Source organism: Limanda limanda, chromosome 6, assembly GCF_963576545.1.
Source record: "Limanda limanda chromosome 6, fLimLim1.1, whole genome shotgun sequence".
In the NCBI taxonomy this organism is placed as follows: Eukaryota; Metazoa; Chordata; class Actinopteri; order Pleuronectiformes; family Pleuronectidae; genus Limanda; species Limanda limanda.
This window is the reverse complement of record NC_083641.1, coordinates 14,463,423-14,607,601: the sequence shown is the minus strand read 5'-3', so window position 1 is coordinate 14,607,601 and position 144,179 is coordinate 14,463,423. Positions and strand designations below refer to the sequence as shown.

The window sequence follows — 144,179 nt, the reverse complement described above, 5'->3', positions numbered from 1 at the left end:
GAGGAAATGTGAAGTTGGAATCCCACTAAACTAAGTACGTATATATATACACAACCATGAAGTATGATGCGGCACGAGATAATACTAAATGCATTAAATGTTATGACTTTTTTATGATCCTAACGCGGGAGCGGAATCAATAAATCCTGGAGGATTACGCACCGAGAGGGACGTGGAAACACGGAATTTTGCAGCGAGCGGATCGTCTCGAGGGATCTTTTTTTTTTCCTTGGTGCGTTTTCCCGTCACGTTTTTTTTGGGGGATAACAACATATTTCCAATTTTCCCTCCTTCTATTTTTCCCTGTCGCTGGGGTTTCCTTTTCAGCACCATGGACAGCGGCTCTGCTCCAAAACACGGTCCCAGCGCATATTCTCTGGATTTTCAGCTCTGTGTGTGCGTGCGTGTGCATGTGTGTGTGTGCGTGCGTGTGTGTGTGCGTGTGCATGTGCGTGTGTGTGTGTGTGTGTGTGTGTGTGTGTGCGTGTGTGTGTGTGTGTGTGTGTGTGTGTGAGAGAGAGAGAGAAGTAACAACAACCAGAAAAGATACTGAGCTTTTGTGCGTCTTTTATCTACTTAACAACATGCACTGTTCAAATACCAAACGGATTCTTCAACCATCTTCTTCTTTTTTTTTTAAACCAAAGCACAATTTTAGAGGCTTGTGTTATTTTTTACTTTCGGTAAAAATAAGTGGGCCCTTCTTAACATTAGATATCTAGGACGACCGGTTCTACTCAAAGGCAGCCTCACCGCTGAGCTGTGCCCACTGCATTTTTGTCATGTTTTATTATTATTTCAGATCTTCACATAGCTAAACTCAAACCTTACCTATTCTGTTGTTTTGATTTAATTCATCAGCTTCTAACATTCATAGACCAGTATGTTGAGATTCATTTTAGGGAGATGGATGCTCAGAAAGTCCCCTAGCAGTCCTCATCTCGTCCCAGTAATAGTACCTAAGCTGACACCTATTCCCTTCCCAGCCTCCTCTTGCCTTAGACCATCAATGTCCCTCCTCTACTAGAGGCTGGACTCTCACTTACAGAAAGAGGGATCGGGGGCTCCGTTACGTGATCAATTCATCACAGCGACTGCGTTTCCTCACCCGTTACCTCATCCACCTGCTGTTTCCTACGTTTATTCATGGCGATAATCATCTCTGAGGGAAATGTATTGGGGCTTTACTGGTTTATTTCCTGTATAATAAATGGTTCTCCCGCCTTTATAACCTACAGTATGTGACGGTACATGTCTGAGGGTAGAGATTTGTTCCTGTTGCCGGGTATCATATTACCCATCCAAGAGTCCTAGGCTTCTATTTTGTTTGAAATACCCAGAAGCGTTGCAACATCTAAAGCACTCTCCAATGTCATTCTATTATTAATTGGTATTCATTTCAAAGCTTTCATCCATTCAACTGAAAGTAATGCACCACTCCTCTCTACCTACCTCTCTTACCTAAAACCTGACTTGGTGCGGGTGTGTGTGTGTGTGCACGTGCCTGTACCTGTGCGTAATCACTAACCCCCTTTCCTCCCGCCTTTCCTTTCTCTCTCTCGCTCTGTGCTCTATTGCAGTGCTGTGAAGTGGCTCCGTCCCTGGAGCCAAGACTTCATCCCCTTGGTGTCAGCGAGGATGCTGTGGGTTACCTTGCTGAGCACCATAGCCTTAGGATGGACCACCCCGATCCCACTACTAGAGGACTCCGAGGAGATCGACGAGCCCTGCTTCGAGCCCTGCTACTGCGAAGTCAAGGAGGGCATCTTCCACGTCCACTGTGACAGTAAAGGATTTACAAATGTCAGCCAAATCTCCCAGATATGGAGCCGGCCCTTCAAGCTCAACCTGCAGAGAAACTCCATGAGGAAGCTTTACTTTAACAGCTTCCTCCATCTCAACAATGCCATATCCATTAATCTGGGTAATAACGCTTTGCAAGATATCCATGCTGGAGCGTTCAATGGCTTAGGAATACTCAAGCGGCTGTTCCTACATGAAAACAAACTAGAGGTTTTCCGGAATGATACTTTTCTGGGATTGGAGAGTTTAGAATATCTCCAGGCGGACTACAACGTTATCAAAAGGATTGAAAGTGGTACGTTCAGGCACCTTCACAAGTTGAGAGTGCTGATATTAAATGACAATCACATCCCTGTGCTCCCAAATTATCTTTTCCGGTCCGTAGCACTCACACATCTGGACCTAAGAGGAAACAGACTAAAGACATTGCCGTACAAGGGCACACTGGAGTATGTTGGGAGGAGCTTAATGGAAATTCAGTTGGAGGAGAACCCCTGGAACTGTGTGTGTGAGATTGTCCAGTTAAAGACGTGGCTGGAGAGAATCCCTTACACAGCTTTGGTGGGTGAGATTACGTGCGAGTTCCCATTCCACTTACATGGGAAAGACTTACGGGAAATCAAGCGCAGTGAGCTCTGTCCTCTGCTCTCTGATGCAGAGATTGAGGCCAAGCTGGGAATTCCCCGGGTCCCCTTTAGCAATGAGAACACATGGCCTACTAAACCATCCTCCATGCTCTCCTCTTTTCACAACACAGCATCTTCTGTGGAATATAAGGAACGAGTTCTCAAGCCAACCAAACGACCCCGGCCCACAAAGAATCCTCCAACCCCACACAGCTTATACCCAGGCATCAATCAACCCCCTGTCGCTGGCTACCAAACAAGGCCTCCCATCCCCATAATTTGTCCAGCTGGATGTACCTGCAATCTCCACATCAACGACCTGGGGCTAACGGTGAACTGTAAAGAGAAAGGCTTTCACAACATCTCTGAGCTCCTGCCACGGCCCCTTAATGCCAAGAAATTGTATCTCAGTGGGAACCTGATACAGAAAATCTACCGTTCCGATTTCTGGAATTTCTCCAGTTTGGATTTACTGCATTTAGGGAATAATCGCATATCCTATGTCCAAGAGGGGGCATTTATTAACCTGCCAAACTTAAAAAGTCTATATTTGAACGGGAATGACATTGAGAGGCTCTCTCCTGGGATGTTTCGGGGGCTTCAGATGCTCAGTTATCTTTACTTTGAGTATAATGTCATACGTGAGATACAACCTAATTCCTTCTCCCTAATACCGAATCTCCAGCTGGTTTTCCTGAATGACAATCTGCTACGCTCCCTCCCCAATGAAGCCTTTGCCGGCACCAACCTTGCACGCCTCAACCTCCGCAACAACTACTTCCTTTCCCTGCCTGTGCGCGGCGTTCTGGAGCATCTGACATCCATTGTCCAGATTGATCTGCATCAGAACCCATGGGACTGCTCCTGCGATATCATCCCCCTCAAACACTGGGTGGAAAAGCTCTCCTCTGTAATTGTAGTCGGGGATGTCATTTGCAAGACACCTGACTTTGCTTCCGGCAAGGACCTGCGATCACTGGAGGTGGAGGTCATCTGTCCTGAGCTTAAATATTCTTCAGGGCCTTCGCCAGCCCTGCCCGGTGGGGATGACCTCACCACGGGCAGCTCTGAAATGGGGGAGGCAGGTGGAAGAGGAGCTGTTCCACTGTCTGTTCTCATCCTCAGCCTACTCATCCTCTTCATATCTGCCGTGTTTGTGGCTGCAGGGCTTTTTGCTTTTGTTCTCCGTCGCAGGAAGAAGCTGCCCTTCCGGAAACGTTCTGAAGTAGATCTGACAGGGCTACAGATGCAGTGCAGGATTTTTGAGGATCCACCGAGGCAGAGTAGTGCCTGTAACACAGGCACACCGGAGAAACCGACACCCAGTATTCATACACACACTCACAGTAGTCATGCACACGCCCATGGTCACGTTTATGACTACATCCCCCACCCGGTGACTCAGATGTGTAACAACCCCATCTACAAGCCTAGAGAGGGGGAGATAGCAGCAGAGGACAGAGCACACTTTTCAGCGAAAAAAGACAATGGCATCAGTTGCAACAGTAACTACAGAACCTTGTTAGAGAAAGAGAGAGAGTGGACCCTGGCCGTCTCCAACTCTCAACTCAACACCATCGTCACAGTCAACCACTCCGCGGCTGACATGGCAGGATTTCACGAGAATGGAGGGCTCTGCCCGACAGTGATTGACAGTCAGAGGCCCACGCCGACAGTGGGCTTCGTAGACTGTTTGTATGGGACAGTACCAAAATTAAAGGACATGCACGTGGCGCATGCGCACCCACCAGGCATGCAGTACCCTGATTTGCAGCAGGATGCACGGCTGAAGGAGACATTGCTTTTCACGGCGGGGAAAGGCTGCTACCCCGACCCGTCCCAAAGCGATTACCTCGAGTTAAGGGCCAAACTTCAAACCAAGCCGGATTACCTCGAAGTCTTGGAAAAATCGTACCGATTTTAACATCCCATGGAGAAAAAAATTCAATTTATGAATTCAAACATTCACTCTGCCACCTAAATCACCCAAAACCAATACTGAAAAACAAACATGAAAAAGCAGCATGATATAAAATTAAATATTATACTACAGTTACAACAACATTTCCCCCAAATTCACTTTGGAGGAGAGGCCATTCTCAGATATTTCAATGAAGTGCCTTTTTTTCAGAGTAGCCAGCAATGTCAACAGCCGTTATTTTTATAATATATACATATATATATATAAATATCTCTTTATGCCCAAGAGAGACCAAGTGAAGAACGAGAGGGGCCCGGGGAATAAAACATACACAACATCCTAAAATACATCTGTTACTAAAACCCCTTTTTATGGAGTTACCATGATGTGGAAGACACACGGGAGCTGGACGTCTCCCTGATTTGGGGTTTTTCTTTCTGCCTCTTTTACCCCTGACTAGGATGTACAAACACCCGGAGGCCATGCACATGAAGTTTGCAGGAAATGATTGAAAGAGAGAAAAAAAAAAATAAGAATACCTATGTTAAAATGAACTGCAGTTTGCTGCATGCACTCGCTTCACTTCAGGAAGCGAGGGGGGGATTTATTCAGAACTATCACATCACATTATGAACTGAGATACTGCAACACATTTACTGTTCAGTGTTCTATTTAATTTTTATATCTTATTAATATGTTATTACTATTAATGAGGACTTCTGTCTATATCAGGGTGCTTCTCGTAACAAGGACGCGCCGATGCACGGATGGTAAAACATTTGTGAATATTATTATAAGACAATGCTCAAGGTTTTATGGATATTTCCATGCACTTTGTTAAGACCCCCCCTCTCATTGCTTCTGGATTCCCCATTATCACCCACTAACGGCTTTGTAGGAGGCACTTTTAATGTTTTCTCTCTCACAAAGATTTGAAGAAAAATGTGCATATATTTATTCTGTAATTTCAGTGAAGAATTTAATTGTAAAGGTAATGTTAAATCAATGTATAGTGATTATGCGTCTGGTATAGCCTTCTTAATAAAAACAAACTCTTCAATGAAATGATGAAAGGGTTGATGCCACGGGAACCTGTTTGTGGAGCGCTGCTGAACCATCATGAGATAATACAGAGGAGGAGTGGAGGAATAGCTGCTGAACCAATAGAGTGCGAGACAGGAATGTAGTGGAGGGCAATAACATTTAAACTGTTCATTATTATTTTCAGATTAGAACCAAATTAAACAGTATGGGAAGGAAAGGGCGGACAAAGTGTTATTTTTTTTCTGGAAATTTCTTATTTCCATTTCTAGTTATTTCCTCTTATCGCCGCCTGCTGGATATCATGCTGTGCAATTTTTTTTCTACCTGCCACTACATTGTTGATTCCAGTTGGATGTAATCTAGAAGGTAAAAGATAAAGAAAAAACGCGATGCCAGAACAAGCCGAATGAAGGCTGCTGGTGTTGAAGTGGATGAGAAGAGAGGATATACCAAATCAGTGAGGCGTGCTGCGATTTTCATTACCTAAACGGGTACTACTGATTTAGGCTAATAAACAGTAATTGAGGGGGCGAGTGAAAACGTGATTGGAAGTAGCTCTTGGAATTTGCGCATCTAATTTCTGACTCCCCCCTTGAAGTGGCAGTGTGGGTTCACTCCACTGGGGGGCGATAAACAGGCGTTCAGATTCATATTTGGATGCAGGTACAATGTAATGCACAATTTGTTTATTCTTAGAGGTCATCGAGTCTCACATTTAGAATGAAACACTGTCAAAATACCTATATATAAAAACCTACATGTGGCATAAGATGATTTTCTTCATTTTGGTGCAGTTTCATCTGTTTCATTGTCAATCTTTTCCCTAACGTTTTTCAAAAAAAATGGCAGAATAAAGCAGGTTTTTTTTAGCTGTATCACCAATTGAAACATTATTTCAAACAACCTAAACTAAGCAGTGCGTTCATATATTGATATTTCTTATTTTTGTTGAGGCTTGTTAATTACTGACTGATTTTGTGCATTGATATTCCTAGTGGTAGATTAATCATCAACCGTCTCCCCAGCCATCGTTGCTGATCATTTTGCTGTGGCACTTTTGATATTTTCCTATCCCAGCCCGATTCTGTTTTGGGACCCCTAAAGAGTGAAGCAGCTGGTGAGAAAACATGGTATTACATCATCATCATAGTGCTCTTTCCTTTTCTCTTTACTAAGGTGAACAAATATGATGTGATGTCTATAAAAATGCGATTCTCTATTAAAAGGAGGGTGCTTTTCTGTGTTGTTTTAAAAATGGGAACAATATGCAATTTGCTTTGATTGGTGGTGATCCTCTTTTGAATTTGGGTGTTCTAGTTTTTCACATGTGTCAGCTTACTATGACTGGAAGATATGTAGCAAACCACATACTTCCCTGTTCACTGGGAAGATCCTTAGTCTAGTCCTTCCCAGTACAGATCATCAATGATCCAGTCTATACGTTTGAAATATGGAATATTTTTACCTTGTGTTGTATTTCATGGTTTTATTTTTTCACAATTATTGTTGCTCAAATGAGTCGAGTTCACCTTCACATAAAGCCTTTGTAAGCACGGCAGCATTAAGTCAAGGCTCGTTTGTTTTCAACTCGCAGAATCTTTCCCAATGCTGTACCCCTACCCTACCCCCCCCCCCCAATGTTCTGCTGCCCCACTTCATTTCAATGCTTCTTTTCCCCCCACTTATCACTACACACACACACAAACAAACACTTACACACATAACAACATGGTCAGCATTTTCAGTATATGCACTCACTTTGATTAAAAACATAATGCATTACTCTGTTAACCCCAACCCTCATCATCCCCCCCCCAACTCCCCCAAATGAATAAATAAAATAAAGTTTTGGGATCATTGATGATTTTGCTATAGTTCCGTATCTTGGCAACCTTCAATCCTCTACCCTCCCCTCTCCGTCAACATAATATTTCACAAATGAGTGCTGGGTTTTGTCCCATTATATCATGCTGAGTGGTTTTATCCCAATAAATCCTCTTGTTATCCCGCACTAATATCTCCAAGTGATTTCCTACTTTGGTGAAATGTTGGATAGAGGCAACAGAAGGGATGGAAGGTTTTTCTCTGAATGTTTCTTTTGTGGTATGAAATGTGAACATGCACTGTTTGTTTGAATGCGACGCCATTATGCTGGAGATTTTTGAATTTCACCGAGGAGTTAACCTTTCCTTCAACATCCCTCATGAGCTTTGCCCACTGTTGAGACTTCAGCATGGTAAATTCCTCGTGCATCTTTCTTTGTTTCTCTCTTTTGTTTTCTCGGTTTACGACATTTTTTGTTAGTTTGTATTTTTTTTCTCTTCCTATTGTCTCCTTGCTGTGTGCCCTTTGCGCTGGGCTAGTGCTGGATTTGGATCCCAACATGAAGCTCTTTTTTCACTGGGATTTGGCCGGTGTTACATCACTGCTGACACGTAACTCAAGTCAACTTCAAACACAATAGCTTCAAGGGCAGCTCCCTTGCAGGTTTTATCTCCATTTAACATCCTCTTACTTCTACGGAAACGAAAAGGCGTGCTTTCACCTGTGTCCTCACCCTTTCATAGGTTCAATATCTGAATGAAACTCACATTCATGCGTCACCCATCTCCCAGACCTTATTATCATGATATACCTTGTGCTGGATTGATGGTGGTTGATGGATTATTAACTGGAACAGATAGACTCATCAAACGGTTTAAACGGCAATAACACACTGATAATAACTTCCACTGCTATATAAGATCTTCAGTCTTTTTTCCTCTCAAGTTATTAGTTTTGCTCTCTTTGTAGTTGGAGTTAAAATATGAGAACGCCTTGGCACACTTTCCTCCGGGCGTTTATCTTGAAGTCTCATTAGAACATAATGCAGAATGTAATGCAGTGCGTCGCGGTTATTAGTCCACAGACGTAATGACGCATAATTCTATATGAATTGACTGATTTAAACCTTCACCATGACATAGCTGTTTCAAATTGGCCCCTTCAAGAGATATGATATACCATAAGCCTATTAGAAGAGCTTCTGATGGCTCTCGCACTAGCTCAAAATTCACTGTAGCCCTTTGCTGTCAATAAATTGAAGTGGGTACATTTTTGTGTCGAGTGGCGCTGGTAGCCTGGATGAGGCTGTGTGGATTGCAGCTACACTTTATAGGTGGTCCCCAGGGAGGCAGTTTCATGTGTGTTGTGTTTGTAAATTTCCCTCCGATCCTCTGGCATTGTTGGTCGGTGTATTTCTGAGCCGCTGGTTGTTGCTGGTCTGGTATGTGCCTGCGCTGCATAGTAAAAGAGGCTTGTTGTCAGTTGTCAGTGAACCTGTGTGTGTATGCAGTTGAATTCAGGTGTCTGCAGTAGGTGAAAGACCAACAGTCATTGTGGTGGTGACACATTTTCAATGTCTTTTTTTCTATGCTCAATCAGTGTTTGTTGATGCGTATTTCAGAGTGTTAATTAGCACAGACATGATTTATAAAGGAGACTGAAGAGCAAATAGAAAAAGAAAATGGAAGCCAGATCGGCTTGAGAAACTATTGATGGGAGGCAGAGCACAGACAAGTGGCTTAGGGTAGGGGGAGAGAACATCGCCGGTGGAGGATTGTGAAGGATGTGCCACTTAGAGAAAGGAGGGAGTTTTTTTTTTTTTTTTTGCTCTTTTGTCCCTGAAATAAGCTGTAATTGTCCAATTAACTAAATGAAGAGTCCAAAGCACAGAGAGCACGTGATGAATTGACAGAAAGAGGGGTTGTTACCACTTAAATTTTGCATTATATGCATGAGCGTGTGTGAGTGCACGTGAGCCTTGGTGCGTTATGCTTTCTCTGTTTGGGAAACAGGGAATTATCTCCATTTTGCTGAAAAAGCCGATCTGCCTCTGACCATGGTGCTGAAGTTGCAGTATACTGCAGGTGCTGCGTACAAAAAGGTGTGTTCTACTTTCTGTGCATGCATGTGTGTTTGTGTGGTGGTGGAGATGGGGGAGATGCTGGGGAAGGCTCTTTTGTGTGTGTGGTTGTGTGTGGTTGTGGTTGTGTGTGTGTGTGTGTGTGTGTGTGTGTGTGTGTGTGTGTGTGTGTGTGTGTGTGTGTTGTATAGGAGCCTATTTGGGTTTTCTGTGATTATGCTGAGGTCTCAACAAACTTGTGGTTTTCTTTGTGGTGATGCAAAGCAATAGGAGTACTTACATAAAAGGAGAGGGAAGTTTTTCAGCCGTATACTTTTTGCTTGTGCTATGCTGCTTACTGCACCAGTGTTCCTGGGATGAGTTGATAGGCATTATCAGTGGCAGAGGATCGATTGTCATTTGATGAATTGCCTACACATTCACATCTATGTTGTCCAAGCATAAGGTTTATGGTACAGTCACGAAGAAGTTAGACAGCCGAAAGGATACCAGTCCAACACAGTTTCCCTAGTCCTGAAATCATGAGGAAAAAAAAAGCTTTAACACATCACTCAACTGTGCTGCAGTGCAGAAGCTCAACTGACCCAGTATGTTGAATGTGAGAGTGAGAGAGAGAGGGAGAGAAAGAGAGGGAGGCGGAGGGGTGGAGAGGAGAAACCGGTGCAGAACCAGCAACTGAGACTGTGTGAGCGAAAGAGTGGGGGTGATTCTAAACCCCCTCTGCTGCCGCCTGCGCTGTGAAGCTCTGCATCGGTATTGTTTGCCTAGTGAATTCTGGGTCCCCTGAGAACTCGGCCCCCTCTCGCTTGTCTGAAAAATACTGCAAATTTGGGAGAAGTTGCGGCCATTTGTGCTGCTCAGCAGAGTGCTATACAGCCTGAGCTTTCGGAATGCGTAAAAAAGATTAGCAATCTGTGTTGTTATCACGAGTTGCAGAGGAAGGGTGGGGGACAGACGAGGGGGGGGGGGGGGGTAATTTCATAAAATATGGAGCACAGTGTCCCTGACTGGTGTTCTGAATAGCCTGTCTCTGTCTTTGTTCTGCCGTGTGGGGCTTACTTTGTGCTTCAGAATGGTCTGTAGAGTATTAACTTTTTCTTCCAGTGAATCTTTCATGCAACTATCACAAATGAAGTAATGTTTGAACAGACCAAACCATCTGCATCCTTTCTTGATTCCTGGTTTCCCTATTTATCGCCTTCATTTTATTGCTTTTCATCTTTCTTTAAACTTCCATCTTTTAAATTCATTATTCTGTCCTTATCTCCACCTCTACCGCCTCCCATCCATGCATCTGTTATAGTTCTCACACAAACAGCCGAGTGTTGACCTGCCGACCTTGGCGCTTGTCTGTATGTGTGTGCATCTTCTCTGACACGAGTTTTGGCTCAGTCACTTCTTCTGTACTTTGCTTCGGCTGACATTGTACAGCTGTTTTCGCAGCAAGTCTCCAGGGATGAGGCCGTGTGCGTGTGTGTGCGCGTGCGTGTGTGTGTGCGTGCATGTGTTAGCCAGGTGCATTGCCTTTTCGAGACTCCTCCATGGCGTCTAGCACCCGAGAGAATTGGTCCAAGCGGTTGAAATAAGAGTGTGAGGAGGGAGAGAACAAGCAAACTTCCAGTGTTTGTATTGGGATTCTTAGGTATTGAGCCTCTGCTACTTTTTGTTTAAAAGGCATTTGTTGCTGGTAAATAAAACCACAGAATATCATGTTGAAAAGAAATCTGACTGTTCTTTCCTCATTTTAAATCCGGAAGCTATTAATGCAATGTTCCCTTTCATCATCCAAAATAATCATGAATCCTATAAAATGCTTAAAGAGGAAATTGAGATAATTTTAAAGAGGACTGGTTTCTCTTTTGTATCTATGTGTTGTCGTTTGACATTCAGCTGCTCTACTCAGATCATGAATGGCATTGTGGGCAAAGGCCACCTGCTGGTGGATGGTATATAGCTGATGTTGTTTTAAGTGCATGACGCTTTTTAGGTAAAAGCAGCCTTCAGGGGGATCAGCCCTATAGCAGATTCAAGAATGTCCTGTGATTACGGAGAAGTCTTTAGTAAAAGCGAGATCTAGCTGCTGATTTAAAAACGAAAGAAAGCAGCGTAGCGTGTGTTAAGTTTGTGCCAATAAAACCTGATTAGATGAATGCATGCTGCGGTGCCAGGACATTATAAATTTGGATGACACTGGAGTTGTGAATGGAAACGAATGAGAGGGAACCAGAGGTGAGTGAGGAAAAGACAAGAAAGAGAGAGCGAAATAAGAGGAAGCAACAGTGAAAGGAGAGGCTAGTTCTCTCTTTCCGCTTGATCCTAGTTCTCTTTACTCCTTGGCTACTCGGACAGTTTGTGAGTGGGAGTTTGAGTGTGTGTGTCTATGTTTATGTGTGTGTGTGTTTCTCTCTGTGCATAATATTCTACACTTATGCGTTAAAAATGTACCACAGACTAAAGTAAAGTACATTTGCATGTGAAATTATTTATTCATATTTTTAGCTGGGTCAACATGATGCAAAGTTGAATTTATGATGTCAAGAGAGGTGTAGTGTCAGATTGTACCTTGAGCTGTATACACACATTAGCCACAACATTAATATAATTTTTAATGTAAAAAAACAACAACATTGTCATTAATGTTTTGGCTGATCAGGGTAAATATTCTATTTACACATGCTTATTTATATAAATAAATCACACAGACACACTGCTGCAGAAGAAACAACAGAATTTGTAGACAGAGGAGTGCTGACTTGTGTGAGCATATGCGTGTGTCGCTGGCTCTGGCTGTTCGATCAGCTTGCTGACTTCCATTAGCCCCGAGCTACAGTAATAGCGCGAGGGAGGACAAGTGGAGAGACTGTGGAGAAAAAGGGAGGGAGGAGTGATTCAGGACATATGGCAAAACACAGGCAACAGCATCAATGAATATTTCTCTTTTTATTTTCTTCTCAAGGTTTCATTCATGTTTATTCTCAGTCGAATTCGTGTTTTCTTTCCAGGAAAGAAACTATCCTAGAAATATTAAATCAAGTCTTTGATGGACAAGTCTTTAATGCTTAAAGGTCCAACCTAAATTCCCTTTTTCTGTTCATATGAGATATTGATCAAACGTTGGGATTTTGTGTTGTAGCTTTGCTTTTCATAATCAAAATTGTGGTTTTGAATCTTGTTACATTGAATAGCATGACAAATCAAAAAAACATACCAATGCAGCAGCTGAGCAAAACACCAAGCTAGAGATCTTCTATATTTTTTATGCGAAGTATTAAAAAATGTTTTGTTTCATAATGAAACTCTGGCGGAACAAATCAGATAATTAATTGGAAACACTGCTCTGACGGGGGGAGACAGCATTAGCCTTGAAGGAGGTATGCACTCTCACAGCTTTAATTTACAATCAAGTATCTATGCAGAATATGTTTTTAGTTTTGTTTTAAAAAATGACTACAGGGCTGTTTTTTTAATTTGTGGCTGTCCAACAAGGCTTTGGAAGCTACTTTTAAAAAATACATTATGTAGATGTATGTGTGTGTGTGTGTGTGTGTGTGTGTGTGTGTGTGTGTGTGTGTGTGTGTTGTGTGTGTGTGTGTGTGTGTGTGTGTGTGTGTGGCCACTCATGGTGTTTGCCCACTGACCTAATGTTAGCCAAACCTTTCTGCTTGGTTAGTGATCGTATTGATGCGTAATATGCTTCTACTTATACCCTGTGTGTGTGTGGCTTTGACTGCACGCCTGTGTGTGCATGTGGAGTGTGTGTCATGATGTGGGTCTGTTGTTGTGCTAGTGAGAGTGCCCTGTAACTACTACCACGGCAGAGCGGGAGAGATTTGTGGAGATTTTTTTGCCTAATGAGCAGGGATCACTTGCATTGTTAGCGTTAGCTCAACAATACAGTTAGCTTAATTAAGGCTTGACTGCTTTTAGAGGATCAGCACTCACCCGCAGAGCAGCGGTAGTAAATTTGAGACCTCGGCGCATGAGAGGAGAGAGAGCGATTCCTCTTTTAATTCCCTACTTTTCTGCTTGCTGTGTAATATTCTACAACTCGGCCGAACTCCAGGTCCTCTGGAGTCCACAGGATCTGATAAAAGACAGTGAGAGGGAGCTATATTAAAAATGTTCATGTTTTTACAATCTATTGATGGATATTAGCAACTGGTGTGCTTTGCATCAACAAAAACAACACAATCATTTACACAAAATAACAATACATTTCTCGAATTTGAGAGGATTGGATAGTTTTATATCAAACAATTATCAGATGAGGAATTACTATGTATGTATGAGAAGGGAGTAAAGGAAACCGTGCTTAATAATTCAGCTGGTGCTAGTCAACCGTATTGTGTCAGACTATGATGTGTGTTCAGCTCAAAGACGGCATATAAAAATGGATGACACATATCCACTTCCTTACCCTTGTACACATGAAGCCAAAGCATCCTGGTTACTGGGGCTGCCATCTTGGGCTTTTGATGTAACTTGGAGCTAGAGTCTGCGCAGGTGTGCCCGTGGTGTAAAACCATGGTCCTGCTGATGCAGGCTTTTAACCAATCGTGAGTCGTCTCAGCTGTGAATCATGGCATTTGACCCCATTTTCTAGCATCAATCAATTAAATCATAAGCAAACTTACCTGAAAGATTCATGTTCAATTCAAGAATTAATAAGATCGACCTTAAATAATGGAAAGCATATTTTGGAAAGGAATATTTAACAAGTATTTTGACTTTTTATTTTTGTCCATGTCTCATTCACTGACATGAAGGAGGTGCAAGCAGCCACCAGGGGATTCACGTTTGAGGAGCTGCCATGTTTCATCTTTATCATAGACTGTGTATAAGGAGGTTAGCATCTTAAATAGTGCGGCACAACTTCATACATCTAGGGATGTGATCCATCCTCCTAGGTTTAAGAAATGAAAAAAAAGAATGTTAGACAATATGGCTGATCCCAAAACGTGAGGCCAGCGCATCTTGATCGCCACCTGGTGGCTTTCTGTAATACAGATCATAAAAGTGGTTATTTTTTCAGATGACTTTGGTTTTAATTAATTATTTTATACTATTTAATTAGCGGGAAACATCGTAAGTTAAAGCTGAGTCTGATTCCTGATTGGTTAAGCAGGTGTATCGACGGCACAGACAATGGCTCCAAATGCCCAAGATGGCAGCGTAGTATCTTATCATTCATTTCTGGACAGATAAGGACGTAGTTTCTTCTCTCTTTCCTTCTACCTATACCAACCTAACTATGTCTTTGAAGGTGCATGATTATTTCATTCATGTTCTATTCTCCAAAGCCTAAAACACAACAACTAAGACCATGACCGTTGCCAGAAAAATTAAATGAATAAATAATGCCATGCAAAGCACAGATCCGTACAAGCAGAAAGAAAACCAAAATTGCAGAGGTGCTAATTTGGCTGTGGAAAAAGTTATTATCGAGTCTGGAATTCTCCGAGCTCTGCCTGCAAGTGTGAACGTAGGAGGAGCACGAGTTTCTTTTTGCATAATTCCTAAGGTGGTGTAAAACCAGTCTAAACAGCAGTGGAAAAATGTATGTTGAGTGCTTGTTTTTTGTAATTTTAAGGTTCTGCTGATATTGTTTGGTCTATGAGTTGCTGTTTGTGTGTGTGTGTGTGTTTGTGTCTCTGAACAATGTCTAGAGAGCATTTGGGTTGTGTAGAGAGTCCATAATGCAGCGCTGCGATTCAGGCAGAATGCTGATTTACAGTCATAGGCAGGACAAAGGCAGCGTGTTCGCTTTAGCTCAGTGCACGGGTGTATGGGTGCTGCTTAAGCAAATCAGCCTGGGTGTGATACATGCCTGCTTCTCTTGTAAACGTATAAAGTATTTTTAGATGTATTCAGCTCAGTGTATATTCTTGTTGTTTCCCTGCAGGTTTGTGTGAGCGTTTACAAGTTGACAGGCAAGCTTTCAAGGTATCTGTCCGTGTGTGCGTGTGTGTGTGTGTGTGTGTGTGTGTGTGTGCCTGCATATATAGCCTGTGTATGAGTGAAGCCAAGAACCTTTGGGGAAACGGAACTAGACTGAGAAGAACAGAGACCCCTGCAGTGTGAATGTGTGTGTGTGAGTGTTTTTTGCATGATTGTGAGTTAGAGAGAGAAAGATGGAGGGAGTTCAAGGGAAAGAGCTCAAGAGAGAAAGAGAGAGAGATAGCAAGTCGGATTTCAAAAAAGAGATTGCATGTGTGTGTGTGAGAGAGTGAGAGAGAGACAGCGCAAGGGAGGGATTGAGAGCGAGGAGAAGAGAGAGCACGCAAGAAGGAGAGAGCAAGTTGGATGGCGAGATCGAAAAAGTGGAGGAAAAAAAGCCTGTACCCACTTCCCCGTAAGCTGCTGTCACTCTTCTCTCCACTATCTCCTCTTCCACCCTGGTCTCTCTTTTTCTCTCTCTCTCGCTCTCCTTCTCTCCATCTTGCCTAAAGAGGAGAGGGCAGGATGTGATAAGAAACCAGGGTGGAAGAAGAGGGACAAATGATGAGATGGGTGAGGTGAGGATAAGAGGAGAAGAGGAGAAGAGGAGAAGAAGAGGAGAGGGGATGGGAGATAAAGCGCACACACACTGCAGACAATTAAAATCATGGACAACAGATTAAAGAGCGAGAGGGCGGCAAGAGGAGGAGAGGAGACCACAAGGTATAAGGGTGGGAACTATTTTTAAAAGTCTGATGTACGAGCACGCTTAACTGCTTCGACCGAGTAATTTTCCGGGTTCTGCGAATAATTTGGTTTTCGAGGATGACGGAGCAGTGAAGGGAGAGAGAGGGGCAGGTGATGGACAGGAGGAGGGAAAAAAAGGGTACGGCTGTAATAGGCCTACTGTACCTTCCCTCTGTGCGGTCTCAGGCAGTCATTTGGTCGGGCACACACAGGGCAATTCATCATAATTTCCACTGGTCATTACACCAAATTATTTTGTGTTGAAAGGAAAAAAAAAAGATGTCACAGAGGATTTGTACAGAGAGCGATTGCTGCTTCATTTAATTGGGGCATTTAGCATTTTTGCCAGCATCAGTCCCCTTGACTGCGGAAGGAAATGAGGGCAGACACGGCGGCGACGGAGCGGTAACAGATGGATTCTCTTGCAGTTGCAAAGAGTAACCCCACCTTTCCCTCCGCCGCTCCATTGATTTGTTGCGTCTTGGAAGCAGCACGGAAGGTGGCGTCCCTCTTTCTGACCCGAGTCTCTCGCTTGCACTTTTCTTCCTTCTCTCCTTCACCCCACATCCCTTATCCCTCCCTCCATCTCTTGGAGCAGCGGCCGGCTGATGGATCGTTCGGGTCGGCGGGGTTGACAGGCAGGTTGATGTAAGACACGGAGAGACAGAAAGACACGGCACAGACCCGTGTGTGTGAGTGTGAGTGTGAGTGTGAGTGTGAGTGAGTGTGTTTGTGTGTGTGTGTGTGTATGTGTGTGTGTGTGTGTGTGTGTGAGACAGCAAAAGAAAGACGGAGCAAGGTGGCTCCCCTCATCCTCTCCTTCACCGTCCCTTGTTTTTTGCCCCCATGCCCTCTTCCTTGGCATCTCTAAAATCATGTGTTGATACTCTGACCCGATCCCGTTTCCTCTTTTTGTATCGTGTCACGGTTTTACAGGAGTGTGTGTGAGCAGCAGTAGAATCTAGTGGCTGAAGGAGCAGGAACCACGACCATGAGATTTGCTGATGCGAGCAGAGAAGACATGATGGGAGCCTCGGCTAAGAAAGATTGCAAAAAGGTCATATTCAAACAAATAGTTTGACATTTTGAGAAATAAACTTACTCTCTCTTATCCCAGAAATAAATCCCATTTTCTCTCACAGTTTGTCAAGCTAAAAGATCGCTATTATATTGGCAATATAAATCCCCAATTATAATATGCAGTGCCCTTTTCCCTACCATAACCTATCTGATGCCCCTTTACATCCATTTAAATGCTAGTTACCCTAATCACATTATAGACCCTTATTTTAAAGGAATGTATTCCACATATAATTTAATCCTAAAGCTCCCTACTTTACACAATTAACCCCTTTGACACATATAAATCCATGCATGAGATGTAAGTGCTGTGGTATCAGCCGTGCACAAATTGACATGTGAATATTGAGAAATTTCCATTGCAGTCATCTGTGGCGAGTGAAACCTGGAGCAGAAAATTATTGATTTCCTCCGGGGACATTTAAACCCGATGATATTTCGAAGATAAAATGGTTGTTTAACTTCTCAGAGTGACCCCTCGACATCTACAGTCAAGATTAGATTTTATGAGTTAATGTGTGGCCCATCACGTCTGAGCCCAGGCTGTCACACAGGGGTATAATCATCAGTGTGTGTGCAGTTTATGCAAATTTATCATCTCGATGAGAGAGGAGATGACAGATGTCTCAAGATAAACATGTACATATACACATAATCCATACACAGATCCCGGGCATTGGAGTGGTTGGAGGCGACGGACACCGAGGTCGAGGCTGTGGCCAGAAGCTACAGGTTATCAGCTGCAGGCAGACAGGATGAATAAAATAAAACTGTTAGATCGCTGACTGAGATGGAAACATAGGCCCAGTTTGAACTCTAAGGTTTGGGCTTCACACCAAAAAAACTAGATGAACTGTCACGGTGAAACACGGGCTCCATTTACAGGAAAAATCATAATCAGGATCATATCATCAATCGCCCTACGAGGGACAGGATATTGCAACAATTACCAGAGAAACCAGACTTGTAGAAACCGCACAACTTGACAGTAAACCCTGCAACCCTAACCCGGTGTTGAGATCTGTTCAACAGGTGGCAGTGCAACTCAGGCTAAATACTGTGTGTACATAGGGGGCAGTGTTGAGACTATGGCCCCTAGCTAAGAGAAGCAGTAGTTGTCTATTTCATCGCAATGACTTTATTTGTCATTGCTGGGACAAATCAAACCATCGGAGCCTTTAGCTCCAGGTGTCTCCCTGTTGGTGCTAGCAACGTTAGCAACTGCAGCAGAATTCTCAGAAGGGTCAGTTGACTGAGTGCTTGCACTTTCTTCTCTGCGCCGAGCTGGTGTTTTTGGTTGATTTGAGAAGAAACTGCGTCCATTCCCGTTTTCATCAAGTCAATAAATCTTCTTTCAAGTCAGTGGTGGTGAGCTGAAGTGGAACCCTTTTCTACGTGCTTGTGGGTGAGTGCATATGCGCGCTACTTAAAAAGACAAGAGACCAGGACCAAATGTTTTACGAAAATAATCATATTCACGCAATTTTTCAATCCTTAATTTTTATAATTATAGAGTCATAGATTACAAATAATTAGTAGTTCCGTGTTATGAAAATAACTTTTGATAGTATCCTGGCTTGCATTTTGGCTATGACCAGTATGTGGCTCTGTGAGCAACCTGAACCTACACACAAATTGTGGGCAGGAATAAAAACTCTTGAGATAAAAAACTCAAAATATTTTGCATTTGGAATTTCTGTCTTTATGAGAAGAAAAACATAACTACTGTCAGATCCTGTGACTTCATAGGTCTCTCTGCCAAGGTCAGTTCAGCGAGCTATATTATCATAATTTGAAGATCAGACACTATTAATGCATACAGATAAAAAAGCTTTTACATACATTATGTTAAACAGGCTTTTCAGGATTTGTTTTGTTCTAAATTGCTCTCTCACAGTCCTCATTTTATTCTGCTTGCCTGCACATCTGCATGTATGTGAGCATGATATGATTGTCAAACCTTGTAGTCAAGGACTAGGTGGTGTGAAGGTAATGAACTGTAAACAGACTCCCTGTGCAGTCACTCAGTCATGAAATGCACACACCTTTATCGGCACCTGAGCAACGGGTATAAAGGAGCACAAAGAACTGAAATGGGATGTTAACTGTGTGCGTGTGTGTGTGTGTGTGTGTGTGTGTGTGTGTGTGTGTGTGTGTGTGTGTATGTGCGTGTGTGTGTGAGAGAGATTTCCTTTTTTACATGTTAGTTTAACAAAACGAACTTCAGCCAAGTTCAGTTTCTTTTCCAATTATCTATATCTGAAATCAAACGTTACACACGGCCTCATTCATATTCAAATATGATTATTTATTGACAACTTTCCAATTCCTTTTAAATTCACATCCACTGAAGTCATTCATCACTACGTTTTCCCCCTATTTTCTGGAGTTTCACCTCTGGCCTCAATCATTCATGTTCTGTCAAATAAATTGAAATGTAGCAGAGGCTGTCTTCTCTTTGCGAGCAACTCCATACTGTAGCAGTGACAGCATTATTGTTTGTGTTTTCATTTTGAGAGTTAGATGGACTACAGAAACAGAAAAGGTGTTGAATGTAGGGGGGGGCTGTATGCATATGTGTGTGTGTGTGTGTGTGTGTGTTTAGACATGTTGTGGGTCTTAGATTAGATCGATCTTGTGAGACCTGATTGAACCACTCCCCTGGATTGAACGAGACATCAGTAAAGCCTGACATGGCGGACAAGGGCTACTGCTGAGCTCGCACTGCTTTATTTATCACCCCAAAGTGTGTGTATGTGTGTTTGTGTGTGTGTGTGTGTGTGATTGTTCACATATTTGGGGCTCTCACACGACTGCTTGTGGTTGACTTTGCGAACTCACGTGAGTGTCTGAGTGAGAGCGGTGGGAGAAAGTTGAAAGTGTGATTATGAGTGTGTCCGCACACACGTACCAGACAGATGCAGCTCTGGACTTTTTACATGATATTCATACCACAACGGCAGTGATACATTTGAGATCAGAATTTAGATGTAGTGTGTGTGTGTGTTATTTGCCTTAGTGTGTGTGTGTGTGTGTGTGTGTGTGTGTCTTCGTATTTATAACACAAGGACAGTGATGGGGAGACAAGCTGCATACTGATTAAGTGAAGTCGAAGAGAGGGCCTCTGTGTTGGCAGGCAGAGCCACACAGCAACAACCAGTCATTCACCTAATTTAGGACACACACATCACACATTTCACTCAAAAATCTTTGATAAATTTGGATCGAGAAACTGCCCCACAAAAAAAACGTCTTCAGCTGCAATGCCGTGCCGTACGCAGTTTGACTTTCACCAGAGACTAATAGGTTTTTCTAATTATCGTTACTCTCATATAGAAATAGAGATATGCCATAACTCTCCATGGCCTATGAATCAGCAGAGAGGTCATTAGAGATGGAGGGAGGAAGGAGGAGAAAAGAGTCGAATGAAGGGAGGATAATGGATTGAAGGAGCAGAGAGAGAAAGTGAGAGGGAGGACGGAAGCGATCAATACAGTCTGTACTGTACTTTGAGAGCGGAGAATCTGCATTTCATGAGCAGGGAGACGGAGGAGTGTAGGTGTGGAAACAACAAAAGTACATCCTGTAAGTTTTCACTCTTTCTCCTTCATGGAGAGCAGATGAGAGGAGAAGGGGAGATGACAAAGATGAGGAGTTGCTTTTCTTTTCCGTGAAAAGGGAGACGCACGCGACAAGGGCGTCTCTGAGGATTCTGAGTCACGCAGGTCACGGTTATCCAAGAAGAGTTTAGTCGAGGGCAAGCAAGGACATTTCTCAATGAAAGATAATGGGAGATAATACAACGAGTGGAGCCGAGAAAGAAAGAGAACAAGAGTCACTCAGCGGGAGGAGTGAGAGTGACAGACCGAAGGGGGATTTGCAGTCTTTCTTCAAGATAAGCACAGTGTTTTCTTTCTATCCCGCTAACCCCTCACAGTCGCAGCGGTGCCATGTGCAAGCGTGTGTGCGCACACGCACAAAACGTTCACGCCCAAATAAGCGACGCCGTTCTATTGCAGCAAGCTTTTGGCGCCTGACAAAAGTTCACCCGCTCAGAGTTGCCATGGCAACGGGGAGATTCGTTGTTGCTACCCGTACAGCCCGACTTCCAACCTGATGAGGGAAAGAGGAGGGGGAGGAAAACAGAAGAAGAGATAAAACAGCTAATTGATTTTTAAATGAGGATTTTAATTTGATTAGAAAACTGAGAAGATTAGTATTTCATGGTACAAAAATCCCACATTTATTTGTTTAGTGTTTTTTTAATTACTGTTTGACCGAGATGTTGTTCTTTTACATCATCAAGAAGGCTGATCTCATTATTATTTATTTGTGTTTGTCAGAGGCATTTATTATTCATTAGGCTCTGCTGTGATGCAGCAGAGATCACATCATTGAAATCTATTACCAATTCTTAATGATTTTAAATTACAGTCAGTAATATAGTTTAGCATCCAAAATTAAGTATAGATAAACACAATGCCACACAGAGAAGAGCAGATATAAGCTGCACAGCTACATTCAGCTCATTTTGATACAAAAAGGCTGCAAAAGTTTGCTTCTATAGTTTAATTTGCATTGATGCATTTAGAATTTCAGTTAAATATAAACAAAATGGGTCATACACTAAATTTGTTTTATGATGTATGTGTTTTGGTGTTTTTCAACTACACTAATGATACTGGAAAGAGATCATGCTAAAATACATTTGCATATATTCTATGTCAAGAGGAGAAAAAGATTAGTTTAGTTTCTGTGAGCTGCAAAATAACAGAAATACAAAAATAGGATATTGCTGCTGAAGCTGATCAATGTAGTTTTATTTCCTGTTTGACATCTAAAATAAATTTGAATCATAAACACACAGTGTAGCCAATATTGAGGGAATAAGAGAAAAAAAGATTTCCTCACAAGGAAAAAGTCACAGGCCTCAAATTGTTCACACCAACGAATTGTCTAATAAAACAGGAAAACAATTGCTAGATATCACTTGCTAACAATAATTAAGTTAAAGCTGAAAAGTGTCCTTAAGCTTCAGTGTAATTTTTATGTTTTCCACATACGAGTACAGAGTTTAACAGATGCAGCTCCTGTAAGACACACACAGAGACCCAGAGAGATTATGTCTCAGCAACTTGTCAAAAGGTTCTTCCAGTTTCTTGATGTTCAGATTTTTCTTTTATCTTCTGTGTGTCTATGTTTGTGTGGGTGTTTTATGGAGCTGCAAAAAAAATTAACAAAACCGTCAAATGACAAGAAAAAAAAAGAAGATAAAGACAAAGACAGACATTGTTATGTGCGTAAATCTCCACATAGAAAAAATATGCAAGACCACATGATGTTGTGTTACTCGCAAAGGCCTACAAACATCATTCCAGGGATCAGCTGCACAACAGCACCCCTGGAGGGAACATGGAGGGCAGATGTTTGTAGAGACAGCTGTTAATCTCAGAATCATTCAGTGGTCTTTCCAAACAGTCTTCCCCCCCACCCCATCCCCTCTTTATCTTGTTAAAAGGTAGTTTGTCCTCACCACTGTCGGCAAGGGCTTGCTCATGGAGGCATATTGGGTCCCTGAGTTCGGTCTAGACCTGCTCTGTATGAGAGATGCCCTGAGATAACTTCTGCCATGATGGCACTATATAAATAAAATCTGAATTGACTTGGCTAAATGCATGCAAATCAATCATGTTGCATAAAACAAGCCTTGTCCATTACCGCTCCATTAGTCGGGGCTAATGTTTTCTTCCCAACCTCTGCCAGCTAACTTTACCTTAGCTGAAAATCCCAACGTCTCTCATAACCCAATGTAAACTGTTGTGGTGTGGTGTCAATGGATGGAAGGCTCTCTGAATGACTGCAATGTGTGGCATGTTTTTTTTGGGGGGGGGGGACTAGAGAAGGTAAAAGTGAATAAACTGATAATGCAATAATCATCTCTGGATGACTCAGAGTTTTGTTTCTGCTGCTTTTATTATTTTATGGCAGGGCAATTTTACTGTAGTTAGCACATTCAATTTAAGATAATTAGCCGTCAAATTATATGGTCTTTAAAATCTCCTATGCAATCGGAGAGAAAGTCAGGGTGTGGAGGGGTGGTGTGGTCGAGCGTTTCTTTTATGTGCAAGTACAAGAACAGAGAGTGGGACACACATACACAAACACCATGCTGTTCTCTTCGCAGCACACAGATAGGAACTAATGAAATATTGATGCTACACAGACCAGCTCAGCAGCAGTAGTAAATTGTGGGATTTCAACACATGAAAGGAGAGCTAAAAGTTGTCTTTTCTGCTTCCTGTGTAAATTCTACAACTCCACTGAACTCCTGGGCCTCCCGGAGTTCACAAGGTCAATGACAGGTTCCATACTATGGCCAAAAGAAAGATAACCTGGGTTAACTTCATGCTTCGACGTCTCTCTGACAGATAGTATCAGCCTGTGAGCTTTGTACCGAGCAAGAATAACAACACCAACATCAGACAGTAACAAATTTATAGTGTTTAATCATTACACCCAAACTGGTGCACTGTGCATTTAAACAGGAGTTATCAAGGCTCAACAGCAACCGTTGTTAACCATACTCGGTATATTATGAGACAGTGTGTGTGCGCGTGTGTGTGTGTGTGTGTGAGTGTGTGTGTGTGTGTGTGTGTGTGTCCGTGTGTGAGTTTGTGTGAGTGGGCGTTTATACCTGTCAAAACATGCAGCGTAACAGCAGGGATGGAGAAAACATCTCCCTGAGGAATGATGCAGCAGAAGCTTGGTGTGTGTTTATGTGTGTGTGTGTGTGTGTGGTTTAAGTTGTGCATATGCGTTGTCCTATTTATTCATGCCCTCATTCCCCCATAGGGGCGCAGCATCTGTGTGATGCTTATGGGGAAAGCTGCATAATGGGAACACTTAGATAGGCCACCTGCATATTATGGCTTGTGCAGCCATTGGTATCTCAGAGTGCAACACCACAGCATAACTGCTTGATGACTTGGTTGCCTATTGAGTGACTATATCAACAGAGTGTTATGCTGTCGTTTCTTGAGCTTGATGTTTGTGAGGCAGAAGGCAAAGATAATAATTTGTCCATCACTAAACTTAATACTGTGGCAGCAGCTTGACTGCACAAGGAATTACCCATCGACCATCCCAAGCCATGTGACAACATAAGCTAGAATTGCTAAATGTTGATGCAATGGGAGACTGAGGCGGTTTGATGGTAATCATATACCAATAAAAGCACAAATTAGCACCCTAATAACATTTTTTAAATGCTGTAATTTACACCATCCCCTGTTTTATATTTTACATTTAATTCCAGCTTTGAAATCAAGCAGTTCACGGCACTTCCCTGGATTTTTTTGGGAATCCCAGCCAACTTGGATCTCAACGACGAAAAGTGAACTGCTGTTTTATTTCCGCTCCAAAGTTGACTTCAGCCTTTTGGAAGCATTCTTTCACAACCTTGGAAGAAGCAGAAGCAACTGGTACTGAAGAAACATCATCATCATAAGAATCCACTTGTGTAAACGGTATTTTCCTTCAGCTGCCATGCATTCTGGGTAATGCTGCCGGGAGTGTGTGCGCATGCGAATGTGTTTGACGAGACGCTCGCCTCGAGTGTCGAATCATAACTCTAAAAAAAATGAAGAGATTAACCTAAAATGACATATTCACCACTGTTGAAGAGACAGATTTCCACACTAAATGACAGTGAGGGATAAAGGTATGACTAGAACAATTTACTCAGCTAAATAAAGAGCTTCGCTTTCTTAAAGAGTGATGGAGAGATACAAATGAAATGTAAAGTGTGTGAGCAGTGAGCCACTCAGTATAAAAACAAACAATCATTAGAAACGTGGAGATATTGTGTTTTGAAAGGTTTTTAGCTGGAGCTCTACCCACACACTCTTCTGCCGGCTCTGAGCAACACTAACAGGCTTTCGTTTTCACACGCAAAAGCCCAGAACACCCGGTGAATTAGCGGTGGGGCTGTCTTGAGTGCTGAGTAACATGTTTGCATGAACTGTAATTACACCCCCCCCCCCACCCCCTACATTAGGCTACTAGCAGAAAATAGATGCTTGTTAAGGAGGCGGACCCAGAATTATGGGCAACAACTTGCGAGCCTGTAGATTCCATGAGAAAGACTCAATGGGGTGTGGTTACATGTGAAGGTACTGCAAGTGTACAGAAAGATGTGGTTATTGCTTCACTTACATTTTGTTTTGCTAAGCAAATGTGTTTGTGATAAATAGCAGACTACTTCAAGGTGCTTTCTAAGACTCTTACAGCTGTTTTTGTACCCTGAATCAACAATGCCCAAGATTGCTACAAGGTCCCTGAACAATGGCACCTGTTCATCTAACAGTCAAACTTGAGGACTTCTTGTCAGTTGAATCAGATCTACTTGTGAACAATTCATTCCTGTCTTTTCATATAAAACAAAAGAACTGACAGACTAGATTCAGACGGGACATTAAGGGCGGTGGCAACATTCATGTAATATCGCAAACAAGTTATCGAGCTAATCTGTGCTTATTTCACTAAAGGTAGATTTGAATTGTGCAACAACATTGTGCAACAACATTGTTTGCCAACATCGATATCAATCAAAGGACAAAGGCTCTTTCAGATCCTGGGGCTATCTAACAGTTATCCCTCTATTCATTCATCCATCCGTCCATCCCCTATACCGCATATCCTTTCAGAGTTGCTTGGGGATGGAGCAGAGCCCAACCGACAAAGGGCTAGAGGCGGGGTACACCAGGGAGAGGTAACCAGTGTATTGCAGGTAAAAAATAGAACACAAATATAGGTGGTTATTCAGATCCTTTATTCAGGCACAAGACTTTACAGATGGCCTGGATTTGCCAACTGGAATCCCCCTGCAACAGCTGAAAATCTCCAGCATTAAAACAAGAGTGTTGATTGCAGCAGTAATCTTCCAAAGTGAGCATTTATATTCCCATAGGGTCAATTATTAATAGGAGTGGCATTTATAACTGGAGAGAATAATTTAGTGTAGAGACACGTAAGGCGGAGAGCCAATGGCATATAAAAATCAGCAAGACGTTTATTATATATGGACCTTGAGAATTGTTTTATTGTGTTTCATGACAAGTAATCAAATGCATGAAAGGAGATCCGACGCTAAACGTTACCGATAGAGAAGACTTTTTAGTCTAGTGGTAGCCTCCTCAAAGCAAATAGAATTTATGTGAAAAAAATGATTACTCAAATCTTGATTTAGTTGGATATGTTATGAGGCAATCCAAATGCTGACTCTCTGGAACGGTGATAAGGCAAACGCATGAACACACGCTTATAAACTTGGTCAGTTGGCAGCTCTCAATGTTGAGTGCCTAGGTTTAAAGTGAATGGATCAATACAGGAGGGTGAATTGCCAATTTCAGTTTTTTCTATTGAAATTGGCTGGTGCTGCATTCTAGATGGAGAGCACCTGGAATTGGCAGTGGCAGAGTGGAATTGGATTTGCGCGGACAGAAAGACTGAGGAGTGAGCAGAATGATCAGGAATTTAAAAAAACACACACTTGGACTCCATCACATGCGCACAGACACTACCAGGTGTTTTCATGCTATGGTAACACGCATTGTATCTTAGCCAAACTATGAAGTCATTCATGCAAGCCCTCCGACGCCATGTCTTTCTCACCAACATGCACCCATTCATTCGGGCTCAGCCAGAGCTCTCCTCTGCCTCTTCCATCCTATTTACCATGGAAATCATGCTCGGTGTTGGAAGTAGAGAAAATTGCGTCTCTAGGCAGTGGGTAGCTCATTCAGTTGATCCTCTCCATTCTGTTTATTGGGATGACGTGGACTGAAGCCATCACCAAACTACAGAGTGGATTTGCATGGATGGATGGATGGACGGATGTCTGGCCTAATAAACAGTTCACAAATTCAGCCGTAGCTTTGGAGTTCTTTCTAGCCTGAAGAGCTTGATTATTTAACAAGTGTAGAGTTTTAAGGATGCGCTAGAATGCAAATGATATCGATCGTCTGTCCAGTAATACCGTAGCTGTAGCAAAAAGCATGTTAGCCTATGTTCACATAAAAACTATTTTTGATCAAATTCAAGCACCTCCAAAGTTCACTAAATTCATTTGTTTTGTATGATAGATACCAAAAGTAACTTAAAAAAGACAAGATGCTATTTTGTGTGTCTCTTTAAGCTATAAACATTTCCCTGGCCCTTTAAGGCTAAGCTATCACAGTAGCTGTCTCTAGCCTAATGAAACGAGAGTGATGTCAATATTCTCACCGAACTCTCGATAAGAGAGTAAAAAAAACATATTTCCCGAAAAATGTAAAACTATTAATTTACGAAAGTGCTTTATTGATGAGTGGTGTAGAGACGATTATCCCAAAGGCTGAGTCAATACAGCTTTACACAAAGAATAGTGAGTAAATGATTTGCGTTTGAACAAACATGTTCAGTGCAAAATTGACTTCGGGATCATCAATTATAGAGTGCAGTTATACAGAGATGACTCTTTAAGTGATTATTAAGCCTTGATATCAGTGTATTTATTATCAATATAATTACCCGTTTGCTTTCCACGTCTAATATAACCTGTCTAATAAATGCTTTCGGGACAGTGTGTGCATATGTGTCAGCAAAATAGAAGTGGTGATGTTGTCACAGGGGGATAAAGATTACTTTCGATGAGTCACATCTTATAAAACAACAGCAAAACATTTGGTAACATTTGGTAACATGGTACATGTGGGCAGTGCGCAGTAAAACATGATTGCAGGATTGTAACACGCTGATATGGGGATTTCGGGAAGCAAACACACTGGGTATGGTTATCTGATATTTTATGGCTTTGGGGTCTACATGCTGAGACTATAAAACACAAACACACACGCACACGCTAAGCAGTAAAAGAGTGGTGAGCTTGCTTTGACACCAATACATGACCACAATACATCCCTTGCATTATAAGGTTCCGTCTCACTTGAACTCAGAGGCACTTTGCCTTGAACTGTGGAGAGAGCAAAGGTAAGACTGCAGCTGCAGACCAGCAAGCTGTTCAACTGGATAACTCATTTCTCTTATTACATTTCTATACATAAATTAACATGTAATTTGTTGACCCTACTTTTTTTTCAATATAATTTAGAATGACAGATTGATTGTAATAACTACAGTGAATGGAATACATTTAAAGAAAGCATTAAAATCTTGCACGTGTTGCACGAGACGGACGTTTGTTTTTTCATGTGTGTTCAAACATTTGCAGCTCTCAAATGTTTGAATCTTTTTCTCATTTTTTTGAACAGATTGTGACCAAGTTTATTATGTCAATCCTCTACAGTGAATGATCTATTGTAAAATGCAAAGCAGCCTTGACGAGCATAAGTCTATGGAGGGGTTTGAATTCTATTATTTATTTATTCATTCCAACACTGCACTGGTCCATACGTTTTTATGCTAGTCTTAAACATAATTACAGGTGACAAACTGCCTCTTGGGAGAACATTAACTTTTACGGATATGTGTCAAAGTGAAGCTAAGGTATTAAGTAAAAGTTCAAAGGACATATCAGACAATATTTTAAACTGCTTGTACCCATGGAAACGTGACCAGAGCAGCCATAAAGTGCCCAAGACTGGTATTACGAATGTGTCTGTGTGTGTCCATGTGTGTGTCTTTATACATATCAGAATGTCTGTGTGTTGGGAGAAGTAAAACGATATGGTCTTATGGGTGGAAGCTATTTTTAGGGACTTAGCTAAGAAGAGAGAGCGAGGCTAAAAGGGTTTGTGCTGTATGAATCTCTGTGTGTCTCTGTGTGACATTGCATGTTTTCCTGGAGCTTTTCAGTGTTTTTTATGATGTGCAGCTGATTGCGAAAAACACAGGGGGCATGCACCGCTTTGGCTCTGTGTCTCTCTCTTTGCCCTCGCCTGCTCTTCACAGCACATTAAACAGGATGGCTATACGCCTCTCATTCACCCAAATAGACACTCACACATCCACTCACACACATTCCCCTTGTTTTTGTCTCCAAAGAGTACATTGGAGTGACGCTTTACTGCTTGAGTGATTTGATGGGTGCCTCTGCAATAACTACATCTGGCTTGTCAGAGAGTTTTGTCAACTCCTCGTTTCTCTCTTTCAAAATTGTGTTAATTTACTTCTTGGATTTGTATTTTCTCCAAAAGTTATTGCAAGGAAAATGATGTGTGTCTGTCAGATCTGTGATTATTTTCAACATGTATGTGCTTGTGTTAAGATTGGGGGATATGCAAAAAAAAGTATGTAATCGGCCACCATCAGCTAATTATGGAAGAGCTGTGACAACTTGTGACGGGATCTCACTTCACCGCTTTGTGCGCAAATAAATGTGTGTGTGTGTTTGTGTGTGTCTGTGTGGGTATGTGTGTGTGTCCTGCCAATAGGCCTCATTAAGCAGCAGGGTTTGAGACCTTTGAGACCTTGCCTTTAGTAAACTTGGTGTCATTAATGACTGTTAATGATGGTGGCCTTTGTTATCGAGGCGGGTGTCTCCATGGTAAAGTGTGATTTTTGTTTCTTAGATGGCGAAAAAGCATTTCTCAGGTTTGGAGGTGATCCTCATGGTCATGTTCGCACTGATGTCTGTGGCAGCCATCACTCTTATTGTCCTGTTTGCCATCGGAGAACCTGGGAAAACACAAATAACTGGTGAACACAAATATGCAGATATTGTATATGCAATTAACAATCATGCATGACATACAGATATATATATTAAAATCAATCTCAAATAATAGCCACAAAAGCAGATAACACAGACAATGAAATAATAAACAGACTAGTGCCACTTGGTTTTGCCAGGAATCTGCATGTTTTTATCTGTTATATGGAGCACTGACTAATACAGATCAGCGGAAAGGTGGAGAGAAGTGAATGTAATGAATTATTAACTCTTTTTCAAGTACAAATGGGCCCGCTGATGAGTTTGTGTGATGTTGTCATGTAGTCAGTAGGTACAAACAGCCTTGCAGGTATATGGCCCTCGGTTTTAATAATAAAAGGGTTATTACATTCGGGAAACAAAAAATAAGAAGCAGAATTCTTTCACAATTGGCTGGTAACTTTAATACCTTTTATAGCTGTGTCACAATTCCGCCTACTTGGGCCGCCAACTTCGGAGGAAGCGGTCTACCTGGTCCAAGAAGGAGGTGTTCTTCGTGTGCCGTGCAGCCCAGCTAAGGCCAAAACAAAATTAGACGGTCTTGTCTACTGTGCAATGAGATAGGGTTAGATTGGGCCAGGAAGGATCGACCTGTTTAAGCCTGTTTAAGTTTCTCTGGAATGAAATCAGTTTAGTTAGACCGATTGAAGGAGCCTTTAAAATAGGATAGCCTAGTTGCACCGCTGTGATTCAATTAGTTTTCAAATTCAACCTCCGAAGGATGCAGCCCCTGGATTGAGACACAGCTATTGTCTAAAAGATTTATGAATACAAAAGCTCATAAACAGACTGAATACCAGTCATTGAAAAACAGGATTTACACTTACAATTTCTGCATTAGACCTGGTCTAAACTTTTTTGTTGTAGTTCCAGGAAATACAACGGAACCATTCGTTCCTCAGTGTCCAAATATTTCCCAGGCTGAAAGAGTGGACTGTTTCCCAGATGCAGGAGCCTCAAAGGTATGCACGACTTATATTTTGCAATAGTCCATGAACAGAGTGGGAAGCTGGAAATTACCGTCACTAATGGTGCTGTGGATGATGACAATAACATTAATAACAGCAACCCTCCCACTGTTACAGCTGGCATGTGAAAAACGTGGATGTTGCTGGGCCCCCCTGGATGATTCAAATGTTCCCTGGTGTTTCTTCCCAACCAACCACGGATACACAGTCGAGTCAGTTGACCAGTCGAATCCCTACGGTAAATCCCCTTTCTCCGCTCTCTTTCTTGCTACCCTGCTTTCTCACTCATGTGCTAGCTGACCGGTGAAAACATTTGGCATTCAGTTTAGCCTATTTTCTAATTCTATCCACTGCACGTTCCCTCAGTCTGTCCATCCTTTTCACATCATTTTTCCCTCTTCACTCACTTTGCCTTAGGCATAGTTTTCTGTGAAATTTGACATGGATGGCATATCAGAAAACATGATTGACTGTGCGCCATGAAGACTTTTCCATTTTCTGCTTGAGTTCACTGCCCTATGTGAACTTGAATTAGTCCATAAAGGCAAGAGGAGACATTGGACATTTTATATTAAGTCTGAACTACAACATTTCAAGTCACATTAACTATGCAATGTTATGCATGTGTTTGGGGCTTGTTTTGTGTGACAACAGTGGTTAAATTGAAAAATGCATAACTAATTTACAGTGGTTAGATTTTAACCAATACATAAAATACATGAAAGCGTTCCTTCTTTTTTTACAAGTTAAACTGTCTTTAAATATTCTCCATGCATTATTCCGAGGTGTTGCTCAAGGCTACTATGCAAATTACCAACATTTACCTTAGAGGCAGCGGAGCTGTGTAAGCGAACTGCACCCTTTGATCATACTGGTAAATGAACAACCTGGGAATATATCTGTGCTTGAATGGATTCCCATTCCAGTTCATCTGTTGTTAAGTTTAGGACTTTTCTATGGTTGCAGTTCACTCATCATAGATATTTGTTGTGATTAACCATTTGATCCTTCGTATCGTATGACGACCAATTGTGTTTTATCACGATGCCTTAAAATGCAAGATGCAAAATTGAAACACCTACTACTGTAGGATTCTTTTCTGTAATGTGTTTTACATAGAAAGGTAAATATTATACAGAGTTAATCAAACCACACACAGACCTGTCGGCTTATAAACCAGAGGGTTGAGTACTTGACTCAGCACAAAGATCCAAGATCACAGGTCTATAGAAACTTCACGTTCATCACGTTTCATATGCAACCGTTATAAATGAGGCCACAGGTCTTATCAGCCTGAGCGATTAAGAGTGTTCCTCTTCCTGTGTTGTAACCTTTACCCTCATATCATCATTTGTTTGAATTGCAGTGATGAAAGCCCAGCTGAAGAGAATGGCCTCTCCCTCTTTGTTTGGGGATGATATACCAGAGCTGTCATTTCACGCTGAAATGCAGACAAACAATCGACTCAGATTTAAGGTACATGCCGACAGACACCAACTCTCTCACATCAACACATCTATGTTTTGACATCAGAGGAAATTATGGCCCATTCAGTCAAGTCAAATTAATTTTAAAAGCGTTTTTTTAAATCAAAGCGTCTTTAACGCGACTGCCATGAGCAGAAGAGGACAGAAATAGCACAACAAAGTGGGGACACGATCGCAGGGGCCACTCTCACGCTGCCTATACGCCTGTTTCCTTTCCCTCAGATCTATGATGCCCACAAGCAGAGGTTCGAGGTCCCTCATGAGCACGTCAGCAGCCTCAAGAGTACGCTGTCCAGCCCAGTCGAACACACATTGGAGCTCTCCCAGAAACCCTTTGGCCTTACTGTGCGAAGGAAGGAGAACAAGAAAGTGGTGTGAGTGCTCACTGTGCAGTTTTTCCACATGTTTGTGTTGGATGCAGAGGGAGGCTGTGTGAAAAGGATGGTGTCATTACTTGCCATGTGTATGGAGATACTGATAGAATAGAGGGCAAACAATCCGAATCCGTACTGTATTTATTCAAAAATCACATTATATGGATCTATTTATGCCTATTTAAAATATACTGCTTATTGTGTGGGTTCTACAAAACTTTAGCCATTCCTTCCTAGTAGTTGAAACACTACATTTAGCAGGTTGGTGAATATTATGAAGCTGATAATGCAAGCAAGGCTGACCATCCACCATATGAACTGTATAGCTGTGCCTGGTGTCTCATCTGTCAGCGCCCAAGCTTCTCAAACTAAAGTGAGAATTGACAGCTGTCAATACATTAACATTATTTTTGGTTTTTACGTTTGATGCAATTATGTCAGAAATCCTATAAGGTGGTGTGTGTGGCAACCATATAATCACATTCCCGTGCATTATTCCCACATAATGATGTGTGACACCTTCCCTGTGTTCCAAGTTAGTTCACCACGGCAACAGGTAATTGTGTCCAAGTCAATCCACAGCACTCTTGGTGAGCCCTTGGTGACATTGTGGAGATCAATCACTCCTCAGAGCCCACGCTGCTCTGCTGTTCAGAATAAGGATCATTTACAGCGTACAACAAATGTTCCTGCAAAATTCTCTTTCATCGAGAGGACTCCTGTTTCTTCTTAAGGAAGTTGGAAGCCCCAGCTCTTTACAGAGAAACATTTTACTGAGATGTATTTGTTATTCAGATAAACTCGAAATTCTTCTCATGCAGTCTGACCCTGTGATTTCAGTTTTGTCTGCACAGCAGAGTTAAATATCCACATTATATTGAACTTAGTTAGGGAATGATTGCTTTGCCACATGAAAACCTTTGGCTCGTCTCACTGACTTGCATAACTCACCGGTTTGCACGAAGTGCGATTGTTTTCTTTTTCAACACTGCACGACCTTCAACCAGAAGCAGTGAGATGGCCATGAAGATTAGCTGGAGAAGATTATAGGCTGTCTAGAAATCAGAGAGGTCACTTGTTATGTGAATGACAATTATCACTCAGTATTTAGTGGTGTATATTTGATCAAGATTTAAAAAAATCTTGTCAGTCGATATCGATAATTATCAGAAAAAAATTCTCATTCTTAGTTCTTTTTAGTTTAAAGACTGATTTATGCTCCTCGGTGAAGGTTGTGATTTTAAACTCCCTTCTTCTTTAAGAGCACAGAATGACTCAATAAACACTTAATATTGAGCAAAACTAAAGTTTCTACAAATCTAAAGTAGATGCAATATAGATTGCATTTTATTCATCCTCTCTGTGCTTTCACATTGTAGAAGTGTTAAATCAAGATATATTGGAAGTTTGTTATGTTGTTTTTATGAAACCTTTATTGCAATATTGTTTTATAGCAGAGTCCAAAAGTAAAATCTTATCTGCATTTACTGTACACACCATGACTTCAAAGAAAATTTAGTGCTACAGTCTCATTACATCAAATTAATATAAACATGTAAAGTGTTAATTTATTTATAAGCAGAAAATCCCAGCATTGATCTTGTAGTACGACAAATCCACTATATATGGATACATTTGTGCTGCACATGCTTCAGCAGCTGTTTTGTTGTTATCAAGAGCAATAGTTCATTTCCTGTTTTAAGGTTTGATAACCATTTTCATAATCTGTTACTCACAAATAGGATATAATCACTACAACATAAAGTACTCAGATAACAAGTTTTTTATTCTTCATCAGCACAATATATGCTGCAATGGATATTTATTAATCAATTTATCAAAGTTTTATTGATGGAGGGAACAGACATCTGCTCTTTGACCTGTATGCCAGTATGTCCGCCCTGTCCGCTCATACTAAGAAACAGACACGATAACAGTGTTTAAGGGATAGTTCACAGAAAAATGAAAATTCACTCATAATGGCTGAATTCCATATTACTCCTTCTGCCTGCCCCTTAGCTGTTTCCCTCCTTTTTTGTGCATTAGCATGTAGTGGTAGTGTGTCTGAATTATTGTTGGGATGGAGGGGTATAGGGGCAAGTGTTAAAGCTGTACAGCCCTTGAAACCGAGATTTTTCAGACCCACACTACAAACCGAAGGCTACGAACATTTTCCAGAATAACTGGTGAATCATCGGCAAGATGGGAGACCCAAAAATGTAGTATTTTCTCCATTAATAATGATTTTAAAATTAAGATAATGATTGTAATATCTTAGCTTAACTTTGTTTCAATGTATTATGGTCATTTCACAATAACATAAAAAAATAAATTGTTATTGCATGACAATCTCGTATTTTGAGATATATCGCCCCCCCCCCCCCCCCCCCTCTTTGAAGGTACAAGATGCCATTGTTTCAACATGCGTATAGCAGCGAGGCTACTGAACTTAACTGCTCCTCTAATAACAGAGCATCCAGGCTTCCTACAGAGCCCTGCTAGCAGCCTGAAGCAGTGTGCTTTTGATTGATACGGAAAATAATGCAGGGCCTCCAAGCTTTTCAATTTCCATTGGATGAATGAAAAATGTCATAGATTCACCTGCATTAGCAAAGATGTTATTAGGATATTATTGGTTTGTCACTTTTAAAACTGCAAGCAACAGCATTGGTTTACTTAAGATCTTAACAATGTTATTACAATGGCATCCGGCAAAGCGACAACTACTGATGACATTATAGCCTCTTGAAGTGCTGTCCCAATTCGTAGGGGAAGATTTCAACCACTTACCCTTGTGTCTCCATTTCAAGGGGCAAGATAACTCTCGAAGTTTAGGGGTAGGGAGAAGGGGTTAAAATGGGATTGGGGCATTATCTAATCGACAATTGAGTCCACAAGACACTTTCTGAGTTTCAGGGGGGGCCAAGCCCTTTCTTCAAACAGCTGTATGCCCCAGATTAAGTATTTCAAATACCAGTGTATGTTATGTTTTGAAGGCGAGAGAAATGCTACCCAAAGGGTTTATTAGAGCTTGATAGCATGGTCTGTCTCCTCTCGCCTTCTTTTTCTTCTTACTTTTTAACTCCACCACATGTCTGTACACCTCACACACCCCTGTTCACCTCTTTGCTCCCGCTCATCAGTGCATCTTTTGCTTCCCAGTGTTGGTAACCTGTTCTTTTTTTGTTTTTTTTATGAATGCATTCAGGTTTGACACTACGATGGCTCCTCTGGTGTTTGCAGACCAGTACATACAACTGTCTGCTAAGCTTCCATCCCACAATATCTACGGCCTGGGAGAGCATGTGCACCAACAGTATCGCCATGACACAAACTGGAAGACTTGGCCCATCTTCACCAGAGACGCTTTCCCTAATGGGGTGAGGAGTAGTGTTCACTATCAATTTTCAATGATATTGATTCATGAAGACGAGTGTGTGCATTCACATTTATGTCATAAAGACAGAGTATCTGTACCTCTACATGTGCTATTATGCAACTGCTTGTGTGTGCGTGTGTGTGTGTGTGTGTTTGTGTGTCTGTGTGTAGCAAGGTTAGTGGCATATGCATGTTGTGTAAGTGGCATGTTTACACGTGGTCCCTACTTGTGTTTTCTCCTTCCCAAAGGGTTTATAATTGAATGTCTTGTAAGCTGATTAGGCAGCGAAGTCACCCCCTCAGCTTCAATACATCTCCCTCGTCTGACTCGCACTTCTTTCCCTTTATCCTTTCATCCCTCCATCTCTCCACCTTCCCTGCAGGGAACACATAACCTCTACGGACACTATCCTTTTTTCCTCTGTCTGGAAGATGAGAGCGGAAAGTCATTCGGGGTCTTCCTTATGAACAGCAATGCTATGGGTAAAGAACACACACACACACACACACACACACACACACACACACACACACACACACACACACACACACACACACACATTCAAGTGCACCTGTGGAACAATAGACATACACAATTGCATGCAGTGTGCAAGCACAAAAACAATTTTGATGTCCTTGAGAGGTGCAGCTTCTTAAAAGGACATTGGAGAAAGGTGGCAGGAACATGCGGCATTAAAAAGAAGAATGCACGGAAAATTGTAGTATAATACACATAAACACATATACATTCACAGGCCTGCAAATCTTTGGGGAAAAGAGAACCAATTGCAAATGGTTCCAGGGTTTTCATTTAGGCGCCTCTCTTGTAACACAAATGGATCTGCTGTTGCCTCAATCAAAACATTGTGCTGACACATCAAAGAGAATATTGCAAGGCTGCTTTACTTTATGAAGGAGATGACTGAAAGCAATGGGAATGCCTGCTGACATGTTTCTCCTGCTCATGTCTATAGTCTCCCCATACAAAAGCCCTTTTTACCTCTGATGGATTATCTTGACTGATAGGAAGGTGTGTTGATTAAAGTGGGGGTCCAGAATTCCTCTGGAGGATGAAAAAGATGAGAAAACTTCTCAAAGTAGAGGTTTTGATGGTTAACAACTTTATGAGGGGGCATTTGAGGGTTGTTTTCTTTGTGAAGTATAGTCAGAATCAAGTTTGTAGCATCCATTCCTTTGGTGTGTGGTTTGCTTTGTTCAGAGGTGACCTTGCAGCCCGCTCCAGCTGTGACCTATAGGACGATTGGAGGAATCCTTGACTTTTACATTCTCTTTGGGGACACACCAGAACAAGTGGTGCAGGAGTTCGCTGAGGTGAGAAATGAGTTTGTTCATCAAAAAAAGGGGACAAACATGTGGTGCAAGTTTGCTGTTTGTCGTCTTGGAACAGTAGATGCATAAATATGTCCAATCATGCTCTCCAGCTCATCGGCAGGCCCGTCATTCCTCCCTACTGGTCACTGGGTTTCCAGCTTTCTCGGTGGGACTACGGCAACCTGACTGAGGTCAAGAAAACTGTGGAGAGGAACCGTGCTGTGAACCTCCCATATGTAAGCTCCAGTCTGCATACTTGACTTTCTTTAGCTTAGTTTATTTTCTTGGCTGTTTGCAGGAAGTATGTCTGGCAATCTGTGCCCTCATTTAAAACTGCTATCAAGACTATTGCTTTTCCTTTTTCTCACAGTCTTTGGAGAAAAAGTGGAACCATGTTCACATACTTTATCTGTTTTATATTACAATATTAGGCTTTATATTTTATGAATTCCAGGTGTACATGCCCTGACACATATGGTACTTACACACTAAATATCTGAACTCTATTTTTACCAACATTGAGCGTAAAAATCATACCTCAGTTAGATGTGAGTATTGTTGACATTTCAACAGTACTGCTACTCATCCAGATACTGCAGTATACTTTTATATTTTTTTTTTGGTTAATGTTGAAAAGAATATATTTTTTACAGTCATTTTGGGGCTACAGGCAAACTACAGCACAAAAAGTTCTGCATTCATTTTTTTTTTTTTTTATATCAATATTTTTAATTGAGGTAAATCTTTCTCTGGGAATCTCTCTCACACACACACACACACACACACGCACACACGCACACACACCCACACACACACACACACACACACACACACACACACACACACACACACACACACACACACACACACACACACACACACACACAAACACACACACACACAGAGCTGCTCCCTTCCCTTGAACACAGGCTCCGAAAGTAAAATCTTTTTTTAACTCTTCTGTGGCAAGAAAATCTACTCACTTGATTTGAGAGCAGAACTGATAATGTCTGAGCTTCTCGATATTGCAGTAATAATACCAGGTTTTCGTAACCATCCTTCGACTCATTGCAGGACCTGCAGGTCCCCCAGTCATACAGCCTTGCCAGAAACTATATTAGAAGCACAAGATCATTTCTCATTCAGTTACAGTCTATGAAATGAGGCTTTCTCCATATTATATCAATAATTTTGGTGCCATGCAAATTGCAACAAATAGAGGGAAGTTGGAGGAAAGCAATACTTTAATACTCTGAGGTTCCAGAAGAAAGAGCTTTAACCACTACACTATCTGTGAGGACGTGATAGGAAGGTCGAAGCAGGAGTTCAACAGGCAGCCAGAGTGATAGGGATGCCCTTTAGCTTAGACGGGGTAATCCAGCTTTCTGTCAAATGATGGAGAGTCTGCTGGGCTCTATAGGTTCAGTTCCAGGACCACTATTTTTCAAGCGTCACTGACTGTTAGCGCTGATCACAGATCAATCGACTGAGTTCCTTTCATTATATCATTCATCCTGATCTGAATGTTGAAACTGCTCCAACACTTGAGAAGTACCAGTTGTGGTTGACATTTTCTTGGGAGTGGGGGCCTTGCTGCTTATCTCCGTCTGGGCCTGTTGACAGTAACTGTACGAATCGTCTCGTGCCCAGAGCTCTGGTGTTTTATGTACTTTTATTCCTTAATTACTGAGCTAGACTCCTAAACCTAATCTTTATATGTCACCATAAGACACGTTAACTGTATCACAGTCCACCATGACAGCGCCAATTAACGACTGTTTGAACTCTGTCTTATCTAAAGATCATATACAAACAAATTTCCAACCCATCTCAATATTCCCCTCTGATAATCTCCAATCTCTCTTTCATATCCAAAGACATTAGGAGGCCGACGCTTCCTCTCCTGCTTTACTCAGGGACATATTTGATAACCATTAGATAGACCACAGAGGGCATTATCACATTCCCTCTAATATGTCTGGAACTGATTACCATTAGAGGAAGGAGCTGGCAGAGCCTTCCAAATCCTCTCTTCTATCGACATGTAGGAGATTTTGGCAGACCGACAGACAGAGAGCAAGCATGAAGTCACACCCTGGCAAATAACAGAAGAATGTGTTAACATCCCCATTGTCATTCCAAGGTTAAGCAGCACATTGACCATTATTCTGTGTTAAGACGATGTTTTAAAGTCATACAGCAGATGCTCCAATTTTGAGAGGTCATTTGAAAGAAAGCAAAGAAGAAGAAGCAACAGTTTCTGTACCATTAAGGTTTTGAATATCAAATGCATAACCTATTTCAAATGACATAATCTATTTATATAACGTTTTGTTTTTCTAAATTGCATGGTATTAATTAGTATCACATGCACAATGTGTTCTTATCACCATGCAGGACATTCAGTACACCGACATAGACTACATGGAGGAAAAGAAAGATTTCACCTACGACAAAGTAGGGTTCAGTGAGCTACCTCAGTTTGCTGACTACCTCCATGAGAAGGGGCAGAGATACATCCTCATCCTGGTAAGAAAACCTTTTTATCCGAAACATCTAACCTCTATGATAACAAATTTTTGGTAGTGAACTTTGTATCTCAGGGTGTGGTTAATACATGACATTACAGGGCAGCTGATTGTGATGATAGGCAAATGATTGTGACGATGGGTTGATATATCAATCCACCTTTCCATCCGTAATCTGCCATTTATCTGGTATCAGTCCTGTTGTGGTGGGAGCAGGTAGTCCAGATCTTCCTCCAGTACTTCCAGTATGTTCTGGGTCTATTCTCGTTGGTCTCCTACCAGTTAGATCTGCCCACAAAACCTCCAGTGGAGGGGGCCATGCAAGGGGTGGCAAATCTACTTCCCAAGGTGATAAAAGTTACAATAAGATGGCATCTCTGTCTCAACGTGAAGGAAGCAATTCATTAATTTCTGACACAGAACTATGGCCTCACACTTGGAGGTGCTGACCCATCCAAGCGGCTTTACACTCAGTTGCAAATCATCAAAAGTAGCAACAAGATATTTTTAGGCTTTCCAAACTGGATGTACAAGCTGGCAGCACTTTGAGATCCTGACCCTGAAGAAGTACAAAGCAGGAGTGGCCAATCCCGGCAGAGGCCAACACTTGATATGAATTCAAGCTATAATCAAGTTTCACAGCTTTTTATTCAGCTACACTAACTTATTGAATAGTTTATTACAACAATGTCAACTGTTTTGAAGACAGTCATGCTATGTAGTTTGCAATCAATGCAGTAAATTACAGTTCATCAACAGTTTTATCTTTCATTGAGTTTCTGTTCTCTCATATTAACACATGTGACTTTGTACCCAGGATCCTGCGGTAGCTACCAGTAAGCTATTAGGGAATAAACCATACGGCTCCTATGACCGTGGGACAGAGCAGAACGCTTGGGTATTTGAACAAGATGGGAAAACGCCTTTGTTGGGAGAGGTGAGTTGAATTTGACACACCTGCAGATAAAATGAGTGGGCCTTCATAAGGTTCTTATATACATTTAATCAAATACACAACACAAATACATACAATATAAAGATCAAACTCAACATTGACATGAAAATAATCAGTGCATGGCGACTACATTATGGTTAAGATAAGTGAGAGAAATCACTGAGGTTGTTTGCAATTTCACTTTTATGCAGTTTTTAAACAAAGCCATAGTTCTTGAAGAAATTAGATTTTACAAACACCCATGCCTTCTTAACCAATTGTATATATATACCATATTATATATATATTTATTTCATACATTTGCAACCCTATCCCTTTGTACTCAAAAACAAATGGACGTAAAATAATGATACTACTTTCTGTTTTTCACCTAAAAGATCTCGGCGTCAATTTGACTACAAAGACATGCCAACCTAGGGCATTGAGAAGATATAATTAAGTACACTGAAAGTTTACCCAGTAAAATCAGTCATTAAATATGGGGAAATGGAGGTTAGTCATTTATCTAGTGACATTAATGATTCAATGGGGTCAAATTCATCCTAAACGTAATAGGATGGTTAAATCAGTCGAGGTAGCTAGAGTTTTTCCAAACATGAAAACGTTGAGCCACATCACAATGTAGGTGAGACAAATATTCCTGCTGAATCCAAGTAGAACCTTGTTGATTTTATGACTCATGGAAATCCAACTGCGCTGAAGTTCGGCCACATGCTGTGCCATTGAGTGTTAGGGCATTTACATTCGAGAATTCAAAATGCAACATGACTGTAATATAGATGAACATGAATGTGTGTCCCAATAGAACCATAATATTCTCCCGATAGAAGTTCGACCCAGATGAGGGGTTTAAAAAGCTCCCCCCTGCAGAGAGCTGAACACAGGGGGGGTTAAAGTTTGTTGCTCCCGCGCTTTTATAGTGTTGCTTTTGATTACACACACGATTAGGTCCAGTCCCCTCTGTTAATCGCTTTTTCATGCTGTTTATAATGGGTCAAACATATGCATTGATTCCACGTTGGTGTTTAATCTTAAAATGTTCTGCATCAGTGCATCAGTGTGTATGTGTGCGTGTGTGTTTGTGTGTGTGTCTACATGCAAGAGGTGGAGAGAGCAAGTCTGTTTGACTGTGCATCTGTGTATTTCCATTCCTCTAAATGAGAAGCTAGTCTTGGTTTGTGCTTTATGTTGCCACGTGTGATTATAATTGATTCTCTTCCACCTGCCCCCCCTAACCATATCAAATCTTTGTGTGCCTGTTTTGAAAACACAAGGGCCTTTGCAAAATGACCTTTGCGGTAGCCGTGCCACTGATGCAGCGGCATGGCTGATATTTATTCTGCTTTTAAGACGGCTAATTGGTTGCAAAGATAAGAATAAAAGCCTTTTCTGTTGCCCCATATGTTTCAGCATACAAGTGAAATCATAGCAAGGACCTCACTCACACAGATCAGTTCCGAGCACCGAGGCAAAACTGGATGGGAGTAAACAGAGCAGCTTGGAGTAAAAAAAAAAAAAGGAGTTTGCAGGTTTAAAGGAAGGCATGACAAGACAGAAACAAGGCAGAGAAAAAGGCAGGTGCAGGCAGACAGACAGACAGACACAAATAATAGATTAGAGGGAAATACACAGGGAGACAGACTGGCTGTCTTTGGGAGCAGATTGGAGAGTGACAAGCTGGTACACAGGAAGTCAATGGGAGAGAGACACAGGAGACAAAAAGACAGATTATCAAGTAAAAACTAAAATAGGGACAGACAGGATACTTTGAAGAACAGGCAGAGGGGCAGATAGGGACAAGTTGGAGGAGGGAAACGGACAGGTAATGACATAGATATGCAGAGTAACAGAGACACAAGCATTAAAACAGCCAAATGGACGTAAAGATACAGGGTGAAAATGCTGCGAATGCTTGCACATTTGTTCAAAGTGTTTACTGGGCTGTCAGTATTGGTAAGCAGCTGGAGAGGTTAAAAAAGAAGGAAGACATGGCTGTAAAAAAGAAAAGTGGAAAATGTGCGGTATACTATCAATAATCCGTGACCTTGGAGTTCTGACTACCTGCCAAAAACATCTGCCTATAAATCTGTGTGCAAGTGTGTGTAAATATGTGTGTGCACACGTGAGCCTATATGAGCATGATTCATGTCTTAGCCTCAAACTGGGTTGTAAAGTTACTGGCAGTGGAAGTAAAGGTAAAAGATAGCTACAGTGGAGCAACCTTGAGACTTAATATGTATTGCGCTCGAAAGGCACATTCACAAACGTGCGTTTGCACACACTTACACACACACACATCTGTAGAAAAAATCCGCTTTTCTCCGTGGATTAATCATTTTTCTCAATACATGTCATTAAGGACGACTTCTAACACAGTCACGTCTAGAGATTTCTATTGCATTATCGATTTCGCCTCTCCTCTGTTCTCTTACTCAACTCATCTGTCTCTCTATCCCCTTTCTCCTTTGCCATCTCTGTCTCACACACACACACACACACACACGCACACACACGCACACCAATCCCACCCCCTCCCTCCCTTCATCTCACTTCTGTCCTCTTTTCATTGTCATTTCCACATTTCTAAGCGTTTTCTCTGACATTTCTTCTGTCAGTTTCTTCTGCGGAGCTCGCTACGCCTACGCCATCTTAGCTGATCATGCCCCTTCATGCTGTTTCACATGTAAAGTAGTGTGTAGGCTAGCTTCTTGTCTACACAAGGACAAGCTGTGTTGGATGCTTTTAAATAGAACTTTTAACGACATCCACTTGGCCAAAACAAAACCTGAAGTGAGTGCCTGTCAGCGAAGACGCTCTCGCAGGGATGCCAAACTAATGAGCTCAGAGTTTTATTTTCCGGAAACTGTTTAAAAAGTGCATGTAAACACGCCGCATCTAATTGTCTCTGCCTTTCAGGTGTGGCCGGGAGAGACAGTGTTCCCAGACTACACCAGCCAAAAGTGCATAGACTGGTGGGTTGATGAGTACGAGCGATTCTCCAGGGAGATCAAACACGATGCCCTCTGGATTGTAAGTACATTTTTCACATGCTAACCATAAATTCAGGAACTGATGTTATTCTGTAGCCAGCTGCCTGCGCACACGGGTGGCAGACTTGAATTTTGTCTGTGGCAATTACCTCACTGTGGTCTGAACAGTGAGCTCATTCACAAAAACAGGCTGAAATGTATGTTATACTGTTAATGATTTCTCAGCTGTAAGTTTGGATTGGGCTCACTCATTACTCTGGCTGTTTACTGCAGCCAGCACAATTCCCTGTCTCACTTCAAAAACCTCAGTCAGCCCAGGTCATTTTATCAACATGAGTCCAATCACCTGTATGAAATGATTGAAATGAATATGTCTCCTTTTCAGGATTTTAAGAGAAAAATGTTGACTTCACAACACAAGTTAGCCTATGGTGAAAGATTGTTATTAGAGATGAAACAGTGAGCATGTTGTATCATGATTATAATGACCAAAGTTACCACGTTTATCAGTATAACTGGGTTTTTTCTTAATTGTGCCAAAAGTAGCCAAACTTAATACAAATAATATTCCACCATACAACATCATACCAACTGTGCCACATCAACATTGAAGAGAGAGGCGTTTAGATTGTAAACCAACTGACTTCAGGTTCAACAATTTACTGAACCTCGCAAAAATATAAATAATGATGTCATATAGTTACACGGGTATATCCACTGGTTACACCGGTTAATCTTCTCAACTCTGGCTTTGAATTTGACCAATGTATAAACCAGTAACCATTTCATACCTCATTGTGATTATTAATAGAAATTTCTAACTCAAATTGACCTGTGATGAACTTTCAGGACATGAATGAGGTGGCCAATTTCAAGCAAGGATCGAATAAGGGCTGTGCCGATAACAAACTCAACTATCCTCCCTACACTCCAAGTAAGACATGTTATTTTCATGTTCTGAGTCGTGGTGATGCTCAATCTGTGTTGCTTGTAAACAGTTTAAGTTGCTATTGTGAATGCTTTGTCTTTGACCTTACAACACAGTTATCAATCAACAGTTAGGCCATAGTGCTAAGGTGACTGACCTACAATGAGATAGATATTGCCACAGTCCTGCTGCTCAAAAGCCCAAATGCTCAGCACAAGAAGATGAATTAGTCACAACGGATCATAAAGTAAGTTTAGGTCCAGAGGAAAACTCATCTAAAGTAGTGGGTCCCTGGTGAAGAATTCTGAAAATGACTCTTCTGCCACGTCTTTTATTCGGACTGTGTCTCAGACAGGAGGATCCTAACTGGGAAAGGCATGCTCCCCTGCCATCATTTTACTGTGCTCCTCCTTAGTCATCCTCTTCTCCCATTGCTCTCTTTGTCCCTCATTTCCTTATTGTTCCTACTTCCTATTGCAGTATATTTATCAACTTCTCTCTCGTTCTCTCCGTCTCTCCCCTTGCTGTCCTTCCCTCAACTGCACCCTTTATTTTGCATTCACTCCATACCTCCCCTCACCTCACCCTGTTTCTTTGCCTCATTCATCTTTTCTCTCACCCCCCAGAGATTCTGGATGAGGTGATGTACAGTAAGACTCTGTGTATGGATGCCAAGCAGGCCTGGGGGAACCACTATGATGTCCACAGCCTGTATGGCTACTCTATGGTGTTGGCGACTGAGAAGTGAGTGCATTCCCAATCGATGATAGAAGTAGTTTGGCCGGCTTGTGCAAGAGTATAGAGGCCAACTTGCTGCCAACGCTTCAGAGAAATGGGGCACTGGCAAAACCCAAGTTGCAAAGTGTGATGTGAAAACACAAACTCTTGGGAATCAAGTGTTGTTAGAGTCAGAGGTCCTGGGAACAGAATTATGCAGCTGACATGCAGAAGATCTGTAGGTTCGGTGCAGCGTGATGAATTATACCAGCTGCTAAATCATAGCTAGTGACTCTTGCAGACCATTTGCAACTTGGATCCCGAGTGATAAGTGAGGAAATATGTGTTAATGAGCCTGACTCCCAGGGTGAGAGAATGGATTTCTCATTTGGGTCTGGCGTTGAAACAGTATAAAGGTCCCATTAGTTACACAAACCTGCACAGGGGCTTTAGTATAACTAGAGGATGTAATCATTGGCATTCTGTGATAAAGCAGGTTCAAGTTTGTTCATGCTTCTTCTGAAGATACACAGGCAGGGTACCCGCCCTCCCCCTCAGGGTATGAAAAAACATTTGGAAAATAAGAATATGGGAAATCATCATATATCTCTCACGCGCGCACACACACACACACACACACACACACACACACACACACACACACACACACACCTACCTCTCTTCTGACTCTTCTAGGTGGAAACCCATACACACCACTTAAATGGTACAGAGCTATAAACCGCAGTCTTATAGAGGATTTACACAGTTTCCAAACTTCCAGCCATACATTTATTCCACACAAGGCTAAAGTTGGCAATAGTTGCAAATGTAATTCGCACTAATGCTGATGGTATGGGAAAGTGTAACAATTTGGAAGCAGCACACACCTTCACTAATGGGTGGTGCCAGGGGTAAGACTAATGAATGGTCAAAGTATTGATAACATTCAACTTTCCCAATAGGTTACACATCTCATGTCAGGAGGGGCTGCTTTGCTTCCCCTGCACCCGCTTACTGGGTTATTCTGCATCTATTTTGTGCTGATTCATTGCTGCCGTGAGCTTATAAATGTACCTCTGATGTAAAAAAGTTAATAAATAAATCATTGAATTTGAATAAAACGCAAGTGTAACTCTTCAGATGGTAACCTTTACTTGTCATAGCATAGTACATAGTCAGGAAAAGTTTCTTTCACAGTGATGTTATGACTTGCTTTATGTATTTCAATATGAGTGACATCTGCAAAAGGTTTTCATGACACTTTGCTCCAACGCATCCCAACAATATCCTATACAGGCAGAAAGTCATTCAACATTCATATGTTGCTTTTATGATGACACAAAAAAATGTGTATTCACAGTTATCAGTTAGATCTTTCCCAAAGTCTAATGAATATGTGTTACTGGATCCCGACTCTTGGATGTAAAAAGAAAAACATACACTGACTACAAAATAAAATCAGCTTGTGTTATTTATTGGATGTACAGAGGGACAATAGTATCTGTGACAGACTAAATGTATGCACAAAGAAAAACACAACATATAACTGGTTGCATGCACACAGGCAGAGGCCTAGACTTGCATTGGTGACAATATCAGCCGTGTGAAGTGGACTTGCTGACTCATTCCTTTGCCATTAAACCAAGCCCTTCGTCTCCTTTCTCTCTGTCCACTAATTGAAATGTATTATTGGCAGGAGACACATTTTGTAAACCTCATCAGGGTTTTGTATTGTCATGGAAATCAATGCCGCATCAATTTCCCTCATCAAACACAATACTGTACAATGGGAGAAGGAAAAGCACTACCAGCTCTGGCTGTGTCCCCATCTCATCTCATATCTCTTCATCTGGCTCCACTCTGTGAGCGTGTTTGTGCTCGTGGGTTTGATATACGTCTCTCCCTTGTGCCATTTAAATATCTCGCCTTCGCCTCCGAGGTCCATTTTTTTCTTAATGACCTCTTTCTCTCTCCATCGCTCCCCGACCCTATTCTGCATCTGTCCTCGCTGCTCCCCTCTCCCTCCCACAGAGCTCTGGCGAAAGTGTTCGGGGAAAACCGTACCCTGATGCTGACCCGCTCCTCCTTCCCAGGTGTGGGGAAATATTCGGGTCACTGGCTGGGGGACAATGGCGCCAACTGGAACGACATAAAATGGGCCATCCCCGGCATGCTCGAGTTCGGGCTCTTTGGCGTTCCCTATGTGAGTAGCAAGCCATCAGAGAAGGGCAGATACTGTTCATGTTCAGCTTAAATACAGAGAAAAGAAAAGAGAACTTTATTTACATGTTTGCCATGACAGGGCTTATTATTGGGATAGTTTCAAACATCAGCCGCAGATTTAAACATCACATCATAGCATTCAGTGTTAACATTGCTCTTTAGAACTATTTTGGAGCCTTTGTATTTGTAGAGTAAAGATCTGTTTGTTGTTTTTGGTGTGAATTTCTTAAATTGACACTGTAACAGTACATATTTTATTCTTTTTTAGGTTTTAGTTTTTTTTTTAAACTGACACATGAAAGCTCCATAAATTTTGGTGCATTTTTAGCAAATACCCATTGCCGTTGGTACTTAATACTTAAGACATCATCATTCAAAGAGATCTTAACATGCACTTCTGGCATTCACAAGTTTCCCCCTTTTGCCCCTTTAAATAGGATTCAGACACTTATTGAGATCCATGTTCAGGCGCAAGCATTAAGACTGAGGGGCAGGCAAGGGAACGAGATCCATTAATACATCTGAAAGAACAAGACCATGTTAACACACACACACACACACACACACACACACACACACACTAGAAAATGCACTGCACATTGCACATGTATATGAGTAGAGCACAGAGCGCAAACAGTGCACAGGAAACAACAGGGAGGGGGTCAAACAGATGCAATCCTCCGACTGTGCACGTCAGATGGTCTGATAGATGTCAAACTGATTTTAGGCTCTACGGCGCATACACACAAAGACACACACAGACACAGGCACACACAAAGAAAGGGAGTAAGCAGGAGAAATGGGATTTGGATCGATCCCCTCCCATTGAGTGTGTTGTAGAATGTGGCCGGTCGTAAACAATAGAAAGGAAGCAGTCTCCAAGGAGCGGCCTTTGACTGAAATCTCTTTCTTGGACTCCGCTGTGCAATAAATGTAAATAAAGATCACTGCCCACGTCTACTGGCTGCCTTGAACAAATTGATAAGACATCAAAAAAGACATTTTGAAAGTAAAATATACAAGATCATGTCAGTGGCCCCTATTTTTTACTGCTGAATAGGCTATTTATTGACCCAACACAATCAGTTGTTTGTTCTCTTTCTGACATTTGGAATATAGAGCTACTGTGGTCTATATTCACAAGACAATCTCAGACTAGAACACATGTTATCCCCTTTTCTCTATCTGAACTGGAATGCCAAGCGTATGATTCCAACACATTTGAAACAACATTTCAGACCCAGGCAGAAATGTACCGTTGTGGCTGAATGTCAAGCTGTCGTCCCTGAACGTGTTTCAGATTGGAGCTGACATCTGTGGATTCTTTGACGAACCCAGTGAAGAGTTGTGCCGTCGCTGGATGCAGGTGGGAGCCTTCTATCCCTTCAGTCGGAACCACAACGCTCAGGGCTATAAGGTACCGTGAAAGCATTTTCCTCTGTCATCTTCATATTACACTGTCAGTTTTAGATTTATGTATCCGATGGCCATTGTTTGGTCTAAAGCGCTGCAGGGTGTACCCTTTATTTCACAACACTGCATAGGTGTTATGACTCCCAGTGTTTAAAAATAGAAACTTCTTTCAGTATCCATGGAGATTGTCATCACACCAGCGCTGGCAGAGTTGTATTATAAAATAGGAGCAGCAGGACATCTGATTCGGGGTTTAACACCGGGGATGTTCGCTGCAGAAAATCATTACAGAGTCTCTGCTGTGGGTATTGGAACATTTGAGCCGGGAGTAAAACGCAGCTAAGAAGCTCAGTGCCAGACTGATACTCATCGAAGAGGGGTGACATTTTACACTTTAGTAAAACGATAATGTCAATGTTAAATTATGTCGAATTACCACAGTATGATGTGCCATATGGCTTCAGACCCTTAACAAACCTTTGAATTGGCACTGTTATCTCTTCTGCACTCGCCACCTCTTTAACTCCAACTGTGGCTTTGGCTGCTTGTGTAGCATCAGACTATTCAACTGTGGAGCTGCTCATCGTATCAAACCAAGTGAAATTTATGCTGAACTGTTTAGTTTTTATTTTTAAATGTTTGTTTTACTTCTAATGCTAAAAGAGAAAAGGCTTCAAAGTAGGACAAACCAATGAAACTAATGCTTTCCCTTATAACTACTCAAATAAACAGGAGGTGCTGGAATGTAGAAAACATTTCAAATCCAACAGAGTCAATCTTGTTCATCAGCTCATTAAAAATTTGCCTCTGGGGCAACAGCAAATATTTTGGGGCTTCCGGAGAAGCCTGCGTATATCCAGACCTTTCTCTCTTTCTCTCTCACCATTCTCTCATTCTCTCTTGCCATTTTAAAGTCCGGCTAGTTTATTTTACCACACGAGTTGAAAGTTTCTCTGCACAAAACACAGACACTGATACTTTTTGTAGGTGTTTTAGGTCCAGACGACATCGTGGCTAATCTTTATTAAACATCAAACTGCAAATGAATGCAGATACATTTAATAAAAACAATAGCCGTATGATTTCAGTCAATGTGTTCCAGCTTTGTTCTCTCTCCACAAGGACCAACCAAAGCCTGCTCAAATGTGATTGGTCATAAACTTGTAGAATACATATATGGATTAAACAGAGCCACCGGATTTGCTCTACACTCTGACACAGTAGTTTACAGAGCCAGAGTAAAAAAATACTGCACAATTTATGAATGTAATGTCACCTAAAACCTCACAAATGTACGTAGTTTCAAATGTCCTCAAGGAGAGTTACTTCCCTTGTGTTGGTCAGGCATGCAAAGGTTTTCAGCTCAAATTCATTCCTTGCACTTTTATTTAAAATTTAACCACAGCAAAAAAGTGTCATCCACCCCAATCCAATCCAACACATAATCACTTTTACCAGAGCCACATGCACATTTCTCAGGCAAGGTTCTTCATGTGACATTTCTATGCGCCTTACTGATGAAAAATAGCACAGCATTGAGGTTGTGGGGGGGGGGGTTAGAATGAATTGGTGGTGGGGCGGGGGGGTTTAGTTGCTGGAGAACAGGGACATGATGATGATGATGAATTTGAAGTACGATTTCCACTAAACGAGACAGCTAATGTGTGACCTTTGCTTTGCCCTAATCACGGCTCTCGTCACACAGCCATACAGGCCAGACCAAACACACACATACGCACGCACACACACGCACACAAAATCACACAGAGTTCTCATCACACTCCCAGAGGGGTTGAGGGCATAAATGATTAGCCAGATGAGAGGAACACGGCCTGTTAGGAGCTAATCACCCTTTCACTCTCCACTATCCACTGTCCCTTTCTCACACATTTTTCCTCCTTCATTTCTTTTTCTCAACTTTTCATTTGCACATTGTCTTCACAAAATCTGCCAAAGTAGTTCTGTGTTAAAGTTAATTTGTATTGCAATCATTATAAATAAAGGTTAAAATCCACTTGTTCATTATCAATAAATTTACAATGTTTTAAAATTAAAGTCCTCCAGCTTCCCATCCTCTTCACATCTGTCCTTCCTTTCGTTTCGAGTCAATCTTTCCATTTACCACAATATCCCTTCCTTCCCACTCACTCTCTCCTTCACCCCCCAATCTGCCTCTTTTTCTTTCCCCCTGTGAGTGAATGACAAATCTTTATTTGTTCTCCCCCTCCTTCCCTCTCATTTATCAATGCCATCTCTTTAATCCATCTTTCTGTCTCCAGCCCCAGGATCCAGCTTGGTTTGGCAATGGTTCAGCGCTGGTGGAGACCTCCAAACATTACCTGAGGATACGTTACACACTCCTGCCTTACCTCTACACACTCTTCTACAAAGCCCACACCACAGGAGAGACTGTTGTTCGTCCTGTCATGCACGAGTAAGTCACTCAAAGATATTACAAGTAAACTGTCAGACCCAAAATGAGGTGGTACAGCCTGATTTAGCAAAAATACTCTGCTTTTGCACTTGTCAGAGAGTATGAGATGAGGATTCTGCTGAGAGATCTGATCTATTTTTAGTAAAGCACATGTATGAACATCTACCTTAGTGAAATCAACAATGTTAAGTATCACCTGAGCGTAATGAGCAGTGTAGCAGTGAAAAGTGTGAGGTCACAACATCCACTTGCATTAATATGACTGGACATTAGTCGCTGCCCAGCTGTGAATTAGCCAATCGCGACAAAACATTTTGTAAACAGGTGTTGCTAACGTCAGCGCTCTGCTTGAAACATTCAGGGCGCTAACACACTTACCTTGTTTGGTCCGGACCTTTGGACATTTCAGTTTAGTCCGAACCAAAAGTGAACTGCAGTCAGGACCGATGTACCAAAATTCAATCTGACCAAAAGAGTCTCGGTACATATCCAACTGATCCATGGTTCAGATAATTTGCAGTATGAACATTTCAGACTAATTGCAGGAAGGTGAGACAGCATCAAGCAACAGAAGACGAAAAAGAAGTGAAGCAGCTTACAAATTGTTTGTAGTCATCGTCTCTGCTGATGTAGTTTGTACTATGAAGAGGTTCATTTAGCTGGTAGTAAAACCATTAATTACAATGGCAACAAATTAACTATTTGATCTGGCTCAAAGATGTTCATCATTCAAACTAAAATATTACTTTTTTCTTTATTCCATTTATTCAAAATTGTTTGCAAATACAAGAACATAAACGAACGCCCATCTAGGTACCATTCAGTCGTAGCCAATTTCGGTGATGATGACAGGACATATGCATTTCATACAAAAGTCTTTATTGCGCTCCCTAAATTGTGATATGAAGTCAAAACTAATCAAATAAAATATAATATAATGTATCAAAGACATGAACCTTGGTTCGGACCATGGTCTGGACTTTCAGATGTGAATCGGCCTCAGTCACAAGAACTCACTTCACCCTTCATAGTAATCAGTGTTGGGAAGGATACTTTCAAAACGTATTCCGTTACAGAATACAGAATACATGCACAAAAATGTAATCTGTAACGTATTCCATTACATTAACTAATCTGAGTAACGTATTCTGAATACTTGGAATACTTCCGGTTTGTATTGCATTTTTTAAGTGTATGATTGCGGCGTTGTTATAGTCAGTGGAGCAGCAGCAGTTTAAACTCTCTCTCCACCGATGCTGCGGGCCCGCTGGATGTCCGGCTCCCATCCACTCCCACCTCTGTGCGGGTCTCACCGGAGGCTGAACCCCCCCCTGCGCCAAGGCTGCCTCGCGCCGTGCAGCGATCGTTTCGGCGTCGGGTCTATTTTTTGCGCTTGACGCGAGCATATCGCTCCAGGAAACACACTGAAAAAGGATTTTAAACGATATTGATGACATATTTTATATGATATAAATGATAAAGCATGCATCCCATAGTTTGTATTCCCCTTCTGTTGTCCTGGAGTTTTAAATAAAGAGAGGGGGGGCGGAGAATACGTAATTTACCCTCGACACCCGACATTGAACGGAGCAAACAGCGGAGAAGTTCTTGAAGATGGATGACATTAAATTGGGACGCTGTTGCAGTTAATGTTGGAGCAACAAGTGACCATATGCTTTTATACTACTGGGTCAACGGGTGATATTATTTTAGCGTCGCTTCAGCGTCCGGTGTGAACCCTGCATGCCTCGCTGGTCTCCTGCAGAGCCATGACAGCGGAGCTCTGGGAGCGCAGGTCGGTCTTCTCTCACCAGGCGCTGGAAGGGCAGCTTGCGGATCAGCAGCTCCGTAGATTTCTGGTAGCGACGGAACTCTCTCAGAGCCAAGGTCCCGGGGCCTGTAACGGTCCCGAGCGGGTAGCGGTGAGGCTTCTTCACGCCGCCGGGGTCCGGGCGCTCTTACGGCAGCCCTGGTCTCCAGCTGCTTCCTGGGGGCTTTGCCTCCGGTGGATTTACGAGACAGTGATTAAACTCGTGAAACAGAGAAGTACCGTCATGTAATCCACTGATTTCAACAATGTAACTGTATTCTGAATACCATCTATTTAATTTGTAACTGTAACGGAATACAGTTACTCATAATTTGTATTCTAAATACGTAACGCCGTTACATGTATTCCGTTACTCCCCAACACTGATAGTAATACAGAGTTGGTGGAAAAGACTCGACTCTCAAAGAATCCAAGAGGTGGCGTAGATTCTACTGGGAGAGAGAGAGCTAATCCTCCAAAACAAAAACATATTGCTCGCTGCTCAATAAGATTTAGCCGGGAGTGCATTAGACAACAAGCATGTTGCAATTTCCCCTGAATAATAGTGAAACCCTTGTCATCTGAGAGGAGCTCATCCCTCACATGAACATGCTGCAGCATACTAACAGCAGCTGGAAGCAAGGGGAACGTTCTGGGAAGCGTAGTACGTGTTGCATTTCTCGTTAAACGCTTTGCAAAACCCGTCTTATTTGTGAAGTAGCGGAGACAGTGCACATCACATGCACATTTGCGTCACTCACCGCTCATTATATAGTCTTCTGTAGTGCTATCTGAATAATTAGTTAGGATGACAAGCTCACTGGAACCCACAATACACAGTGAAAAGAAGTTTACATCCAATAGTCACTTGCAGCGCAAAATATACCATTATGCTTTAAATATATTCAAGAAAAATGGAATGAGCAGCGAGTACTGTATGATGATAAAATAAAATTGCGCCATGTCTGAATAAAAAGAAATGAATTAAAAGCTTCAGATGTGACTTCATAAAAGGCAGCGGCAAATAGAAAAGTCTTGAGTAAAAGGAACGGAAAGTTGTAGCAGAGACTAAATACAACTATTTATACAATGTGGGAAAATGTACTCAGTGGAATATGTACTGAGTGATGTTGATATGGCACATCCTAAAGGTGCAGCTACAATGCAGTACTTACTGGCGTGGTGTTTTTCACTTTGCCTATGAGGTCACTATATAGTCCTCTACATAGAAGTCCCTTTCCAGGAGTGAATGAATACGTGATGTCAGACCCAACCCACTGGGGAAATAGTCTACAACAGAGGTCACTTTAAGACGGACCACGGTCTAGATCAGGGGAACAGATATAAGACAAAGACAAACGTAGAGAAACGTAGAGAAAGCAGCTGTTCAGTTGTGTACAAACTGTTTAAGACTGCTATGGGAAAGTTTTCAATTTATTCTCGTAAACTTTAAATTATATTCTCTTAATATTTCAACTTTATTCAAGTTAATTCACAAATTTAGCTTGAAGTATTGATTTAAATGTAGTAATTTTAAGACTTTATTCTCTAGAAGTCACAACTTTTACTCGTCCTTTTATTACTTTGAATTTGTAATATCTCAGCTTTAGTTCTGACCCTACAACTAAAGGAAAAAAAGGCTTTGGTAAATGTCTGAATCGACTGTGGTGACATTAAGAGCATCCCATCATCCAAATTATAGGCCATGAGCTTTATTGAACACTTAAGAGAGACACATTTTTATTATCAAATGAATTTATCCAAAGAATATATATGTTATGACTTAATGAGCAATGATGAAGGGTGTAATTGCCCCAAAGGCTGTCAGAGAACAGTTGTAAAGTGTACCGACATGGATTTACTGACTGAGAGAAGCAGGACAGAATGGCTTCATACAATCATTTCTAAATCAGGATTATTTTCATTTTCAAGGTTCTTCTCTGACAGCACCACCTGGAACATAGACCGGCAGTTCCTCTGGGGAAAACACCTGCTCATCACACCTGTACTGGACCCGGTCAGTCACAACACAAACCAAGAAAACTGTGCACACACACTTACACTATTACAGGCTTTGGTTGTATAATAACATCACGCATTGAATCATGTGTTATATAAAGTCCATTTAGAAACATATATGTAGAACATAGAATCATGTGTTTTGCAGATGATGCAGAAGAGATACGCACACACTCAGTCACACACACACACACACACACACAACCACACACACACACACACACACACATACACGAACACACCATGACCTCCACTGGGAAAACATGACATGAGATATTCTTTGTTGCCCTCCCCTCCGCTCGTCCCTCTTTCTTCTCGCTTTCATATCCTCCCTCTTTTCTCTCAGCTCTAATGAGAGCACTGACCTCATTACTTGCAGATTAGAAGTGTAGATAGAAGTGTGTATGTGTGTGTGTGTGTGTGTGTTTGAGAATATTTGTCTGCGTATGTGGGTCTATGCATGCTCCTGCGTGAATGTGTTAAAACGTGGGTTCCTGTTTCGTGCATGTGCAGCGATCGCCGTCATGTTAAAGTGGCCTGATTAATAAGCAATTTAGCACGGCCTCTCGTGGATTACAGAATAGTGGAATGCGAGTTGGATTGATAGCAGGGCTGAGGATTAAGTAACTTCAGTAAGTGTGCTGGTGGAAAAGTTTCTAATTGAAGAGGAGTGGGGACTATGCCTGTAGCACATGAGGGTTTGAGACGTCCAGATGGATGGCGAGTTTTCTGAATCAATAAAGACCAACGGGACAAATGCAAAGGGCAGTAAAGATTGCACCTAATATGGGTCCTTTGCAGGCTGGAGCACAGTGGTCATGTTAAAAGCTGGTATCAGTAAGGACCAATTGCTTATTTTCTCTCTCTTAAAAAAAGCAATGTCCCCTGTATCAAAGTGTCCTGACAATCGAATACAGTGAAAAGTCTGCTAACGAATTGCATCTCAGAGGAGGAAAGCTATGACCTTGCTTGTGATGGTGCAGAAATGCCACGAATGAATTGAGAGTTGGTTTAATTTGCTTAGGAATTAGATCGAACTATGTTGCACCACTGCTTTCTAAGCTCCTTGGCTGATGCCCTCAGTCCTACAGTTCTTAAATAATCAATCATGGCCCACTGTGACAGCTCTATGTTTCATTCAGCCACAATCACATGAAGATATGGAAACGCAAGCTATTTCTCTCTTTATGTTTGAAGGAGTTGAGTTTTAAAATCAGCCAACGCACCGTCCACGGAGAGCCTTGTACGCTTTCATGTAACATTTGCCCGCCTGTCTAGATTTTCAGGTCAAACCAAACCAAACCAGAAAACCAAAGATGCACCATGCTGCTTGATCGGTATTGACAAAACCCCATACTGATCTTCCACTCCTATTTCTGCACATACTAAAGTTTGTGGCAGGCAGAAAATAGCAAAAAGATACGAGTTAGCAAATTAAACTGTATCTGATAATAAATACCACTCTAATAGTGTAGTATAACAAATACAATCAGAACTGGGGTCTCCCATTGATACTAATTGTGTTACACTTAAAGGCTCATTTATGTGTCCTTTACATACAAAAAGTGTAACATATCTGTTTTAAACCATGGAACCGACACTGCCCACTTCCTTTACGTCGGGCGGGTTGTCATGCAATACAACCAATAGAGGGCAGTGAAGAGTTCAATGTTCTGAAAACCTGAATCATATAGTTTCTTCCCATCTCAAGTCTCTGCTCAAAAGTTCAAAACTCCTCCCTTGTGTCCTTCCTCTGTATCCGTAAGCTCTCAGAAGACGTGGATGAATACAGATGAAATGAACACAGAGTACGTGTGGAAGGCTCAGTTCTTTTCCGTATCTGACATTTTATACATAAATGGGCATTTAGGTTCACACTTTAACCTTCCTAAAAGACATTATAAATTGTATTCATGTCCAACATATAACTGTAAATTCTAATAGTACCTCATCTTATTGTTTATGTTGGAGCTTTTTTCCCAGGTTGTATAAAAATAACTTGGTATAACTTGGACATGGTATGTTTTTGATGTAGTAAACTTTTATCTGCTTTACGATTGTAAATAACAGTCCAAGGAGGCACAATGAGTTAATTTAAGAGGCATTTTGAACCTGAACTACCATCACTGATCTTATGCGGCTGAATATTCATCTTATTGCGGTGAAAGCGTGCTGCTGAGCTGTGGTGGAGTGTATTTGCACCAGGGTAGAGGGCAGGCGCTGAGAACAGAGTGCCTACTGTCCAGATGCAACAGGCCACATGAAGAGATAGTGTCACTAACTGTTGTGGGGTCACAGGCTGATCTTAAACAGCGCGTCACATCCTACCATCTCTTTCCTTTTTCATCATTCTCATCTCTCGGTGTCTCTGTCCATTTACCGCTCTGTCCGTCTTGCCTCTGCCTTTCTCTAATGATGCTCTCTCTCTCTCCATCATTCACATCAGTCGATTCCTTCACCTTGATCTCCTTGATGAACCGGGGAGATCTCCTGCTCTCTCTCTGTTTCTCTTTCTCTCTCTCTCTCTCGCTCTCTGTCATCCCCTCTGGTCTTCATCCCTGCTTCCACTCTTCCTCCACTTGCCCATTACTCCCCTTTCTTTTTTTAGCTTTCATCAGATGTTGGCTCCCTTATCTCATCTGCATTCTCTTAATCAGCCGCTGTCAAATCACCCTTGTGATCCCATTTCATTTCATCCCGTCTCTCTCTCGTTCACCCTCTCCCCGTCCCCGCGCCTGTCTCGGCCTCTCTCATCTGTCTCAGAAAGCATCTGATCATTCTGCCAGTGTGGATCTTTGGCCCACCTGATCAAACCTTACCTCATGGCTAGCTGGGCTACCGCGCTCTAAATGAGGATACGGGCCTCACGCCTTGTCCCTCTCAATCACAGTTAGCAGCCATGCTAAAGTCCCCAGTCCCTCCCCATTAGTCAGCGGGGTGAGTGATAGGCGCCGCGAGCAAATCAGACACCAGAAAACGAGCTATCGGGGAGCATCCATTTCCCCAGGCTGTCATCCCACAGGCTGTGCAGCGGTTGTGACAGGTGATCTGCCTAAAAACTCTAAATGTGCGCCCGAAAGACAAAGTTAGGTCATTTGATTTAGTCATTTATCATAGCAGTGAGTCTTGATCATATTTTTTATTGTTTGACATTTACTAAGCTCATATTTGGCTCTGTTTAATTATCTTTTCATCCCTATTCTCTTTCCCTGTTTGTTTTGCCTTGTCTTCCTGTCACCGCTCCGTCTTCCTCCCTGAGGCCTCAGAAGGCCACACAATAGGTCGTGCAGCTGAGTAGAGACAGACAGGAAGGGAGATGTTGGTGCCATAGGTGCTTTTGACAGACAGCCTCGGCCTACACAGCTGACATAGTGTGTTTTACTGTTTTGCTTTATATTATTTTTAGGAGGACCCGTAGCTGGTTCTCTGCTTAACTGGGTTCCCTGTGTTTATCTCCATCTCTCCCGCTGTTCTGCCCTGTCAGAGAGAGCAGGGGAGTGACAACGCTATCAGAGGCTCGCCGCTCATCTATTGATTGCTCCTGTCTGTCCTCCACCTTAAGCCATCAAAGCCCATCACCTATCAGTCGTCGCTCCGTGCTGTCTCTTCCGTCATCTGTTGCATCACAGCACTGTCGACCGAAATGTCACAAGGGCATTGAGGAAACTTTATATCAGATGATAGGCAGTTCTAAAATAACTTTTTCTTGATATGAACGTCTTATCTTCCACCTCTTTCTTATTAAGCTGCAGTGACTTATAGCTGCCAGACATATCTGTGTTTCCTCTTTGGTGTATTGTGTCTTCTCTCCTCATGTTCAGACTCATAAGATTAAAGTGTCTGCGTCGGTACAGTGAGCTAAAGCAGGTGCTGCCGAGTGCAAGCACAAATCAAACACAGGCTCGCTCCTGCACAAATCACAAAGCTGACACCTTTTGATGTTTGTTCCACAAATCAGAGGAATACAGTATGTGGCTGTGTCAAAAACAAATGTTTACAGCGTTGTTCTTGTTTTCTGCAGGGTGTGGACAAGGTGCGGGCTTATGTACCGGATGCTGTGTGGTATGACTATGAAACGGTAAGAATATTTCTAGCTTGTTTTAATGGGTAGATCAAGAAAGATGGCTTTTTGTATAGGTAAGAAAGATTACCTCTAAAGCACTTCCTTACGCCTTCACATGTGTCACAAAAGAAAATGGAATGGCACTCAGAGGGCAAACCTTTGTCATATCCCAACAGTCTTAGGAAACCACTTTGAAAATGACAGGATTCCGATTTTTATTAGATTCGTGCATTATTCCCTTGAGAATCTGTGAAAATGTCAAAAGACACTGAAAGAAAGAAATTTCACGATCCACCCCTGGATCGTGAAAATCTGCTCAAAGTATTTTTTTGTGTAATGCTACTGACAAACAAACAAGGGTGAAAACATAACCTCCTTGGCAGAGGCAATGATCAGTTGAGTGATTATTTTAATTATGATAATGGAATCTCTCATTGTAGATTTTTCTCACACTCACAGCAGACATTTCATCTCTTTTAGTTTAGATTGTCATTGAAATATTTTTTCATTAAGAAAAAATGAACTGACATACTAACATAAGCAAGGTTCTCAAGTCAAATCCGCACAGCATTTATGAATAGCATTTTGTCTGATGTCATAGAGGGCACTGTAAGAACAAATTTAATTCATAGTTTGATCGTATTTCATATATATTTTTACCCTATTTACGGATATTAAGGAGAAACATATAAGAAAACATTATCAAAACGAAGCAATCTGTTCAATCAATATCTCTCTGATACAGTCTTTACAAACAAGACACTATAGGTTAAATAGAGGTTATTGTATTGGAATACATATGATTATACAGGTGAACATAAATTAATTGATAACATCAATGTACAGTGATAAACAAAAATGGTTGCACAGGGGCTTATCAGCATTGTGTTTCATTAACACACACACACACACACAAAGAGCATGTATCACATGAAAGTCTTTGCCTGGAGTTCTTTGAGACTGAGAGACAAGAGCGATAAGGCAGAGCGAGGGAGAGGACAGAGATAGAGTAAAAGAGGGGACAGGGAAGAGAGGAGAGAGACTATCTCCCTGACACAGAGATAAAAGAGGTGTTGAGTTCCTTTGGGACCTTATTTGGGTGTCACAGTGGTGATGTAAAGCACCCAGTGATCAGATGAGCGATTAGATTGGTTGTCTTGCCACCGGCCCCTTGTCCCGCATGGTCCCCTGTGATTATCTGTGTAGGAGGATGGAAGGGTTGCAGGGAGTATTGATGTACTGAAAATGACCATGAAAAACAAGTTACAGAGCAGGAAGAAAATAATGGAAAAACAAAGGCAGGAAGGAATGAAAACAGATCCTAAAGAGGTTGAGGCAAGAGAAAGGAGGGAAACGAAGGACAGTACCCAAGATGGAGGAGAGAGGAAAAGCAGAGAGGAGATGAAATGATGGGGATGATGGTTACTGTACATAGACGAGTGGGAAGAGGGGAAGTTTGGCCCGGAGGAAAAAGGAGAAGAAGAGAAGACAAGAGAAGACCTCCTTCGGGCAGACAATGAGGGGGTGATAAGATCTGAAATTGCTTATAGACGCTTGGCTAACTCCAGCCCACACAGACGCCCATACTCCACTGTAGTGCAGGAAACAGTGCACACACACACACACAAAAGGAAAATGGGAGAAAAAAGAATTAGAACACCACACCAAGGATAACAGGAGGTAGAGAGGGAAGTAGGCAGAAGAAGAATGAGAGGAGATAGAGAGAAGTGAGTTTTAAATTATTTTAGGCCAGTCGGAGGATTCAGTCCCCACGGGATCAGAAATTAACTGTGCTCTGTGGGGGCTGCCAGAGAAACGAGTGGAAGGGACACAGAGAAAAAGAGACAGAGCAAGGAAGAAAGTAGGGGAGACATTTGTCTGCTCCTCTTGAATAAATAGTTCAACCTGCATATTATATTGCATATATTGTGTATATAATATCATAAAGCAAAATGTTGTGTCCTGTGGTACAATGTTCCTGCACAGGCCTAAAATAATGTACCCAAAATGTAAAGGTCACAGTTCTTAAAGATTATTTATTTTTTATTTTATGAATTTTTTCATAAAATAAGTAGCTGAGAAAGATACTTACAAGTCTGGTACAGACAAAAATAAAGTTCAAATTCCTTTCCTCGTTCTTTATTTATTCAGGGTCTGTCACAGAGCAGAGCTCACCCTCACATTGCTGCCCTTTCAAATAAACCAAGTCAAGCTATACTACACAAGGTGTTGAGTATAAAGTGTAAAGATCAGAATTGTTACATTTAAATATAGCTCAAACACAAGAGAAATGACTTACAAATACTATTGGAAGACACAATATCAGTACAGGTTAGTACAAAAGTAACATTTATTATGTAAACCACTGCTTCAACTATTCTAGGGTAAATAAAATGTATATTTTAAGGGATTCCCGAGGATTTTTTGCAGATATGACGAGCATAATATGCACTTGTTTTTCAATTGAAGTCATATATTGTAATTTATTAATACATATTTGTGAGGTAGTAGAGTTCCCCATATCTCTGTGTCTCAAAAGTGAAGATAAATGGAACAGCAGCTCAGCGTTATGAATTAAAAGACGACAGTGTTGTTCCCCTTCACATGGTGAGTGATGTCCAGCCTACCTTCCCACACAGGATGAGATGATGGGTTCTAAATCTGTCACCGGTCATAAATCTTACAGCCGTGAGAGACGGCACCGAGTGACAGGGGGGTGTGGGCAGCCGCGTAAATTTCATCTGCATAGTCGAGCGCTGATAAATACGTTGCCCGTACCATCTGCATTCGACCAATAAAAGAGATAGACTGCTTCTTCCTCTAAATAGAAACTTTCAAATTTCATTTTAAGCTTATCACTTCCATCTAACCATGGACCCATTTTTTACTTAGAGTGTCTGATATTGTACTAATTAGTTGATAAGCTAAAACAATGAAACCTAATTTAACAACTTAGGCAATCAGATTCAAATTTTTGCTAATCAGGGGGGAAACAAAAGCCATCAGTGACATCTAGGTTTACTATTCATACGCTGGAACTCTCACATTAGCATAGTATCCTATACCCAGTGTGTTTGGTAAGCAGGTTTTCAGACTCAGACTTATAACATATTCATAATCGCAATTCACTGTTTTCCCTGCTTTTCTGCTTCAGAGGAAGCTTCAGATTTTCACGCAGAACCATTGTCAATATTTTCAAAGTCAGGCGTGTGCAACTTTATGACCACTGCCTTTTTTCTGAAGGGGGTGTGTTACAGATGTGTTACAGATGTGTTACAGTTTTTGCCCACAGAGATTCATGCAGAGAATTTTTTGGTGTGTTTAAATGAATTAATATGTGTATATCTTACCCATCAGATGGAACAATTGGCAGACCGTAAGATGCATGTTGATATGTATCTGCCGGGTGACAAGCTTGGTTTACACATCAGAGGTGGTGCGATCCTCCCCACACAGGAACCTGAAGTCACCACCACAGACAGGTATATATACACACACACCCGCACACACACACACACACACACACTCACCTAATGAATTCCCTAGCCCCTTAACCTAACTTAAGCCATCACAACTCAATCCCTGATGCTGTCTTCACACCAAACACAAAGCAAATGTTTGGTTGCAGAATCATTTGTATTTACTTGTGGTGCTTACGCAAAGAAAGCAAGTAAGCTTTTTTTTTTTTGTTCAAATATTTAAACTCAAGCAAAGTTTGCATCTCTTTGCGTCTTTACACTGCTATTGTATGTAATCTCATAGCTCGAAAAATGTGTTTCCCATTTGGTTCGAACAACCTATTTCCATAACCCTCACCCTAACCTAAACCTGTTTCTAACCTGTACCCTTAAAGCAAGTCTTAACCCTCAAACACCTCTTGGTTTAGGCCCAAAATGCTCCCAACAAAGAATCCATACAAGTACAAACACAGTTATATATACAATATGTTCAGAGATTTCAATGAGCTTTACCAAACAGTAATAACGAAAAAGTGTCTACGTACATATTTTGTCATTCACATGCACCTGTTTGCACAGATTAGTAGCCATTTGATTCATATAATTGTAGTCGGCGAAACCCCATGGGCTTGATCGTCGCTCTTGATGACAACAACAAGGCAGCTGGGGAGCTATTCTGGGATGATGGAGATTCCCGAGGTATTGTTGCCTTTTCTCATTTTAGCCAGTTTGTGTGTGTGTATGTGTGTGTGAGACAGGATAATCTGCATCTTGTTATTACCGCTCATTGCAGGTGTTCTTTTATGAGCATCAAATGGAAGCACTTAACTCGTCAAACGCGCAGAATCAAATGAGTCATTGTGACTGTTAAAACATCGTCAGTCAGCTTCATGAAACGAAGGACAGACACTCTGTTTCTGTGTGACTGTATTTCAAACCAAACATTTACATTTGCTCTTCTTCTCTTTCCTTACAGCAACAGTCGAAACAGGAAACCACATCCACTACACGTTCTCCGTTGTCGATGTAAGTTTCCCCCTCACATGCCTTCACACACCATCATTCAAATCCAGCCCACATATTCCTTCTGATCTGAACTTGAGTTCAAAGTTCAAAGCCACCAGAGACTTTCGACATCCCCACTCCGGAAAACCAAGCATGATTGATCCATGTTATACTGGTGTAGCTTTGTTGGATCAAGAACCCTATGTTCCCACATCACACAGCACTGAGGATTCCCTTGCATGTTTAATGTATGGCGGTGATGTTCTTCCTGTACATTAGCATTACACTGGGGGTGGAAGGGTTTACAGACAGGGAATTTATTGGACCAGATATTTGACTGATGGGCACGAGTTTGGGGGACTCATTAGCTGGTGGCTTCAACTGTATTCTGTAGCAACAAGTGATGTAAACTGTGATTGCTAAGTCCACTGGAATAGACTCTTTCTATCAATCTATCCCTCTATACATTTAAAACATTCGTAAATAAAGGAAAGTCATGTGCTACACAAACCAAGGCATAATAATGACAGAAATATCAATCAAAGAAGATGCACTTATTCCTATAACTTTTTGTCCTCTATCTTTTAGGGAATTTTGACAATGAATTTGACCAACGCTGGCTACAAGGACCCAAACAACCTTAAGTTTGAGAAAATTACTGTCCTTGGGGTGCCTACTCCTCCTTTGAACGTCAGTGTGACTCCCATCAGCACTGGATCACGTTACCAATCTTCAAGGGTGTTGCCCAGCACCAGCATACAGTACGATGCTGTCAAGAAGGTAAACTCACACATGCTCGGAGATATGGCCATGCACAAATGTAAAGTTAAAACATTAACCATTAATTCTTTCTTTCCCCTTTTCAAGACAGAAAAGTCTTGTGGGATAGGAAATGTTTACATTGTTGTAACATCAGTATTTTTCGGCAGTTATATGACTTTTTATTACTAAATTACAACTTTATTCTCATAATATTGTGACTTTTTTTACAGTTGATTACAACTTTATTCTCTTAATATTAGGATTTCTTTTCTCTATTAGAATTTCTTTTTCTTTTGTAAAATGACTTTATTTTGTCACCAACCACTTAAATGACGTAATTATTCGTGAGACCTCGGATATTTTTCTCTTTTAAATGGCCTTGATACTCCGTTGTAGGAAGTGTGTAGGCATATGACAGCTAATATCTCTTAAAGCAGGGCTAATGTTTTTTTTATGTTAAACATGTACTATGCATTACTTTGTGTAAGGATTTTATTGAAGAACCTCTTGTGAAGTCTAGATTCTACTGTTTCCCTCCTCAGCTAAACAAATAATGTTCAGCACCTTTCAGTTTATTATTTTGGTCTCTTACAACTTTGTTTCCAGCATCAGGCAGCTCATTGCAGATAAGAACCTCTAAAAGAACGACCATACACTCATGACCTGCACCGGCGGACTGGCATAGCTAGTGACGAGCTAATAAACACAATGGAGCTTTTAGCTGCTAGAGGCTAAATATGTTTTTCCTCAGGTGTTGATGGCCTACCAAGCCAGTAAGTGAGTGAGCATTAGACGTAGATTCATCAAATCCAGTTTCCATTTAGTCTGAAAAATCTTGCTGGTCAAATGCAGGGTGGATGAGTTCTGCGGTGGCTATATCCTTGTAGACTTTTGCCATTTATTTCAATAGGACCAGTGATGAAACCATTCACGTACACCTCAAGGTTAGCCTCTAAGTATAAGGAATGATAACAATTTACATTGGGTGAGGATCATGAGAGCAAAAATGACAAATAGCAATGATTCTACACTACATGCGCAGGGTTATGAACAAAAAGCCATAGTCTATGAAGTGTCAAGAGGTGCAATTAAATAATACCATAGAGGTGTGCTTTGTGTGTGTACAATTGTGAGTAAACGTGTTTATGTGTCTATAGTTGTGCTTGTTTCATCCTCAAGGTCTCTCTAGTCAGACACACAAACCTGCATTTATCAAATGACTCTCAGCGGTAATCATTCCTTCGGGGTGAAGGGTAAATGTGCTGTTAAACCGAAACTCTGCCTTGTCATTTCCATCCGTCTTTATATGCCTTCTCGGTCTGGGCCTTGAACGTAGCTCACAGCTGCCAAACATCATTAGCTCGAAATACGCTCAAACAGAACAATACTTTACAATGCATGGGTCACATTGGCCGCCTGTGTTTTATTTCATTTTTTGACTTGATAGCATAATGTTTTATTACAAATAAGTTCCTTTCTGCAGTGCATGTAAAAAAGGCCTCCCTTTATGCTCCTCATGCCATCTTACTATTACTTCCTTTGTTTTATCTTCTTCCTCGTCTGTGGCCGATCTTGCATTCATTCTAAATCAGGGGCCATAAAGGGGCCACAATTTACACAGAGGGACCGATTATATGTCCAACATCCATGCACCATTCCTGATTCAGTAATTGCTCATTAAAGTCAATCCTCGTTTATTGTTAACTCTATAGCTTTGAGCAAAGCCACAATGTTCAATATAGTTTGAAAATATTTCCTTGTACAAGCATATTGTGTTATTAAAATAAACATTCTTAAAAAATTGTCATATTTAATATAATTTTTAGTAATTGATTACTTTATACAAAATGTTTTTTATATGATTGACAGCCAATCAGATTTCAGCTTGGGCCTGTGCCCCCCCTGGCCCCACCCCTGCATCCGCCCCTGTTCCTCCTCTTCCTGTTCCTTCCCTCTTTTGACTGCCTTTGGATTTCTTTTTTTTTCTTTTAAATAAACTTGTTCTGCTCTTGTGTGTCCTGCATGATGCATTTTTACACAAGAGAACAGTTGAAGCGATTGAAAAAGGACACACCGGATATCCTTTCACCAGGGGGTATTGTACTGTGTATAACTGAACATCTAAAGGACCAGTGCTCTTTGACCAGTTATATAACTGTTAGCTTAACTCTTCAGCTGGACCTTGTATCGATCACACTTGGCTGTAGTCACAAAAACAAACACATACAAGGACGCACACACAGACGTCAGTGCTGTGGTTATAAAAGCTCTAGCAACTGCTGGAATAAACAGACCCTTCTGTTCCTGCCTCCGTGTATTCTTCATGCAAATCTTCCTCAACAACACCAGCTGAGGATGCATCGGATGGTGACTGTAGTGACTGGTGCTTCCATCCCGAGTGAAAGGGGCTCCTCAGGATATGTTGTGAGAATGACTCATAACTCCCAGCAAAGGCTGCGGAAACAGCAAGGGAAATTAACAACTGTGGCTTTATTGATAGCCCACGCAACGTCAAACACACATTCACAAGCAAGCATGTGCTTACTTTAGGTTGTTCGCTCCCTGACAGCTTGAGAGGAAAGTTACCACGGTGGCATCCCCGGATTAATAATAACTGTAGCCTCATGTTCTCTTCTTCTTCTTGTACACTTTCTCACATACACAGGTTATGTTCCTGACCGGCCTCTCCCTGACTTTGGGGGAGACCCACCTGGTGGACTGGGAACTGGAACCCCTGCGCTTTGACTGCCTTCCAGAGGAGAAAGCAGATGAGGCCAAGTGCAAGAACAGAGGCTGCATCTGGACGGTGAGAAGTGACTCTAATATTGTTCCAACACTAAGTGTGTAAACCTGTTTTCTACATTCTGATAATGCCTAAGCTTTCCTTTCTTTCCTCTCTCAGCCAAGCACAACTGCAGGTGTTCCATGGTGCTTCTATCCAAAAGACTTTGGTTACAATATTGGTAAAAAGGTTGAAACCACCTCCGGCATGAAACTTGACATCACTCGCAACACGAAGTACGGGAGCATCGGTCGGCCCGGGTCAGCGGACATTGACACTCTCCGTGTTGAGATCCGTTACCACAGCAGTGACATGCTGCAATTCAAGGTGTGCATGTGTTTGTTTGTGCACCAGTAATTGTGCATCCTCTTACATAGCAGTGTTTGTGTCTCTCTGTGTCTTTCCCTTTTGTTTCTTATCTTCAGTGAACCCATCCCTCTTGCTCCTCATAAGCACACAAATAAATTCTCTGACACCCTAAATTCGCCTTCTTTGTCCAGATCTGGGACCCAGCCACGGATCGTTATGAGGTTCCAGTGCCGCTGTCGGTTCCTGCTGCTCCTGAGACTGATGAGAGCAAGAGGCTTTACAAAGTCATTGTAACTGACAACCCATTCAGCATCCAGGTCATAAGGAAAACTACTGGGACCAAGATGTGAGTAGTTCACTTTATTCAAGAGGGATTGCATTGTTGTTTTTGTGTTCTAGATCTTTCAGCCACCAGGTTTGAATTGATTGTTGTTTCTTGTCATTTGGATAAAATAATAACAGGGATAAAAAAAATATACAAAGTGTTCATAAGAATGATAACATAAAACATAAATTCAATAAAGTCAACAACATTTAAAATGACACAATTCCCCCAAAACTATAAGCGTAACGTTTGTGTGTAGTCTGTTGTTGAAGTGAACAAGTAGCTGTGAGATCAGTTTTTCAAAAGGGATACAACCAAGTGTTTTTTGGGAAGTGACTGGACTAAGGTATATTTAAAGCAGGAGTCAACAAACCCAGAGACTATGAAATAAAGTTAGTTTCATTATTCAGTCGTTTCTTGGTGGTTTTATGTTGTGTTCCCACCAAACCCAAAGCAAGTTTTTGCTGACCAGTATGCAATTTAATGATCTGTAAGCTCGGGGCTGTGCCAGGATCTGTCTCCAGTGAGTTTTGTTTGGCTTTTGCAACATCGGGTCAAATTTTTGCTGAAGTTCAAATATTTCAACTTAAGTGGGTTAAACAAATAACAGGTTTATTTGGGCAGTTAATGTCGCCCAGTGTGAGTGACATGAATGTGCATCTATTTGCGTCTTTGCTTTGACCTTTAAATCTTATTGTCCAAACAATCTGATTCACGTTGGGTGTGAATGCACCATTTTACAGCTCTTTGGTTGTTTTTAAGGTGCCTGTATCTACTACCTCTCTTGTAATTGTGATTATTTCTAAAAATATATTTATGTTATTGGTGACATAATTTTTAGGCAGGAATTTTAGGACTTGTTTCTTAATTGACATGAGACTTTACTGAATGAAGGAATGTCTAACAAGTACATGAATACTTATTGCTAAGCACTATTTAATGCTGCTGTAACCATTAAGGTAAATCCTGCATTACATACCTAGTATAGTTTTGACAAGCACAATACCTTATCATTCCCTTAAAGTAAACGTATTTAAACCATTTATAATAACAAACTTTTTTTCTCTGTGATATTAAGACGATCAGTTTCCTCTTATTCACCAATCAAGATCGAAACAGTCGAGCAATGCGGTGTGTTTTAAAGCAACACAGACTTTATTTTGTAGCTAGGGTTAAAATGTTAACAGTTAGTTAAAGGAATCCCTGCAGTTCCTACAGGTTATTATGCCTATTTGTGTCAAAACATGTTCTGAATAACTGCCTTTGACAATAACCCCCCACCTCTCTCTCTCTCTCTCTCTCTCTCTCTCTCTCTCTCTCTCTCTCTCTCTCTCTCTCTCTCTCTCTCTCTCTCCTCTCTCTATCTCTCTCTCTCTCTCTCTCTCTCTCGCTCTCTCTCGTTCTCGCTCTCCTCATTGATTTTATTCTCTGTCACTTTTCTCAGCTGGGAAACTGGTCCAGGCTTTACTTTCTCAGAAATGTTCATCCAAATATCTACACTACTGTCATCGGAGTACGTCTACGGCTTTGGGGAGACAGAGCATCAGACTTATAGGCACGACCTCAACTATCAAACCTGGGGGATGTTCTCCAAGGACCAACCTCCTGGCGTAAGTACCACACTGAAGCACATCACTTTACACACATACACACACACTTTTGATGGCGCCGTGTCTTTAACATCATATTGTCTAGAGACCGCAGAGTTGACTTGAGAACAACCTTCCTGCATAGTGGGTAAACTTCTCTCCTGCTCACGACACTTTGATGTGGTTTTAGAGTGTCATCATGTTTCCCTACCAGCGTCACGGCAGGACCGGATGAGTTTCCACCTGCATCAGCATATCAAGCCTAATTGCTGAGCTTTGAAGACAGCTCCACAGCGTTCAAACAAATGTTACGGGGCACTCAGAGAGCAAGGGCATTGGAGTTAGGGGGAGAGAAAGTAGGAAAGACATGAAAAGATGAAAATGAGATGAGATTTTTTTTTTTTTAGAGGAGACAGGATAACATGGACTCTGTACTGTATATACAGTACCTGGATGAGACAGCGCTTTAAATAGGAGTACATGAATCATTTTATGTTGGTTTGCTGGATAGTGTGGAACTCATTATAGTCAAATCCTTATTTCCTGAAGTCAGAACACGCAGTCCACTTTTTGCGATAGTAAATGATCTATTAATTGTCATATTGTGTAAACTGTTAGCAGCACTGCTAAATCTGAGGGAGATTATTTGCACAATGTGACTTTAACGTTGCCAGGTTAACAAAAATAAAACTTTCAGACACTCAAATGCTAAAATGTATTTAAATGCAGTTCAATAACACAGCTTAAAACCCCTAGAAATTTACATTATAGAAGGTCAGTGACTAGGAGAGTGTGTGGAGGCTGATAGAGTCTGACGTGCCCATGAGTTTTCCTCGCAGAGCGGTGACATATGAAAGTGGCATGTTTCCCCTGCCACCTTTCTCTCTGCTCCTCATCAACCCGTCTGTCGCGTCCCATCCTCATCCTCATCTGAGCACTGAAGACAATACAGGGACCCACTTAGTAGTTACAGTAGAAACACGTGAAGTCCAAATTCAGTCACTAGCACAAGAAGAAAGATATCGTAGTATTGCTATCGGCCCGAGGAAGTCCATTGGTAACTTTGGTGAGATTTATGTGACATTACACACAACTGATCCTTCAGTCTAAACTTTAAATAAACAGCTCTTTGTTCATCAGCGGTGGTGCAACTGCAGCGTTTTATGGACTGAGACCAGCAACAGGTTGTTACTGGCCATCGCTTAATTGCTGGAGATCACGTTTACAGTTTCAGAAAGAAAGCTGCAATCAGCATCACCACTGGCCAAGCAAACAGCCCGTTCCAAACAGGCAGGTTTGGAACAGGCATTGCACTAGGCATTGGCATAATTACTGAAGCGCATTCATGTTTGCTCAAGCCAGAATCAATGCAAACTGTATTAAACATGCATCTGCAAAAGACAGAGGTATATTCAAATATGATAAAGTGTTACTGATAATGGATACAAAAGAAACAAAAGAGTAAATGAATGCCTTGAGGCACACAAACAGACTGATAAGACGGGCGTTCTAAACCATAAACCTTTGATAAAACATCAGAAGGAGGCTGTAATCAGTGTTAATAAGTGGCCAAGTTGAGTGTGGTAACCACCAACTACAGTCCTATCTTTCCTTTTAATGGTCTGTTTGCTGCACTTAGGTCTTTCTGATTTCGTTATGGCAACCGGCAGCAAATCAAAGCCCCAAATAACCTCACAGCTCTCTGTTGACGTCAAACTGAGGCCAGCTTGAATCCTGGTTTAAAAGTAATGTGTGGGCACAGTTAAGCCCACTGACTATCAGAGGAAATACATACAGATATATATTTCCTTAGAGAATATTATATGGTATATTTTTTTCTTTCATTCGGGGTAACCATTGAATGTTGACAATGTTTGGAGCAAGCCTATTGTAGCATTGTATGTCCTATAAATAAATGCGATGTGAAATGCCCTCTCAGATGTAAAGGAAAATACTCCTGAATAAACACAGTGGCGCACAGGCCGACATTTGCACAAACCACAGAACAGGCCAGCGTTTAAACCAACATGCATCCCGTCCCTCTTTCCCTTTGATTCTCAATCTCATTCTCTTTGCTGCAGAACAAGATGAACTGCTACGGGGTGCATCCCTTCTATATGGGCCTGGAGAGCACCACCGATGCTCACGGTGTGCTGCTTCTCAACAGCAATGCCATGGGTGAGAGATGAGACGCACAAACACAGTCTTGTGCATGTACACATGCACTGCCGTCCACCATATGAGAAGACAAACATTCCACTCATACACGTGCACACAATCCCACTGAATTACATATGAGGTGAGCATTTAGTATAAATGAGTGATGCTGTTTTCCATGTCCTTTGACAGGATTTCTTATATAAGGTCAACACAGTGCATTGAGCAATTTCTACTTATCTCAATTTTGTGTAATGTATTTACATAATGAACACACACACACACACACACACAAACAGCTTTATCTATTCATTTTTTAGCGGCTCGTTTTGTATAAAAGGCCTGAATCTGCCTGTTTGCCAGTTGACATCAAGGTTTTCAAGTTGCAGACAGTTGATCGGCAGTCGTTAATCTCTGTGTGAACTCTTTAACAAATCGAGTCAACAACAACTCTGGCCAACTCCGGCCAATCAGAGCACAGGATGAGGTGAAAGTGGGAAAGGCACATATAGTGTTTATGTATCCCCTGATCTTTTACACTGGGCAAGACTGTAATGTGAGAAATCATGCACTTAACTGGTGTGAGGGACAGGGTCGGGTGGATGGGTTCCGACAGGAAGATGAGGCCCGGGGTGCTCACCATTCTTTACAATATCCACTGAAATATTTCAGCTTGATACACCATGTGAGCAGGGCGAGACAGAAGGATCACCAGCTCTCCCTTAGTCTCTTCTCGGGTGTCTTTTTCTGATTAGAATTACTGTGGGGACCATTCTGGAATTTCTCCTACCTATCTTGTAGTGTGAGACCCCCTCGTCGGCAGTCAGTCATGTTGCATGAACTCACAATGACCGCAAGACTCTTGTGAAAACGTTTTAACTCAAACGACCTCATAAAAGAAATACCAACTTTTTGAAGAATTCAAAACTGTTTTAAGTCGAATATTTTCAGAAAGCACTTTTTCATAAAGAGGATCATACTGTACTATATGTATGCTTCCCCCTTAAATACCACACTGTAAATGGACAACACATGTTAATATGGACTCCTACACTCATATTATTTGAATTCTTACGGGACATTAATGTATTTCCTTTGTGTCCAGACGTAACTTTCCAGCCTACTCCAGCTCTGACCTACCGAACTGTGGGAGGCATCCTGGACTTCTACATTGTCCTGGGACCTACGCCTGAACTCGTGGTGCAGGAGTACACTGCAGTAAGTTTTCTGGTTTGTTTGTGTGTTCGTGTGTGTGTGTGTAGCTGTGTGCATTTGTGTGTGTTTCTGCGCTAATGTGTCTGTGTGGTGTGTGTGTGCATATTTTGTGTCTGGCCGAGGGCTGCTGTTGATGGACTGCAGCAGCTGGGAGTTCCTCGCTTCATTGCGCTCTCTCATTTAGCCAATCTAAACACACACACACACACACTCCCACACACACACACACACAAACGCAATCAAACAAACACTTCATGGACACTGTCCTGTTTTCCAGCTGGAAAAACTTTTTTTGCCAATGTTTTCTGACTTCCTTGTTTGTTTTTCTTCCCAACAGCTGATTGGACGTCCTGTTCTACCCGCCTATTGGTCTCTTGGGTTCCAACTCTGTCGCTATGGTTACAGCAATGACAGCGAGATAGCAGATCTCTATAGAGATATGAAGGCGGCAGGTATACCCTATGTAAGTGCTCAGACAAAGATTTTTTCTTACCACTAAGATGTAACATGTTTTCGCGAATCACTTCTCAACACAGTGTCAAGTAATTCCCTTCTTCTGTGTCAACAGAAAATAATTCTTTGGACGTGAAAAGTCATTAATTTCTTTTTTTTAACATTTATTCATTATAGATATTTTCTAGCTTAAATCTTATAAAAATATATCATTGGTTATTGAAGCAGTTGTGGGCGGCAGAGCATGAACCCCGGTAATTCTGCTCGTTCCGGAAGTAATATAAATAATCCCACAATGAGGACGGGGAAAATTGAATTTGTCAACACAACACCTGGCGTTCTATTGGTAGGGTCGAGGTACTTTGACGAACTTGTTGCTCAAAACAATCCAAGAGCAGAGGATGTTTCTAACACACACATCGTGACTGCGGTGAGATGAGCTGTAAGCACCTGTTTAAGTGTGAGCCCAGGGTTTTGACGGATGCAGAACAAAATCTAAAAGTAAAATCAATAAGTCCTGCACCCAAATTGAAAGACCATGCTCTTGAAAAAAGATAGCATCAAAAAGAAACCCATAAAATATCAACTGTACATCTAATCAAAATGAATTCCACTGTCCTTACCTGCTTTTGCTGAGAGGCTGATGTCATTCAATCAGTGCCGTGGCTCTAGGAATATTTTCATCGCTCATTTCCAAGCGGATGCAATCTGATTGCTTCCTCTTGTTCGCTGTTCATGCACTCAGTGGAATAGACAGAGCCAAATCCAACACAGTATCTACCAATATTTTCCATTCTGGTTCACTGTGTGTGGACAATAACTACATCAAACCAAATTAGATCAAAGTTACTAGGATAAAGCAAAATGGAGGCATTAACTTAATGAAGAACAGTGAGTATGTCTCTTTCAACCTAATGAGATGTGACCTCTAATCTTATTTGAAATCCATTCCATTGTAGCTCCCTCAGCCTCGAGACATCTCCGATTTTGTGAGAGAAACAGTAACTCTCTTTGACAGCGACAGTCAGATTTGAATAGCATTTTACAAAACAGTTTTTCACTTAAAAAAATAAAAAGTAATATTTAGTCTGCGAGAGCACTGCGTCTATCCTTCAAAGGATGGGATTCCTGTTTTTACATCAGACAAGATGTCCGATGTAAAATCAGGAATCCCATCCTTTGAAGAATTTATATTGATTATCAAATGATCGCCTGAATATGCTTCCACAAAGCCGTAACCTGCAAGGAGCTGACGTCAGCCATAAAGAATCCTGCATCATTAACTGGAGTGAAAAAGGCCGAACATGCAGCTACTAACAGAGGCTACACATCACGTGGCTTTACAGAGTGATCAACCTTAAACTGCCGCAGATGAAGTTTTGATCTCAGATAATAGACATAAGAGCCACAAGCAAATGAAAAGTGTCACTTTTCTCAAACTGTATCTCATGTGTAACCTGCCGTTTATGACAAACTTATCATATTAACATGTATGTAATCAGGAATCGGACAAAATGTGCGATTATTTTTCTTAACTTAGTGACAAGAAAGTTGTTATACGGCGCACACATTTTTGTTTTTGTGCTGAAAACTAAACATTCATGCTGGTTTTAAACTCACATTTATAGTCACATACCACAAACCATCTTGGACTTTTCAGGGCCTAAACTTACTTTGAGTCCACCATTTGATATTTCTCTACGTTATGACATTTATATATATATATATTTGAAAAAATTAACATCATTTAACCAAAGGCCCTTTGCCACTAGCGGCTACTCGGGACGGGGAATCTGGACAGCTGCGCTTATTTTCAAATCTAATTTCCAATCAAATTTTTAAACTTCCAGGTAGAATCACTTCAGCCAAAACTTAAGGGTGAAATTATGCTTTAATATTAATACAAGTGATTCCTTGATTTGGTGATTGATTAACTAATCACATCCACATTTGTTTCCAGCTCTGTAAAGTTCTGAGATCTGAATATACAGCAAATAGTAATCATGGTACTATAGTGACATGTATCATCGAATTACTCACTGTGATATGGTCATAAGGCACAAAGGCTGGGGTATTCTATGGAAAAATATTGCCTCTTTTAAATAAATTAAAGTTGTTTTACATTTCACACTTATTCTGATTATTTGAGTTGTATGTCCTACAGGATGTGCAGTACGCAGACATTGACTACATGGATCGTCAGCTCAACTTTGTCCTGGACCCAGAGTTTAAAAACCTGCCTGCCCTGGTTGACACAATGAGAGGAGAAGGCATGAGGTTCATCTTCATTCTGGTAATGTTCTTGTGTCATAAAGAACAGATATAGTCACATGATTGGTGCAACCATAGTGTAAATGTTCTATAGCGATTTTAAACGTCAGATTTTTACAGTATATCTCTACATATTTAATGTTTATCGCTTCATTGCTCGACATCTCCTTTCACTTCATACACAAGCATTGTGTGTGTTTTACTCCAGGATCCAGCCATTTCAGGCAACGAGACAAAACCTTATCCTGCCTTTACGAGAGGTTTAGAAGCGGATGTCTTCATCAAGTGGCCCAAACACCTCAGTGATGATATCGTGTGGGGGAAGGTAAGAGGGAGTGGATGAACAAACTAACAACTGGAAAAAAACAATTGCATGCCTTGATAAAGAGAAACTGAGAATGTCACAATCTTTTTGCATTATGTGTGGTGATACGATTTCTAATTTTCCTTTGCAGGTCTGGCCAGATTTCCCTAATGTCACTGTTGATGAATCTTTGGACTGGGATACACAAGTAGAGGTACACTTACATTTTAATTTCATTAACAGAGAATATACCCAAGCCTCTGCTTTTGAAAGAATGCCTTAACATTCCAACTACCAATAGGCTACACATTATCTGTGTCCCAATTAAGGGGCTGCCTCCTTCAGGGGATGCGGCCAACGCAGCCCACAATAGAGTCTGCCTTCGTGGGCCATGTATTCTGTGTAGGCTGTATTTAGATGAGAGGGTCTGGTCTACAGAGGATTTACAATTAGTGTCACCGGATTGTCCCGTTATTACCGTTGCATTGTTAGTTACTTAGAGCCGGTGATAGCTAGGTCATTAGCTTCGTCGGTGGTAAGCAATAAATCCTGGTATAGATTGGCCCGAGTATGATCCACTCGTTGGATCCTTTGTTGCCCAGGAATGGAATGAGGAATTTGTCGGCAGCGTTTGAAGGCGCCTTCCCAAAAGCACAACTTAGTCACGCCGCTATGACGCAATCGGTTTTTACAGCCTCCAAAGGATGCAGCCCCTGCATCGAAACACATCTATTATCTAAAATTGCCCCTCATGCCATAATTAAGGAAATGCAGTGTAGACAATTAGAATAAATTAGATAATTCAGTTTCCAGCATTTGATTTCCTGATGTTTTTAATTGTCATTATCATTTGATTTCCAGCGCTTCAGGTCATACACAGCTTTCCCTGACTTCTTCCGCAACACAACGGCAGCATGGTGGCAACAGGAAATCAAGGATTTCTATGAGGGCACAATGAAGTTTGACGGCATCTGGATTGTAAGTGAAAGAAAGAGAAACTTCAGATGAACTGAGTTCCACTCTCATTCTGCCTGATATTTGTTTCTATAATCTGTTGTAATTTGTAGGACATGAATGAACCTGCCAGTTTTGTCCATGGCACAGTTGGAGGGAAGTGTCTCGGTGACCCACTTCTAGAGAACCCCCCGTATATGCCACGTAAGACACACACAGCACTATCCTTGTGAGAATGTTTACATAGTGACCACATTGTCAGAGGTGTGACTTTAATGGTGTGTGTGTGTTTGTGCGTTTCCTTCCAAAAGCCTTGGAGTCGAAACATCTTGGCTTGAACCACAAGACTCTTTGCATGAACAGCGAGCAGATTCTCAGTGATGGGAAGAAGGTCAGACACTACGATGTCCACAACCTGTATGGCTGGTCCCACACCAAGCCTACCTATGAGTAAGCAAATATATATTTATATTCATATTTGTGCACTGTTTTTCCGTGTAAAGATGTGTGTTTCTACTCAAATAACCCCTGCTTGTGCTCAGGTTTGCTCTGCTTGTGTTGGGCACGCACACTCACATTTACTGCGCATCAGCTCTTCTTTTTCTTTTGAAGCTGGAGTAAATGAATATGTGTGAGCAGGGGCTATTTGAGTGGAAGTGCAATAACATACCGTATAATGTTGTTATTCTGTACTTACCAACTTTACCTCAGCAAATAAATGATTTCCTTGTAAGAAGACATATTTATTCTTTATTCAAAAATTGTGTTAAGAAAGTATAATCAGTTATTATTTTGTATTGTGTTTCTGCTAACAGCAGCAAACAGGATACATATGTGTTGCCCAGACAACATTGGAAAAATGCTAATTATTTTAATTATCGCAATCCTACATAATCAGCCTACAGATGAAGTGAAGTTGAGGAGAAAACACATTCAGGAAGGAAATGCAGCCACAGGAAATGTGTGGCTGATATCTTCCAGTTATCCACAGAAATATGGTCTCATCAAATCTTTATCGTAATAATTACCAATGTGAAACTTCATCGGTCCTCACAGTGAAATTATCTTCTTACCACAGGGGAGCTAGACTGCAGATTTATCTACCCATGAGCCGCAGAATGCTTAGCACCATCGGCACTTGAGCCCAGTTGGGTTTAGGAATGATTTCATTTTAGCACCATGTTGAATTTAACAATCACAATTAATTGGCTAATTTGCTTCTGAAATGAATGTACTTTACTTAAGAGGAAATGAGAGGCTTTTATACGCTGCCTGTTGCCAGTTTGTGAGTTTGAATCTCTGTCTTCCTGCACAGTGCCTTGCTGAATGTGACAGGCAAAAGAGGCATAGTGGTGACGAGGTCCACTTACCCCTCCAGTGGAAAATGGGCTGGACATTGGCTGGGAGACAATAATGCCAGCTGGGACCAGCTGTACAAATCCATTATAGGTATGTACAGAGATTAACATGTACAAATGTCCTTTCTAAATTTGTCGAAAAAGTTGATATTTTGTACTTTTGTACTTGCAAACAGTAAGGATGAAGACTTACTGTTTGCATTCTGTGTTTTTTCTTTTAATCTTCAACGCCTTTTCTTTTTATTACTTGTTCTTATTTTGTATAAAAAAATATATTTTATGGAGATAAAGTAAGATTAGGTATTTTTACTGATATTTGATTATATTTTTACAAGAGAGGTCGAGAGACAAGAACAAGACGGTTTCAACAGTAAAAGTAATGAACAGACAAACATAAATGTATAACACATAAACTTGATCCTATAAAACTGCACACAGACAACCTAGACTCAAGAAATTGTACCACAACTTTGAACACACTGAGCATTACTAGGTTTGAAGTTGAAAATCAGTCACTTATCAGTAACTTATTCCCAGCATTAGGTACCGAAAATTTAACAGCTTTCTTTGCCTATTCAGTTCGGGCTTTGGGAAAAACTAAATAGCAAAATGTCCATTGAACAAATATTATGACTTCCATTATTCCAGTTTGAAAGATTTGCCCAGTTGGTTTTTCAAATGAACACACACCAATGACTGAAGCGATGCACGCATACGGGAGATCAATTTGGTTAGAACAGAACTTATCCTGAAGTAAAATTCCAGTAACATTCTGAATGTGCAGCTTAAGGAGACAAATGGTCATGAATAAAGAACCCTCGCTGTTTAAAATGAGATACTCTCTCAATTTTTTCCCCATTTCTTTGACGATGTGGTGCTTCCAAGCTCTCTAACACACTGTAAAGAATCTTTCGTGTGGCCTAACTTTCCGTTTTCCTTTGCTCTGCAGGCATGATGGAGTTCAGTCTGTTTGGCATCCCTTACGTAAGTATAATCATCTGATCTTGGATTTGACAAGGCATAATCTTATTGATGTGACCTTGTCCTCTCTAAGTAGATTACAGCTGCTGGAATGATGCTATTTTGTTTCTCGAGACCCTTTGATCAGAGGACATCTTCAGACACAACGCAAAGTGTGTTTTACAAGCCCCACCCCGACCAGGGCCGTGCTTCACCGCCTATACACAATTGTTTTTAAATAAGAAGTCATTGTTGTCCTGTTCTTTGCCTCTTCACCCCTTGTGTCTCTTTGTTGTTATTTCTGTCTCTGTCCTCTTAGATCTGCTCAGGGTTTCTAATAATAAAACCATAAGCTGACACCATATCAATCCCTGTATGGCAGAACACATGTATTTCTCACAGCCCGGTCATAGGGTTAGACACACACACAGCAACATCCCTTTCTCTGAGGGTGACTTGCTCAAGGACACTTCAGAAACATGATGCTTGCAGCGTTAGCAGTGTGACCTGTGATCAGATGATTCTCGCTGTGGTCACACCCACCTTCCTGCTGCTTACATGTTGTTACTTTCTATCGATCACACACACACAGATGCAGACACGCACAGATCCACTCAATGTCCATCAATCTCTTTCAGACTGGGGCAGACATATGTGGCTTCTTCAGTAAAGCTGAGTATGAAATGTGTCTCCGCTGGATGCAGCTGGGGGCCTTCTATCCATATTCACGCAACCACAATGGCAAAGGATTCCCGGTGAGTGACCACAAGAAAAATGCTCACAAATAATCAATCAATCCATCAAATTTGATCTAGCACATATCCACAGTTCATAATTTGCTCCCTAGGGCTTAACAATGTGGGGAAAACAAAATATTTTTTTTTAACACAGAAACGCAGAGAGGGATTTGTCTCCCAGGTTGGATAAAAGTGAAGTAGATTCTGAATGTAATAGATAACGTCAACAAAATACCAATATTTATAATCACCATTAAAACAACAAAAATCGTCTGACAGAGATTAAAAAAGCAGTAATGATAATTGTAATGGTACGGGTATGGTCAGTAATAGCAGTATGTGTGAGATGGTGTATGATCAGCTGCTATCACGATCCACGATGTGGAGCCGCCATCTGGGATCTGCAACATGGCCGGGTCTAGGCAGGGGCAAGAGGGGGCCTGGCCCCCTCAAATAAATGTTGTGCCCCCTCAAACTAAATCCCAATTTATAATAATAATAATATAGTAAAGCACAATGCCCCCTCAAGATTTGTGGCTGCCCCCTCATACATGCCTGTCTAGACCCGGCCCTGATCTGCAACAAGGAATCTGCGGAAAGAAGTCAAGTCAAGATAGGATATGTGCTTGGCTCTAAACCAATTTAAATCCAGTTTAAAACCGGAACTTTTTTATTTCAGTTTATTTTACACTGATGACTAACTGGTAACCCAGGTTGACTGTTCTGCTTAAATTAAATCAACCCCCCTAATCATAATGAACCTTTAAGGGTATTTCCAATTTTACAAAATTATAATAATATGCAATGATAACAATGGAGAATTATTTGTTTTAATTTTTTTATATGTTAATCCTGTGAAAAGAGAGAACACTTTTTATACACGGGTTCAACCTGTACAGCATGGGGCCTACTTCAGCCTAAAAGTGTAATGGAAAATAAAGCAGCCCAGTACAATGGATCTATATGAGCCTGCTCTGCTTTACAACTCCACAAGGCTGAATCCTTTCAGAAGCTATAAAAGCCACTTTCCCTGACCTCAAATGACTGCTGCTAAATGTAGTCCACATTAATCTACATGAGTTCCATAATCATATCGCTGTATAGGGACACGTGACAAATACAGTAATTACAAAAAGAAACCAATTTGCTATCTCTCTCTCTTAATCTGTGTCTGACATATACACACACACGCGCAACAGACACACACACATCACGATAGACCTGTTTGGTGGTGTAGTGTCGGTGGCATTCATTCTAGCGGTGACCTTTAAGAGCGTTGGAACACATCTGAGAAATCCAATAACGCCCGTCCGGAGATCGATCCCACCGGGCGAAATTTCTCTGCACTGGGGTCTGCAACAAGAGACAGGACACACTTGTGTGTACATGTGTTTGTGTGTGCATGTGAGTGTTGGGGAGGGGGGTAATGGCATGGCATGGGGATATAATTGAATTCTCAAGGTGATCTGGGCACCATTGCACACCACCAAACCTTGACGCACGCACACACACACACACACACACACACCATGACTCCAATCATTTAACTATGGCTTGCAAATGGGTGTTTAAACATGGAGAAATTTGACAGTTTGAGTGGAATTGATAAAGTCAGGGAAACAAAGTTGAAGGGGAAGAGAGAGAACTGGTGCAAGAGCGGGATAAACAGGTGTTTATACCAAACAGGAAGAACAGAAGAATTGAGAGGATGAATACTGACAAGTAGCAGAGATAAAGGGATGAGGAGGATGAGAGAAGTTTAGAAGCTGTGAGACAGAGAAGGAGGAAAATGATGCAGTGATGAAACTGTTGGGGGAATACAACAGGATGGTGGTTCAGGTTTAAGGGTAGTGATGAGGATGTGAGAGCTGGGGCCAGGCTGAATAAACAGTTTTGAAACATCAGGGATCAAGTCAAATTAAAAGTGTTGAAAGGATTAAAAACACTAACAGAAGAGCAGAGAAATGGGAATCACTGTCAGTTAGGTAGGGGGTCTACTGTGTGTTTTTTTCGTTATTTTCAGTCGGCCGTATAAAATCCACAATCATCAGACAGTTAGCGACTGTATCCTCCAGTCTGCTTAACAAGGCGTTTGACAACAAAGTATTAACACCACAGACAAGACTGGAGGGTACACAAGGTCAGAGACGGCAGAGAGAGAGAGAGAGAGTGGCAAGCTTTTGCAGAGTCATTCCCAGAGCTCCGTCACGCCTAGCGTCTCTCTGCCCTCAGACAACTTTCAATGTTGACCTCGAGATAATTTCCCTGCGCCAGCAATATACTGCAGTGTCCACAGTCGTATGGGAACAATGCAAAATTAATTAAACAAGATATATTCACCACCAAGCCGGCTCCAGCGGCGCACTCATATTCCGGTCATGTATATTATTATTATTCACCCAAAGGGACGTATTATTGTTCCTCTAAATATATTTCCTTTTTCTGATGTGAGGCTCTGCTATGCAAAACAGAAACTCAGGTTTATGAGACGCGCCCAGGGAGCAGATCTCAGACAGATAAATGAGGAGAAAGACCAAGTGGAGGAGAGTAAAGATGAGGTGGGCTGACACAGGGAGAGATATCTTCTTATTTTTTCTCTTCCTCGAAGCTGTGCGTGTAGGAACGTGAACGCACGCAAACATTTATGCTTCCAATCAGTGAGTGTCACAAGGCCTTTTGCCACAATAAATGTGGCCATAAATTAGGCGGATTCACGAGATGGATTCTCTGTCTGCTCTTTGCTCCTCTGCACTCCCTGCTCACATCTCTTCATCAACTCCTCCACTGGGTTTCCACAGATGAAAAGTTTACCTTGAGGGCCCAGCAGACAGTGGTACAACTGTCAAGCAATGCACGAATGTTGAAAAGTTGACTGATTAATAATTTATCCTCATTTGTCCTCAAGTTGCTTGCTTTTTCGGTTCAAATCCCTAAAATCCAAACATATTTTATTCCTAAAGACATAACACAAAACAAAATTCTTAGTTTTTTAAGGCAAAGAGGTCAAACTAACTTTGAAAGACAAAAGGTTCATGTTTGTGAGAGGGATATGGTCCACGTCCATGTCCATGTATGAACATCCAGCTTTATACATACCTGGCTATTGAATACTTGAATGATATTTGAGCCTTGAACAGGAACCATGCTACATCTTTTACAGTACTTGCACTAACACCAGTAAGTCTCTACAGCATTTTCTGTAGTAATTATATAGTTTGGTATAACATAATATATTTAAATGGCCATGTAGTTACCTTTATTTTGATCATCAGTCAACATACTGTATCAGTGGACATCCCCGCATTTATTTGCAAGATGTAATCTCTAGAATCTCTAAATCCTTATCTCTATTCCTATCGTACCCTTTCTGGTTATTGTGAAAGACTTGGAAACACAACCACAGCCATGCATCATACTTAATCCTGTGTGATATGAACTGTGTAAGACCTGCTGAGCCCTGCAGCGACAGATAGAGACAGACAAAAAGAAAAAAGAAGGATGTCTTAATAAATTACTTTAACCACCAAGAGGGGCACTTAGTAGAGTGCATACCTCCGCCAAGGCCCAACAGTCCCCTGCAAGAAACCTTTTTTAAATTCACTCCATCCAGATTTTTATTTGAATCCGCACCAAATCACACACACTCATGAATATCAGTCCCAGTAAAGATGTCACCAAACGTTTAAAGGTTCTGTCCTGACCCATACTGCATCTTTCCACTAAGTGTCCTCCTAATTCGTTCACAGGTTTTTGGGCAATCATGCTTACTGGCAAACTGAAAATAAATAAACAAATGCACAACAGCTCTTTGGCAACGGTAACAATTAAAACCGAACTTGAGTCTGAAGCTTAAAGCATCAACCGGATGCCTTGTCTGGACTAATCCTGTTCAAGCTGGGAAGCAGAACTCAAGTGTTGACGTTTATATTCCCATTAATATGCATTAATACCTGTTTATCTCCAAGTCATTTCATTGGTCCCTTGCTCTTTACTACACACACAACTTGTGTGATGAGCACTTACCCCTGAACACTTCCTATTGTGAGGCATGAGCGTGCAGAAGGAGTGTGTCTGAAAAGGGAAGCAGGTGTTAGAACTCCCGGGTTTCCACATAATTACAATCCTGTGAATACACTCAGAAAATTACATGATAATCTGGCAAACTCCTTAGGTCATAAGATAATAGAGATGTTCTGAATTCAATCATAAGCTGTTACTGCTGTACTTAGTAACCACCGGGCTACGGTCAATAATCATTATCAAATCTGAAGGCACACACCTAGACACACACACACGGCTGAAAATCATCATGATCCTCAATGTGTGTGTGTGTGTGTGCGTGTGACCAGACCCTGATATCTGTTCTTACTGCAGCTACAGAAAACGGAGCTCAAACATTTAAATCTTCCTATATTCTCAAAATGACAATACACTGTGTCCCTCCTCTCCTGTCCTTGTCTCTTAAGGGGGGAGTAACAACTTGTTGCCAATTAAAATCAGGTAAATGTCAGCACAGCGTGAAGCAAAAGAGGCACAAGCATCATTTAGAAGTGCGAACAGACCATTTGATTATTTCTGGCATGTGCCAAAAACCAAACAGGGCTGCCGTCAGTCTCCTCTCTCATGTCTGAAGTTATTCATTCTCAGCATCGTTGTCAAATACAAATGAGGAACAGTCAACGCTGCAAACGGGATGACAAGATAAGAGAAATGCAGGTGTGTGTGGAAGCACATTTATTTCACAGATGAATCTCAACGTTATACAGACTCTGCATATAGACCTGCTTGTGTGTGACTATCTGCACCTGTTAACTGGGAGAAATAAACAGCCGGATGAAAATCCAGTTGGACAGCTGACAGATCTGTTCACCAGCTGAACTTCTCCCAGGCTGGTCGCAACTCGTCTTAACCCCAGCACTTCCTTGTCATCCTGAATCTGACCTCATCAATGTCATGATGCCTGTTCTTCTGTCCATGGAAGGATGCTAAGGTGTGCTCTCCCTACCATACGTCTATTTTATACCACAATCAGCCAGTATAAGTAGGTCATTCAAATGAGGGTAAACCAGGTGAAAAGGTGAAGACTTCTTTTCTATTGTCAGAAGAGGAGTTTCAGTTTTTGTCCTCATGTGTCATGTTTAACGGCACCAAAAACAGAGGTTTGCTCTCGTGTTGAATAGGGTGTCACGTTTCCATCCCTGCAGTTCGGAAGCCTGGGACTGAATCCTGACTGAGTCCAGATATTAGCAGGCGTCAGTGGGTTTTTTTAGCGTTCCACATATGCAGGTGAAAGGTCAGGGAAAAAAGCCATAACGTGAAATATGACATCATGATTATTGAAATCAAATGACCCGTTGATATATGTGATAAAAGTCTTCCTGAAAAGTTAAAGTGACTTTACTACTGCTGTCAAGCTTCTATTGGATTTCAGAAAAATCCCAGCAGTTTAACTCTCAGTCTTGTTGACATCATTGTGAATGCATGACCCTGAAGACCAAGATCCTCCTACAAAACCCAATTGTCACAAAAAATAACAAATACAGATTTCGATGATTTTCTTTCCAATCATTTTGGCTAACCTGTCCTTTTTAAAATTGTTTTTCTCTCAGAGACAAGACCCTGTTTCCTGGAACTCCACCTTTGCTGAGGCGTCCCGGGACGTCCTGAACATCCGCTACACCCTCCTGCCCTACATGTACACACTGATGTACGAGGCTCACACCAAAGGAAGCACAGTAATCAGACCTCTCCTGCATGAGTAAGCAAACACACACACACACACACACACAGGCCTGATCTTTTCTGCTGACGTCATGGCTCTTACATTACAAGTAAAGACTTAATGAAGTCATTTCGGTATTAACAGCATGAATCTTTTATCCTGATTGCTGGCAAGACCACCTGATTTTACACTACATTATTTCTTATCAGTATGCAGAATGTCCCATGTGGTGGTTGCTGGACTAAAACCAATTTAAGGAAAGCTTTCATTTTAGTGCCTCAACACGTTTCCAGCACTGCTCCGTTTTAATGCTGAGCTAATTTTCAACTATTTACAATGTGTAGCCATCAAAGCCTCACTTATAAGCTACAGGTGTTAAATACGTAGGAGAATAAAATTGCCCACTGTCGAAGCATCCATATTCTTTTTTAGTGAGGTTAGAAAAGCTGTTTAGCAACATCTGCCCATTTGAAGAACATGACAAAGTCAGAAAATTACAAGTGTTCCAACAACTTGAGCAACTGCCATTAAGACACCCTTGAGCAAGGCACTTTGATTCAAATGTAACCATGTATATAGAAGACCCGGTATTAGAAGCAACCAGATATGGACGTGTGCAACTGTACAAAAAAATACACACGCACAGACACACACACACACGCACACTTTATTTATCTATTATAAGAGACTCTTGTAAAGTCACAGATGGTGTTTAAGGAGCTGGCAGGGTAAGTCTGGCAGCGTTATTTAGCTCAGATTTAGTCAAATCATCGAATCCTGAATGAGTACTTCAACAGTCATCTGGCCCGAGGAGACGTGAGGGAGCATTGGAAAAATAAATATTATTTCCGTCTGGTTAAATGATGCTATGTTTTTGCGTCACAGGTTTGTGAACGACAGAGCGACATGGGACATCCACAAGCAGTTCCTCTGGGGACCTGCTCTGCTGATCACCCCTGCACTCGACCCGGTACACAGACACACATATAACGTGCTTTCGTTCCCCCTCCCCCCGCAGTATTTAAGATATCACAAATGTATCTTATCAATCATTTCAGCGGTAGCTGTCAGTCTACTGCTCCGGGCCTGTGTTTCTCTTTTGGTTTACTGATTCTGTGATTGACAGGGCGCCAGGAGCGTGGATGGCTATGTTCCCGATGCACGCTGGTACGACTACCACTCGGTAAGTTTATGTACACAACAACCAGGAAACAATTATGCTGCTTTCAGATATTCACTGAACGCTGGATATTGTCCTGACATTCCCCCGGAAGAGCTGTACATGAGAATGCAAATGTCTGAGTCAGATTTTCAAATTTTTCTCCAGTCAGCCGTCTAGTAAGAACTATGGGGAATGTCCGAATGAGCACTTGTAAGATTAGACCAAGAGATCGTCTGGAGGATTCGCTGCTAACAAGTGGGTGTGTTGATGAGGTTTCGAACAAACAAAACCGAAAAATGATACAACAAGCGACAAATTAAGTAGAAAAGGCGGTGCCACACACGTAGAAGACACAGACGAAGATGCCAAGAGAAGTTTTGGTGATAAGGGCTGATGTCTGTGTCGATGTGCTGTAAAGAAAAACATCTAACTTATATGTTACATCCTGCTTCGTGCATTCTGTGCCACCCTTCACCTGATTGCCACAGACCTGTGAGAATCTCCTGCTGCGAAGAAAGGACAGAGTTGTGCGGACGTTCTCCAGAGTTCATCTCTTAAAACGGATTTAGTATGAGTAACTCTTCAATGAATACAAAGCCTCTCCTCGTCGTTTCTTGCTACCATGCATTAAAGCACAGCTCTGGTGAAACAATACATTAGCTGGCACTGAAGCAACATTACAGGAAGAGCTCAGCGCATCTGACTGGCTTCTTAGTTCCTGCATAATGTCCCATCCTAAGGTATGATAGTCCATCTGTGCACCTCGTCTTGTGATGTGCATTCAAAGCAGTGCATGTTTGAGATGCTTTATGTCTAAACGAAAAACAAATATATGTCGAAAAAGACACCAAAAATAAAAATTACATTAAAACTACAACAAAAACCCAAAAGACAGACGTCTCTGACAACATCATTAAGGAGATTTGTGCTCAACAACTGCAGAAGGCGCCTTCATTACAAAAGCAAACATCCAATCACTCAGTCTCTTTCTAGCTGGGGGACTCCCCCATCTGTTAGGCAGCATTATGAAGCCAAACAAAACTCAAGGAACAATATATTGAATGGAGGCCTGGGACACACAGTCTGGCAGACGAAACGACCAAGGACAAAGAGGAATTAAGAAGTTTTGCAAATACTTCCTATAGAAATCAATTACAGAAAGGTTTCAGATGAAGCCTCTGTAGATGTCACATATCTCCATTGTGTGCCTCGCTCACAAATGGCAATTTCCCACTAAGGAATGAATGGAGAAAATTACTCAAAGTTTAATTACCTGAAGTATTTCTTGTTCTTTAACAGTGTGTATTTATTGCTGCATTTGTCAGGCTAAATATGTTGGAGTGCGCGGCCAGATGGTTTCTATGCCCACGCCCCTGGACCAGATTAACCTTCATATCAGGGGAGGTTATATTGTACCCTGGCAGAAAGCAGAGAAGAACACATTTTACAGGTAAATGCTCACATATCTACATGTTATCACCATGTGTGTCTGGTGTCTCTTTTCTTACTTTTAGTACGTCTCTCTACCTGCTGCTGTACTTGATTGGATAGATTGTGGTCATCTACGGTTGTTAGTGTGTGTTCAGGTTTAAAAAAAGAGACAGTTAGGGGGAGGTGGATGTGCCAGCAGCAGTGAGATCAGGTGGATCCCCTCAGCACAAATGTTAATGTTTATGTCCTCAGCAGAAGCGAGGCGGCATTAGTAAACGTCCTTCAGTGTTAAAACCCTCTTTACCTCCTTCTTTCTCAGTCGAAAGAATCCTCTAGGACTGATAGTTGCCCTGAGCGACACCGGAGCTGCTCAAGGATCGTTCTTCTGGGATGATGGAGAAGGAATAGGTAAGTGAAAGGTCACCCTTGAACACACACTCACACACACACACACACACACAGCTTATTTATTTGACTTGTGCAGTTTTTGTTCCATACCTGCCTGTTTGGAATGGGCTGCTCAGCCTCTGACGCATCTTTCTTTTTGAAACTGTAAAAACGACCTGTAACCAGCGGCTGCTGATATTGATATTTAATATTGAATGTATCGCATTTCGAAATTGCACCAAATTCCAAACTGCACTTTATTAAGTGTGAAGGTGATAAGATGAACGGTACTTGAGATATGCCAGCCACATACAGACGGACAGAAATTATTGAATATAGATAGATGATGTATCTATGAACCATGTAAAGCGTCCTTGGGTCTCATGAAAGGCGCGTTATGAATTCAAGTTATTATTATTATTAATGTTGATAAGTCAGAGTTGGTTATTGGAAGACATCGGTCAAAATTTGATTTAACTTCGTTATAGGCGCAATTTTGAAAATAGGAAAATGAGGATCAGGATGAATGTCTGCAATATCCCACTATGTGACACACAGTGCAGTATGAGAGAGCACATTTTTACTGAATATGCATTTTATCTGTCAGATTGACACAGTCAACTATAAAGTAGTTTGTCTATACTTCCTCATCCTCTCTCTCTCTTTCACACACACACACACACAGACACACACACACACACACCCACACACTAATATATACGAACAGAAACAGCTTCCAAAGTGCTCCGGTGAGCAGATGCACTCCTCTGAGGAAGGTGTGTTTGTGCTGGGACAAAGAAGAGGGAGCAGAGATAGAGAGGGACCGAGGGATGACAGAGAAAGGGAGTGACAGAAACTATTACAGTAATTCTGCGGCGCCTCGCGGAGATACGCTCTCCATCACTCCTCTTTTATCTGCTCCCTCGCTCCTCACTTCAGCAGCTGCTCCGTGTCTTTCTTGTTCGCTCTTCCTCTCGCATTAGCGCCTGCTTACATGTATTATCAGGTTCTTTCTTTTTTTGTTCTGCATTTCGGATTTTCACTTCAGAGGGTGAGCTGCTCACTCGGCTGTCAATCACGCAGACTCATCTGTGCGCCGGCCACGCATTCATTCAGCCGCTCTGATGTTCACTCATTCATCGACTTATTAATTATTCATTCTTTTATGCGGTGAAGTAGTGTGTAGCTGGTCAATTATTTACCTCAGCGACTTCCCTAATTACTAGCCTCATTTAATCAAGCACTAATAAGTTGACGACATACTCTGTGATGAGTCACTGTGTAGTGTGTGTTAATTAAAGATATTTCTCGCCTTATTTGTTCACGCATGCACTCAGTGTTCTGTTTACACAGTAAAGAATCCTTTCACCACATAACTTAGTCTTTGACCTACGTCATCAGGTGACCACTTAGTTGTATACCCGCTTCCCACTGAACTCGGGCCTTTTGTCAACAGGAATTCTCTCATCCTGTCTCTCGCTCTCTCTACCTCCGTCATTCATCCGAGTCGTGGCACCTATTTTCTCTGCTCCTTCCATTTCTTCCTCATTATGTAATTCACTCCGATTTTCTCTCTCCTCAGACACGGTTGAGAAAGAACAATATCTGCTGACCTCCTTCGCAGCGGAATCGGTGAGTTCACAGGGGCCAACTACATGTCACGTCCCCCTCCCCCCCTCCCTCTCTCTCTTCATTATTTTCATTAATTCAGCAGAACTGGGAGAATAAGGCCGGGCTTTTACCATGAATCAGAGCTGTGGTGGGCAGATGTCAAAGGCTAACCACTGGAAACCATTAGCACATGATTTCTTTCTAACTCTAGGGTGGTGGTATGGATTTGAGCTTTTATGAACTACACACACACATTGCAGGAGCTATTCATTTTTACTGGTGTACGACAATTTTATTCACCTGGTCTCATTGCTTTTGATGTACAATTTAGGCGTCCTGTGGATGTCATGGTGACATAAGACAATAGTGACTGTAGGGTGGATCCTGCCTGGTATTAACATTTGTCCTGAGTGATCTGATCCCAAGTGCTGAATGCTAAGTACACGCACCAAAAGGCTTCATAGCTGCGTGGATTCATCCCCGCAGTCTGGGTAAAAACAACAATCATTTTCTCTTCACAAACACAAATGATGTTCTGATTATTTGCATTTAAATGGTAACAGGAGACACATGCAGGACACATTATAATACCAGTTGTGAAGGGGTGATCTTATCGCTGTGATCTGATATGATGGAGGTTAATACCAGGTCTGAACAGGGCCTGAGTGGGTTTGTAAGGCCTCTGTGCCATCACCATGCCGACACCCCTGATGAAGCCACAGTATCATTTTTTCTTCAAGCGATTCTGTTGTGCACACACCTGGGGCCCAGACTACGCAGCGGGCTCAACAAAACCCTGATATCTTTCTGTTATCCGGCTGGAATTGACCTAAAAAACATTGTCAGGCTAAGTGTCAACTAGTTTTAAAAAAGTTCATATTCTACATATGAGTGTGTTTACATCAAAGGGGCGATGTTTTGCATGGAAAAGTTAACTGGCAGCAGAGATGCAAATTTAACAAACAAGGAGTAAACTGTTATATTAGAGAATACAAGGAGAACAAACACATTATCCAGAGTAAAAGAAAATACATGCAGGATGGAGCTGGTAAAAAGTCACCGATTGTGTGAATGTGTAGCCGGTGACATTCGGTAAAAAAGATAAATTATGTGGCCACGACATAATAACACGCAGGAAGGAGATAAATAACTCGGGGCCTCGAGATATGAATCTGTTCTTTGCTAACAAGACCTGTCGAACTGAAGTGAAGAGGCCTCTTGGATGAGATGAAACGTTTCACTTAATCACATGATGTCGCCTCTATAATAGGATTTGGTTAACACACACTGTCTGCACTGGCTCTGAATGAGGCCACACTTGACTTGACTGATGGAAACGTTACTATTACTAATCAATAAAAACATGGACCTATTTCTGTACGACATGGTGCACGGAGTATGACTGTGCGCATTTAGGATTATGGTGACAGGATGCGCCTGTTGCATCTGGAGACCAGGAGAGATTGGGATGTACTGGGTGTGTTAGCGGTGGAATCCACTTAACCAACCAGACATTGTTTTAAAGGGAACATTTAAAACAATGTCTGGCGGAGCACTCAAAACAGGACAATCTGTTTTAGGGTAAAAAGGCTGCTGTTTTAAATGATCCTTGTGGTATTTTGACCAAAAATGTTACAGACATTTCATTAATACCCCAAGGAACCATATCAACTGTGGTTAAATGGGCACTCAAATGGGTTTAAACTTCCCTTATCCTTCCCTTTAAAGGGATAGTTCACCCAAAGTGGAAAATTCACTCATTATCTACTCACCACTATATCAATGGGGGTGTTTGAGTCCACATAACACTTCTGGCGTCTCGAAGGTAAACAGTGTTAGAGCAGAATCCAATTCAATTGAAGTCAATGGTGAGTCTTTCTTCAGACATAATAGAACAATGGGAAAAACCTATGTCTTGTTATCCTGCACTGCAGACAGTCAGTGGTACTGTGAGCACATTGCTCCTACTTGTAGATACTCATCTGAGTAGGTAACAGGATTGTGTGGGCCTCTGAAGACCCCTGCCCTCCTCAGAGACCCTCTAAAGGCCGGCGCATGCTTCTGCGTCGTCAGGGGCCCGCAGGCACGCAGCTGTAACGCAGGACTCATTGTCATTCATGGTTCTCCAACCGTTGCGCGTGTTGCCATGCAATTCCCCGCCAGAACACTAGGCGCAGTAATGTTTTTTGTCGAAGTCGGCTCTTCTTCGTGTGTTGCACGAAGAAGAGCGATTTATTTTCGCCACGGCGGCTCCGCAGAGCCTTTTTCTGGCGGAAAAATCCGCCGGTTAGTGACGGGTTATACTAGTGGACATAGTGTCGGATCTCTTCTGCCAAGTGCTCTTCTATCTGGTCCATATTCGTTCTTCTAAATCTTCCGTGGTTTCCGGGCATGAACCGGAAATGCGACTCCGGAAATGATGTAGTCAGCAGACCAATCACAGCCCTCGCGGCCGGGTGACGCTTGCGGGGCTTTTCGTCTAGTTAGAAAAATTGGCCAACGCACGTAAGGACGTAGGAAGGGCCGTGAGGGGCCCGGAAGGGCTCTTGCGTCTCCGTTCCCGTGAAAACGCAGAAGCATGCGCCGGCCTTAACAATCCACACGGAGCTCCACAGGATCCTCTCAGAACGGTGATGTCATGTTTCAAAGGAATTGATTGGCCAGTGGGCGGGGATATCATACAGGTTGAGATATTATCTCCAACAAAGCCTTTCAGCATAAGGTACCGTGGGGATTTCCCCCCCGATAAGAAGTGAACAAGCTTTGAAGGACTGAAAAAACCTGAAGTGAACCTGAAGTTGCCCTGATAACTGCAAATCCTGCTTCGCAGTACTGGCTCCTGCTTAGTATTTACATGGCTCAGAGCTGACAGGCTGCCTGGCACAGAGGAGGTTGGAGTGGAGCAGATGTGGTTGTGTTCATGCAGATCACATTGTGTTCCTGGTGGTTTTGCCCCCAAATTGCTCTCACATCTATATTGGCTCATATAATCTCCTATCGCAAACACAAGCACAAAGAGAGGTTTTGTGGCCTCAGTTGGCAAAACACAAATGGTGCCTCCAAAATGACATGTTGCACTTGCCTCATTCATCAAGTGAAGATTTAGATGTGAATACAACTACCATAGCATCAGAATATTATTGTACATTGCATTGTGAATCCCGAGCATTAGCATCAACCCCACCGACCTTGCTACATTTCATGAGAATCCACGACCTCACCGACACATTTAAAAAGGTTTAAAAGGGGAAAAAATGGGAAATCTTACAAACAAAGGCACAAATGTGACATTGACGCTGGACATGCACAGACATACTGACAGTTAGAAGTTAGAAGTGTTGCAAAACCCGTACGGCGAAGTCCAGGGAGTGGAGAATGTTTTCCAGGCCACAGTTTGATCACATTTTGATTCAGACATGACAGAAACGCTCTAATCACTGGGACTAATGGGACCAACCTAGTCCCGTTTGCTTCCCGAGCCAGACAAGGGCACACAATCACACACAGGCACACGGTGATGAGCGTGGGTTTAATCACAAACATACAGGCGCACACATACATTGTATGCACACATCTACAGTATACATGTACACACGTACAGCGACCATAGCCAAACATCTGTGGCTGTCCTCTGCCTACCATCAGGCTCATTCCAAAGCAATTTCACGCAGCGATAAAACAGGCACACTGTCTGACAGCCAAAGGGGGTGAGGGAGAGAGAAAGAGAGCATGAGTGTGTGTGACTTTGAGTTCTAATGTCCTTTTGTGTGTGTGTGTGTGTGTGTGTGTGTGTGTGTGTGTGTGTGTGTGTGTGTGTGTGTGTGTGTGTGTGTGTGTGTGTGTGTGTGTGTGTGTGTGTGTGTGTGTGTGTACAAGCAGATGTGGGAAGATGAGGATAAGTTGGGCAATGAGGCCACTGCTGCCTGGCAGATTAGCAGATCGTATGCCATTTTGGAGGACTATCTGGATGTAGATGTGTGTGTGTGTGTGTGTGTGTGTACGTGTGTGTGTGTGTGCGTGTGCGTTTGTGCTCCTTTAGTTTCATACGAGTTTTGTTCCTTCGAAGTGAGGCAATTTACAAAGTGAGATTAGTTTTGTCTCTCTGATTCAAGGGGCTGTCACTTTTGTTAAGTGATAATACACGTTTTTGTTTGTGTGTGTATGTGTGCATCAAAGCATGTGTCTTAATCCACAGTGTGAACATGGTAAGAGCACAGATTTCACTCTATTAAAAAAATTAAGAGCTCCTTGCAGAATATAATATCTACTAAAAGCAGGTCATAGAGAAAAAAATGATATCACAGTGGATCTAAAACTAATGACATGGAGAAAGATACTCAAATGTTAAATCTTACTCTGTGAGGAGATGAAGCGTGGAATAAAACTGGATAAAGAGAGATGGAAGTCCGTGGCTCAGCTCACTACAGCCCATTTTCAGCAAATTACGCTGACAACGCTAAGTTCAGGATTTATGATCTGCCTGTGACACAAATCAAAAGCTGTCTTCACTAATATAAAGTAAATATATGCATGGGATGAACAATGTTTAAGTAAATATTAATCAAATCGCTTTTGTATAACGTTTTTTCTGTCTTTATTCATTTTCTTTGTGTCTTTGTTCCATCTTCCTATTTTCCAACACTTCTTTCAGAGCAAGTTGACGAGTCAGGTCGTCCACAATAACCTGGCCCCTGCTGACGGGTTGATCCTGGGCGTGGTGAAGGTTTGGGGCGCAGGCAGCGTCAAGATCGCATCAGCCTCCTTAACAGACGCAGCCGGAACACAGCATCAGCTGATCCCCCAGCACAACCTCGACTCTCAGGTCAGCAGAGTTTTGTTTAGTTACCATAGTAACTTTATTTAAGATGTGATTAATTGGGTTTTCTATTAAATAAGAAGTTACAATTTCTAAATCACAAGCTTAATCAATTATAACTAAATATTCCTCTACGTTTTAAAATTGGCTTAGAATGACAAGGTCTTAATTCAATCTGCCATGGTGCACTAGTTTCTCTGAGATAAACACAAATCATCAAGTACAGGAAAAGGTCTTTGACCGCAAAAGCTTTTAGTAAAGATGAAACACTGTTTTTTGGAAAATTAGTGATATGCTCGTGCACACAGTTGTTGACAGAAACTGACCTATAATGTGTAAAATATCCTATTTTCTTCTTTGTTTATTTGTTATTCAATTTACCAATAAACTAACCTCATCACACCAATGCTTTGAATAAGAAACGTGAATAAAGCTGAAAAATGTCTCTTATCTCCATCTTTCAAGCATTTGCTTGTAAATCAACATTTTTAATTTGCTGTGATTTTAACTGGTTGTTAATAATCTAAATGCTAGATAGAGGTATCTGCTATGGGAAAATAGGAAACTTCAGTATCAATCAAACAATATGAACCAATGTGTACGGTGACTCAACACAATACCATTTAAAAAAACACACATGGAAAAAAAACAAGAAAGAAAAGAGCGAATACTCACAACTCAAAGCAAGTGTTGCCACTTTCAGTTGTGTAGTGTAAGTAGTATTCGATTTTGTAGAGAGTCTTTGGTTGTGTTGTGAGTATTGTATTGTGAGTATTTGAAAGATGTAGTTTTAAAGAAGTTCAAATGTGTTTTCTAATGTTGCAATGCATTAAACTCTGAGGGCCATCATTAATATGTAATATTATAATAATGCTTGCATAAGTACAGATTGTGCACACATTCCTTAGCATCCCATATACAGATTTCTGCTCCACTAACCTCCAAACAAACATAGGAATCACCTGCCTTCAATCAGTGCCATTGAAGGTAGTGGGTTTGTGCAGGGGTATGGAAGCTGAGTGAGCCTCCTTTATCATTGCATGAACTCCTTTCATAAACACACCCCCTGCTTCAGAGTTGATTGAGCATTTCCCTGCCAGTCAAAACCTGTCACTATAAAAAAAAAAAAAAAAAATCAGCATTCAGGTTCACACCCCAGCCCCTGCTGTGCACTTTGTCATCTAATAGCTGTAATCAACTCTGCGATCCCCCTGACACTGTTGTTTTGTGATGAGCACGGAGCCGGAGACACGACTCTGGGAGTGTGATTTTTTAAAGCCGCTCATGTAAAATGATTGTCATTTCCTCTTCCACCCTCCATCATCCGCTCCATTGGTTGAACAGAAAAGAAAAGTGACAGAAAAATCATGGGGAGGGGGGGGGGGCATTGTGTACTCAAACCTAAGCCACACGCACTGTTACACTACGTGCCCCGGGGTTGATTCATGCGTCTAAAATGCCTAACAGTATCATAAGCACTGTAATTGTTCGTGGCCATGTTTAAAAAATTGAGCACCGTGATATTGTCGACTCTTTACATTAAGTGAATTTCCTACTTGGTATCTCTGTGTAAATCTCCTCTCCGGTGCTGTGCAGGCAGATCAGTGTAAACTGAAAGGTTAAGCTGGAGCTCAGGATACCTCAGAGCGGAGTTAATGTTCATCATAACAGGGCTTGAGCTGCGGCCATCCTTTCCAATCAAGGCCAGGTTGCAGAGACAGAAGTTAAAATATGCACAAATAGGAGTGATGAAGAAAATGTTGGGATCATAAGAAGAGACGTATCAGCTTTTTACAATGAAACACAGCGTTTTTGAGGTGGAGGACAGGGGATGCAGAAGGTGACTCCTCCAAGAGTGTGAAACAGAAGAAAGAGGGAAGACAATGCCAGATTTAAAAGGATTGCATGTGTTCCCCTCTTCTCATTGGGCCTTTGATAAAATGTTCCTGTCAAGGTTGTGTACTGTACTCAGAGCACTTATCAAGAGCATGAAAATGATAGGCCCAGCAGCTCCATAAATAACCGCAGGTGAAAGTAGCCCAGAAATCTGAGATTTATACTGTTCTTGGAGGAGACAGACAGGGCGAGTCCGGACGAGAGGCCAAGAATTGCAGATGAGCAAAGTCAAAACGACGGAGGGATTTTGAATGTGTTTGTGTGTGTGTTTGATGGTGATGCATGGATGAGTCGAGAATAATGAAAAGACAGGCCAAGAGGGGAGGACGGACAAAAGTGACAAAAGAGAATACACCACAAAAAAACAGATGGAGAGGAAGAGAGAGGTGAAAGTGAGAATGAAAGATGGGCAGGGGGAAGGAATCAGGGCAGAGAGAGAGAGGGATGAGGATGAGACAGACCAGGCGGAGTAATAAGTGGTTTTTCAGCTCAAGACAATCCATTCATCTCCAGGTCAACGGGGAATCACACCTCTCTGCAGCCTGAATGACACAATATAAGAAAGTTCAATAAGTAGGATAACATACGTGTTAGTAAACCAAAACCTTACACTGCTTCCTCAATGGTCAAAAACATATATATTTTTTTATATATTTGTGTATTTGATGTTTTATTTTTTAATCTATGTTTTGTATTGGATTTTTTCTGACCCGATCATTAAAATTGCGATCATTCAAGCAATTTTACCAAAACTTTAACACATTTCTCTTCTTGTGTCTACAGGAGCTGACTTTAGATGTCACTTCAAAGGCCATCAGTGTGGGCAAGCCTTTCACCATTACGTGGTCGACCTGATCAACAGCTCAGTCCCTGTTTTTCTCTAGGAAACTTTTAAAATATATGTGAATAGTGACAGTTTGTCAAAAATTATATTGTAAAGAAATGCAATTTCTCCGGAATGTGAATGATCTTAAATGGGCTCCTTGATTAAATGATGAAACTGTTGTTTTTTTACATAACCGTGTCTTTAAACCTGAAATAACATCAAACTTGATTGAACACAGATACATAAAAAAATGTTAAATTAAAAAACATACCTTCCACATCATCCGTGCAAAACTTCAAATGAATAAAGTGCTTGATATTGAAAAAGATGGTATTCTTGTTGTCTTTGATGAGATGTGGTCTCAGTGTGGATCAAAGTGAACCACATCAGATCAATTGCAGCCAGTCGAGACGTAGTAGAGACAGCGTTAAACAACAGAAGAAGAAAATGAAGCAGCAATGATTGTTTGCAGCCTTCACCTCCAGTGATAGGATCTTCGAATGATAACTTTTTTTTGCAGCTACTGAAACCGTTGATATTTCAGAGGCAACTGAATTAACAGAGTGAATTCAAATGGAAAGTCAACTTTTTTACCATGATCTTGTTTAAAAAAAAAAAAAAAATTGAAGCAAGCCGCCTATAAACAAATCAATGTCAAGTATAGGTAGAGCAGCCACATTGGCAATTATAACAAGACATACTATATCATACAAAAAGGCTTCGCTCCCTAAATTACAGTGTGAAACCAAAACTAACTTGATCAAATGTATTTATTTAATGATTGGTCCGTACCATTTCAGGCGTGAAGATTCCCTCAGTTAGTGGGTTTTTGGGTGTAAAGCCCATTTCCTTCTTATTTCTGTCCTTGTAGCCTGTAAAACACGAGTGTATTTTCTTTTTTAATTAATAATTTCCATTCATCACCCTTCTGTTAAATCTCAGATTTATTTTATAATGCTCGTCTTTATCTAACAAGCACAGACGTGATGCATTTTACCTGCACACATTTAGCTCCTGTTTCATTTAATTAACAGGTAGAAATATTGTGTCGAACTTGACTTATTTTCACATAATCTATTTAATAGTGGATTGAAAAAAAAACATTCACCTAATTCGTGTCCACAGCTCTTTACCTGCAGAGTGAGTTATTTTCAGATATTGTTCTGGCCCATACTTTACTCCACAGGCTTATCAGTAGGCAACAAACAGCGAACAGATGTTCATAACAAAATAGAAAAACCTGTCAGGACTAATGAATGGTAGAGAGAAACACATGAATCACCTCTGCACTCGACAACTGGAAATGCTTTCATTCCAAACCTGCACGATGCTGTGATGCAGCATTGTGTAACACAGCAACAATGACAATGGCTTAACGGGAAGTGCCATTTAGCTCTGTTTAGTTTTATTGCAATTTAACTGTGTATTCTGCCTCCACTGCTGCAGATAGGCATGTATCAGTACATGTGTGGTCCTGTGTGGGTGTGCCAGGGACCCGATGCTAATAATAGCCCTCACCTGCGGCGAGCTGTCTACCTGTGCTTTGTCTCATCCCATTACGTCCCCGCATAGTGATACATTCATTCATTATTCAACCCGCAGTAAATGTAATGATATCAATTTAGCCGTGGGCTCTTCAAATTGATTTCCAGCTTAATCGCCACTTCATTGCAGGGAAGACAAGGAGGAGGGAGGGCAGGGGGGGGGGGGGGGGTCACTACTGACTGGTGGATGTGGGTGTGTTCCTGTGCCCGTGTCCACTGAAAGTTCAATCTCGGAGCCCATCAGCTATCGTCAGACTACCAATTAGTCTCTGGGGGCAACTGCCAAACTTTTGGCTGTCGGTGTAGAGAGTGGATAATCTGGACTCCATCTTCTGTTTACAGTGAATGGTGAATGGTTCGTATATATAAAGTGCTTTTGGATGACCAACCAAAGTGCTTTTACATTGCAGTTTTTTTGCCATCCACCCACACACATTCATACAGTGCATCTATGGGCAGCACTTTTTCTATTAGAAGGAACATTCTGAGTTCAGTTTCTTGACCAATGGTTGAACGAGCTCCCCATTGACATCAGGACAGAAGAAAGTCTACACATCCTCCGCCACATACTAAAAACACATCTGATGATGATGTTTAACAACCATCGTCAACTCTGATATTTAAAAAAAAATAAAGAAAAAATAATGTTAGTTGCACTCGTATTTTGCACTTACATGTAGCACTTTGTAGTTTGGCTTTTTTTAAGCTTATGTACTTACATGATTCTTGCTGCTCTGCGTTTGTACCCTCATGGTTGAATGAACTTATTGTAAGTGGCTTTGGATAAAAGCATCAGCTAAATGATATGTGATGTAAGCTAATATAAGGTAATGTAAAGTAATTACGCTACCACTAAACGCGAAGAGAAGACTGGAGGAATGGAACCATCTAAATTTGTCCACTGGTGTATTCAGAATTTAAATGTTTGTTTGTTTTTTCGTCACAAATTCTTTGTAATCCTATTGACAGGAAACACCACAGGGCAATCAAACCTGTTTTTCTTTGTGGACATCAAGAAACAATCACATATATTTATGCTAATATGTGTTTTTAATGACTTAAAATACCCAAACGTTTCTTTTTTTCTGTCTTGCATGAATCGGTAAATTGCATAAGTTGCATGAAACATTTCATGTTTGTATAAGGTGTGAGATTCACAAAATGTCAGATTTCCTCTATGCTCTGTATACAAAGCTTCAGTTATTTTCACACAATGAAACTGTGTTGCCCAACAGCTTTTTTCCAAACCAAAATCTCACTTAAATCTTATTATCCATAGATCAATGTGCCCTTTCTCTGACTTTTGGAGAGAGAACCCAGACAGCGTGCTTTTAAATGAGTGGCAATAACAATGCGTCTTTGTTATTGAGGTGACAGACGGATACAAGTGTGTCACGGATGAAGTAGGAAACAAAGATAAAACAACATGAGAGAGGGAAAACACTTTGACAACATCAAAGACTGTCAGACGTGTGTGTCTGTGTGTGTGTGTGTGTGTGTGTGTGTGTGTGTGTGTGTGTGTGTGTGTGTGTGTGTGAGTGTGTGTGTACACAATTGATTTATTTCCGTGTTCACAGGGTGGCAAAATTAACTTCAACTATAACTGCTTACATCATTGATCATTGGATGATAATTGGCTCTGTGCATGTGTGTGCAGGCTTATATAACAGTCAGAGCCCATCTATATGTGAGCTGCATACATTCTGTAATCCAATATTCTTATTTTAAAAGTGTCTTGAAAGGTCAGGTTGCACTATCAACATAAGTCAAAGAGGAAAAAACGAAATAAATATGAATTCCGAACCCTAAAAACCTGATGTATTCCTCGAATACATCATATATCCTATTGTCTATATATACTAGACAATAGGATTGCTAATCAAGATTTTGGATTCCAGAAGTAATGGAACTCTGGAGAGTGCAGATTATCTATACAGGTTATTTATTCTCTTTCTAAACAAATTATAATATTATTCTCATAATATTGTGACACAATACTGCTTCTACTCAGTCATGGGTAAGATATAAATCCTGCTGGAGTCCTTGTCTACTTGTGTGCACATGAATACACACACCACTCACACACTTTTTCTCTCATCCTGTCATTTCCATTTCCTGTCAGAGCTACTCTGTCGACAGCCCAATAGCACCCTACCTGACCAGATCCTCGCAGCCCGTCTCACCAATTGAAATGCACACCCACACTCTCACTAACACACGCATGCATACACACAGCTCCCAAAAACTCACCTGTTTGTCATGAGCCATTTCATGTGTTTGACACCCTGCTCCAGCTTTGCAATTTTCCTTTTCACCTTCAGTAATCTGCCACTCACTTAAGGCAGTTATGCACAGCAGCAAGTCATACATATCTACCAGCCGTGCTAATTAGTGTGTCTGCTCTGCATTAAAGGAGCATTAGTGGTCCCTGACATAGACAAGCACAAAGGAAACCTTTTCCCACCAAATCCTAAAGTGATATAGGAAAATGAAATGAGAGTAAACCTCCACAGAGACAATTCAAAGCTAAATACTTTCTCCACTGAAAGCTGGGGGGGTTGCAACAGGAACCACTGACATAAAAAAAACATTCCTCTTCAGAGAAATCTTCCTTAAGATTTTTGCATTGTGTGTCCCTCAGCTGATTTATACTTGCTTTACGTAATCACATTCTTTCATTTCTCCTTATTTGTCAGTGTGCCCTCGGAGAAAACAGGACAATCTCGCCTTTCCTTCCTCCTAAATAAAATACAGATCTCTGGCTGAAATGTCCCAGATGGTGGCAGAAGTTGGTATATTTTAGTTTCCTCTCTTTCCACTCCACTGCTTACTCTGACATGAGAAATGTCACATTGGTAATACTAATATCTAACATGAGCCGCCTGCTTGAAGGCTGTGATAGTATAATACACCGATCAACCACAACATTACAACCACTGACAGGTGAAGCGAGCAACATTGTTTATCTTGCGACAATAGCACCTGTCAAGGGGTGGGATATATTAAGCAGGTGAGGAGTCAGTTGTTGAAATAGTTGTGTTGGAAGCAGAACATCTTCAAAACTAAATGGCAAGAGGTGTTTAGTACGAGTTGCCAGGTCACCATTTGCCTGAGAAAGGACAAGTAGTGATCTAGCTACCGAGTCATGTGCATCTGAACCTTGTTGATCCCTGCAGGGAGCAAAGCCTGTCTGGACCACTCCTGCTGAAGAGCACAGACTTTTTCGGGCTGGGATATGAAGCTGGCAGAACACACAGTGATCAATTGAGAATCACAACTGGACCATTGAGCCTTGTTAGTATGTGGCTTGGTCTGATGACTCACATTTGCTTTTGTATCATGTGAACTGCAGGGTGTATGTACTTTGTGCCCATGGGGAGGAAATGGCACCAGGATGCACTGCTGTGCAAGCTGTGACCCAATTCAGGGGCCATGTTCTTCGGGGGATGCATTTGTGGAATGATGGTCGCACAGCAGTCCAACCAGGCCTTCCCATTTCAAAGGCTGTGTCAAATGTGGCCTACAAATACATCTGTCCATTCCTGATCAGATACGGATCCAATTGGTGGATCCTTCTCCGACATACCAAGCTCTAGGATTCCTTGCGTGGGGGTGACAAAGCTAACCAGCTACAAATGAGGATGGCTGAGTTGCAGTAGGTACAGCGGCTCAAAGTACATAACGATGCAATGGTAAGGGCGAGACAAGCTGGTGTCACATAGGAACACCTCCATAGAACAGACTGTCTCTTTTAGGTTGAGCCAAAAAAAGAAGGCCTCTGGAATTGAGATCCAGCTTCAGTGTGATGCGTTGGATAATGTTCAGCTGGGAAATAATGGGTCCTGGCTCATGTGGATGTTTCATACACACTAACTACCTTCCCTTAACATGGTTGCAACAGCATTTCCTGTTGGCAGTGGCCACTTTCAGCAGGGCTAGCCAAACTGATCAGGAATGGTTTGAAGAACCGGACAAAGAGTTCAGGGTATTGCATTGGCCATGATTTTTCTCAGATCTGAATATGATCAAGCATCTCTACGATGTGCTGGAAAAACAAATCTGATACATGGCGGCCCCCCGTCAAGGACAGGCTATCCACATCCTCCAGGACATGTCTTGACAGATCAAAGCTGGAACAAGGGAAGGGGGACCTATGCAATAGGGAGGTGGTTTTAATGTTGTGGCGGATCAGTGTTTATTAATTGATGACATTTATAACCCAGCTCCACACTGATAACATGATGGACAGCACAATCTGAGAGCATCACACATTCTTAATTAAAAGCATGACAGTGAACCATCACAGGGGACCTTTTACGACAAAGGGGAGTTACAGAGGTGTGACTGTGGCGCGGATAACAACTGGTTTTCATTTGGTTCATCCTCAAAGGGCAAAAGAGAAAGTACACGAATGTGCAGAGAGCACTAGACAACCATTTCATTTTAGAGTGAATGGCTTTAGTTAATGAATGCCATTAAAACACATCTGTCAACACTCACGTTACGCCTTCAGGTGGCACGGCAATCATAACTGGGACAATCACCATCATCATCATGATCGCCATTATCATCACTCTCAAAATGTCTCATTTGAGAACAGAAACATAGCTTTTCCTCAAATTACTTTTTGACGAAACAAGCAAGGGAAAAATAAAAAACTGCAGAAAGATATGATCAGCGCTGGAGTTCAGACACGAAGCAGGTGATTTTGCGTTGTGTAAAACCGGTACATCATTTGTGACCTTTTTTCTATCGAGCAGACTTTTGCTAGAAGTTGGTTATTTAAGATTTAATAGCGGAAAATCAAGCAGTCAAAGGTCTTTAACACAGATATTGTTAAGCCTGAAACTCTGGTTGCTGTGTGAACCAAAGACCAACGGTTTCTGTTTGCCTTGAAATGATTACCCAACCAATTAAGCTCTGATCTCACTGTAAGCCTTAGGTGGAGTCAAATGAACAAAACGATGGATTGGATGATCCATGTTAGGCCTTACTGGTAAAACTGCAAGGCTCCTTCACTGCAAACAGAGAAATACTTATTTTTTCCTTTTTTTTGGTTAGAGCTTTGAGAAAAAAAAGACATGTCTGTCTGGCAGACTGCAGATTGTGGATTAAGGACCAAAGGATGGCCACACGCACACACATCTTCACAAATCACATCAAATTGCCACAACGGCACACCCACGCACTCACACAAACATTCGTAACACATCAAATCAAGAAGAGGGCACACACGGCGGAAGAGTGATTTGCCAATTGGCCAGAGCGTTCATGCAGAAAAGGATTTAAATATCACTGGAAATGAGGCCAGTGTGATTGCATCACTTCCGGTTCAGCAGAGCCAGTCAAATGCCTCTGGTGGCCGTGTAATTCAATACTGCAGACAGTATGCATTATGCCGCAAATCACCCTGCACGCTTGATCACCGGCAATATGAAGATTCAAATCAAGCTCAGCCAGCAGTGCTGTCAAGGGCATGTGCAGTAACACTAAATACACTCTGCCCTTGGTTGTTTAGACTGTACAAAAATATCTGCCTAATAACACATGAAATCATCAAATCGGTCAAACTTGTTGGCCTTAAATTCTGAAATATACCTTTGTCCCAGTAGCCATTGGTTGATCGAATAACGCCGAGAGACAAAAAAACAATAAATGAAAGAATAATCCCTGCTCGTTTAAAACACAGAGAGGGAAATGGAATCTTTCTTTTTATTTTGGGTTAAACATCTTATTTTATCTTTATTTAATTTTTTCAATATGTAATTTGTGCCACTTTGGGTCTTTCAAGCAAAACAATGCTTCCTCAAAACGTAATTTGCCCCAGAAGTTAGAGAAGAGAAAAGCAAAGCCACGTGAAAGAAAAAACAACGCAATTAAAAGACGACCAAAATTCAACATCCAATTACATTGAATATGTTTTTTTAGGCCTTTTAATGAACAGTTGTTAATTATCATATGTTAACAACACCACAATAGAACGAATTAAACTGAAGCCTTCACCTTTAGCTTCCTCGTAAATCACAATCACTGCCAGGAAATGACATGTTTACTCAGTGGGGATTCATTTGGAGAATGGTCTCAGACTTGTGGACCTGACTGTACACGTGTCTTTGATACACTTCACAAACATGTGTGTTCCTGAGCTTATGCCCTTCTGTGGACATGTTACATTTTCAGCAGCAAACACTGACAGTCATGATGCAGTGTTGCAAGCGCAGAGCTAAAATTGGAAAGTAAAGTTTGTGGATAAATGTTGCCTTGACAAAGTAAAGATGATACAAATTCTCTAAATAAAACGTAAAAAAAATGAACACTACATCACATCAGAAAGAGAACTACAGCACACATTCATCTCCTTTTTCATGGTGAAAAATCCAGAACTTCGAACACTAGCCGGTCCCTCCAAAGTAGATTTTTCTGTAAATACCAGGTTTCTTGCACAGAGCTGATTATGGCAAACTCTGATGTTCCTCAGAAGGACAGATTAGCATCACAGAACAATACGGCCTACGATGACAAATTGACAGTGATCACTGAGAGTGGATAGGGGAAGATGAGAAATGAGAGTCGAAAGCGGGAAATGGAGGATGAGATATGGGGAGCACTGACATGGTGAGGGAGTGGGTCAGGGAGAATAAAGGATGGTGGATGAGAGTCAGGGATATAGTGAGTAGGAGGAATGGGTGGAGGGAAACAGAAAGGAGGGGAGCGTCCTCTTGGTAGAATAGTTCTGATTGAGGTCAGTTTTCCCAGCAGATGAGACTCCACTTTAATCACCCTCTGTCGGTCTCATCACCATGGAGGGGCTGGCCTCATCAGAGATAGAGGAGAGACAGTGCTCGTAGAGAGAGAGAGAGAGAGAGAGAGAGAGAGAGAGAGAGAGAGAGAGAGAGAGAGAGAGAGAGAGAGACATATCGAGAAAGACAAATTAAAAATAGAGACACATACAAAATGCAAGCAGGATGTGCTGAAAAAGAGAAAAGACGATGCAGATTTACAATGAGAGAAACGAAAACCTGAGGACAAAGCGTCAGGAGAAAGAAATACATCCTGTGTGAGATACGATATCGGAACAATACAGAGAAAGGAAGGGAATCCAAACCAGTAGAAAGAAAAGAAGAACGTTCATTGTTTAGGTTTTTGACAATGTCAACACATTTAAATAGTGTGAGATCCAACAGAATAAAGAAAGATATGGGGAGGGCAAGAATAATACAACAATAGCAGAAGAAGAATAGTTCACGTTAAGTAATGAGAGTATAACATTCTGAAACAGGCCTTTACACATTGGCAGCATTTGTGCTTTTGATTTACTGCTACTTTTTTGGCCTTTTGGCTTTATTGAATAGCGACAGTGGAGAAGCAGGAAGCTCTGATAAACAACTGTGTGCAACCTGCCCAGCACCGAATGACAGACATGGTTTGGGACCAGCTGTTGAATTCAGTGAAGCATGTAGGAGCTAATGGGCCAGATGTTTCCCTCAGTAGTGATTTGAGACCAAAACAGAGCTAGAAGAGCAGTGAATACTAGAGCAAAAGTAACCAGGTGGCCCAAAATTCCAATTGTTGTTTTTATTGAATTGCTTTGTGTCTGGTGAAGGTGGGAAATGGAAATTGAATAGCAACGTCTGATAAAAAATAGCCTTAATACAAATTTTTGAGGTAATTTAGGGGAAGGGAAATCCCCTCCACACTCATACACAGTTGTCAGAATAAAAGCCCCCAGTATGAAGAAAGCCAGCCTGTACAGTGGCACTGATAAAAATGGAGAGACAGAGGCAACAGAGCGAGATCAGAGGGAGAGAGGGCGAGAGAGAGAGATGAGATGATTGGGTTCTGGTTTCAGCATGAGGTCTCCCATCTGTCTGTTGCCAGAGTGACACCTGCTTAGCTTTGATTCAAAATTGCAGAGTGAGCTTTAACAGGAGGCACACAGAGTGAATAAAAAGAGCAGTGGCACCGTGCACACATATGCTCAATCTCACGTTGGCGATGTTAAAACAAAGAGAAGACGACACAAACACAAACACACACTCACACACACCGTAAGAATAAGGAATTGATATACCTTTCTTAAAAGTTTACAAACACAAACTTCAGCTCCCGCCCCCTAGAACTCGTTTTCCTCCCTGTCATTCGTGGCAAATTCAGCACCTGAAAAGGATCATTTGTTTCAAACCTATGACAAATTTCCCTTTTTAATTTTCAAAAGATGTGGTGATTCATTCTACAAGACACACTCTGCCTCGGCTGTCTAAAGTGCTCCAAATAAGGTCAAACTGCGGATACTTTCAGTTTTCAACATGGCAAAAGGGTTTCTCTTGCATGATCAGCCCTGAAAGCAAAAAGGACACAATCCAATTTTGTCAATTAATGGGGGCTGATGGAAATGCTCTGTTGGATGCTTCCATTCCTCCAGCCCACAGTTGGTTTAGAATGGGGGTTCCTTTGGAATGAAGTCAGATATTATATTGAAAAGACTCGAAAGGCCCCACAATGTCTGTTGATTTCGGTCACAGATGTTTAAATATTTTATATTCATTTGATTTTTTGAGTTCATTACATCATGGATTTGTGTACGTACATGCTGACAGTCAAACGCTTAAAGTACAATAGAAGTATTTCAGTGCTAAACCAGATGGGATTGAATAGAATGCCATCACTAAAAGCTCTGACAAGATATCCTCATGTGGTACAGACTCTCAAAGTTCACCTTACTGCCACACCAGAGACTCAGGCCTCTGGTGTGGCACAGGTCACAGGTCAACCATCTGTGGAACATCTGGCGTAATAGAAGTCAAACACAATTTAAAAGGTATGAAAGTGTGAAAAAGTAACAAATTCCCTGACATCCTTCATTGATAACGCTTATCTGTTGAGGGTCGAGTGGGGAGTTGACCCAGAGATACAGAGATAGACCACCATTCAGACCTAAGGCAAAGAGTTCCAACCACAAGGACACAAGGAGAACATGCAAACAGAAAAAACCCAGTCTTAGGGAAAAAACAGTAACAGTGGTTGTTTCTCCGTCAAAGTCCCTCACCCATACAGTGGAAGGTGGAACATCATGACCTTAATCTGAACCCCCTATACATAATGTACTAATGATGGAGCTCACTGGTGGCTAGAAGAGGATGGTGACGCACCATGAGTCATGGCGCAGTTATGGAGGACTCTCCCATCACACCATTCATCAACGCTAGCAGGCAAGTGGTGGTCTCTCTTCTCTATATTGTTTGTGTACATTACATAAGACAGCTTGGCTTTGACTGCTATTCTTGGAATTGAACCCCTGCAGGATCTGCTGTCCAAAACCTTCATTCCCTCCGGCAGTCTAATAACCTCCTCAATGTAGTAACCGTGGTAACTAAGATGGGGATCATGACCAAATCCTTCCTAAATGCCGAGCTGACGTCACAGGAGAAGTGGAAGTGGAACTAGTGTTTGTTGTGGCACCAACTTCGTGAACCTTCTCTAAGAGGTCACGCAATCGGACAGATTTGATTTGAACCCTGTTGACGTTTAGTTGTTAGTGATGGAAGTGAAGTAAGACTAGAAAATCATCATCATTTTAAAAGGAAATATTGAGTAATTGGGTTGATGGTCCAGAGATGAAGTTTGACTTTGAGTCTGTTTGTGTTTATCGAGTTATACAGGTTTGACTTTATGACAGAGGGCATCCTTTTATGTTCATGGACGGCTGTCTGCTTATGCAAGTGTATGTGATTTCATGCATGGTTTGACATGCAAGTGGCACATGGCTTGTTCTATATATGGCTGCATGTGTGTGTGTGTGTGTGTGTGTGTGTGTGCCTGTGTGTGTCACTGTTTACTGAGTGTACAATAAACAATTTATCATTTTTTGTTTATATCGACATTGATGAGAGTTAAATACCGTTTTACTTTTGTGATTGACGCAAATATTCAGATGCGACTTGTCACCTTCAGATGCTCGTCACAAAAACACAACATTTTTGTGTATGTGTGGATTTATGTTTGGTCCATGTGCTCTTGCATGTAAATGTCCGCCTGCTTGCGTCCTTTGTGTGACCCTGGTTTAACCTTGGGACTGGTGTCATCCCAGAGATTGATCGGTTTGGGAGAAACCACGGGCCCAGCAGACACATTTAGGGAGTGCAGCTTCACTGAAGGATTGCACTGCACAGCAGCAGCATGCCTTTAAATGTGTTAGCATAATGCTGGAGACAGCCAGGGAGAGTCGAGGTGAAATAAAGAGGATGAAACAGAGAGACAAAGAGAGTGAGAGACGGGAGGGAAACAATATTAAACTGAAAGAAATAATGATGGTATGACAAAATAAAACAGCAGAAGGTATAATGACTCTATATCATTTTATCATGATTATACATTTTAAACAATCAAGCAAAGTCGTTTGTGTGATAATTGTGCAAGCTCACAGCTCCAATTCAAACATTAAAGCGTAACTTCAACTTCCTTAAGAAGAAAATTACACGGTTGATATTATTCCTACTCTTTTAACTCCTACTCATTTAACTCCTTCTCATAAACATATATATCGTCATATTTAATAGAATAACATTAATTTTATCAAAGGGTCCCAGTGTATAGATAGATAGATGGATGGATGAATGGATGGAAGGATAGAAAGGTGGATGGACAAATGGATGGATGGACGACCCGCTGGACGGACGGCTGGTCAGGCAGATGGACAGAGAGATGAAAATGAAAAAAGTACAATCAAGTAGAAAAAGCTCCTCTTTCACCTTCCTGTGTCCTTGTGTGTATAAACATCGTGCTGCAGCGTTCTAATTGAAGTATAATGAGTATTCTGTGTCTTTCACTCTCAATTTGGAATATCTGTCACATTTACCACATCAAAGCCTATTTCCCTTTGTTTACATGTCTGCTGTTAAAATTACTCATCATGTTTTCACCATCTGCGCAACATTCTTGATGTTTGTCGGTGCAAATGAAGCGTGGGACTCCAGTGAACTCGCTTCATATGGTTTAGACTGAGTGAATGGTGTGTTGCTTTGTGGAGCATTAATTAGCTGCAGGGTGAAAAACTAATGGCAAAGGGTTGTGAAAGAGTGTTGGTGTGTCAAGATGTAAATATACAAGTGCATGTTGGTGCACTAGGCAGGCTTGTGTGTTTGAGTTTGTGTGTCTTAATGTGTTGGTCATTAAGACTGAGACGAATGATAAACTGGTTGGGAACATTTATTGGCAACTGGAAGGGAGATTGATCACGTACAGTAAGTATGTGAAACAGCAAAGTATATGTGACCAGTGCGATCTTATCTGAGATGCAGCTGTGAAATGCAACTGTAAGAGACAAGCTCACATGTGAGTGTAGCTGCGTGTGGGAGTGGAGGTGAACTGCCAAGTGTACATTTACAAAAAAAGATGCACATGTTTGGTTGTGTGTGCGTGAGAATAGATTTGTTTGCACCTACATGTTCTTATGGATTCAGTATTACCGGTATGGATATTTTAACAAACAGTGGTTGGCCTTCTAGGGCTGCTTATCTTTTCCAATACAATCTTAATTAGGCCAGTGCAGATTACTGCTGGTGACAAGAACACTGGTGTTATATTCCTTAAGGGCTGCTGCACACTAGAGGATACACACCGATTTTGACCTTTACAATAATTGGCTCCGACAGAAACCCTTAATAGCCAATGAGAGCGAGCAAAATGGGAAGCATCACCAACTGGATGTTGCATACTTGTATAGCTGCGACTAAAAAAACAAACACATATATTTTTACTCTTTTTTATGTTTCATGTTCGCTGCAAAACAGACCTCGACGTTGCTCCTCCTCCATGTGTGATTGTCTTCTGAAGTCACGTTTAATTGCACAAGGTTTCCACACATCAAAAAACTGAAGAAGAAGAATAACACTGTTTCTGTGAGATTCCAAGTGAATCACCACTTTGAAATAGTTTCCTGCAAATAACAAGTGTCTACTCCTGTGTTCTGACCAAATCATCTAGTGTTTGCGTTATGACGACCATAAGATTAAAGTCCAATCAATGTGTCATTTTGTCTTTGGTCTCAGAGTTTTAAAAAAATCCTCTATTGTGCACCAGGCTGAAGTTTTCTCTCGTGGCTGATTTGGCAAACCCACTGTAGTTACCATCCCAACAGCAGGTCTGATTTAACACTTCAGCTCGAGCAGCTCCTTTTTCAAAAAGAGCAACTGGTTTGTCTGTATTCACGGTGCAACTTGACAAACTCCCACTGTTGATCAAGAAATCGGTCTAAAATATTTGTAAGCGCAATCTAATGTCATGCTGTGTGGTGAGAGTAGTTCGAGAGAGTAGTGCTCCACACTTAACTCCTCTCTGCTGGAGTTGAACGTGTGAAGTCTGTCACATGGAGTTCTACATCCAACAGCTCACTCTTTCTGTTCCTTCATGTTCTGCTACTTCTGCACAAAATTAAAGAATCATCCACTTATGAAAAAGTGGAGAAAAAACGACATGTGAAAATGCTTCTTTGATAGAATGAACTACATTGAAAAACACAATGCCTTCAATGTGTTTCACAGTGGCTAGGTTTGCATTCACAGCAGCATTATAAATCTCTGCTATGCTGTAAAGACAGCAAACACTAAACCGGCTGTTATCAATGAGATAAAATTGGGCTCGGTTACATGTATGTAATCCCCCTGTTGTCATGGGAATCCCATATGCTTACATCAGAAATTTAAAATCAGCTTAGGAAAGGCGGACTCCGCCACTTATTAACACAAGAGCCACTGTATAGACGTATGATTGCTGAAATGTACAAACATACTGTATGGGTTTTATAGAAAATACGGATCATAAATAGTGTAAAAATTCATTTTGATCTCTTGAAAAACATGAAAACACTGAAGTAAAAATTAACAAACATTTAAAATTAAATATATCCATCTATCTATCTATCTATCGTACACACAGAGCACTCTGCTAGTACATAACTTCCTGTGTCGTAAATGCAAATGGCCAAAATGTAAATTCACATCAGGCGACCGCCTTGTAGAGTCAGGCACGATGTAATAGCAGTGCAGCATGTATTGTTAGATAAAGCTCTTTTTTCTGAAACGTGCCTGTGACAGCAGCTAATAAAAAATGGCTCTGGCTCTCTCTCTCACACACACACACATTCACACACACACACACACACACACACACACACACACACACACACACACAGACACGAGTATGCACTTACCCTCTAAGCTTTTGAGTGAGTGCTGTCCAAGGTTCTGAGAGTTAAGCTCCTCTCTTGGCGTTTGACTGTATCACGGAGGCTGCCACTGGCCATGGTGCTGAAGTGGCAAGGTGAGATTTTGCACCAATGTCTGTGTGTGTGTCTGTGTGTGTACATTGCAGCTTTGTAAACAGGTTTTCAACATCAGGCTACAACTACCCCTTCTCAGCCCTGCCAATCACAAACAGTTTATCCATGAATGGGACTAGATAATCTGTCAGAGAAAAGCACTTTTTCATTCTTTTTACAAGTCCCATTGATGACAAAAAATTGTTTGGGTAATTCTACGTTTCTATGTTATATTTCTATAGATACACCCTCCCTTATGGTGCAGTTCACCTATAAAAGACATATAGGCCAGAGGACAGTCATCTGCTGGAGAGCGATAAAGACAACACGTCCTTCTGACTCTGACCCCACACGTCGCTTCCTTTTCATCTGCTCTCTCCAGTCCCATCAATCCCACTCCATCATGCTGAATAGGCATCACTCAGATTCTTGAAAGCAAATCAGGATAAATGGACGATCTGGACAGTCTATCCCCATTCCTACTGTCTCATATAGACACCTGGGCAAGCTGGTGAAGGGTAGGAAAATAAATAGAATGTGCATATCTGAATAATGCAACAGGCTATGGGGAGGGGGGGAAGAAACAGTGGAGACGGATGGAAGAGGCAGAGAGATGATTGACAGAGGGAGGGCGGACTATGGAAACAGAGCAGGAGGCAGAGTTAGGGAGTTGAAAAAGGGGTTAGAGAGGGGGAGAGACAAATGGGATGAAGAACAGAGAGGCGAAGAAGATAAAGAAAAGAAGATGGAAATAGAGATGTGGCAACTAGAGAAAAGGTGTGCTCACAGAGTTCAAAAAGGTGTGTATGGAATCAAGAGGAGGACAAAAAAGTAAAAAGTGGGAAACAACGATGCGGAAGCAGAGGAATCAGAGAGGCGACAACTCAACACAACTGCACACAGCATTGCTATTCTCTTCATCACTCTGCCAGGTTCTTTACTCCTCGTACCTTGTTGTCATTCTTGTTGTGTCTCGCTTTTATATGGTTTTTCCATTGTTTGAGGCTTTTTCAATCACAAGCACATGCATGCCAATACCCCGCTCCCCTACTGCATTCCTTATCTCGCATGTTGTCTTTGGACCTCGCTGACTCAGCCTCTGCTTCTGTCTCTGGCACCTGCACGGCGCTCAATGAAATCACAGATGTCTATCAATCTAGCCCATCTATAGACTATTTAAGTGCTGTTTTGATTAACTCTGTACGTGTCAGAGAGGGAAAGTAAAAGCGCGCGTCTCTACAAGTCTGTCTCGTAGAGTTTCTTCCTGTTCTCCGCGTGAGCCTTCATACGCCACTGTTTGTTTTGGATTCATCCGTCACATTTCAGAAGCTACAGCAGTGTAACAAAAGAAGCACACTGCTGACATAAAAGCATTCATAGTTGTCTGCGGAAAAAAAGGAATGACATGTTAAATATACACTGAATGGTAGCCGGGGTTGAACCTGTCAACTGTAAAGTGCAGTTCTATGCAACCGCACAGTCCGACTGCGGCCCGGGAGAATTTAATAGACTAACTGCACAACAATCAATACATATGAGAAGCCCCCAAAGTGAATGTGACATCAGTGACATCACCAGAGGCTGTTACAGGTATTTGTCTTCGCAAATATGAAAAAGGTCAGAGTTCTGAGCTATAACTATGTCATCATGATAAGGACAACATTGCAGCTTTTACAGGATTTTAAAAGGACTTTTATTGTGACAAAAAGTATATAACCTTTTGGAAACATTGTATAGCCGACAAACAGGAGAATTCATTTTAACAGGCTAGTCTGTTGGAAACGATCCGCGCTAATGATTAGCATCAGTGCATTTAGATTCAAGGACTTGCATATATATTTAACATTAATTTGCAATGCAATAATAAAAAATAGGCTGTTTTTTATGCATATTCTTTTTTTAATTATGTACTTCGGAAAGGGGGGAAAAAATGAATGTAATGATTAAAATTAAATACGAGTAGGTGCAATGGAAAAAGATTCAGCGAATAAATAATGACATATGCATAAACTTCCGTTGCAGGAGAGATGAAAAATGGTGGCAGACGAAAAAAACATCAAGTGTTGGACCGATGAGGAGCCTGCAACATCCTTCGAGTTATTACAGAAACAAACAGTGTTTTTTCTCTGCTGCCAAGCTTCCCATCACGTTAATACATTCATGGTTTCCCTTCACTTGAGCTACTTCTGCAACAGTATAATGGCACATGACTGAAGAGTTAGTGTCACCTATGGCTCATCAATGAACCAACTCATATCATAGAGGGGATGGAATAATGCATAAATGTGTGAATGTTTCGCACAGAACCATTTGTTTCATTCTATGTCTGCAACACCATCATCGAGCTTTAAATGTGTGTATTTATTCTGTGTGCAGTGTCTTCTAGAGAGCAATTTCCAAACGTCTGACAGTCACCTTTCTCTTCCTGTCCTATTTCTTATCACCATACCTTTCTCTAAATTAAGAGTTAAAAATCTTTGATGTGTCAATTTTTATGCTAAAATATGAGGAAATGGAGACGGCTGAGCACCAGGGGGGATGTAGATTAAGGGGACATCACACTGAATAATGCAATAAGGGACGCCATGGGCTACTTGTTGTCATTATTTATTTATTTATTTTCCTGGGAAGGATAGAAAAAAGGGCCTTCCATTCCCCTTCTCTAGCATTACTTTCTTCTCATTACTTTTAATTGGATAACCTTTTTCGTTTGCTGAAGAGCACTATTTTTAACTTAGAAAGTGCAAGGTGTTGGAGCGCCTTGCTTCCCTCAGGAATATCTCTCTTCACAGATAGGTACGCTGGAAAAGAGAGTCTCTCTCTTTATATGGAAAGGAGATGCAAAAAGTGGGAGGGAGGCAGGGAGAAGCGTGCACATCAAACAGATGGAAATTCCTTGTTTAGGGGGATTTCTTCTGGAAAAAAAAAGAGAGTAGAAAAAAGTTTTGATTGAGAGAGATAACGAAAACTATTCACGCTTTATGGAACAGCTCCGCCTAAATGAATAAAGTCAAAACTCAGCAAAGTTTTTACAATTCATACATTGATATTTCCAGCCAGTGGTACAGTTTTTCTTACCTGGTAGGACGGACAGTGATAAGTGACTGTCATGAAATGTTCTGGGATACATTTGACATTAGCTGCTTCTAAGATAAAACCCAAAAGATATAATATACTTTATTATCATATATAGTATACTATAATAATATACTATAATAAAATATATAATATACTATATTATCATATATAGTATATTATATGAGCTTTAAATAGCACTTTGTATAATAGTCTCTGACACTATTTTGGCAAGATATCCTCAGGTGATGGGCTCTCAAATTATACCCTTTATCTATTCAGTGTGAATATTTGTCTAATTTTAAGTCTTAAAGGTATCCTAACATTTTTTTAACATTTCTCAAAATCAAGAGTTCCTTTTTGGATTTTACCTTCACTTCAAATGCTCTCACTTCCGTGTAATAAATCAAGGAACCAAAAGAGAAGCCCACGAAACTACAGCTGCTAAACCTAAGCATAAACATCCGGCGGACGTTTGATGTAATGAATAACCGAGCTGCAGTGTACGTGTGTCTCTGAGAAAAATCAAGGAGGACAGATAGAGGGAGCCTGTGCCAAGTAAATGTTCACTGCTCCGTAAAATACATTGGAGGATGTCATTTGCTATTTACCATGCATCAGCTGAATTTGACTGTTTGGTCAATTTGTATGCTCCCTGCGTCAGTTCAGGTTGTTCGGTGCGACCTGCTGCCACAAGCTTTCAAATCAGAGAACAAATCTAATCCCGGCCAAAGTTGCTTCAGATGCCTGTACCTCAACTTCAGTTCTGTTTTAATGACTATGACTATGACTTGCACATAACTGCTTTTGTAGATTTTAAACAATGGGACTGTTAAAGGCGCTGACACACCAGAATTCAAGGTCAAGTCCAAAATCCCCCAACAACCCAACTTCCATAAAGGTTACAAAGACTAAGACACTGCTAATTGTGCTGTAGATAAATTATTTGAGGTAATTGAACAACGAGTGTTGCCGTTTTCCGGATAACGCTGCCTGTCAAAGGCGTGGAGCTCATCTAGGGATCACGCTGTGTGTCCTTCATTGTGCCATTAGAAGAGAGAGATGAGATGTGTCCGACAGTCGTAGTAAATCACATAATGCACTCGGCTGAGATGGGAGATAAATTGCAGGTGAAACAGCCTGATGTTGAGGGTTTATGTAAACTGGCAGTGTGCCACTAAGTAGGAAACAGGCCAAGTGTAAACAAAATACAGATTTTGTTATGTCTTTGGGCAACCCCGCAAGTATTTGACAAGGCATGAAATCAGAGTGAAAGGGCTACAAATAAACTAAGCTGTTGTGATCTTGTTCTCTGGACTGCCTTCAGTGTGCTTTAAGGATTATGCTGTCATTTCCACAGCACTCTCCAAACAGTTTTTTTCCCTCTCGTATTTCTTTTTTCCTCATTGACAAAGCAGAGGAATGCTGATACATTCAGCGGTACCACCCTTATCTTTGTACACGTTTTTGCTCCTGAGAGAAAATATGTAGAAACACTACTGTTGTGCAGCACAATGGAAATTTAGCAATTGTCATGATAGTTGCCTTTAATCAATCTTCATGGCAGGCAACACTGCAAACCAGCCACTGTCAAGATGAGCCAACAGGTAGGTTCATCATACAGGTTCAAAGAAAGGTACAACGGCAGATCGTCAACACAACAACAGCACAATGATGCAAATAGAACCATTCAAAACTTCTCAATGTCCTTTGTTTGTTTGCCTCTATATATCAGCAAGATAACCCAGAAACCTGCTGAACCAGTTTACACATTTGTTGGAGGGCTGACCAAAGTAAAGAACCCATTATGATTTGTCCACTTTCTATAACGTGTGAACCAGCGTTGCTTGGTTGGTTGGTTGAGCTATGTACTCTTTGATCGCCTGCTTAGGTAAGTGTTTTAGTTGTAGTCGTAGATGGAGCATAGGCATCTGTCCTTAAGAGCTGAAATACAATTATCGTGACTATGTCACAGTACAAAGATTATTCATTGAATGTTTCTTATTGTAATCGATTGCTCAAGTGGCTTTTTTTTGTTGCCAAAACCAAGTACCACACTTCATTATCCATTGCATTTCATCAATTGTACATTTCTTATAAGAACTTCAATTTATTCTGTCAATTTAAATATGGGACAGTCTGTGTCCTTTGTTGTTGTCATACATGGGATACTTTTATTTTGGTTGAGTCACTTAATAATTGGCAATTGCCCAAAATCCATCCGGATTGCTTGGAGGACCGGGTGCATGCTGAGATGATTGCATGCAGGGTTATTTAATTTGAAATCAATGGTAAGGAAAATAGACGGTCTAATTCAACAGCAACTAAAGTGTAACTGAAATGCCAAGATATTGATCACAATTTCACACAATTTGTGCGCCTATATTTCGTAGAAGGCAATTACGAATAAAGAATGAATTGCACGCTTGTTGAGCAAGCCGTGCTCTTATTTGATGTTTTTCTTAAGCATAATTTTCCCATTTCTCCGACATTTTCCTATAATGAGCCATCTTGGGTTTCTGAGAGGCTGCTCAGTACTTTCAGTTATTCAAACTTGTTGAATAACTGAAAGTATTCTTACTCTGACAAATGGCAGTTTGACGTTGGTCACAGCGTCACATCATGAATTACATTAACCACAAACAGAATCTCTTCATTAGGAAAAGAGGATAAAACAATGGGGCCTCCTGTTTTCTCTCATCCACAATTTCTCTTACATTTGTACGAAGTGGGTTTGTCGCTCTAATATCTTTGTTCATATTTGAGAGAGCCTGCATGAGGAAAGCAAATGAGCATAATTAATAGATAATTACTTAACTTTTTAGCAGTGTCAGAAGTGGAATTAAGAGACAGACTAAAGCATTGCTGTTGTTGCTGAGACCTGAGTCAGACTTTCATAAAATAAAGAAGAAAATGTTGGATATAAAAAATGACCTGAAGAAAAAAATGTTGCACTTACATGTTTTCTACTGTTAATGAATCAGGCAATGGAACAAGTTCTCCTAAATCACTCGAACGCGCAACTTTAATAAATCTGTTCGTGTGAATGGTTCCTGCATGAGCCTCTAAGTATTTTCTTGGCTTTAACATCACTTACGGTGTCTAAATTACTCACAGCAGTGGCAGTTGTGTGGGAGGGTCAATGCAATTATTAATTTGTTAAATTACTAAGTTCATTGCTTCAAACAACTTGTAAAGTGCAACCCTCGTAGACGAATACCCGTTATAGTGACTGCACTCAGCAATTTAGCTGTTTGTTAGCCTGAAGGTGGGATTTCTATTCATTAGGTTGGAGATGTGTTTGTTGCTTGGACAGCCTTTCACCCTGTATCTGTTGCTTTCTTCATTTCTCTCACTCATTCCTTTGAAGTCTCCATGTTGATAGACCTGAGAAAATACAATGTCCTGAGCAGACGTGCACATATATGATGCTACTGTGGTCCTGTGCGTGTATGATTGCGTATGTGATGGAGCTGGGGATGAGTCCTGTGATCGGCCTGTGTGCGTTGTGAAATGTGTTGTTTGCATGTACCACCTGAAAGCAGTCTCTGAAAACACAGCACCCCAGAAGCTGCTCTTTCAGAAAAGCCTTTGATCATAACCTGACTGCGGCTGCCGTGATAGTGAGATCCTGATCGCACTGAGAGTGCAGATGTTTGTTTTAGTTGAGAACCACTCATTGCTGTGCCTTTTGGAACACTGCTGCAGCTACAATGTGTTGTGTGTGAACTTGCTGGGAAATGATTGCAAAGTGTGTGCACAAACAGTAAACGACTGTAGTGTGGAGTCTGTGGCAGTGATGGAACACTGCTCTCATTTGAAAATCATCTGGGATGTTTGTTCTTTCCATCAAACAGACACGTACAATCACACAGACTGTATCACAGATTCTGCAGAGTGAGCTCTCTTCTCCTATAGGTTACGTCCAGAGGCTAAATAATATAGTGACAACCAGCTGAATTCACTAATGCGACTTTAATAATAAGGCAGCCACTATATTTAAGGCAGGATCTGCGTTTTCAGTACTTTTTTTCCCTTTATTAATGTCATCAGAGGAGCGCACTTTGTTTTCAAGTCTTTTTGCATTTTCTTTGGTCTTACATCTGCCTTTGTCTCCGATTCCATGTTAACATTTTTACTCACTGCCCCGCAACTTTGAAATCTATCTGTTCTTTAAAGATCAAAGTTAGTGTGAGTGCGTTTGAGTGTAAGTGTGATTATGTGTGAAAGAGAGAGAGAGAGAGAATTTGTCCATTTCATATAATATTCCGTTGTGTATGCATGGGAACATTGGCATGGTGATTACAAGTCAGTCTGACAGTGTGAATGTGTGGAGGTTTTATTACATTCCTTAAGGAAATGCGTGCATGTGTTGTGTGTGTGTATGTGTGTGTGTATGTGTGTGTGTCTGTGTGTGTGTAAAAAGAGGAGGGGGAAGCTGGAACACTTAAAAAATACATTATGTCCCAGCAAAGCTGTGCGACAGGTAACAGTGACATGCCTCGCAGAGTTTTCTTCATAGTGCTCAATTTTACTCTGAAAGGTCAGGGCAAACACTTACACAAAGCATCACTAATTGATGTGAAGTGAAAAGGGAGTGCATTAGAGACACTAAACTGAATGGAGATTATGTGTGCAGAAAACAGTGTGTGTCCGTGTGTGTGTGTGTTTGTATTTGTCAGTGGGAGGGAGGATTTTTCTGGGTGAGTGCACGGATCTGCTACTCTGTGAGCATCACTGTGTGTGTGTGTGTGTGTCCATGTGTGTGTCCATGCCTGTGCGTCTGCGTGTCATTGTGTGTAATTGGCACGACGTGGTTCGTGTTATTCCAGCCCAGGGGAGGTAAGTTATTGGACTGACCTCTGTAGTGTGACAACTGTAGAGTCTGCAGCAATCTGAGGACCCAAACATCGGCAGCCACCAGCTACCAAAACACATTAAAGATTAAAGCAGTCGCTCAGAACAAAGCCACTGGTGTGTGGTTTGTTAAAAGCAGACTTGCTGTGTGTCTGTGCAGTCGGGTCTGGTGGGGGCGCTGCACTTGTGTGAGAGCTTGCATGCGTGTGTGTGTGTGCATTTAGGATTTTGAGCTTGGTTGTGTGGTTTGTCCATTCTTTTTCCTTCTGAGGCGGATCCATGGCGGCCCCTTTGAAAGCTCCACTATATATATATATATATATATTTGGTGTATATATTTGGTATATATATTTATATATAGTTTGTGTCTGTTTCATTGACTATTTCAATACATAAAAGTGTCTGTGTTGTACTTGCATGCTGTGACAGAAGCCACATTTTACAAATTTGAGTGAAGGGATGAAGTCAAACTGGAAAAATTATATAAAGAAAAGTGACAAAATGTGCTTTGATTGACAGAGGAGTCAAAGAGGAGAAACACTGGAGAACCCGTGGCGTAATAAGACAAGACAGTCAGAATGTCAAAGAGACGGGAAACAGACGCACAGAAAAACAAACTGGCGGTAGTGGCGGTGTGGCCTAGGGGGTAGAGTGGGCGTTCTCCAACAAGAAGGTTGCCGGTTCAAACCCCACTCTTCCCCATCTGCATGCCGAAGTGTCCTTGGCAAGATACCGAACCCCTAAATGGCCCCTCATAAATATTGAGTGTACTAAAAAAGTAATTTGCTTTGGACAAAAGCGTCAGCTAAATAACATGTAATGTAATAACTGGACCGATGAGCAACAGTAAGTGAATGGAAGGAGGAATAAGACAAAGTTAAAGATATTGAACTTCAAAAAGTTTACTTTCTTTTTAAGATTGGCTGTACACATGGGGTCAGCCCTATGTTCCCACAGCCCTATGTTCCCACATTTCTAAGGTTTTTTTTTTCACTGACAATTTTGAAAATTGGGCCCTATGTTCCCACAGCCCTATGTTCCCACAGACCTATGTTCCCAGATTTATTTTGAAGAACTAGTCCCGATGTTCCCACAGCCCTTTGTTCCCACATTTCTAGATTTTTCTGAAAATTAGGGTTAGGGTTAGGGTTAGAGTTAGCGGTGTTGAGCTCAAGAGAGTTTAGGGTTAGGGTTAGGGTTCACCAGCTACGGAATGGCTGGTGAAGCCCATAACTACCAGGCAGGGGTAGAAATGTGGGAACTCTAGGAACATAGGGCCTAATTTTGTAATGAATATTAGAAATGTTGTAACATAGGGCTGTGGGAACATAGGGCTGTGGGAATATAGGGCTGTGGGAACATAGGGCTGTGGGAATATAGGGCTGTGGGAATATAGGGCTGTGGGAACATAGGGCTGTGGGAATATAGGGCTGTGGGAACATCGGGCTGTGGGAACATAGGCACGCTCCCGTACACACAATCACAATAATGGGGAGTAGACATCTTATGACATCTGCATATTCAAGAGTTCATATCTTTTCATGGGTTGCAGAATAATAATTAACTTATAATGTGGATTAAAGGGGAAATGTTCTTCTGCTCGTCCTTTGCTTTTTGGACGTCAGCCTGCTCCCTGCCTGTTATTGTTTGCCTGCTCTGTGGTGACGGCCAAATAAAGCTTCCTGGAGCAGCGAGGCTTTCCAGCCCATTGCTTCTCCGAAAAGGTTCATTACCCGAAGCTTCATTAAACAGTATTCACGAGTGACACCCGCTGCAGAAGTTATGTGTAGAGGTCAAATCATTCATGAGCCTTTCAGTATAAAGAACAAGATAGCCCCTATATCCCTTCTATTACCACTATGCTTTTATGGGACTGACTCATTACTAATTACACTTATATGGGGGGTGGTTGATAAAGAAGAACGACAAGATGACATAATTTGTTCGGAGGGATTAAATTCACTCTAACGTGGAACATGGGAGAGAGAAAAAAAGAGAGGATTTTCTTTTGTAAACTATTAACACTGATACTACTGATGTTTATGATACTTATACGGCACTTTCACAACAATGCACAAAGATTGGATATTTCTCCACTCACGCTGGTCGACCTGAACGGCCCCAATAATTGAAATTGAGCGAAAAATTTCTGTGACCCAATAATGCAAAGCCCATCAGTGCTGAGAATCAAACTCACCTATCTCAGGTCCTAGCAGGTCATCATACTGACCACTGGTCAACCACAGGAAACAGCAGTAATCTAGATGAAGCTCCTTGATAGGACAATGACATTTTTAGATCTTTGTAAAACCAAATAATCCTGCAACCAAATTCATAATTCCACGCTAAAATGCATTATGCAGAAACTGGCAATCAATTCCAATTGATGACCTTTGTCGTGCAATGCGAGCCGTAGTGGGTCACAGGGTACGTGCTTCACCTGGTAAAACCCTTAGCTGATACGTCGGCTTTAAACTTTCCATCGCTGCTTTGGGATGTATTTTGAGTAAAGGCAGTATATTGTTTGAACTTGATATTGCCTCCTGTTAGCTCCCTTAATGTGGAACTTCACACTACAGTGTACTTGAGGGTCAACATACAAAATTTCACTAAACAAAACCATATTTTATTGAGCACAACATTTCACAAAACACAATAGCATTGACAAATTGTCATTACATTTTCTGAAATGCAATTTTTTTCTAAAATGTGGCTGTGTTTTGACCCTCTGGGCCACATCAAAAATCTTACCAGAACTGCCACAAAACATTTCTTTGACTGACTCATTCTGGATTTTATAGATGCAGAATCAACATAACTAGAAAGCTTTTGTCTCCCGTGATCCTTTTTGAGAGTCAGGTTATTGAAATCAATGACAGCGTATCAGATTCTGGAGGCTCAAGACGGACTAGTTTTCATTTAGGTTTGAAAAGCAGATGTGAAAGACTGTGACAATGAACTTCTTGATAGTCAGATGGAAAAAATTTATTTATTTTTTCATTTTAAATCAAGCTTAGTTTTGTTTTTGACAAAAATGTCTGCATCCTCTGCACAAATCTCCTGCTCACAACAAAACAAAATGAAAGAGTCTGGCTCTGCGTCATAATATTTATAATAGGAATAATCCTTTTACACTTTCTTAAGCAGAATGTTATACCTTATTGACACATGTTTCTGTAAACTTCACTCTGAAACTTTATTGCAGAGGACACAGAACTGCTCTGGTGCCTTTATATGAGTTTTTAGACCGACTAAAGACTATTTACATCTCCACACTTATCACTACAGAACTCAATAAGACATTGTAAATAGCTTGCACTCCCCAGTGGAGTCCTGCACACATCTTTGTGGCAATAAATGTGACATGAAAACTTACGCACGTCTCTCCACTGCGTCCCAGCCAAAACAGTCCATTACTGATATAATTTATTAGAGCCATGATTCCTGCAACATAAATGTAGGCACAGCGGATGAGATAAGTAGACAACACTCTGGGGAAGAACGTAAATAAGAGCAGTAAAAATATATAAGTTTGTAAATACTCTGTGTGCAGGTTACATGTGTGATATGCTTCCAGTACAGATGGAGGGCTCATTAAAGACCATATGTAATGTGCAGGATAGGTTTCCAAAATGAGTTCTCTATGTGCTGGAGTCTGACAATGCAGTAAATGAGTAGGACGTGTGAAAAAAAAAAAAGAGGAGAGATTTTGACACCAGCTTATAGACTCAGTGGACTATATAGTGATAGTTGAGGGAAATCTCTCCATTTATCTCCTATACAGGCCAACCTTTATCTTGAAAAGGGAGCAAAGTTACCCTGAAACTTTAGCCCATACACTACCAGACAAATCTTTGCAGAACTTCAGGACTCATAAATTTCCAAAACACTTTGCCAACACCTTTCACTTACCCAACCTTCACCTCCTTCCAACCTCCGCAACTTTATTTAGGAGTAACGGATGCTAACATCACAGTAATGGGCCTCTGGATGGGGGGGAAGAAGAGGAGATGGCTTACACTGTAGATGGATAGGAGGTTAGGTCGGAGGCAATAGAAGGTGGTTGATAAGAGTGAATGCAGAGAGATGACAAGCGGGACTGGGCAGGGATGAATCAGAGGAGTTGTCGTCAACTTCAGCAACCAGAGGAGCACTGATCAATACAAAAAATATTTCTGCAAGTCCATCCTTGTGACCTCTGCCTCATGTTTCTGTAACTAATATCTTTGTTTATGTAGTGAGCGCCTTTTCATCTCTTGGGTGTGTGCATATAAGGTAGAGAGGATGTGTGATCTGTTTGATGCAAGCTTCATCAAATGTATTAAATAGAAGATTCTACTTGAATTACACAATAATGTAAGAACAGCAATTTAATATAGAATCAAAGGTCAACTGTTATCAGGATTTATGAAATAAAATGAAACTGCTTCTGTCAAAAGAAGGTTTAATGAGATATTCTGTTTGAAAAGGGAAGACCAACTGGGGTGGGGGGTGGGATAATGTTTTGTATGTTTTCTACTTGTTGGTTTGTTTGTTTGTATGTTTGTTTATTTGGCAAAAAAAACAAAAAACATGCATCTATATGTAAAGGTCATGTTAAATAATGTGATGTGTTTCAATAAACAGATTTATTAAAAAAAAAAGAAAAAAAAAGAAGGTTTAATGGGAGGTTACATCACAGGCAATGGTATTAGATTTGTTTCGTCAACCTCCTCATTTTAACAGAGAATAAACTGTGCCTTTTGTTAAACAAACCACATTTTAGGAAGCTCTTACTTGAGAGCTCTTACCACTGAGGATGTATAAAACTCAAACAAATCAATGTATAAGTGCGTAGGAGCAAGTTTTGTTTTGAAAAAACTTACGCCATACTGGCTGTTCACGCTTGGCTGTGGTCTGGCTTCATGGCTTCCTGTACCATCCCTACTGGGACGATAGACAGGTGTGTACGTGCATGTGTGTGTCAGTCTCTTTGTGAGTGTGAGAGCGCACGGGGGAGAGGGAGAAACAGACCCACAGTATTGATTTCTGTCAATAGTGTGTGTTTGTGTGTGTGTGTGTGTGGAGGCTGAGTGCTGAGCCTTGGTCTCATTAGCCACCTGTCATGAGTAGACTCGTTTTCTGCCATGTCTCTCTTTTCTTTCTTCCTTTCTCTCCATCCCCTATTGTATGCTCTTTCTCATACACCACACAAATACATGCAAATACATGCAAAACAACTGATCACACACATAAAGTCTCCAGAGCTCTTTGCCAACAGACCTGTAACCGTCGGCAACTGCTCTTGTTTACGCTGGAGATGAATGAGACAGAACGTCGCTCAACTTGCCGAAATAGTTCCCCAAACACGCGGACAGATGGTGTGTATGTGTGAGTTCCTGGGAACCTGTGTGTGTTCGTTGGGGTGTGTGTGGTCGCATGTATGTTTCAAAGATCTAGTGGCAGGAGGCACCGTTTCATTTGATTGTTTTTCACTCTCATCCCTCTTGCTCATTTTCTTTTCTCATTTAATTTCCCTGTTAACTTTCTGCCTCAGCATCTCTGCGTAGAAAGGCAGATCTTAATTTCAGATCTAAACCAGGGAGCACCATACATTTGCAGAAACCCTCATGATTCCCTGAGAAAGCAGGTTAAACAGTATTTCTTGGTAGAAATGTAAAGCAGACCAATCACTTTAATTACCAGTAGTTGGTAAAAAATGCAAAGTTGCTGATTTGCAGAAGGTGCAAGTTTTGAGGAAGAAGTTTTCATGTCCTCAGCTTTATCCAACTCTAATTGAGGAGGAGAAAGTGGAAATGAAACTACACATGGACACGAGATGTGTGTAGAATTGGTAAAACATGTGGCAAGATGTGAAATGAAGGCGAAAGCTGCATTAAACAAAAAGAGATCAATATGGTTGATTGGAAAAGGGACCACTCGGGGCTTAACCCCAATAAAGGAAAAAGTTTAATTTTCTGAGTCAGAGTGAATATATCTGCCAGGAATCAATACACTTTGAAATGAAATGTAGCCTGAAATGAAAATGTAGTTCTATTTGTATGAAATTACACAAAATCTGTGGTGCTGACGATACGATGTCTCCACTGTCCAATTGAGCACTAATCAAAAAATCATCATCAACATTCTCTTAACACCTGTGAAAGTCAACAAAACTGATGAGAAGATTCCTAGTAAATATTAATTGCAATAAATTTCAAAGTTACAGCGAAAGTTTGTAAGCCTGTAAACGCTAGGAAGAGCAGGCTACACTTTATTCTATACATCCCACCCATTCCCATCAGCCCTTGTTCACACATGGAGGAGCACGGCTTGACAACCGCTCAGGGCCGACATTTCCATGACCTGCTCCCTAATTTCCTGCTATCGTCTCTGCTTCATATGTGTATGTTTTACCGGCTGAAGACTCCGATCATGCAGAGTGAGAGCACGGGCAGGGAGGTCATTTGGTGACAGGTAGGCCAAACTATCATTGATTGGTCAAGTTTATTAAAGTCCTGCAAGGGCCACAGACGATGGATTTGTATAGCTAAGCACAGCAGGAGCTATTTTTTTAGTCTACACGATGTTAGGCTTCAAGAAAACAAAACAAAAATATCATTGGAGGCAAGACTTGTTAAAAAACATATCAAGCCCCAAAACAGATGTGTTTGATTTCATGCCATTAATCATCTCAATATGTTATTATTTATTTTTACATGCAAATTTGAAAACATCATACTGCTGACCTATATTTAAAGACTGAGATTTTCCTGCTGCTTTTGGCACTGCACACTGAAGTGAGTTAGAGGCCAGGTTTTGATGAATAGTGTTGCAGCCTGGTTCATTTTATTTCTGTAAAGAGATAATATGTCATGAGGGAGCTGCAATCACCGTAAATAGTTTTCAATGATGCTTTGAGGAAAAGATGCACCAACACAAATACACACACACACACACACACACACACACACACACACACACACACACACACGCACACACACACACACACACACACACACACACACGATGCCATTCAACGTCTTAGATGCACTTTCCAAAAATGTCTACTCCCAGTAAAAACAATCCAAATCAAGAAAGACAATAGTCTTCATAAAAATAAAAAACAGCATCTTTTATCTCTTCTGAAGTTTTGAACCTTTGATTGGCCTAGTTTTTTCATATGAAAAAAAAAACAGGTCCAAAGATATGTTTTATAAATATATGTGCCAGGACATGTGGTTTACCATCTTCTATGATCTCCTATTAAAATAATCTCTTAAAAAATAATAAAACAAATCATGGATAATGGATAATGGAAATATATTGAGAAAAATTTATTAAAAAGGGACATGATTACAAAAACAAGAAGCTAAGATTTGTTGCCTTACTCCATGTCTGTGACACCACCCTGTTCAGCAGCAGAACTCAAGTCCCCCGACACATTCCCAACATAACACCATGTCCCAAAAACTTACTTAATAGGCTGCATTTAGAGCACATCCTTGGAGGAAACTTGTAAGAGAGGCACAGTATATATAGGTGTGTGTCAGCGAGAATATCATCAGAGGTTGGGGGTTGGGATGGCTTATGGTTAGGGTAATTTATCCTCAGTTTCAATTTGGAGGAGGGAACCTGGTGTGTTTCGAGTACGTCTCCAAGATATGAATAAGATATGAATCATAGTTAAGTTAGAATTAGTGTTAGGCATGAATTGTCATGGTGAAGGTTTTGGTTAAGCTTTCCACAATTAATGCAAGTCAATGTAAAGCCATAATAAGGAGAGCAAGCCTGACTTGTGTGTGTGTGTGTGTGTGTGTGTGTGTGTGTGTGTGTGTGTGTGTGTGTGACCCTGAAAGGAGCAGAAAGCAGGTCACACTACTTGCCGTCAGTCCCTGTTTCTCTACATCTTTCCTATCTATTAAATATTTACAGCAAATACAATGAGACCTCATCAACTATTAACAGCAAACCTGCCGACACCTCTGTGTTCTGATGTGCGGTGTTAAATGAATAAGTGTAGGAAAACTGAATCATCTTTTTCCAGACCTTCAATAAATGAACCATTTACATTTTGAACTCAAAAAAGATGGAATAAAGTCTTAACAGTCATTTTTATTCTGAGTATGTCAGGAAATGCTTTTACCTTGATTCTCCTGAATATTTCTGGGCCGCCCAGACTCCATGCTGTTCGAGTTTGTTTCAGAGCATAGCACTGTGCTGTGTTCAAATGAATCTGAGACTAATGCTCTGTCATTACCTTCTCCAGCTGGAGGGCCTCCCTACTTATGGCCCTTGAGCAAGACTGTGAGCAACAGAGAGGCTGTTCTCAAACTGAATCTTACATTTGTCTTCAGCTTATAAGAAGTTGCATTGACTCTCATCGGTTCAGGCTTCCCACAAACCTTATGAGGATAAGTGCAAAAGCGTTTAGATCAAAGTAACAATAAATCAGGATGAAGGAGTAACCTTTGTTGAAGTGCAGCAAAAATCCATTGAGTGTCCTAGATGTCTCACACAAGCGCATTAACGAACACAACAGCAAAAGCCACAACATAAATACAAAAGCCACAACACAATCACGAAAGCCACAAACCAACTACAAAAGCGACAACACAAATCCATCTCAGAGGCAATGCAATCACAATTGAAGTGAGCGACAACAGATATTAAGAACAACACAAGCAGTTACTTGTTGTGGTCAAGTGAGCCGTTGATTGTGGAAACCTGGACAAGCCAGTCGCCGACTAAAATGTAGTGCTCGTGTTTCTGAGGCGTCACAGAACAGGTCTTAAAGCATCCAAAAATGAAAAACGCAAACTTTCAAACTTGTGATTTGCCACATACCATGCGCACAAAACTTTAAGTATTGACTTTGCTGACCTTAATAAGTAACCCTGCTTGTTTCATTGTCAACATCTGTTGTCCCTCACTTCTGTTGCGGTTGTGTTTCCATTGTGTGGCTTTTCGTAGTTGTGTTGCCGTCCCGGTCAATGTAAATTAGAGCTTAAATATTCCACTATTGCAAAAGCAGAGAAAAAGCAGACAAAGGCGATGACTCGATTTTCTCTGGGTGTCATCCGGCACTAAGATCACACAAAAACTTTTATATCATTCCTTCTGGAAAAATGGTACAAATTATCTGACAAGTACAGCAGTGGTGACTTTTTGAGCTTCTGTGAAAACTAGGCCCGACAAACAGGTCGGAAATAAAGAGGAAGATCAGATGGAGTGAAGCACAGAGGAGAGCGAGGAAAGCAAGTGATTTACCAAGACGGAAGATGTTTAGAGGAGGAAGGAGAAAGAGATAACGTAGGGAAGAGTGTGTGAGAGAAAAGATTGGCAGCATTACAGGGAGAGAAAGGAGAGTGAGCAACCACCCTGATGGAGAACGTGCTCTCGAGCTGGAGTGTATAGTAAGGTGACAATGTTATTAGGCGCTCCTTGTTTCCATTTGCTGTAATAGGAACTCACTGTGGCCTGCTTCCCATCTTAGCCATTCAGCCATTACAGTAAATATTGCAGGTACATGCGCACACACATAGACACACACACAGGTTGTTTTAATGCACACAAGCCCAGACCCAATTATTCACACCTAGATAAACACACACACTTTATTTGTAATCCCAGGAAACACAAGCAACACTTCCAACCTATTTCCTGAATCACAGGAAGTATGTCTAAAATATATGACTATTCCCAAGTGCAATCCATACTTTCTTACCGTCCTCCCACGTGGATGCTCGAGGCAGCAGTGGGCACTGATTCAAAACTTTGCTTATGTTCTGGGAGCCTATGACACAATGTCTACCAACAGTTTACAATGGAGCTGGGAAAGGGCTTGCTCTGTGAATGAGTGATAATCCAAGGTCACTGGATTCATACCTAAATCCAAAACACTTCACTGTGTGAAATACTGGCAGAGATGGCAACACATGACAGATTTACTGTGAACATCTTTGTGATATGTTTTTCCAAATGTTTGCTAAAACAAATGGCTTTTAATGCCTTAATCTTATTAATATCATCAACTTATATTAAGATGAGCAGTATTGAAGTGCAGGCTCAGAAGCAAAGGCAGGTGAAGGTGCATTTAATAAAGAAACTTAAAGAAATAGACTAACAGTGCCTGAGGCCGAAAGAACACAGGGAATCCAGAGCTCAAGACAAACTGACAGAGGAGAGTGACAAGCACAGAGACAAGATACACAACAGGAAGCAGAGATGATAGAAGTCGGGTGTGACACATTAAAGCAGGACGATCACAAGAGCAGGCAGGAAGTCAAAAAGAGAGACACACATTGAAAGAAGTTTCAAAGTAAAACAGGAAACAGTGCAAAACAAATAAACAAACAAAGAAAATAATTCCATCAATCCGTCATCCGGCGGTCGTCTAACGTGGGCTTGCTCAATAAACAAAAAACAAAAAGTTTGGCGAAGCAGTTTTCTGTTGCTATGCACTAAAGGTTTGGAACAAACTCCCACCACACATATGACAAGCTTCTTCTGTTGAGAGTTTTAAGAAACAACTCAACACACATTTCCACTCTTGCTTTTAATAAATCATATCTTTTTTTCTATAAATCTTTTTTCTAAGTCTTTATTTATTTGCAATAGTGTTCTCATTGATCTGTTATTTCATGTCTTTTATTTTATTGTGAAGCACTTTGAGCTGCATTTTATGTATGAAAAGTGCTGTAAAAATAAAGTTTAGCATTATTATTATTATTGTATCTAATTATAATCATTTAAGGGGCATCTAGAGCAATGGACAGCTCACATTGTTGAGTGAGGGGTGGAGTTAACCCTGGACAGGTTGCAAGCAGTTTGCACAAACAACATTTAGAGACAGACAACCATTCACACTCACATTCAAACCGACTGTAAATATAGAGCAAACACAAATCTAGAAAAAAAAAACACAAAGGAAAGTCCAAACACAAGGAAACTGCGTGTCCTCCGCCTACCTCAAATAATTCATTTCAAAGCTTCCAAGGACAAAGTTAATCAAATATTCAACAAAGGACAGAATCATGACTAAGATTCAGGTTGGGAAACCACATGTTTACACATATTTATCCGTGTTTCATTTTGTGCTGCTTGAAATAGTTATAATAGTATAAGAGTTATACAATACAAAACACGTCAAATTCCCAGGTCAGAAAATGTCTTTAAGGAGCAAGTCTTGATCCACAGTGTGCTTGGTCCGCAGCAGACACACCTCCTCATGCACATGCTCAAATGCTGCCGTGATCTTCGACTCACAGCTGCACCCCATTTAGGCACAGAGCTGTTGTATGTGTCCATCTGCGGCGAACATTCATGACAGATGGGAAACATTTTGAGGAGCCAATCGCCATTACACTCCCCAAAGGAGCAACTACCTGGAACGACAAATCACTCCTCTGTTCATTTCTGCACCTCACCCTTTTCCTTTCCTTCTCCACAGGCTCCCGCCACAGCAGGGGGGAGATTTAACACAACGCACTGCTGTAAATGACATACCTGTCAGGCACATGAGACGGAAAAAGAAAAAAAACGAAGGCGGGCGGATGAGAAGAGGGAACTGCAGAAGGGATTTTGATTTATTGACAGATGAGAGAAAAAGAGGCATAATATACATGAGAGAGTGAGGTATCCAGTTTACAGTGGATACGCATCATCGATCATGTGGAAGAAAGTGGGCAAGACTGAGAAGAGAGAGAGAAGAGGGACGGCAAAAGTAAGAGAGACTTTTTAATGATGTGTGATATTTTGACAATCTATCTGGATTCTACCTTTTTGATTTTAAACCGTTTATTGGAGGTTTTTCAGCAGCCAATCACGTGAGAGAGGACAGGCCCTTCCTGAAAAAGGGGCCAACCGAGTCCACTACAGAGTTCATATTGGAAGAAAATGGCATTTTCATATTAACTCGTTGTCATCAAAAGGGAATGTAAGGATGATAAAATTATGCAGTGTTATTTAAGTGCAAGGGATGAGTGTCTGGATTTTCAATGTTATTGACCAGACTGGTAAGACTTTTGGAAAGACACATCACAAAGAGTCAAAATAGAAATCAAGGCAAATGATGATCTAGAAAATTTTTCAAAATGATAAGGACGAATATGAAGCTGCCTCCAGACATGCACTGAATTCACAGATTTTCCTGCCAGCCCCTTAGTAAGAACTCTGGATTCACTGCGAGCGAGTGGTCCTGTTGATGACGTTTCTAACCCAAGACTGCAGGATGAAAAAGAGGTGCTGTACTTACGAAAACCCTGCAAAGACGATTGAAGAGCTCTTGGTAATACAAGCAGACGCGAGTTCAATGTGCTGTACAAAAAAAACACAAGATGTCCTCAGTGGAGTGAACTCGTCATATCCTGCCTGATTCATGCTGCGCCACCCCTCATCTGAACACTGTGGAAAAGTGTTTGTTGTGAATGCATCTAACCAGGCAACCATCACCTGCTGCGTTCTTCATATGTGAAAGGCAACATGTTTGTACAATCGGGCCCCCAATGGGGCAAGTTACAGATTTCATGTCTGACATGTCTGTATAATCTATTTGTGAAAGATTAACACAAATCAGGTGCACCTTTCTAATCTGGAATTTTCAACAGTGTTGCCATGTTTAGCTCTCACTGGCAAATAGATTCTTCGAGTGTTTTGTGCGTGTGAGTATAATGATGTGAGAGCTTGTGACAGAGAGAAAGCAATGGTGGAGAGGTGAAGATGGCCAAAGTGACAGAGACAGATAGAGATTTCAAAAGGCTACCGTTTCTTATCAACAAAGGTCACTCAAGCAATTACGTGACACATTGATTTATATCCCCAGAGGAACACTCTCACAAAGGCGAGCACAACACACAAACTCACATGTGCACAAACTCAAATACACACACGCAGAGAGCTGGTATCAATCTGATGCCCACCCCTAATTATTATTGTTTTCTGTGGAAGTCTTGTGGCTGGCTGAGATCATTAAGGTCTTGACCACTGGAATGAGGCTGTTTTCAGTCTTTCCACTTGCTCTTTGCCACATCCTGACAAGCCAGTCCATTCATTATATAAAACATCCATCAGTCACTCTCATCCCACAGCTCGTCTGTGCCCTTTTATAGATTTGAGTCAGCCAGAAAGTGGAAGAGACAGACATTTGGACTCTTCCTCTCCACTGGATATATAGCAAATGTATGTATCTCTGTAAAAGATTTTTATGAAGATCACATGCACTTGTTATATTAGATTAGAGAGAATTTTCACCCATATTAGAGTTGCAGTGGAGGGCATTACTCCTGCTAATGAAATAAAGAAAAAATTAAATCTGATACCCTCTCTGATAGAGGTTAATGTGCTTTAGTAAGCGTTTTACATTTTTTATTCCCAAGTTTGGCATTTGAAAATAAATACTGACTTTTAGACCAGAAACTGTACTAAAACAGTCCTTGTAATTAGAAAACATTAGTGTATGAGGCCTATCAAGCATGCAGTTAACATTTTGTAGACGTAGGGAGCTATACTATAATGGAAGTTCAATGTACCAGTATATCTTCATTCTTAAATCCTAAACAATGACCCAAAGCTGAAAATGATGTGGATCAATGGATGGCTGACTTTAAACAAGTTAACGTCAGGTTATAACCACACAGCCCTCTCATTGCAGTACGCAGGGCACCAATGCAGAGAGCAAACAAAAACATAAAAACAAACGGTCATCCTTACCTTGCTCAATATCTGGCCATTCACATTTGGCAATGCAATAATTACACTACATTAAATTACATTACATATAATTAAGCTGAAGCTTTTGTCATTCAGCCATGAGGGTCCAAACCCAGAACAACAAGAATCATGTAAGGACAAAGGCTTCAAAAAAGCCAAACTACAAAGTGCTACATGTCAGTGCTATATATAAGGGCACCTAAATATTTTTCTTTTTCAGCATCAGAGTTGACAATGGTTATTAGACATCATATTCTCAACCAAGGTGTAGTCGGTTGTACTCATTCCACCATTTGTGAGCAAGGATAGCAAACAGCCGTAATGTTGTTGAGTGGCTGTAGGTGCTCCTCATAGTGAGGGAGCAGCAAGCAAGATGATTGGCCGATGGGAATTGGAATGGACGGGCTGGGTTGTAAGGATATAACCAAGCCTTGGATGTAGACTGGACCCGATCCGTTCGCAGCACAGTTTACAAGTACTAGTCTCTGGAAGCGAATAAGGGCAGCCACTGGTAACCAGTGAAGGGAGTAGAAGAGCGATGTAGTGTGGACTGTAGGGTTAACACAAATGCAATAAGCAAGTACATGAGAAGTAATGGCCACTATTATAAGTTAGTTTTAAAATTGTGTTTCATAGTATTTTACATTTTTTTGCAGCTTTTTTTTCTGTTACTAAAACCGTTCTTTGTAGAACATATTTTATTTCCCTATGGTACCTGTAAGTAACTCATCCTACTATTGCTGCCTCTGTCATTGTTTTTAAATTGAACACTGTCTAAAGCCCTTCGTATGGTTATGGGTGGCTAGTTGGGCACATCAGTCGTTTGAGCTAAATTCTAATATCATCATGTGAAGAAACAAGGATATATTTTGACCATTCTGAGGCTTACTGACTTATCATAGTTGAATGTTAACATGCTAACATTGGATAATAACTGCTTACGACAAAAGAAAGCCGAGGTTGTTGGAAATGTGATCGTTATTAGGTTCAGTTATGGTGTTATGTCGGCTTATACCAGGCTTGGACTTTTAAACGTGGCTGAAAATTCCATGGTTCCACTTTGTGATCACAGGTTCTGTTCAGTCACTGATCTCTCCGAAACACTATCAGGAGTACCATCACTCAATGTCTATGTATGCCACACTGCAGTCAAAAAGGAAAGGGGCACATTTCATTATTATATTTTGTGAGGAAGTCCTGGACAAATTTGAAATAGGCTCTTAGCTTGTTTCTTCTTGTATCTTTAGCACAATATGGCACCACAACGCAATGATTCAATCAAGCCATTTGCAATCACATTTCTTTCCTGCCCTCCCAAGGGCAAAGTGTGTGTGCTCACTATGGGGCAAAGTAATTCCACTCTGCTGTCAAGCCAAAGTTGGTCTCCTTTGTACGTATGTACACACATGCACGCACACACACACACACACATTTGAAACACATGCATTACATCATTTAAACACACATTAACGCAAACAAATTCATCGCATACTACTAATCCCAGCCTCCTGATAGATAATATAGCCAAACGTTTACATGTTAATGTGTATACAGTGCTTGCATCCAGACACACCAGGCAAAGAGCTTATTAAACATTGCTGTCTCCTGCAGTGAGCCTTGGTTTCCCAGGGCGTCTGTTCATCTTGGCAATCAGCGCAGAACTAACGCAAGAGGGACTTTACAAACACACACATGCAGCCATCTTGAATTAAATACCACACAAGCACAGAGAGACACAGCTTGAGTGAATTTAGATTAATAAGTAAATTTACCTACAGTATTGTATGGGCAAAAATGTAAGTAGGCAAAAAAGTATCCGTGAACCTACAAATAGATTCTAACCACACACACTTCATTGCCATGTGTGTGTATAATTTTAGATTTCCTAGTGACCTCCACTGAAGCCAGAATGATGCAGAACTAATCATTAGGTGGCAGTAGGCAATCTGAATGAATATCCCAAAAAGTTACTTTATATTTTATACTAAATAGTTTTATTTTATTTCTTGGATTACACCAGATTGCAATGAATTGAGGTTTAACTGAATCAAACTAACATTAAACATATGCTTAGCAGTTGGCAGTTGTTTTGTGTTCAAATCTGCATTTGATTCAAATAAAATATCTATATATTGAAATATAAATTGATTAAAATTGCCAAATGCACTGTTCTGTGAAAATACTATTAACATTAAAAACAAAACTAAAACAATTACCAGGAAGAACTCCCCGGAGTTATCCCACAACACGCTGGAGGCATAGCATATCCCAGCTGGTCTGGGAATGCCTCAAGATCCCCCGGAACCCCCCCTGGCGACCTGAGCCCAGATTAGCAGATGGCAAAGGATGGATGGATAAAACTAATACCTGTCCTGTTCTAACATGACTGAAATGGGCAATCAAAAAGTTCCACACCCATAGCCTGATAAACACTTCTCTGTTTTTACGGGCTAAAAGTGGACAACCTCGGAAACCTATACATACCATTCATTAGGTGAAAGGTAGCTTAATCAAGCTTTTCACTAGTGTTAAGTCCTAAAAAGTACAGTTTTCCTTCAGGGGTTGGTCCTCTCATGCACATAAAGATAAGAGCAAGCGGAAGCGCACACGCACACACACTCTATTTTTTAAGTGACAGTGACTGTATTTTATATGACATAATTACCTGAGGCAGTGTTAAACAATTACTGAGCCTTTGAATGGATTTAATTGACTTGTGGAGAGGGCACTTCACTTTCGACTGATTCATTAGTCAAAAACAATGGGCAACTAATTGAATTTAGGCCCAAATGCAAGTTGGTGGAAAAGCAATAAGTGTCCATACTAAGAAACTCCTGCATAAACACTCTCACTAAGAAACACACAAATGGATTGTTCTATAGCAAGTGGCTGCCATCACAGTAAATAGAAGGTTCTTTCTAAACAACTGCCTATTATTAAATTATTCTAATTAATCCAGTAATGAAGCAGTCTTATCAACAGCCGTTATTGAGAGGAAGTAATAACAGTTCATCATGTGTAACACACAGACGACTAGATTCTATCTGCATGGCAACATCTCGAATTGCTGAAGTGAATGGGAGGCCAGTGGGTAGAGTTGCTCCCAGCACCACAGAGGATGTGATTCCACCTGTTTGTTTATCAGCAGGATTACCCAAAAAGTACAAAGCACATTTCAACAAGCAATACAACAGGGTGGGTGAAAGAGACTTGGGCCAGGAAATAACACATTAAGGTTCAGTGAAGATCGGCTTTAAAGGCTGAACCAAGACTTTCTTTATCTCTCCCCTGTAACAGTGCAAGGTTTGCTACATCTCTTTTCTTGACATTTCTGGAAATTTCTCAGGAATCTTTGTATGGACATATTTATGATACTGATATCTATGAGCGTACTCAATAGGGTGCAGATTATCAGACTACCATAATAAGAGGTGGATAGAAATCCTTTGAATTTTTTGGCCTTAGCAGAGGTTCATTCTCCCGCTTTCTAGTAGTCTTCATGAAGATAAGGAAAATAAATATCAAGTTCTAAGTGCTGCAGTAAAATACTCAAACATTAAGACGGTTCTGGGTGGGATGAATACAATGTTTTCCAGCTTCACTCTGCATCATGGACTGTTTTTAAAAAAGCTCTGCACATAATCTCCAGCACACAGACAATAAAAAAGAGATATTGTAGAGCTGTTTGAGGGGGACTCACTATGACAAGGAATAACTCTGAAGTAGCTCCATAGCAATATCCACTGGACAAATATTGTTATGATTTGATACAATGACAAATTAACCAAGCTTAGTATTCTTCAGTAAAATGTAATAGCCTATCAATATGCCCATGCAGTATACACAAATACAACCCATATACAGCATGTTTACCAGGAATTTGCTGCAAATAATCCATTAAACTAGAAATATGTAATATGTTCACCATATAGCTGAACTGCATGACTACAATTGAGTTTATGGAAATACTTTGTGTTTGCTCATATACAATTCTTCCTCTTTCTGGTTAATTTTCCAAGGCAAGTCTGAGAAGCACATCAAATCTGTCCATGGAATTGGATTCTAAGTTCAATTTGCTCTGTAGAATTACTGTTTGCCGTCTCAGCTTGGTGAGATTCCTTCTATTCCCGTAGACCCCCCCCCCAGCACCTCCCCCTTCCTCTGATTGTGTTGTAATAGAGTTGTCAGAGGGGACAGTGGGGTTTGGTTGTAAAGTCTTAGGTACACACTGTACCGCCTGCAGTGGTAATGCAAACACCTGGTAATGCTGGCAGACAACAAAAGAAAATGCTGGATAGACTTAAATAAATTCTGGCAAACTGTAATTAATCCCTTAGAGATTTAAAGATAGATTTCTAGTTGCATAATTATTTTGCAGTTGCATAATTATTCAAATACTTAAAAAAAGTTTTATTATGAAAAACGTTTGTCAGAAATATGACAAAAATAAGGATAAACTGGACTAAATATACAATGTGAGAAAAGTGCATAGGTTACCATGTAAAATATTTAGTGGATTCATCAATATTGTAAAATAGATGTTTTAGTTTTTAATTTGAATACTTTATGCCTTTGTAACACTGATAAGATATGCTTTTGGTACATACATGTGTTATCTGTTGCAATATGTGAAAGTTTGTCTGCATATAAGTGTTATGAATTGTTGAGTGGAATAATTGATATTACATGATTAACTGATGTAATTGCTGTGCCTGTCATTGCTGATTGCTGCACCAGGAAAAAGCTAAGTTTGATTGGCCTCCCTGTGTGAGAAACATCCTCTTGCTAAGTGTGTGTGTGTGTGTGCGCATTCAAACCTGAATGCAATATCCGATAACAATCCTTCAAGTTATATATATTCAGAGGTTATGTGAAATATGAGAGGGGAATAAATCATACTTGATATATCCATCATAACCAGGGACTGGCTAAATAAGGGAGACAGAAAGCAGCGTGATGCATTGATGAGTGAGGACTTTTTTCATTTTTCCCCCCATGCTGCAATTCTCATTGCTCTACTTCTTTATAGACATTTAACTGACGGCTCAAGCCATTGTGAGGCCATGCATCAAATAAGGGATCTACTTTTCAATAAAGCCAAATCAATGTTCACTTGGGAATGCATTTGAAGAAGTTTATTGAAAAGCAGTGGTGTGTACAGGAAGAACACTCACTTAAAATGTAAAATAAAAAGAGAATAAATAAATAAAATGAACAAATTCTAAAGGTTTTTGGAGCTGCACCTTTCACTCTTTCAGAAAGTTTATAATCTTTATAAAATTATAGCATAATGAGATCAGTAGCACAAATAAGATTTTTGAAGAGTATGTTGACAATACACCACTGTTCACACACATACACACACTTTAACGTGTAGTCAGATACACATAGCGTAAACACACAAACATAACACATAGTTCTTCTCCTGCTTCTCAACCTCAAAATGGTTCATACTCCTTAAAAAGGGAGTCTGCCTTAGTGGACAGATAACAGGTTTTCAAACCTCTGGCTTCATGAATCACTTCATTATATTAGTTGTGAGACTCCCTCACACACACACACAGTGGACAGATTAGACTAGAGGTTTTCATGCCTTTCTCACAGTTTTCTATGACCTCACTTCACTTCACACACACATAAAATAAGCGCACACGCGAGGCAATATGCTCATGAACTTTAGTAACCGCAACACGGCTTGCACGTCATCACGCAACGCCAGGAGGAGGACCAAACGACGCCAGGAGGACGACCCGACGAGATCCGACCAATCCCAATCCAAGAAGAACCTCTGTCAAGCCCAGTATCGATATATAAGCTTTGTACGCACTCTGACTAAACGCCATTTTTCCTGTACAGGATCAGTGGACCATGCATGATCATTTGCTAGACACCGCAGTTTCCTGACCTGTGACCTCTGAATAAACCTGCTTAATTTTAACTTGAGAACGACGCCTCCTGCCTTTGATTTCCACCCGCAACAAGTAACAGCAACACACAAGCAGTTAGGTTGAGACAACTGAGCTCAGAGATAATTTTTTCATGATTATGTTCAAAACCTTTTGGATAGGGACACAATTAGAAATGTAAAGTTAGTCATCACAGTTATAATACTAGACAGACAGTATTTACTACTTGCAAATTAAAAGTGTTGTAAGTGTCACATGAAAGAACAAACATGATGGCAGTGAAAGTTGTGTGTTATTTTGGCCAGAGGACAATGATTGAAGACAACAATGATTAAGTTAATTTAAAACAGATCAGGTTCATTCCAGCTTGATACACTTCTGTGTTCAATTACTTGAAGTTTATATGAAGTAGTTTTCCCTTTGTTGGATTAGCTGAACCAGTAATAATTGTCTGCTGAACCACTCTCAGCAGTCACTGCTTTCCTGTTGTTCTTCTATTTCCTGTTTTGCACTCGTAACCTTGTTGAGTTATAAGCAATTATGTAAAATATGCAGACCTTCACAATTTGAGAAATTTGACTTTGCCATTCTGGCAACAAATTTTATAAGTGTCGGTTTTGTGGATAGAACAGTTTAGTCTACTTCAGGTACTCTCAATTATTATATTGACTTTGTTCTATTTCAGAGAGGTAAAGTGACAGTTAAGTAATGTTATTATTATAGGACCATCATTTTAATGAAAAGGACACATGCTCTTATAAATACTTGTAATCAATAAGTGAAGATATATATACATTTTATAACTCACAATATTACAGAGAAACTCAACAATGAGCAAACAATCTGCGACAGTGGGCAGTGTTTCATACCTGTATTGTGAGTTTATAGCAGGATATCTCAAAATCTGCTTTTGAATTCTTGAAACTGTAATAATGCCTAAATGCAATGAGCCATTTCACCAGGATTTAAAGTTGTAAATATCAACTGCAAGGACAGGAGCAATAAGGCCAAGTCACTTATACGACTAAAGTAACCTATAATTTGAAGAGAATTATGGTGTAAGACCTCGATCAATTTTCAATCTGATCCTCAGGTTTTTATTTTGTAATATTAGAGATCTGTTATGAATCATGTCATGTCAGCATGAAGCACAGACATAAAGGGATATCATTGGATATGAGGTAAGTCAACCACTACAATGTGAAAATATTTAGATGATCTAATTTAAATATCCTATATTTGAAACGTGCCTTTGTTTTACTTGAAGCACAGCTACATAAATTATTCAGCAAATGTAGCCACAGCACAGAATTAGCTACACCAAAGGAACATGGACCTTTCTAGAAGTGTTGAGTAAAGGGAGGAAGAAAATCTGAACAAATGTGATTAAAGATTGTGCATATCATATTGAACAATGGACTTACAGATTATATTTTCTCATTTCCCTTTAATAACAAAAGTTGAGGATGAAATAAATAAATACTTCACAGCCGCTTCCATATGTGCGTTATTTCCTTGATTTCAGGCAGCCTGGGGCCACGGTATAGCAGTGGTTCTGCTTATTACAGCTGTCAGTCACCACATCAGCAGCAATAGGGAACTGCCTTCACACACCATGACACACACAGACACACACGCACAATCAATCATGTGTAATTAAGGTGTATAGATATCTTGCAGTCAGTAACGTGTCTACATAGCGAGTCACAGAATGACAGAATAATAACTATCATTAAGATATAAAGACTCGTAGTTCAAACAAATCTCTCTCCCTCTACCCATCATTTACTCAGCTGTGTGGGTGTGTATGTAAATGTAGAGGGCCCTGCATTTCTCTGCACTTGAGTGTGTATTGGCCCGAATTCGAGATTCTACATGCAACAATTAACTTCATTCCATGAGCCTTGTTCAGTGCGTGATACTTGTGGGATAAGTATAAATATCACTTTTCTTGCGATCTGTAATAATCCTGTTGTGTTTTCATGGTCTAAAACATGATGACAGCCAATGTTCATGTGGAACAAGCAGAAGCAGGTTTTAGCTGCTTGTTTGGCAAATAAATATGATATGATATTGATTTTTTTAATAGACAATATTAAATTGTGCATGGTCACTGTTTATATATGTGTGTATGTCACTTATTTAGATATTATCTCATCTGTGTGTGTGTGTCTGTTTTCCCGCATGCATGTGGATGCACTATTCATTTGTTCTGCGAGTTTCCCTTTGTTGGACATGAATGGTAATTGCAGCTTTTGTTGACTGCTGGAGGCAGGTGGCGAGCCATCTGGTGACAGCAGGTAAGAGAGAAGGATGGAGGGGCTTTGGGGACGGAGGAGTGCTGAGTGGCGGAGGAAGGGATGGACGCATCCTTCCATCAATCACACTGGGATGAACAGCAGGCATGGGGCAATGGCAGGGGTTGGAGGAAGGTAGCAGGGACAGAGGAGAAAATGAGAGATGGAGATAAGAGAGTTGCTGCGTTACTTTGAGAGGGGCCTGATCATAATGTGTGGACATGGGCAGCTATGTGGCTGTGCACATGCCTTTGTGATAATAAAGGAATAATGAGATGGAAAGAGATTAAAGGGGAGTGAGAGCTGACAGACAAAGCAGTAAAAATACCATAAAACCTGGTGATATAAATGGTTACATTATATAACCCTTGTTTAATGAGCGGTCAGAGCATGATGGGAATTGCTATGACTCTTATCGAACATGTATTTGGGGGTGATGCCATCAGGACGGGGTACTATGTTGTTGGTTAGTGGCCATTTGGACACACACTTGCTTGTGTCATACCCATTGTACATTCAACTGTGGCATACTTTGTGTTGCTAATCTTTAGGATTTTAAGGTCTAAAGTCATCAAATTGCCGACCACAAGTCCCCTGACTCCAGTCCACATCTTTACTGTATATTCAATTTATCAAGCTACCCTCACATTGTCCGTACTCCTAGTACATTCTTCTTAAATTGATTTATAATTTGTACACTGTTGTGTTTGAGAGCCCTCTAAGTCCTACATAAAATGAATGTCAGTTCCCAAATGGATTTAGGTGCCACCAATCTGTCCTGTGTTGACACCACAGCTTATTTCTGGGTTTATGCAGATACAGCTTGCTGTACACTGCATGGCAGATCTTTGATTGGCAGGGCAGCTATGAACAACTATGCATAAAACACCTTCGTTCGGACTGGTGGGTAAGTGTGGAAGTAATGGGTTCATAGATAAATGGGTAGAAAATGCACGGAGGTAAAGAATTAGGTTGCCATGGTCAGGGACACAGACTCCAGTCATTTCCCTGTGTATCAAGTGTTTTCAGTGTCTCTCAGTGTCTGTGCCATGGGTGTGGTGTGATGCTTGTCACTCTCTGCTCATTGCCTACATACTTGTCAATGGTCATTACATCAGCCCAGTACTTGAACCCTGGTTCCTCATGTTGGTTTATCGCTCTGTGTTTGCTTGAACCACCATTTGTTCCTATGTTTGGGGATCACCCCCTGCTTTCCTGTCTGCCCACTCAACTCTCCACCTGCCAGGCTCAAGGACCAGCTCATCATTCTAAAGCCTGCCCATCTCCACCAGCCTCCAGTCTCCCTCAAGCTCCTGACTCGCCAGCCAGCTCCTCATCGCTCCCATCCTGCGCCAGCTTCCCCCGATCCCTTGCCTCACCTGCCAGCACTCTAATCCTCATTCCTTGCTCAGCTCAGCTTTGCCATCCACCAGCTCCCCCTTTGCCCTCCACCTTCGCCAGCTGGTGCCCTCACTCCCCCCCTCATCACTTATTCCGAAGCCTTTTTTAACAAACTCCTTCTGAGGGCACCTGAACTTCATCTCTGCCTTCTCCTTTTAATTCACTCGTTACAGCCAACAGTAAGAGGAATACAGGACAGATGTTTATCATGTACT

General features: G+C 41.2%; 2 protein-coding genes across 2 annotated transcripts; both read left to right on the top strand.

The window, feature by feature from the left end:
* Window positions 1-1,638: 1,638 nt before the first annotated feature.
* Window positions 1,639-4,353, top strand: slitrk3a (SLIT and NTRK-like family, member 3a). The gene has a single exon (XM_061073601.1). The coding sequence runs from the start codon at window positions 1,639-1,641 to the stop codon at window positions 4,351-4,353; it is 2,715 nt and encodes a 904-aa protein (XP_060929584.1).
* A 25,278-nt stretch (window positions 4,354-29,631) lies between these two features.
* Window positions 29,632-98,206, top strand: si (sucrase-isomaltase). The gene is made up of 47 exons (XM_061072760.1): window positions 29,632-29,758; window positions 30,645-30,733; window positions 30,857-30,977; window positions 32,106-32,215; window positions 32,449-32,600; window positions 35,809-35,980; window positions 36,362-36,461; window positions 37,198-37,310; window positions 37,421-37,546; window positions 39,708-39,839; window positions 40,656-40,775; window positions 43,710-43,823; window positions 44,633-44,717; window positions 45,338-45,455; window positions 47,460-47,631; window positions 48,952-49,068; window positions 51,344-51,498; window positions 55,241-55,325; window positions 59,349-59,405; window positions 62,748-62,872; window positions 63,459-63,547; window positions 63,825-63,874; window positions 64,442-64,633; window positions 67,281-67,421; window positions 67,518-67,724; window positions 67,898-68,052; window positions 69,476-69,641; window positions 71,702-71,798; window positions 72,883-72,995; window positions 73,330-73,455; window positions 75,610-75,738; window positions 75,925-76,041; window positions 76,172-76,234; window positions 76,882-76,998; window positions 77,088-77,178; window positions 77,286-77,424; window positions 78,290-78,423; window positions 79,282-79,316; window positions 79,931-80,047; window positions 85,639-85,787; window positions 86,637-86,721; window positions 86,878-86,934; window positions 88,239-88,363; window positions 88,664-88,752; window positions 90,314-90,363; window positions 94,994-95,164; window positions 97,838-98,206. Exons 1-47 carry the CDS (start codon window positions 29,632-29,634, stop codon window positions 97,907-97,909), a joined length of 5,466 nt encoding a protein of 1,821 aa, XP_060928743.1. The 3' UTR covers window positions 97,910-98,206.
* Window positions 98,207-144,179: the final 45,973 nt, after the last annotated feature.

Excerpts from the sequence above, each read along its gene's own strand:
- slitrk3a (XM_061073601.1), top strand. The coding sequence starts at position 1,639 with ATGCTGTGGGTTACCTTGCTGAGCACCATAGCCTTAGGATGGACCACC.
- si (XM_061072760.1), top strand. The coding sequence starts at position 29,632 with ATGGCGAAAAAGCATTTCTCAGGTTTGGAGGTGATCCTCATGGTCATG. Across the intron at positions 40,776-43,709 it reads AAACGCCTTTGTTGGGAGAG|GTGTGGCCGGGAGAGACAGT; the intron begins GTGAGTTGAATT and ends TCTGCCTTTCAG. Across the intron at positions 86,935-88,238 it reads GCTGGTACGACTACCACTCG|GCTAAATATGTTGGAGTGCG; the intron begins GTAAGTTTATGT and ends TGCATTTGTCAG.